At 40.9% G+C, this 107,610-nt stretch overlaps 1 protein-coding gene and 2 long non-coding RNA genes across 3 annotated transcripts; 1 reads left to right on the top strand and 2 right to left on the bottom strand.

Moving 5' to 3' along the window:
• Nucleotides 1–2,292: 2,292 nt before the first annotated feature.
• On the bottom strand, nucleotides 2,293–6,306 carry SMIM15 (small integral membrane protein 15). The gene is made up of 3 exons (XM_006053357.4): nucleotides 5,887–6,306; nucleotides 4,910–5,043; nucleotides 2,293–3,843 (listed from the first exon to the last, which is right to left on the bottom strand). The coding sequence occupies exon 3, from the start codon at nucleotides 3,829–3,831 to the stop codon at nucleotides 3,607–3,609; it is 225 nt and encodes a 74-aa protein (XP_006053419.1). The 5' UTR covers nucleotides 3,832–3,843; nucleotides 4,910–5,043; nucleotides 5,887–6,306; the 3' UTR covers nucleotides 2,293–3,606.
• A 16-nt stretch (nucleotides 6,307–6,322) lies between these two features.
• On the top strand, nucleotides 6,323–65,848 carry LOC123330623. The gene is made up of 4 exons (XR_006546649.2): nucleotides 6,323–15,330; nucleotides 22,879–23,145; nucleotides 26,970–27,092; nucleotides 65,722–65,848. It is a non-coding gene; the product is annotated as an uncharacterized LOC123330623 (long non-coding RNA).
• LOC123330622 lies at nucleotides 64,752–67,584 on the bottom strand. The gene is made up of 2 exons (XR_006546648.2): nucleotides 67,145–67,584; nucleotides 64,752–66,029 (listed from the first exon to the last, which is right to left on the bottom strand). It is a non-coding gene; the product is annotated as an uncharacterized LOC123330622 (long non-coding RNA).
• Nucleotides 67,585–107,610: the final 40,026 nt, after the last annotated feature.

Below are 107,610 nucleotides of genomic sequence, written 5' to 3'. Positions count from 1 at the left end.
AACCCATGCAGTTTTAATTTCAGAAGTTAAAATGTTCATTTTAAAATAGTATCATATATACCTTAACTACTCTCAGATAAATCCTTCCTGACTTCCTGTGTCTCTGCTATACATGCATATAGGATTTTTCTCCCCAAAGCCCTTATTATACAAATTGTTCAAGTATACATGTAATGCTTGTTGGGTTTAACCATATAAATCTAGCCTGTTAGATATCTGAAGTTAAAAATTTTAAAAAAGAAAAAATGGAGGAAATAATTTTCCCCACTATGTTATCCTTTTTCTTTGCTATTTTTACAAACAGATCTGTCATTTATTTACTTTTATCAGCCTTGATTCAATACCACCATATTGATTTTTTTTAATGCTATCTCATTAAGCACACTATTTAAAATGTAACCTGAATTCACTTAGACTAGGCTTTCTCAAACTGTTTGTGTTCTTTGAGGAAGGGCGGAAAAGAGGGGAGGAAAGTCTATGATAATCAAAGTAACCTAAAAGGCTCCAAGAAATCATGCAGAAATGAATTGCTTTACCCCGTTTCCCAAACTTGGTATTTGAACATAGAACCCCTTTTAATATGTTTGAGAAATACAGAATTTGTCCTTATGCGTTTATTACAGATATGAAGCAAATCAAAGTGAGCCTATACTCAGTTGCAAACATAAAAACAATCATTTCTAAATAGGAATCACACTTACTCTAACTTAAAACCAGATGAGGTATAAAGTGCCCCTAAGGATAGGTGAGAAGCTGTTTGTTATAGTGGACCTCAGCATTGGGTTTCCAGCTCACTGCATCAGAAGCTTATTTCTTTTGCTCCTGTGATGTCAGGAAAGAAGTTTAAAATGCTCTGGTGTATCTGATATAATAGCACCATACTGAAGTTTACCACAGGACACTATGGGTCAAATTCTGATGCACAAACTTTTGGGGAGGGAGGCAGTATAATGTTTGTTATAGGCAGTCTGTTTTTCCTTCAAAACCACCCATAAAAGGTAATTAATTATACTACTTCTAAGAACTTCAGAAACAACTAATAGGTTGGTAGTTTTTAAAAGAAGTATTCTGGGTAACAGTAAATGGGATTCAACTGTAATAGTATAACAACAGACTGATTTTTCTGAAGAATATCAAACCTCACAATAATTATCAAACCCCGTAATAATTAAGTCCCCAACTTAATTTTTCAACTTTATGATACTGAACAGAAACTGTTGAAGTTTGATCTTTTCTCAGGCTAGTGGCATACGCTAGGACACTCTTGATGCTGAGCAGTGGCATGGAGCCACAGATGCCAGTCAGTCACGCAGTCTCAAGTAAACAACTGATACCCACACACGCATCCTGTTCCCACACAACCATCCTGTTTTTGACTTTCAGTACATTATTCAGTAAATTTTCAATTTGTAATGGGTTTATCAGGATGTAATACATCCCTACCCCTGCAACACACACAACATACAGACACAAATACTGTAAAACCTTGTTGATCTCAAATGTATAAAATGGCTCCATAAACGTTGGGAAAAGCTGAAAAAATAACAAACAGCCTATGTCAAAGAAATACAAAATTGTATTAAGACCAACAGGAACCATGGAAAAGCCTATGTTAGTTAAATACCTTTTAACTGTCAAAATGAACAATGAAACCATAGCTTTAATAGATAACTAAAACTTTTAATTTCAATAATATAAAAAGCACATTCTAGATCACCTGAATAACTAGTTTGTAATTAAACACAATTATTTCAGTGCCTAGAGTTGCAGTGTGTTGCTTGCGCTGGCATCAAGAAGAAACTGACAACCTAAAACAATAGTAATTAAGTATTGTTCAAACCAGTCCATAAACATTCTCAGAGGTCCTTAGGTTCTCAGACTGGAGAAACATTGCTCTCAACTTTTACAAGTACAGTTGACCCTTGAAGAACATGAGTCCACACTGTGTGGGGTCACTGATACAGATTTTTTTCAGTAGTAAGTACTACAGGGGCTGGTGCACTGGGGAAAAAAAAAAAATAGTACTACAATACTGTGTGACCCAGGGTTGGTCGAGTCCATGGATGAGGAACTGCAGATACAGAGAATCTGCACGTAGGAACAGTGTATAGTGAGGGTCCACTGTAAGTTATTTTCAACTGCGAGGGAGGGCAAATGTTCCTAACCCTGTGTTCAAGAGTCAGCTGTATGCTTGTCTACAAATGAAATTCATAACCCTTTGAAAGGTTTAACTTCTATAACATATCTAACCTGAATTATTATCCCTTCCCCCCCAAAAAAGCTCAGGACCTCTTTATAAAAAAGTATCAAATTTATTTCAATATCTAGTTTCATTTTTAAATTAAAGCTATTGGACAATTTTTTGCAAATTAAAATTCATTATTAGAGGTGAGGAAAACATTAATAAGCTATTACTGAAAACAAAATTATCAACCATGCATTTAAAAAAGCCATGTTAAAGAGTAAAAAGTTCCAATTATACTATTTAACTGAAGGAAATATCCTTTACCTCTTTATTTCTAATTATAACATTCTCATTTTGACACAATTTACACTTTTTTCACCCAATTAATACAATGCAAACAAAATTTTTCCAAATATTAAGAGGATATTGTTTACCATTTATGACATATAACATAACTGTAACTCTTTAAAAGCTCCTTAAAAGAAAGTTGAAATTTTAATTTTCACTGTGAACCTGTCCGATCAAAAAGTAAAGGACATCACCACCACCTGAATTAAAACAAAGAATGGAATAAAAAACAAAAGTGGTATCTATATAATCAGCAAATTATCTGATAAGACATGTTAACTACTTCACATTTCTACTTAGCACAAGTGAGAATAAACTGGTTCCAAGGTTTGGCATTTTTACTCTTAAGCTTTAAATCATAGTGTTACTCTACTCAAGTCATCTCTAAGAAAATGGCAGTGTTCATAAGTACAAAAATGATTATATCCAGTAGGTGGTATTCTACATAGTCAAGACAATTCTTTATAAAATTAGATTTTTAAAAATGCAGACTATCTGGTAATTACCAGTATCTCAAAAGCTAAAATAAGAAAAATACAGAAAATAAAGAAGTACTCATTGAATAATATTATTTTGCTTTGAGGAAACCAGAAATGATTCTATTCCAAGAAATAAGTAATGATAAAGAGATGTAATTAATACACCATATATCTTTTAAGCCAAACCACGCTTTTCTGCTCAGAACAACTCTTGATTTTTACATTCTTAATCTTTGTCCAGAACAGAACCACATTTTAAGCCATTTTTGAATACAGTTCATAATCTAAAGCCACTTTTCTTCACAGGATGTTTTCATTTTAGTATTCACACATAAGCTGCAAAAAGGCAAATGAAAGTCAGTTATAAGAATCTGTAGCATAATAAATCCCGATTTACAGTAACTGTCAACAGAGTTCTATACCGAAGCCGAAAAGTTGCTACAGTACAGGTGAGAACTGACATGATTCTTCCACAGACTCGGACTTCATTTAGTAATACTGTCATAAGATCCAAAAAGAAACCTTAATAGGTCCTTTCAAAGATGCATAATTTTCCAAACAATTTTCCTCTGGACGCACAGCCTGTTCATTCCTTCAATCCTTTTTTAGTCGTTTAGCTTTTGCAATATTTTCTTGACGTTTTTGTTTCTTCTTTTGCTCCTTTTCCCTGGCCTCAATCATCTTGGCCAATTTCCAAGATAGCACAGCACTTGCTAGAAACAATGGAGTCAGAGCCAAAATAACTGTTGTAAGGAAGCCATATGGGTCCTTTGCAGCCCATTCCACAACATACTCAGCCCAAGCCTTTAAATCAAACATCTTCGTGGAGGCCTTAGAAAAGGGGTGGGAAGGGGGGGGAAGACAAGAGAAAAGATTATGTGGTTAATCAAATTTTGAAAAGGTTACACCAAACAGTTAAATCAGAGTTCTATTATCACTCAACAGTTTTTCTGTTTGGTTTTAAAAAGTGTTAATTAGTACTATTTTAATAAGGACTAATATTTCCAATAAGAAAAAATAATTCACTTAAGACAACAAGAAGAGTGATACTTAAAAGATGTGAAGATACAGAAGAGGAAAAAAAAAAAAAGTATGTGGAATCTGTTGTAAGGACTATGCATTCTCACATGCCTCCTACACTCAAGACAAACTTTAGCAGCAGAGTTTTATAAGAATCTTGAGTTTTATGTGCTTATTCCAGGGAACAGCTGAATCCCATATGTCATTTTCTCACACAGCCTTATTAAGTTCTAATTAACAAAAGTGGTGGTTCAATCAGTATAGAATCTGCCTGCAATGCAGGAGACATGGGTTTGATCCCTGGGTCAGGAAGATCCCCCGGAGAAGGAAATGGCAACCCACTCCAGTATTCATGCCTGGAGAATCCCATGGACAGAGGAGCCTGGTGGGCTACAGTCCATGAGGTTGCAAAAGTGAAACACAAATTAACGACTAAACCTCCACAACAAAAGTACAATCATCAAATTTGGTGTCTGAAAGTCAAGAGTATGGGAAATGCCTGGAGAAAGGGACATAATGGATGGCTGTTTCTGAAATGAAACAAGAAGGTAAGGGAACCATGATATTATCCATTCATATGCAGAGAGAGAAAAGCAAAAGATGACATGCCAATTTTATGTCATTCTTTGCTTTCAGCTTTGAAGACATAATATAGTAAATGAGAACAAACTTAACAGATGAGAAAATTAACCGTTACAGGTCCCATGCCTGTTGTTCCATTGAGTTAGTAAAGAAGGGCCATCTTGCAAATCAGGATGTTGTGGATTTGAGTGATATTTTCTATTTTGCCCCCAGAGACTTTTCACCCTTTCATGTTTGTGTCAATCTCCATTCAAAGTGGAGAATTAGAATAGCTGGGATTTAAAAAGTCATGTACCTTATGCTTGAGTAGTGGTCTCTAATTTTGTTCTGGGATTATCAGCCAGTCACAATTTCAGATGACCTTTGGTTGGCTGTCTTCTTCTTTAACTCTACCAATACACTTCTGAGAGAAGGCTTAAATTCTATATACTGGTTGGGTTGAAAAGAATAGACAAAAGAAAAACCGTGAAGTCACAACCTTAAGGAATACATCATAATACAATTTTAAATGTTAAAACTGTAAATTATATGCAACCTATAAATAACATGTAAAGTTGCCTGGCATATTAAATACATTATCTAATTCTTTATAATCTTAAGACATAATTACGCAACTAAAATGCCCTGGAAGAAGCTCCTAATTATTGGGGATCAAATATTTTACTCAGTTACTTATTTCAACAATAAATTTAGAAAGCTCACTCACATAAAAAGCTAACTGACCTGCTGCAGCATATCCATTCCTAGTTCTTGAAGTTTTTATATTTTTAGAGGGTTAGGTTTGTTTCATTTTGAGTCAGTAAGGGAGGGCCTTACTAATTTCAAAATCGAACACCGCTTTACTCTTTAAAAGGTTTTTTAATCTCATTATATAATTTGTGTCCTTTACAGAAAAATCAGAGATAAGCAAAACAAAATATGTCACCTACAATTCCATTACCTAAACAAAACTACCATGATTGGATTTAATTATATCCTATCACAATTTCTTCATATTTTTACCTGAAGACACAAAGTTCCTTTGCCGTTAAAGTTCCTTGCCTTCCCCCACCCTCAATTCGTACGCCCCACCCACACAGTGAAGACTAGAGTCTACAGATCCCCATCTGTTTTTTCAGCTTCTCCAGCCCAGTAATGAATTAACTAATGCAAGATTCAGAGACCTGCAAAAGAACTTTGCAATAAAGAGGAAGGGGGAAGTGAAGGACCTAGTTATGGCCGAGTTTTGGACATTAATACAGAAAAAGGAGTTACCATCCACAGGATACACACCTCCCGTGCACCTCAATTTCGGACCCCAGGTGCAAGCGCTCTCCACACTTTAAGGAATATATATTATTCTTTTTCCTTCCGAAAAGGATCCACCAGGCATGATCTTCGGATCAGACCCGCACGGCGCCTGAAGCTGAGGGCACTTCACAGCCACCCGCACTTCGCTTTCCTTGTGTTTTCCCCTCGCTCACCCTACCCCGTGGCCCGCCTCTGGGGCCACGCTTCCCCGACCCTCCGCCTCGGCGCGCGCGCGCCCGGCAGGGCTCGAACAGCCGGCGGTCCCCGGGAATCAGGGGTCGTCCCCGCCACACCCTGGGCCGCCGGCGCCGTAGCCACCTCCGCTGAGCACCGGGGCAGAAGCGCGGCAACGACCCCCAACCGCCTCCCCTTCACCTCGCTGGGGACGATGGGTTCGGACCCCAACTCACGACTCACCTCCAGGCCGGAAGCAGGAAGGCGGAAGCCGCGACTCTCCCAACCCGCCCACAGGCCGGCCCTCGCCAGCATCCGGCCTGAGGAAGTCGCGGGGCCAGTTTCCGGCTGCGCCATTGCTGTGTGGGTCCCGGGAAAGGGGGGAGGGTGGGGCGGCGCCTGGGTTTCCGGGGAGAGGCAGGTGAGGCCGCTCGAGGTGAGCGGCGGCGCCCGGCTGGTGTCTGGCCCGAAGCCCGAGTCCCGCGCCTCCTGACTGAGGCGCGGGTGGGCTCCGGTCTCTGGGAGCCGGTCTGGAAGCGCTGAGGACCCCCTACCTTTGCCCCGGTGGTCATCAGAACAGCCGCTCCCCTGCAGGAGCTTAGCCAAGGGTGGAGGGCCCCGGTGGGTGAGATCCGTGACCCCCGGAAACTCCGACCGAGGAACGGCGGCCAAGAAAGGAGTTGGTCCCCCAAAACCGCCCAGAGCCAAGGTGAAGGTCACACCCAGCGACTCCTGAAGGATTCTAGCGAGTTCCTCTGGTTCACATCCACTCTTTGACCCTCTCCTCTTCTGGTTGGACAATAGTTAAAGCCTCGCGTCGAGGAGACCAAGCTCAGCAGGACCGTGGTGGGTCCACTGACCGTTGTTTCTAAGGGAAAATGCAGCCATGCTGTGTGAAGAAGCGTTTTTGTTGTTTCAACTAAGAACCTCTTTTCACAAAAGAATGATCGATATTTGCCCAAAGTAAACTTGATAAATAATTAAACTGTGTGGGCATAGAGTTCCCATAGAGGTACTTGTTCTTTCAGTGCACAAATAAAGAGATTCAAAAGTCAACAAGCAGAAAGAGTGAGTTCTCATTGTCTTCTAATCTACAGGAACTGAGAGATTAACTCGGGTTTGGTTGGTGATCAAGTTTTGTGATCTCTTGCACTGAACTGCTCTGTTTGACTACCTCTTCAAATGTTGCAAGACCTCTTCACTGGTGTGTGCCAAATAAAGCAGGTTTTTATTCTTGAAAGACTATAGAATGTTCTCTTTGAGGAGCAAGCTGTGACATGTATAACTAGTTTAGGGATAACAACAGTAACCATTATTTACCAGGGAACAGACTTTTGGCAAATAATCTAATGATCTAAAATACTGTTTGTTGGGCATATGTTAATGTTTGTATGTTGTATTAGTAGCAGTTGTTTTCTTACTCATTCTTGTTTGAAAATTTGGATGATGGTTTCAAAGCTTGTGCTGCTTGGACCTAGCCTGTACCTGTGGTAGCCAGAAAAAGCAGACTCAGTCATTGGATTGTGTGTACAGAAAACTTGACTTGCTGGCAGAAAGACTTTGTGGGGTTTTTGTTTTTTTTTTCAACTTGCCCAAATAGTAATTCCAGGAGAGGGTCAGAATTTATTTTAACGTCCTTCACTCCAGAGACCAGTATGTGTATGTGTTATTTTAATCATGGTTAGACAGTTTTCCTGATGACTGCCTCCCCAGTAATTCGCTCTGCTGTGTCCCTTGTGAAATGCAGGGGAGTGGATGGAAAGGCACATAAGAAGGAAGCGTCTGTAGCTCTTTGGCGCTAGTGTAAATCAGGCTTTCACTGTCTAATATTACTGGTCTCCTTTCCAGTTCCAGGAATGGCTACAAGCCCAGGAATAGCATAGAAGTTGCCACAGCTAAGCTCCCTACTGCTACCTGAGTTGCCTTAATGAAAGGTGGTGTCAAGATTGGTTCAGACAGTGCAGGCTACTTTCTAGAGTCAGGAGTTTCAGCTTGTGAGTTGTGATTCACAGGCCTTGTCTCTGGTGATTTGATACTCTGAAAAGTTTCCTCTTTTGTATGTGGAAAGCTGTTAGATTATCCCTGGGGTTCTTTCAGCTTGAAAATTCTATTGATTAAACTGGATTTGGCCATTTTTCTTACTTCAGCTTCATAAGCAGCAGCAGAATAAGGAATTTAATGGAAACATCATGGCCAGTTTTCATAAGGGCTTGTTCTTTATTTGAAAGATTCTTAACTGAGTGTTCTCTCTCGGATGTCTTTCAGAATTTACTTAGAATAATATGGAAATAAAGTCTGCTTGTATTTTATTTAAGAAATAAAATCTTAACCATTCATGTAGCTTTAACTGAAATAACTAAAGCTTACACTTTAATTAATGAGGGTTGTCTTTGAATAAGAATAATTACTTTGTAGCATATCACATCATATCCATACCAGTTACTCTGTTGCAATTATAGTTTGAAAATGGAGCCTTCCAAATTTTTAAGTTTTTTACTCTTAATAATTATTAAGTAAGAACTCATCTTTCATTAGTTCTGTTTAAAAGTCTTTCTCTCTTAGGTGGTACATTTCACCCTGACTCATGTCAAAATTGTGAATGACAAACCTCCATAAGAGTCTATTATAATAATCTAGACTTAACTAAAGATTTTAAGAGTTTTCTTACCTGCTTAACAATTTGTGTTTTGTTTTTGGTAGAATTGGTTTCTTCCCTAAGTTTTATTTTATGAGTTTTTTCCTACCATTAAAACACAATGCAGATAGATTTCTTATTAGGCACATTTATGTAAAAATAATAGGTACATGTATGTAACTAGAAAGGTCATAGGTTTTAGTGATATTTGGAAGATTATACTGCAGAATTGTAATGTTTAAAGGCTATTTATTGACTGCTGTGTTCCAGGTACTAGGCTAGATGCTTTGCATCTCTTATCACTATTGCTGAGACTAAACTCTGCAGGATGGTATTATACCTGTTTTACAGATACGGGACCAGAGATTTAAAAAGTAGAGCAGAGTTCTAAACAGATCTGGCCCAAAAAAGCCCTGCTCTTGTTTAATTCCAGAGATTAGACAAAATGCTGATCTCATAAAATGAAAGTAAATTTTTTATTCTATAATTGTTGATTTAACTAATAATCACAAGAAAATCTTGCCATACTTCAAATTGCCCATTGCCCAGGTGGTGGCAGCATGTCTCAAAGAGCTCGTGTGGTGTAGGTTTTCTCCAGCCTTGCCAGTGGATTTGCTTCTTCATCCCACATACATCCATGACCTGTCTGTTAAGCTCTACTTCTCTCTTGGGCACTTTCACTGCTATTAGACCAACCCATCAGTGATTCACTCCATCTTCCATCCTCCCTTCTGCCTCATCTTCTGAATGGGTCATACTCTGCCAGTTTGCTTTCAACCTATCCCAAGGACAGAGGAGCCTGGCTAGCTGCAGTCCATGGGGTCGCAAAGACACGACTGAGTGACTAACACTTACTTGCTTATTTTCCCTACAAAGAAAGCATCACCAAAGTATTATTTTTTGGAAATTTCAGTAACACAAAGACTTTTTTTTTTCCTTCAAATATTGTTAGTTTTCACCCTTTTTTGTTAAATGTAATTTGGCAAAAGCACATCATAAACTAAATAAATGGCTGATATTAATATGAAATACCTGTTTAAATTAAAAGACATGTGTCTTAAATGTAATGGGATATACCAGTTAAGAAGGTAATAAAAAGCTTTTAAAAGATAGAATTTGTCTTCAAAATAAGAACAAGAAGATTCAGTAGGGAACAGTGAAAGGTCATATAATTTAGAAGGATGTGTGTGTGTGTGTGTGTGTGTGTGTGTGTGTGTGTGTGTGTGTAAGAATAACTAGCTAAACTTAACCTTAGCCAAAAATTTCTTGGAACATTGTCCTTGCAGGGCTACTTCCTAGAGATTTCAAATCAGATGGTACCTCACAGAAGCCTTCTCTACCCCTATTTTATTTTTCTCCCAACACTTCAGTCTGACATCTTGTTTACTGGTTTATTGTTTATCTTTTCCCTGCTATCATATAAGCTAGATGAGATCAGTTACCACAGTACCTAAAATATTGTTTTGAATAATTGATTCCAAGATACAACATTACCACTTACAAATAAAGCTGTTAGTGTTTGAATGAATCATGAAACAATCTAAATCCTGGGAATCTGTGAAGCTGATGTTAAAGTATCAAACTGTTATTGTATATTTTGAAAGAAATAAGGGATGCCCCAGTTAGAATAGGCCCCAGAAAAGATTAGTTAATAAGGTGTTTCGGAAAGATAAAAATAATTGTGGTTATCTTGTTAATGAAAGACTAGTTGCTTAAGGATTTCCAAGTATGTAAAAAGTATGTTGAAGGAACCTAGTGATTCATCATCTTCATTGATAAGATAAAAGGAATTAGTCCTAGACTGTAGGTGCTAAGATTTAAGATAACAACAAGCTAGACCAGAGATCTAAATAGAGATCTTTGAAAATGAGGTAAGAGTATATATTATGCAGGCTAGATGCCCTCTCTAGATATTTCCCAGCTTTATGATTCCCAATGCAGATTGCAAGAGAAAGATAGCAGATGCTTATCTCATTGATTATTCCTTGCTGTCTATGGCCTTATCTGCACATTTAAAAAACTTTTCAGTGTGTTTGAGTGATATGTATTGATACTTTGGGTAGTTTATAGAAGTTTTTTCACGTGATTGAACATTGGGTGTTCTACCTTTTTAACCCTGCAACTGTTTACATTTCTATATCTCCAGAATGTATGCTACATGCACATGCAGCAAACTAATTCCCTGTAATTAGAGGGCACCTTTTTGGAAAGGTTAAATTTTCATTAAATTCTTCTGAAGCCTGAGTTGCAGTCCTATTAAAGTTGTGGGAGACACTAAGCTTTCCTGCTGAATCTATAAGTTCAGATATTCGGCTTATCCCTAAATGATGTAATAATATTAGCCATATCAGGTCACCTTTAGTTTCTGTGCTAGGGTCTCCTAGCCATTAAATAGAAGTTGTTGTCCAGTTGAGAAAACTAACCCATGTATAAGAGTCCTTCAGTGTAAAGACAATGTGTATTGCAAAAGCAGCCCCTAGCAGCATCACCTTCACTGAGTAGCAACTTAATTTTATACATTCCACCTTCAACTAAGCAAACTACTTGAAGTAACCATATCAAATATAACCATATTTGCTGTATGATATTGTCAGGTATGTTGGCCTCTGTGTCATACAGGGCCCTTTATGTATAAAGTCCCATTTAAGATATTTTAGAATGTGATTCTTAAAAAAAGTTTTGGAAGCCACTTTTTCATTGGAAGAGTATTTCCTCTCTTCAATTTGTCAGGAAGCTCAGGAGCCAAATTTGATATTCATGTTTAATATCCATCCTGACTTGCATGCTTGCATTTCTTTTTGAATGTATTTTTCTTAGAACAGATATTCTGTACCTGTCATTATTGTATATGTTCATGGAGTAAGATACCTGGTGAAATAGGCACAAGTATAATATGCCTCTAGATCAAGTGTTTGAAACCTAGAACATAGCATAGATGTTTGATATGTAACAGTAGTTATTTGGTAGTAAAACTCTTCCACTGCTTCCAATTTTTATGTTTATTTTAAAATCTTGTGCTATAATATATCATTCAGAACTAGGGGACATAGGAAATCATTGTTTAGAATTGCATCCCAAAGTCTAGTTCTAAAAGCTAGCTTGTGCCTTTAATAGCCCTCAGAGTATAATGTGTATATTTGGAATCTAGTTTTAAAAGTGAACAAAAATTTACTGGTGCCAGGTTATAAATATAGTTCCCTAAACCATCACTTAGAGACATATCCTAGCCCCAAATTCATAAATTGCTTTTGCTGAGTTCACGGCTTACGTTTTTAAGCTTTAAGTCAGGAAGTGAAACAGTCTGAAATCCAAAAACTCCTTTGTGATTCATATATGTCCTCTTGAAGTGTAATAAATAATTGAGGTGTATATGATGAGTTTCTGGAGGCTTTGAATTTAGAGTTCTTAATTTTTAGAATTGACCTTGATCAGCTGATTTTCTGTCCTCTGTAATAAGGAAGTTGGACCAATGTCCTCTTGAGAGTCTTTTCATCTCTAGGTTTCAATATTCTGTTGTAGGCTTTACTGCAATTGTAGACTATATTATTAACGAATATAGATGTAGTCCCCACCAGGGACTTCCCTGGTGGCTCAGAGGGTAAAAGCATCTGCCTACAATGCGGGAGACCTGGGTTCAATCCCTGGGTTGGGAAGATCTCCTGGAGAAGGAAATGGCAACCCATTCCAGTATTCTTGCCTGGAAAATTCCATGGACGGAGGAGCCTGGCAGGCTACAGTCCATGGGGTCGCAAAGAGTCGGATACGACTGAGCCACTTCACTTCATAGATGTAGAAGAATCTGATTTAATCTCCTTCTAGGTACATAATTGATCATGTTGTGTGGACCAAAGAGATCATTTAATATTTCTGTGCCTAGTTTCCATGTCCATAATGTGGAAGTAATAATACCTGTTTTTTTGCAATACTAACTAGTTAAGAAACATGTAACCTTTTTATACAAGGTTGAATTCTATAGAATTCATTTGTAAGTTGATTCTTGAGAGCTTACACAGATTCCCAGGGAACAGTGGTTTAGTTCTTCATGTAGCCTCTATATAGCTATTTGACACACAGCATAGGTTGAAAAAAGTACCTCTGCATAAAAAAGGTAATTCTCAATACTAGTAACAAAATAATAAAAATTAAACAAATCTTTGTTTCCTTGTACCACAGTAAGATTTTATAAAGAGTGATAATGATTGTAAATAGTGGAAATGAATTTGTCTGAGTCCGTTTTTTCCCCCAAGTTTTTGGATCCTAAAAGGTATGAGTGCTTTGTCAGCGCTTTCCAATCATCTTACCATATATGCAATCTAGAAATCACTGTTTGTTGCAGTTGTTTTCAAGTCTGTTAAACCCTTTTATACTACAAGAAACTACAGCTGCATATGGGCCTATAAATTATTCATGTGTGTATGCAATGCATATGGAATATATTCATACACACTAATCTATGATGTGCCCCTCTCCCCACTTTACTATCTGTGGAATGAAGTACAGTCTCCTTAGAGGAGGAAAATGATTTTTCCAGTCTGATCCAACCTGCTGTGTAAATTTTCAACATGATAGAGGAGCATTTATTTCAGACCTCTGCAGCTCCAAAAAACTCCTTCTTACTGCAGTGGTGGACAATATAGACTGGAACCAAACTACCTGGTTTGGATCCCAGCTCTGCCTCTTGCTGGGTTGCAGAGACAGCTGTGAGAATGCACGCCACAGACTCCCACTACAAGGAGCTTAGTTGTCCAAGGGCCCCAGCTGCTGTGCTGAGAAATCCATCACTACTTTTGTGCTCAGAAATGGCTTCTTTCATAGCTCAGTGACTGAATGAGATACTGAGGCCTGTTTCTGGGAGACAGAAGACTCCTCTGATGGCCAGTGAGGAGTCAAGGACTCCTCCATTGTCTTGCCAAGCCTTCCTTAAGCTACGCTACAGTCTAGGACTCTTCCTCCCCTCTCTTCACTTGCATCATGGCGTGACGGTTTACCCAGTCTTGCCCAGCTCCTTCCCCATTTTCTCTCACAGCTATTTCCTGTAATAGGCATCTTACACATTTAATCCCATCTTGGCTTCTGGGATGGATAAAATTGGGATTCAGAGCAGGCTCATTCAATACCTGGCCAGAAGTTGTCACCCTGGTGGGCGGGTGGGGCACTCATCACACCTGGCATAAAGTTGCAGATTAACTGTTAAGGTTTCACTGGTAGAGACTTGAGGAAAACTATGGTAGGTGTGATTATGCAGGTATTTGGAAAATAGGGGAGGAATGATACCTACAAAGACAACAGAATTGGCTGATTACTGCTAAATTGTATTGGAGCACTGCTGAAGGAAAATGAGACACAGAGCTGTTAACAAGCAGTTAACAGCTAAGTATGAGAGCTGTAGAGCCTCTGTGATAAGTTTATAGAGAGGCCTTTAACACCTGGAGTTGAAAGACAAGAGTTGGTTGAACTGCAAGCTGAAGAGCCTACTAATTCTTAGTGTCACAAGGCTCCAGAGACATTTGAGCACTGAAAGTTTCGCCAAGGCAGTTCTGTTAATATGAAGGTGGGGAAACCTAGGATCCTAAACACAGATGGGGTCATCTGGATGGATGTCCCTGTGACTCCTATTCCTTCTGGACCATCAGGGCTTGCAGAGGTAGTAGCCTTTCTCTAGCAAACTCACATGTTTGCTGTGCTGGAAGATGCTGCAGAAGCCTCCTACCCACAGGCAGTAGCCCTCCTCCCTGACCCTGCCCTCCTCCTCCTCCTTTCCCCAGTGTCAAGCCAATAATTAACCAATAACAAATCCAGTCACTGGTAAATCCCAGCATAACCCAGCTGGGATGTGCTGGGCCTGATAAGAGAAGATAGAGACTATTTTCCTAAAAATTTGCATGCTTTAACTGGCATTACTGGCAGGAACCAGGACAGGACTCCTGGGATTGGATTTTAAAGGTGTTTTTTTTTTTTTTTTCCAAAGGGGCAAGAATGTGAGATTAGATATATACAAATTAATTGACTGAAGGGCACTTTCTGGGGTATAGAGGATTTAACACCCCAAGAAGAACTCTGTTATAGACTGAATGCGTCGCCCCAAAATTCATCTCTTTAAACCTAATCCCCCGTGTGACTTGGAGGTAAGAGGCCCCAGACAGCTCGCCTGTGCTTTCCACCACGTGAAGACACAGCAAAGAGACAGCTGTTTGTGAACCAGGAAGTGGGCTCTCCCCAGACACCAAATCTGCAAGCACCTCAGTCTTGGACTTCCCAGCCTTCAGAACCGTGAGAAATAAAAGTTTGTTGTTTAAATCACTCAGACTATGGTCTTCTGTTATAGCAGCACGAACTCAGATCCTGATGTTCAGGGAAAACTTGCTAAGGGGATGAATTTTTAGAAACCGAGGGGAAAAGCCCATTCTTAGCAAAGTGAGAAAAGTCTGAATGGTATTGGCAGACTGTAGAGGAAGGAATAAAGAGGCTGAGCAAAGTGAGCATACCGGACCAGAAGATCCATCAGAGGACTGTGCTCTGTGAACGTCCCCAGAGGAGACGGCATTCACCCAAGGCCATCAGGAAAACAGTGCTGAGAGAAAGACCAACATCACCAAGTTTGCAGGCCAGAGATGGAGGTAAGAGAAGCAGCCACAGAACTGGCTCATTAACATCCATGGGAGTGACAGAGCCCTGTAGAAATAGAGGCCAGGTGGTGTTGCTTAACTGCCAGAAGCTAGAAGGCCACAATTACCATAATGACTGGCAAGGTCATTGCAGCCAAAGGAGCTTGACTCCAGAGGAGTTGTGGAGACAGCTAATAGAGAATAGCCTCCCTAGGGGGAAAATAGATGGGCTGTCCACAATGGTGCTTATTAACATCCATTATCATTTAAAAAAAAAAAGAGCTGGAGGCTGAGGGTAGTCACTGTTATAAAAAAGTCATGATCCCTTGACTAGTTGCCAGGCCTAAGACAATTTTCAGATCCAGAACTGAACATATGGAGGGGTTCCTAGGAGGAAGAATCCTACCAAACCCATGGCAAGTACATAAATACACGACAGTTTCCCTCAGAGGACTCTGTGGCTATCTATCTGAGTGACTGTACCTTAGGGAAAGAATAGTCAGGTATTTTGAAGAATGTTGGTCACAGGATCAGCGCTGATGTTTGTATTCAGAGATCTAAAGCAGCATCACAGCCTTCCTGTTAGAATGGGGGTCTACCAGACCAGGTTTCCGGCTCAAGTAGTTTCCCGGCAGGCCCACTGGATTCATGGACCCACCGAAGAGTCATTTCCTAGTCCCCAGTGCATAACTGAAATTGTTATTTGTGGCAGTTGGAATAACTGCTGCACTGGGTTCCTGGTCTGTGGAGGTGGGAGTTACTGTAGCATGGCTTGCCAAGTGGAACCCTCTGAAACTTCCCGTCGCTCCTGCCAAGACGGTAAATCAGGCGCTGTGTTGTATCTAGGGGAATGAAGATTAGTGTCGCCACTAATCTCTTCAAACCTAATGGATACATGAGTGCTAATCCCAATCCGATGTCTTTGACTTGCCAGTCTGGTCCCTAAATAAACTGGATGGATCCTGGAGAATTACTACAGACTACTGCAGACTTAACCAAGTAATGGCCTTCATCACAACAGCCGTTCTATGGTGGAACTCACTGTTAGAACAGATTTAATAAGGGCTCAGATACGTGGTACATCACTGATTTGGCAATACCTTTCTCTCTTTTTTTGGCATTCTAATTGGAAAAGAGGATCAGAAACAATTCACTTTCACGAAGAACAGTGACTTGAGTTTTGCCTTGGGGGTATATTAACTCTCCCATTCTCAGTCATAATATGAACCACTTAAATATCCCTCAGAACAATACATCGGTCCATTTTTATTGACAACATCATGCTGATTGGACAGATAAGCAAAAGGTGGCTGGCATGCCAAAGACTATGGTAAGATACAGGCACTCCAGAGCGTGCGAGATAAACACAAACCTCCAGGAACCAGAAACTTCAGTAAAGTGTTTAGAGGTCCAGTGGTCAGGGGAGTGCCAGGACATCCCCTCCAAAATGAAAGCCAAATTGCTGCGTCTTGCAGCCTTTACCACAAAGAAGGAAGTAGGAACTTTCTAGGCCTCTTTTGCTTCTGGGATCAACACATTCTACAACTGGGAATAATGCTCTGGCTCATGTGCCAGGTGACAAGGAAGGGGGCCAGCTTTGAATAGGGCTGAAAACAGAAAAGGGCTCTGCGACAGTTCCAGGCTTCAGTGTAAGCAGCCCTGACTAACATTTGGACCATACGATCCAGCAGATCCTGGTGGAATCCGTGATGGGAAAAGATGCAGTGTGGAATTTATGGCAAATCTACTGGAAGAATCATGACACAGACCCTTGGGATTCTGAAGCACAGTCATGCCATCTGCAGCAGATAATTGCATGCCCATTGAGAAACAGCTCTTGGCCTATCACTGTGCCCTGTAGAGACTGATCATTTGACCACTGGACAGTAAACCTATCCATTCTCTCAGGCCCTTTTCAGCTGAGTGACCGGATTTGCTAACTCCCACCATTCCATCTGTATTTGTTGACATTCTAATAAACAGTGCTTCCCTTCTCTGTCACTCATTTATTTATAACAGATGGATTCATGAATTCTTAGTTAACAGATTAAAATCCATTGCCATCATTATTTATTCTGATGTTCTCATTGTCCTAGATTTGATCAATGGGCGTGCCGGTCCTCTGTGAGTCAGGAGCCCCAGATGTGTAGTGTCTTCCTTATTCTTTGAGCCCTTTCTTTTTGGTGTAACCAGATGCTCCCAGCTCAACTTGTACTTTGCCTGCTGCAGCTCTTGAATCAACCATTTCTTCAAGGATCTCTGCTTTCTTTTCATGGAGAATGGTATCCAAGAACCATAATCTGAGTTGTAGGTTTGCTCATTTCTCCTGTTGTGTCATTGCTTATAGTTCCTCTCAGCACAGATATACATACAAATGTCTGTATTTATCACTATACCGGTTTATACAGATACCTTCAATTGCAGTCTATCACTACTTTTTAGTTTTTCTCTTTTTCATATTTGTAACTCCTTCAGAAAGAAGCCTGGCTTCTGTTCTCAGTGTATCCTGTAGCTCAAGGCTAGAATACATGAAAGGTAGTTTTGAAATTGCTAACTCATAGTACTGTGAAAAAGAAAAAAAAAAACTTACCAGATTTTTAGATAACCTGTCTGTTTTCAACCAGCCTTTCAGCTTGGCAACTGGAAAAACCATCTTTTAAGTAAGGTTAATAAATTCAAACTTAAGCCCCAAATAAGCATGTCTAGGCCACAAATACTAAATGGCTCAGGGCATGAGTGGTTAAAGGGCTTCAACAGTCCAGGTCACTAGCTTTAATCCTTATGTCTGCTATAATTCACAGTGGCTGAAACAGAACTGTTTATGTTGGGTAATAGTAGCTGATCATGGCTTTATCATCCATGTCTTAGTATAATCATATGAAGAATTGCCACCTCAGCTAAAGCAAAGAGTGGATTTCCCCTCAATGGTGCTGTTTTATTTTTCTGAAAGCAAACTACATAGACTGTTCATAAGTTGTTTCTGCCCATGTGTAAAGTACTTAAAGCACAATTTCTCAGTTACATCTTTTATAACCTTGCATTATGATCATATTCTTTTAAAAATTACATCAAGTTTATGAGCTACTAGATTTTTGAACAAATATTTAGGAAGCAATTCAAGGAAAAGGTGCTGTCAAGGGCAGTACTCAATCTGGAAGGCCAGCACTTTCTCTCTGCACCAAAAACCCATTGATTTTTGGGAGGTGGCATTTTGAAGTTAGAATATAAATTAAGAGTTTAGGATTTCCTGCAAGCATGCTGTCAACATGAGGTTCAAGAATGCTAAGTCATCTGTGCCTTAACACAGATTTCTTTTTGCCTTATTTGTATAGTTTTGCTAAATATTGTTAAGCAATTTCAGCTTGCCATCTTAGCATTAATGGTGAGTAGTCCCAACAGAAATAGAAGCTAAATCTTTAGTATTGATAAGATCTATGAGGAAGGCTTAAATTTTGGTTATTAACATCAGTATTCAATATTGCCCAATACATTGGCTTTTCCTTCCAAAGTGTGAAGTAAAATTAAAATTTAGTATTCTGATCAGGGTAAAATCTGTACATTAACTTGCCAATTTTGCTCACTATTTTATCTTTAAATTTACTGTTGCCTGCCCTTCACTACGAGAAGGCAATGGCACCCCATTCCAGTACTCTTACCTGGCAAATCCCATGGACGGAGGAGCCTGGTAGGCTGCGGTCCATGGGGTCGCTAAGGGTTGCAAAGAGTCGGACATGACTGAGTGACTTCACTTTGACTTTTCACTTTCATGCATCGGAGAAGGAAATGGCAGCCCACTCCAGTGTTCTTGCCTGGTGAATCCCAGGGATGGGGGAGCCTGGTGGGCTGCTGTCTATGGGGTGGCACAGAGTCAGACACGACTGAAGCGACTTAGCAGCAGCAGCAGCCCTTCACTAAAATCAAAATTTATGTTAAATCCTTAAAGTGGCCTATCTTCAGTGAATTTGTATGACTGGGAAGATGTTCGGGATAAGAAAGAGGAGCACTGTCTTTGAAAAGCACATTGATGTATTTCATAAAGCCATATGAAGTCTGGAGTCACACCAACTGACCTGCCTTGGCACTGCTCTGTGTGTGTGTGTGTGTGTGTGTGTGTGTGTGTGTGTGTACGGGCCTAGTCATGCCTGACTCTTTACAGTCCCATGGACTGTAGCCCGCCAGGCTCCTCTATCCATGGAAATTTCCCAGGCAACAATACTGGAGCTGGTTGCCATTTCTTACTCCAGGGGATCTTCCAGACCTAGGGATTGAACCTGCGTCTCCTGCAGCTCCTGCTTTGGCAGGTGGATTATTTACTATTGTATCACCTGGGAAGCCCCGTTGTCTTGTATAAATGGCCTTAAATTAATGCATCTATAGTTAGATAATAAAAACAAAAAAACATAAATTTATTATTAGAAAGTACACAGGCCAGTTTACTTTTAGTTCGTTTCTGTCAAAGCGGGTTGGATCAGTTTTACGAGAAAACCAGCAGTGCGCATACTCCTACTGTTAAGACCGTCAGGCTGGGATTCCTTTAAGGTAGGTTAATTTTTAAGCCAGGTATCATTAAATGTCTGTGGTAGGCAGCTTCTGAGATGGCTCCCAGTGATACCCACTTCCTGACATCCTTGCCTTTGTTATTCTCTCCTGTTGAGTTCGGGGTAGACCTAACACATGCTTCTGATTAATAGAGTATAGCAACAGTATGGGATGTCAGTTCCAGCAGGATTAGTGTACAGGAAGATTCTGGCTTCTATCTAGCTGGCCCTCTCCTGGCTCTCCCGCTTGCACTCTTTAAAGGAAACAAATTCCCAAGCTCTGAGTTGCCCTGTGAAGAGGCAGGGGAACTGAGGAACCCTTCTGGCCACCAGACAATGAGGGCCCGAAGCCCAACAATGCACACTCGCGGATGTGGACGGAAGCTCTCTTTCACCGTTTAGGCTTGAGATGGCAGCAGCCCCAGCTGACACCAGGAGCGCAATCTCTTGACTGAGAAACCTGAGCACTGCTGTTTCTGACCAAAAGAAGCTGTGAGGTACGAAGTTTTGGTCATTGAAAGCTACTGAATATTGGAGTAATTTGTTACTCAACCCTAGATAATCAATACAGTGTCCTCTTTAAAAATAAAAACTCACAAAAGACCACAAGACTCCTGTGCTCAGGATACAGTTTTAACTAGCATTTCCTGAAAAATAATTTAACACAGGGGTTTTCAACAACTAACAATGTTAGAAACAATAGGGAAGTTTTTTAAAAAATACAGGTGCCTGGGTTTGCCCTCAAAAAATTCAGTTTGAAATGGTTTGGGGGCGGGGTCCAAGCCTCAGTCTTTTGTAAAAAACTTCCCCAGGCAATTCCAGTGAGTAAATGAAGAAAGTGTGACTTACCTGAAACAACGTATTAAGCCCTTCTGAGTGACAGATATAGGCGACATAACTCTGAACAGGATGAGGAGCTCGCCCTGCATTCACAGGTTGGAAGAGAGGACCAATGTGTCAACAGCACTGTGGCGAACGCTCCAGTAGAGTTATGCACAAAGTGATACAAGAAGCCCCGAGAAGGAAACACACCCAACTCGCCTGATATAGTCGACAAAAGGCCTGACAGAGAAAAAGCTAGTTAGCAAGAACTTGGGGTGGAGGGGGCATTACAGGCAAAAGAAAAACAAGTAAAGATACCAAGTCGTTAAAGAACAAACAGAGAGATGGTGTGTTCGTATTTGTATAATAGGAACTCCAGAAACAATTTCAGAGGGGTGGTGGGGAGAGTTGACAGAACACAAAACTAGGGTATAGAAACCAGTGAGGTTGAGGACATGACCCCTGGGAGTGGCGTATGGAGAGGAGGATTACTTTGCTATTCAGGATACATAATGAATGGGACTTGGAAATAGGCACTGAAACGCAGAGGGAGGAGCCAGTGATGACTCCCAGGTCCTGGCTTGGCTGTTGTGTGGGTGGTAGACGTAACTTTGGCAGCAAATATGGGGGAAGGAAAAGCAGAAGGCAGGGAAATGAAGAGCTCAGTTTCAAAACCAAGTTTAAAGACTCTGAAGAAACAACTGGTTGCCATTTGGCATTAGAAATGAACACCAAATTGCTGTGTCACTTGCCGGAAGAGCACATCTTTGTGGATGTTTTTTGTGTCTTTGGAAATAATCAAGAACACAGCTCCTGTTTTGTCCCTGCATGTTTTGATGATTTGCAGTCAGTTTTCAATAAGATCAGGAAGGTCTTGAGAATTAGCTATATTGGCTTTTAGAAAGGATTCTATTTCACCAAATTAAACAAACCTTTAAAATCGACTGTATTGACTTCTTTTTACTATGGGTTTTTGTCCATTGGCTACATTTCACTCATACCACATGCTTCTTGTGAGCCTTTACCCCACTTGCCTCTTATATGAGTAATGCCCAACTATTAGTAGAATTTTGAACTGACATCAGATTGCACTGTGTCATGAGGTGGGAAGATTCTGATATTGACATCCATATATCCTCATTATGATCTGGTCATTGTTTTAATTTCAAAGGAGCAATACCTTCAGCTCACTACCTCAGTCTGTTTAAAGCATGTTAACCTCGTGTATCAGAGTGAAGTTACATGTTCTTGCTAAGAATGTGCTCTCCAGTGTCAATCTACTCCCCTGTTGTGGGTTCTTCTTTTTGAGGAGCATAGATACCCAGTATCCTCATTATTCACTATTGATCAACTGACATTTTAAACTTATAGAACTCCTCTTTCCTCTCTGGTCTGAACATATGCCCCCACTGGAGGCAGAGAAGCCACAGGGAAATACAACTGACTCTAACTGTGAAAGCAAGGATTGCACATTGCTTGTCAAGCCTGCCTTGAGGCTGGTGTAAAAAAAAAAATGCTGATGTCCACATAGCATGTATCTCTAAGTAAATCAAACCTGTAATTCAACTTGGCTGCCTCTAAGTCATTTTGATTCCTGCCAACAAGAACATTAATGAACTTAGTATCTCTACAGGTTTATTCATGTGTAAGACCCAATTCCTTATTCCTCATTCCAGCAGCTGCCTCTGCTCCATCTGATAAAGTGGAAAGTTGGAATAGGTCACACAAATCCAGCTCATTTCTTAAGCCCAGATTATTGTAGGCAGTGTTCTATAAGTCATCTGTCTGGTTTTAGGATAGAAAACAAAGTTTCTAGGACTTGAATCTGAAAAAAAAATCCATACACTAGTAATTCTTCTCATGAAGAAACATTTTATGAAATTCAGCTTATTCATGCCTCTTTTCTTCCTACTTTTAGTCTCCTTTTGACAATGATACATAATTCAGTTATATTATACAGTACTTTTGCTTTTCAACCTTGGTTTACCTCTATGGATTTACAGGTGTGAGTGTATTCCAGAACATGTAGTATTTCCATGGATTTCCCAAAACGTTGTGAGACTGATAAACGAAGTATAAGAAAATGGTCATGAATCTAATTTGTCAAAAAATTTTAACTTAAAAACATAAAAGTATATAGACTGGTTATTCATAAATTTGTCCACAGACTAGAATCACCCATATCTCTTTAAAATTCCAGAACCCAGGCAGCACGCAGACCAATTACGTCACCTTCTGGAGCTGGAACACAAGCATCAGGAGTGTCTTCACTCCCCAGGTGATTCCAACATGCAGATGAGTGTGGAGACCACTGATCTCGACAGCTCTGTTACTTCGTGATTTCAAGAAAACCCAACTGCAGCTTCTCCTAGACTACTGACTCTGCCCTTGATGGCAGGTTCTGTATTGTGCAGTTTCTCCATCAACGTAGTCAGCTTTGAACTTAAGCAAGGCCACAGCCTGAGAGGTAATTCAATCACTGAAAAGCAGCAATTAAAGAGTGAAAGGCCACAGATGGATATAAGATAGTTGATTCCAAAGTTGTTAAAGTTACTGATATTTGCTGAGGTTTTTCCTGTTAGTGCTTCGTGTCTCAGATTTTCCTATTCCATTTTCACACACGTATAGTTTCTCATGCAGTTAGTTTTATGAAACTCTGGTCCACTAGGGTTACATGTTTTTGTTTTTTCATGCTTTGGGCTATTGTTTTTAGAAGTCCTTCTTTGACTTAGTCATCTTTAAAATATCTAACTCAGAGGGGGTTATGCATTGAGTGAGAATTGTTTTTTTGCCTTGTTTGACTCAGTTTGACACAAAAATAAGTATTTAAAGTTTTGTTTTCTATGTCCGTATAGTGCATTATTTAAGCAATCACTGGCTGTCCAGAAACTGAAGGAAGCTGGGTTTTACCTTTCTAAAAAAATGGAAATGTAGTTGATTTACAATATTGTGTTAATTTCTGCTATACAGCAGTGATTTAATTATACATATATATATATATATATATACACACACACACACATTCTTTTTTCTGAAGGAGATCAGCCCTGGGATTTCTTTGGAAGGAATGATGCTAAAGCTGAAACTCCAGTACTTTGGCCACCTCATGCGAAGAGTTGACTCATTGGAAAAGACTCTGATGCTGGGAGGGATTGGGGGCAGGAGAAGGGGACGACAGAGGATGAGATGGCTGGATGGCATCACTGACTCTATGGACGTGAGTCTCAGTGAACTCCGGGAGTTGGTGTTGGACAGGGAGGCCTGGCGTGCTGCGATTCATGGGGTCGCAAAGAGTCGGACACGACTGAGCGACGGATCTGATCTGATCTGAAATATAACAACAACTGTTTACTCACAGGTGGTGAATTCACGTGGATGACACCCTTTATCAGAACTCAGAATTCCAGAATTTGTACAAATAACTACCATACTGGCTTACACAATTTTAAACCTAATAGTATAAACTGATAAAATGATGGTTTTGCTATATGCTTATATGTATCTTGAGAGAGATTAATTAAAGGAAATAAAATAGCAGTTGAAGCTGCTGGATGGTTGAAATTATCTGAATAAGTGTGATCTTGACTTTAATGAATTAATAAGTAAGCTTCTTGCTATAAGTATCTGATTAATTTTAAACCGCATTTGATTTAGGAACCATTTACACTTAATTTATGGTCTAGTGTTCAATTAAAATCATCTATACTATTATGTGCAGGCTCACAATCCTATTTTTGCATTGGTTATGTCCCTTTTCCATCACTAACTACCACACTGAGTCGTATACAAAAAGGAAGCATATGTCTGTGATCTAATTTCTCATAATATTTTTCAGCTGGAACCTTTAGGGAACACGCTTGCTTAGAAAATGCATGTGTTTTTTACTCAGAGTTTATTCTATCAGTAATTGTTTGGGAGGGGTGAATGAAACAAATGACCACACATATGTGTCTAATTAAAAACAAAAGACTGGGATGTTACAGTTATTTCCTAAAATCACTTTTTCATATGAAGATTTTGGCTGAGTCATTACCAGGGAAACTAAGGACCACTGCGGTGTGTGGAAAGCACACCAGCCATGGACTCAGAAGACCTGGGTTTGAATTCCGGTGACTTACAAATGTAAGGCAGATTATTTTTATTCCTCCTCTGTTAAAACTAATTTTTAATACATTAAGTTTACATTTGGCCCCAGAAAGAATTTTTTTCTACTCCTAAAAAAAATTATAAACTGTATGTCAGTTTTTAAATTTGATTGTAAGTGAGGGGGAAAAGTGAAAGTGAAAGTGTTAGTTGCTCAGTTGTGTCCAACTCTTTGCCTTGCCATGGACTGTAACCCACTGTGCTTCTCTGTCAATGGAATTCTCCAGGCAAGAATACTGGAGTGGGTAGCCATTCCTTTCTCCAGGGGATGTTCCTGACCCAGGGATCAAACCCAGGTCTCTTGCATTGGAGGCAGATCCTTTACCATCTGGGCCATCAAGGAAGCCCTGTACCTCTTAAATTGTGTTCTTATTGTAAATATATAGTTCTATTTGGGGAAATATCTTTTGACATGTAGTATTTTTGAGCCAAGTAATGAGCTGTGTAATGTAGACATAACTTAGGTAGAATAATTCAACTTCATTATAAGATTGTCTTATAGCTCTTTTTCCTTTCTCCCTTGCAGAATGCATTCCTATTGTGTATTAGTTACTGCTGTGTCTGACTCTTTTTGACCCCACAGACTGTAGCCCACCAGGCTTAGGCAAGAATACTGGAGTGGGCAACCATTCCCTTCTTCAGGGGATCGTCCCGGCCCAGGGATTGAACCAAGGTCTCCTGCATTGCAGGCATCTTCTTTACTGTCTGAACTGCATTCCTAGTCTCCTTATTAAAAAAAAAAAAGGGAAGCATTAACTCAGGATGAAATAAACCACAAGCCTAAAAAGAGATGCCTGTTTCCATTCAGTGTTTATATTTGCCAGGCTAAAGAGAGGCAAATAATTGTCTTGCCTTTAATGCCTTGATCCTGAACGTTATATTAAATAGTGTTGACCACATGTGACTTGAGCAGAATTGTTGGTTATTTTACCAAACTTTGGGTCAAGGTTTGCTTGAAATGAGTTGTGCTATGGATCTAAAGCTTTGGAAGATCAGGAGTGAATTGTTTTGCCCTCGACATTGTTTCCACCAAGATATTATGACTTAGTATTGATTCTGAAAAGTGAAATCTAACTTATGAGAGCACAGATCATATTCAGGTATTCTTAAATGTAAAATTGATTTGGGCCTACCCAGGAGCTATATACAGTAATAATGATCACAGAGGGGAGAACAATGCTGTGCAGATTTTTCTGTGCTCCTTTTAGAAAGTATATCCTGGAGGACAGAGCTGGGCACTTGGTCATCCCAGTTTCTTTCTCACGTGGCATGTTAAAGTTTGATATTGTCACTCCTAACCAAGGTTTGTATTGGGATCATTGCTGAAAGAGGCTCTGAGGATATAGCGTCACCAATATTTAGGTATTGTCATAGGTTTCATCCAGGGCAGCTGAAAAGGTAATAGTTACCTGCTGCTGCTGCTGCTGCTGCTGCTGCTGCTGCAGCTAAGTCGCTTCAGTCGTGTCCAACTCTGTGCAACCCCAGAGACGGCAGCCTACCAGGCTCCCCCGTCCCTGGGATTCTCCAGGCAAGAACACTGGAGTGGGTTGCCATTTCCTTCTCCAATGCATGCAAGTGAAAAGTGAAAGTGAAGTCACTCAGTTGTATCCGACTCTTAGGGACCCCATGGACTGCAGCCTACCAGGCTCCACCGTCCATGGTATTTTCCAGGCAAGAGTACTGGAGTGGGGTGCCATTGCCTTCTCCAGTAATAGTTACCTAGTACCCAATTAATTCAGGAGTATGGAGAAAAATAGTTTGATGAAGACTTACGTTAGAAAACTCATTTTATAGGTGGACATGACTGGGTTAGCTCAGGGTTTTTGTGTTTTTGTTTTTTCCTTCAAAGAAGCAGACTTTTTCTGAGATTAGAATCAACACGGCTGGTAGAACTGGAAAACTTAGGGGCAGGCCATTAAAGTGCAAGGCTCTCTGTGTCCCAGATGTAAGGACAGGAAGATGCTCTTTTTTCGCAGGTGCTGCTTCTGCATAGTAGTATCAGTAGGCTGTATCAATAGACAAAGGAGAGTCTGCAATTCACCATGAGGCAAAAAGCCACATTGTTGTTGAGTTGATAAGTCATGTCCAACTCTTTGTGACCCCATGGACTGTAGCCCACCAGGATCCTCTGTCTATTGGATTTTCCAGGCAAGAATACAGGAGTGGATATGCCATTTCTGTCTCCAGGGGATCTTTCTGACCAGGAACCAAAGCTGTGTCTCCTGTGTTGGCAGGCTGATCCTTTACCGCTGAGCAAGCAGGGAAGTCCACGTAAGTCTTTCAAAGTTTCAGATAACATTCATGATGGGGAATGATATATTTTGGTGTATTCTTAAACCCTTACCTCTTTTATTTTTTAAGTATGTCTGTATTCTTTTGTGCTCAGCAGAGGCTGGAGGTAGGGAGTGATAGAAGTCTAATACAGAATCTCTCTTCTTTATTTCCCCTTGAAACCAATAAAATTTAGTGTATGTATTATATACACATATGTATGTGTTTAATATTTAATATAATAACCTGTGGGTTTTTTAAGATGTGTTTTGCTATGAAGTATAATATACACATAAAAAGTGATAATGTGACATGTAGAGTTTATGAATAGTTCTAAGAGTAAACATCCCTTGTAACTGCTACCCATGGTGAAGAAGGAGAAAGAAGAGGAGGAGGAGGAAGATAAGAATTAGACTTTGTTTCTAATAAGAGCCTTCTCCTATAGTCTTCCCTGAATAAGCTCTAGCTTTGCTTTTTATGTAACCATTTCCTTCCTTGCTTTCTTTATAGTCTTACTACTTTGGTGTGCACGCCCGTATGCACCAGATATATCCATATGGTTCAGTGTTGTGTGTGTTTGGGAACTTGATGTATTCTTTAGTCTTGCTTCTTCCATTTGTTATCCGTGTAGTTGAATGTAGCTGCAGTTTGTTGATTTTCATTGTTTTGTAGTATTCTTTTGTAAAAGTGTACCACAATTCATTTATCTATTCTGCTGTGTTGGACATCTGGGCTGATTAGAATTTGTCCCTACATCAGTCGTGTTGCCGTGACTTCTTATGTTATGTCTCGGTGCACAAGGCATGCATTTCCACCAGACCCAGTCCTAGTCAATACAAATAAAAACGTGACAGTGGACAGGGAAACTCTCTTTTTCAAAACAAATTATAGTGAGCCAGTAATCTAATGAAGGAAAACAACCGTTCTTTTGGTTATTCTAAGGTGGTGGGTGCTATCTGGACACAGAGAAGGCCATTTCTATCAGGTGAATAAAAAAACATTCCATTTAAGATTCATGTTTGCAAGTATGTTTCATCAAGAAAATAAAATGTTTTCGTTTTTAAGCTATCTCTGGTATTATTTCTTTTGTTGTTGTTGTTTAGTTGCTAAGTTGTGTCCGACTCTTTTCAACCCCTTGGACTGCAGCACGCCAGGCTCCTAGGTCCTCCACTATCTCCCAGAGTTTGCTCAAATTCATGTCCACTGAGGCAGTGATGCTATCTAACCGTTTCATTCTTTGCTGCCCCTTTCTCCTCTTGCCTTCAATCTTTCCCAGCATCAGGGTCTTTTCTAGTTGATTTGGCTCTTCGCATCTGGTGGCCAAAGTACTGGAGCTTCAGCTTCAGCAACAGTTCTTACAATGAATATTCAGGGTTGATTTCCCTTAGGATTGACTGGTTTGATCTCCTTGTAGTCTAAGGGACTTTCAAGAGTCTTCTCCAACACCACAGTTTAAAAGCATCACTTCTTTGGCACTCAGCCTTATTTATGGTCCAATTCTCACATGCATACATGACTACTGGAAAAACCATAGCTTTGACTATATGAACCTTTATTGGCAAAGTGATGTCTTCGCTTTATTACATACCGTTTAGGTATGTCATAGCTTTTCTTCTGGAGAAGGCAATGGCAACCCACTCCAGTACTCTTGCCTGGAAAATCCCATGGAGGGAGGAGCCTGGTAAGCTGCAGTCCATGGGGTCGCTAGGAGTCAGACATGACTGAGCAACTTCACTTTCATTTTTCACTTTCATGCATTGGAGAAGGAAATGGCAACCCACTCCAGTGTTCTTGCCTGGAGAATCCCAGGGACAGGGGAACCTGGTGGGCTGCCATCTCTGGGGTTGCACAGAGTTGGACATGACTGAAGCGACTTAGCAGCAGCAGCAGCTTTTCTTCTAAGGAACAAGCGTCTTTCATTTCATGGCGGCAGTCACCATCCACACTGTGATTTTGGAGCCCCCCAAAATAAACTTTTTCCCCTTTTTTCCACTTTTCCCCTTTCTATTTGTCATGAAGTGATGGGATTGGATGCCATGATCTTAGTTTTTTGAATGCTGAGTTTTAAGCCAGCTTTTTATTTTCCTCTTTAACCTTCATCAAGAGGCTCTTTAGTTCCTCTTCACTTTCTACCATTAGAGTGGTGTCATCTGCATATCTGAGGTTGATATTTCTCCTAGCAATCTTAATTCTACCTAATGATTCATCCAGCCTGGCATTTCACATGATGTACTCTGCGTAGAAGTTAAATAAGCAAGGTAACAATATTTCTAGAATTGTAAAATTAATAGGATGAAATGTCCTTAGAGGGCAGAGAATGCATCTCACATTTCTTTTATGTTCTTCATAGATCATGGCAATGCTAGAAAGATGTTAAGTCCCCACTGACTATGCATTGCCTGAATAAATCTACTGTAGAGTAAAATTATTTGTGCAAATAGTTATAACTTCCAAGGGGCAGGCCCATAAAAGAGGAGAATGGTGGATTAGTTTAACTTAAGATTTTCTGTTTTGAAAGCCTCTTTCCTGAAAAATATAGAATAATAGAGCAGATGAGTCAATCTTTTTTCTCCATAATTTTTCTTACCAAACTCGTATACGTCCTAAGTGCAGATAATTATAAAGCATTTTAAAATTATAACTTGATCCTTTCGTTTGCCTCTTAAACAACAGACAAAATGGGCAGTACACTAACTTTACCACTTTTGATAGACCTGTGCTTCAAAGCATATATTTCAGACCTTAACTGATTTTTCCAGCTAAGGCTGCTGCTGCTAAGTTGCTTCAGTCGTGTCCGACTCTGTGCGACTCCCTAGACAGCAGCCCACCAGGCTCCACCGTCCCTGGGAGTCTCCAGGCAAGAACACTGGAGTAGGTTGCCATTTCCTTCTCCAAGGCATGAAAGTAAAAAGTGAAAGTGAAGTCGCTCAGCCATCCCAAGGACTGCAGCCTACCAGGCTCCTCCGTCCATGGGATTTTCCAGGCAAGAGTACTGGAGTGGATTGCCATTGCCTTCTCCGGCCAGCTAAGGCTAGATCACAATAAACTGATTTCAGTATCTTCCTGTTTTTTATGGCTTCATTCTAAAGCTTCAGCGGAAGAAACAAAATGCTATTTGTCACACTATTCTGGATTAGCTGAAGTCTTGTTCCTGTTTGGGCGAAATGACCATTGGCCTAATGCTATTAACATGAACACTTTACAACTCATCCAAGAACTATTTCAAGTATTGAGGAAAAGGCACTTTAATAGAAAAATTAGGGACTTCCCTGGCATTCCAGTGGTTAAGACTGTGTTTCCAATGCGTTAGGAACTAGAATCCGGTATGCTGTGCAGCGTGGCCAAAAATAAAATAAAATCATTAATTAAGATATTTAATGAAAAAGTACCTATCCACTGTTGGGCTAGAAGACAATGACTGTTTCTTGTGAATTCAACATACTAGCCACACCACGATTCATTTTGCCTTCTGTTACAACCAGTGTGTTTGAATTCTTTTTTTGCAATGAAAAGATTCTTATGGTATGTCTACCTTGGGGACTGTAACTTTCAAAAGGTGCTCTTAAATATATTGCTACCTTATTTAAACTATTTGCTTCCAAGATGTGCAGTTCTTTGCACAAAGAATAAGTCAGGAGCCCTCTGGACACACAAAAGGAAAATGCTCAGCTGGGTTTCCCTTTTTATATTTCTGTGATGGGTTTATGACTTGATGGCCAGCTTCTTTATAGATTCACCTCTCAGAGGACACAATTCCCTTTAATGTGTTTTCTATGCTTATAGAAAGAAACACTGTGTTAGTATTTTAGTCTGTTCAGGCTTCGATAACAAAATACCATAAACTGTGCGGCTTAGAGTCTAAGATCAAGTTGTCGGCAGATTTGAGGTCTGGTGAGAGCCCACTTCCTGGTTCATAGCTTTCTTTTTGCTTTAATTTCACATCAAAAGGTGGGTCTCTTTTATAAAGGTACAAATTCCATTCATGAGGCTCTACTCTCATGACCTAAACACCTCTCAAAAGCCCCACTTGCTAATGCCATCACCTTAGGAGTTAGGATTTCATAATAGGAATTTGAGGGAAACACAAACATTCAGACCAGAGCAGTTAGCAACCACCAGTAGAAATTTCATTTTTACTGCATGGCTTTCTTTTGGTATACAGAGAAGCCCTTTTAAAGTGCTCCTACCAATTAAGTGAAAGTATCTTTTTGACTGATATCATCTATGGTTTTTCAATATTTTCTGGCAACTTACTGCTTTTATTAATCTGGGTTAAACATTTTATATTCTTTTATGAATTTAAAAGATATTAAGAGCCAAGAATTGGAAAACTAGAAAATAAAAATACCAGTTTCCATGGTGGTGGTATAGAGTTGGCACGTGTAAGAAGGTATATGAGCAGAGAGCTGTGATAAAACTGGTTCATCTTTTCCCTCTATGTAGCTCCCTTTTCTGACAATGAGAAATCTGCCCCCATTATCTTTAAACTGTACTGCCAACAAGCCAGGGTCAAGAACATCTGCTCTTCCTTGAAGTTGCGCCAGACTGCTCTAACCATATTTTCTGAGCTTCTATAGATATTATATAATATATAAGCAATAATAAACAGGTGGGTCAAAATAAAATGCTTTTAGCAGCTTCTGCTGCTGCTGCTAAGTCGCTTCAGTTGTGTCCGACTCTGTGCGACCCCATAGATGGCAGCCCACTAGGCTCCTCTGTCCCTGGGATTCTCCAGGGAAGAACACTGGAGTGGGTTGCCATTTCCTTCTCCAATGTGTGAAAGTGAAAAGTGAAAGTGAAGTCGCTCAGTCGTGTCCGACTCATAGCAACCCCAATGGGCTGCAGCCTACCAGGCTCCTCCGTCCATGGGATTTTCCAGGCAAGAGTACTGGAGTGGGGTGCCATTGCCTCCTGCAGCAAATATACAATAATTCACCCTGATACAATAGCAATGATTGACATTCATATGACAGAAAAAAAAATGGATACAATTTCTTCCCTGGAGTTAGAACTTTTCATATGTTAACGTGCATCTTGACAGTACAGGAAGAACCTTATCTTTCAAATGATGAAACAGAGTTTGAGGAACACTGAGTTAGATTATAGCATAATGTATTTAGGTAAGAGATAATTAAAGTTAGAATTTATGCCAGTATCCTGTAACAAGAATGGCTATGGAGTCCAACTTTTACATATCCTCAAGAACAGAACAGATAGTTGTCTATAGGTTACTACATCTAAAACCATGATTCTCAACAGAGGCTTCTCTTGACAGGATGGTAGCAGAATTTCAGTTGAATTTTGTTGAACGTTTTTTCCTGCATCTCTTAAGATGACTGTGTTTTTCTTTTTTAGTTTGTTAACATGATGAATTCCATTGATTGTGTTTCCAATGTTAAAACAACCTCGCATTCCTGGGATTAAAGCCCACTGGGTTACAGAGTGCGATCCTTTACTATATTGTGAGATTTAATTTGCTAAAATTTTATTTAGACATGAAGGATATCAGTTTATAATTTTCTCCTATTGTTATATCTTTGTCTGATTTTTGGTTTCATTGTAATGTCGGCCTCATAGAATGAATTGGGAAGTATTTCTTCCTTTTCTATTTTTTGGAGGAGTCTGAACAGAATTGCTTCTATTTTATCATTTGATGTTTAGGAGATTTTACCCTGAAGCCCTCTGGATTTGGAATTTTCTTTGTGGGAAGTTTATAAACTACTATTTCTTTAACAGACATGTTATACAAACCAAGCCCCTCAATTCCAGTCTAAAACCGCAGAGCTAACTTTAGTTTTCATCTTTTCCCTCTATGTAGCTCCCTTTTCTGACAATGAGAAATCTACCCCCATTATCTTTAATAATTTGCTTCTTTGATTGGCTACCGTTTATATAACTGCGCTTCCCTTGCCAGTGCTGCTCCCTTCCACAAACAAATGCCCACTTCACCCCACTGGGACTGACACCCTGCCCAAGGCAGCAGCTACTAGCTCCTCTCCCCGGCCCCCACCTGCCATGGAAGCCCTCCACACGCCACCTGAGCTCCAGGACCCCACTCCAGGGCTGTTCTGCTTGGAAGCCCTCCTCACCCCACCCAGGCTTCGACACCCTGTCCCAAACTCCTCATTGCCAGGCATCTCCCCACTTTCTCTTCTCAGCTGTTTGAGAAATAGTTCCATTTAAACTCCATACTATCTAGTTCATAACTGGTGATTAGTAAATACTTAATAAGCCTAAAAAGAACTGCATTTTAAAATGGGCATATGCTATATTGGCACTTTGAAAAAGGTGTTAGTATTGTCAGGATTGCTAGAGATTATATTCCAGATTTGATGTGAACTAACTGTAACTATGGACAAATTAAGTGAACTTCTTTTAATTTAGATTTCCTAATCTCTTAGAGGAGATGAAGATGGAAATGATTATAATAAAACAATAGTGTTAACAGCACATGATGCCTCGTATGCACCAGGTGCTCCGCTAAGGACTTGACACACATTGTCATCTAATCTTCAAAACGGTCTTCAGAAGGAGATACTATTGTGATCATTTTACAGAAGAGAAAATTGCCACTTGAGGTCGATGCCATCATTTTCCTCATTTTACAGAAGAAGAAATGAAGCACAAAATAGTAATACACCCAAAGCATATCACTAATGACTGGTGAAGTTGGAGTTCATACACTGTACCTCCCTAATCCAATATTGCCCCAAGCATATGAAGATTTCTAATACATAGTGGGCATTAGTAAATAATAACCATTTTGATGTATAGTGATTAATTGTAAGAGTTCTGAACCACTATTGCCAGGTCTCCGACACAAGAAGAGTCATGGCACTGTTTGATGGAAGTAGGGAGGATGCTCCACTTTTAACTTGAACACAAACTGAAAGTAATTTTTCATACTAGAAAGAGTTTAAAAATACTCTTTATTTATTTCAGATTAATAAAGGAGACATTTGTATGCAGACTGGGAAATAGGTTAGGTACTTAAATCTAAAAGGAAATTTAAGATGAGAAAAAAAAAATACTTCCAGTTGATAGAAGATGAGGAAAAGAGTTAATAGAACCCCGGAGATAAGAGAATAAACAAAATACCTCAGAGCTGGAGGCAGAAGCCCAGTGGTTGCAAGAACAATAAAGACTTGAGAGGCATCTCTTGTTCCAGTTTAGAGTTTAATAACAGCCCAAAGCCCTGGATCTGTGAGCCTGGCACCAGATAGGTGTTCAGTATGTGCTTTTTGAATTGACCTGACAATCCTTTCAAAAGCGTAAGTAGAATTTCTACTTAAAGGCACAAACCTATAATAAAAGCGAGAACAGGAAAGAAGACAGCAGCCTCAAAATTTTAGAGGCTGAAAAGCGCATAGGTCCCAACTTAGCAGATCAGAGAAACCAATCTTAAACTGCAGCAGGGAAAGCTAAACAGAAACTCAATTTACATTGCAAAATGCCCCCAGACCCAAGCATCTCTAGAAGGCAGGGTGAAGATGGGGTTAAGTCTTTGACAGTGTGTTAATGAAGCAATTATTCTTTTATTCCTTTCCCACTTTATACAAAAACTGCCCCGACCTTCTCAGCTCCCAGACTGCTGGCTGTCAACTGGCAGAAAAATAGAAATCTTCTCTAAATAGTTAAGTCCTTTTTTTCTAAAGGAGAGAAAAGCACTAAGATTCTGATATTGGGATGTCCCCAAGGAGTAGAACTAAGATCTTGACATGAGGACTCTCCCAAGAAAGAGGCCCAGCTAGATCACCCTATGCAGACTACAGTAAGCAAGCTACAAGTTCATACACCAACACTTTCAGGTAGATGACTTTTGGTTTGAGAAAATAGTCAGGGAATGTCAGGAGGACAAGGAAAGACTGTATGACCAAGGTGTTCAGAAAATAAGAGAAGTTGTTACATTCACAAATGAAGAACAAGGTGATATATTTTTTAAAAATTCAGAGAACAAAGAAGCAAGCTTTTTGAAATTATGATAGCAGATATTCTGAAGGGGTATAGATAAAGTAGATTAATAAAGAAGGTAGAATTTAGGATATATTCCAGAAAGTAAAATAAAAAGCAAAGATAGAGAAACGAGGAGAGAAGAGGGAAGAAAATTAGAAAACCACTCTAGGAGATTCAATACCTAAATAACAGGAGTTCTAGAAAGAGGAAAGAGAGAAAATAGAAGGAGGGGAATTATAAAAAGTAATTCAAGAAAATTTCTCAGAACTAACAGGTATGTTTGCCTAGCATGGTGGTCTAAAATAGACCCATACCATAACATACTGTATTATGGCATTTTAAGGCACTAGTGGAAAAGGATCCTACAATCTCCAGAGGACTGGAGTTTTCATACCAGAATCAAGAATCAGAATGGTACCAAATGCTTAAAATGTAACAGTAGAAGCTATAAGACAATGAAACAATGTCTTCAAACTTCTGAAGAAAAATGATTTCCAGTTTCAATTTTATTTCCATCTAAGAGTATGAGGCAGGATGAAGATCTCTAAAAATCTGCCTTTCTTGCACCTTTTCTCAGAAAGGTGCAGGAGGATGTACTCCACCAGAATAAGGAAGTGAAGTAAGAAAGGATAAGACCTTGATCCAAGAAACAAAGCAACAAAGTCTCTAGAATGGGTTAAATGGAGACCTCCAGGTGACAGCTATGCCTGGAAAGCAACATGTCCAGGATGGAACTGGTCACAAGGTACCAGAAAGCATTTCTCCGGGAGGGTGAAATTGATAAAATAGCTTAATTTGAATATTTCAAGTGGAAACTTGCACACTTTGGGAAGGATTTGGATTAAATTAGCACAAGTCCATCAGAGAAGGCAGTGGCACCCCAGTCCAGTACTCTTGTCTGGAAAATTCCACAGACGGCTGAGCCTGGTAGGTTGCAGTCCATGGGGTCGCTAAGAGTCAAACACCACTGAGCGACTTCACTTTGACTTTTCACTTTCATGCATTGGAGAAGGAAATGGCAACCCACTCTAGTATTCTTGCCTGGAGAATCCCAGAGACGGGGGAGCCTGCTGGGCTGCCATCTATGGGATCACACAGAGTTGGACACGACTGACGTGACTTAGCAGCAGCAGCAGCACAAGTCCATAGAAGAAGTAAGTAAATCTGCAAGAAGACCAGTGTTAATTTCAGAGAAAACTAAAAAGTTGTGCAGGGACAGAAAGTTGTGCCAGAAAGAAAAACACCAATACAGTATACTAACGCATATATATGGAATTTAGAAAAATGGTAACAATAACCCTGTGTACGAGACAGCAAAAGAGACACTGATGTATAGAACAGTCTTATGGACTCTGTGGGAGAGGGAGAGGGTGGGAAGATTTGGGAGAATGGCATTGAATCATGTAAAATATCATGTATGAAATGAGTTGCCAGTCCAGGTTCGATGCATGATACTGGATGCTTGGGGCTGGTGCACTGGGATGACCCAGAGGGATGGAATGGGGAGGGAGGAGGGAGGAGGGTTCAGGATGGGGAACACATGTATACCTGTGGCGGATTCATTTTGATATTTGGCAAAACTAATACAGTTATGTAAAGTTTAAAAATAAAATAAAATTAAAAAAAAAAAAAAAGTTGTGCAGGGCTTATTAGAATTAAGAACTTGTACTCAGGCTACTCTTGGGTCTAGTGGTTAAGAGTTTGCCTTGCAGTGCAGGTTTGATCCTTGGTCTGGGAAGATCCCACATGCTGAGGGGCAGCTGGGCCCATAAGCCACAAGTACGAAGCCTGTGCTTTAGAGCCCACCCACTGCAACTACTGAAGCCTGCACGCTCTAGGGCCTGGGCCCTGCAACAAGAGAAGCCCCTGCAATGAGAAGCCCATGCACCACAATGAACGGTAGCCCCCTTTCACCACAACTGCAGAAAGGCCTTGCACAGCAATGAAGACTCAGTGCAGCCAAAAATAAATAAGCAAATAAATAAAATTTTTGAAAAACAGAATTTGTACTCATCAAGTACTAGTGAAGAGAAACAACCTTGAGGAAATATTCACAATATACATAAATGTCTAATAATATCAAGAATAGAATATAAACTTCCAAAAATCAATAGTAAGACCACAAACAACCCAACGCAAAACAGGCAGGGGATACAAAGAAGTATGGGGCTTCCCAGGTGGCACTAGTGGTAAAGAACCCACCTGCCAATGCAGGAGACGTAACAGATGTGAGTTCGATCCCTGGGTTGGGGAGATACCCTGGAGGAGGGCACAGCAACCCACTCCAGCATTCTTGCCTGGAGAATCCCATGGATAGGGGAGCCTGGCGGGCTATAGTCCAGGGCATTGCAAAGGGTCAGACATGACTGAGCAAATAACACTTTCACTTTCATAGTTTAATTTTGCCAACTGAAAAATGGAAAAATCCTTTTAGTTTACCTATTAGAGTTGCTCCGAAAAGTAATCAAGATGATTATCAAAAAACAATCATATTTGTTTAAAAAAACTATTTGATTTTTATATGTTAAAGTAAGCACATGGGAAAAGTAAAGTTGAGTTTCACAGGAACACGTGTATACCAGTGACGGATTCATGTTGATGTATGGCAAAACCAATACAATATTGTAAAGTAAAAAAAAAAAAAAAAAAAGATAGGAATAGGGTTGTTTCAGCTTTTCAGAGTGTCTACGTAGGCATGTATCATTTAACTAAAAGGAATGAACCATGTTTATTATATAAATAAACACATATTTTAAAATCATGTGATATTTACTACATACTTGTTATCTACTGGCTCTGTGTAAAATACAAAATATGTGTATGTTTTTGTGTTGACATATCCACAAAATCCTATTTCAGGATTTTAGGTATAGCCAATGAGCTAGCTACACTTAGCTTCCACCTACGTACATGAATATAGAACCTCTTTTGCCAATGCCATAAGCAGGGAGCTGACAGCCCAATGACATTTTTTGGTTACACATTTTCAGTGACCACATTTTGAGTTACAAGGTTCACCAATCTCACAGCCATAAACAGTTCTAACACTCCCACCCTATTAGATATCTAGCTTATTCATTTCTGCCTCCACGTTGGGTAACTAGGGAAACAATGATGTCAGTGTGGAACTTATTAACATCTCTATTTAGGCTCAAGGCTTGGGAAGCCTATAGTTATTTCATACATCTCACCACCACCTCTGTAATAAATTCATACAACTTTAGTTTTTCTAAGGGGAAACGGTATCATTCTGTTCAATGCATTGTTTGAAAGAAAATATATATTCCAAAAAATATATATTCTGAAAAAGTCACCTGTGTATTTGCAGTTGGGTTTTTTTGATGGACCTTGACCACACTGAGCCATTGTGTGACCTGAATTAAATATTCCCCCCTTGGACCATGCTCCTTTGAGCAGTCATTCTTCAGCTGGCCTTCACTACCACATCAATTTTTATTTGAGAGGCTAAATCCCTATGTTGTTCTTTTTCCTTGTAATCTTTTTTCCAACTCCATGATATTGGTAATAAAGATTTTTTAGAAATTAACAGTACCCAAGTGTAACCTTGGGCCTTCAAAAGCCTACTGCCTCCAAAATAGGATAGAGATGAGTTAGCCGTCTCTTCAGTGAAATAAATAACTGGACACTCAGTCCAGGTCAGCAATCACTTGCATAAAATGTTTGTGTTCTTTGTTTCCAAAATTATTTTTCTCCTCTTCTTTTCTCAAACTTTCTATACCCTCTGCTTCTCAATTTTTGACTTCGTAATATTGTTCATTGAGAAAGTAGGAGCAATCGGCATGAATTCCTTTATTTCTCCACCATCTAAACGGACCCACCTCCATGACATGTCTGTACTCTGCCTTCTCTCCACTTCTTTGACTGAAAGGCCAGCTCAAACACCTGGGCTTAAGATCCTACCCCTCTATTTCTTGATATTCCCTTCTCTCTTTTTTCACATGAGTTTTCCCCTCTCTGCTCAACAGTCTCATTATCCCCATGGTCTACTGACTCCTTGCTTTAAAAAGACTTTCCTTAACCCTACATACAGTGTTAGCTACTGTTTTGTTTCTCTTCTACTCCAGTCAGTGGCAAATGTCATATATTTCAAAAAGGAGAGAGTAATGAATGGTATTGAATGCTACTGAGAGGTCAAAGGTTCACAGAATTGGACCCATGAAAGAGCACCTATAATTCACTGTGTCCATTTCCACATCTATTCTTCCTGGCCCCCTCAATCAAGCTTCTGCCCCATCACTCCACTAAAGCTGCTCTTATCAGGGTATCCGCGAATTCCGTCTAGTCACATTCTGTGTATCCTTATCCTCTCAGCAATATTCAACGCAGTTGAGTCCTGTCTCCTTAAAATACTGATTGTCCCAAAAGCGGAACCGGAGACAAAGACTTGTAGGTAGATGATTTATTTGGGGAAAGATTCCAGGGAGCTAAAGTGAGAGATCATAGAAAAGGAAAGAAAACCAACACGAGCTTGTGTTATGGAGTGGGACATGCCTATAGGTGACTGCTGTAACCAACTGTGCTTGATTCATAAGGTCCTCTTTATAGGACCCTGAAAAATGTACTTCAAACTATCCACCTGGGGGTTAAGAGGGGAAGTATGTATCCATTGGATCTCATCTATCACAGCTCAGTAGTGTGACGAGCGTCACACTACTACTCTCAAGTGTCAGTTCATGCAGAAGCGGCAAGAAGTTTCCTGAGGACCCCACTCCATGCATCAGAGAAGCCCCCCAGGGAAGGAAAGGGGAGGTACCTGGTTTCCACCTGAGGCAGGCATTGTCTGATTGCACCTGTGTGAAGTCACTGAAGCTCTTGTAGGACTTGTCATTACAGCAGAGACTGGAGTCACCTTGAGGAATGAGAAGGTTTAAAGGAGTCATAAGCCTCCCAACACCACACTTACGAATAACTATCCACTCCTTATTTTGTTTTTAAAAATAATAACTTAATATGGTATTTGAGTTTGGTACATTTATGTTGCTTATTTTTATGTGAGTTTCCCTTAACTTTTAGAAGGAGGCTTGGTTCATGAAGCCTTCCTAATTTCAAAGAATACCCTCTTGTTTTCATAAAGTATTAAAATATGACAGCTTGTATTCCTAAATGTCCTGGTTTTGTTTCTCTCTCCTGCTTTCATCTGGACAGTCTCTTTGCATGGTCTCTAGTGTCCACATTCTTCTCAAGTTAGATTCTACTGTAGGCCATTTGCTACAGTGTGGGGTCCTGGCCTGGAAGGCAAGCCTGGATGATCATTTTCAAAATTCATAGACTCCAGCAGCCCCTTCAGATACTATTGTACTCCTCACACTCCCCCACTCTGGGAGTAGGTAAAGTCCTGCCAGTTTCAGCTGCTTTCTTCTGATTGGCCTGCTATGCTTTCAGTGAATTCTAATAGGCAATTTTGAGATCTCCTGTTCTCATATCTGGCAGATACACTATAGCTTTTCTGTGCTTCCCCTTGCATAGATCCTGATATTAGGCAGATTTTGTGGTTTGTATTGGTTTGGATCCCACTTATAGCTTCAGGTTCATGGAGATACCTTGCCACCAAGTCTGGTTGTAAATGTAGTCCATGGATTTTGAGTTTTGCTGTCCACTTGCTCTGCTTTTATGTAGGAATTTGGTTTTCACACCACTCTATCTTATGGCATTCTCAAGGAATTAGTCATTTTAGGCAATAAATAATTAAGCCAATTCTCTCTTTGAGTCAATTGTCTGATTATTCTATTTAAAATGATAAATTTATTTTAGGAAATTAGCAGTCCAGTGGTTGAGAATCTGTGCTTCCTTCCATTGAAGGGTGCATGGGTTCGATTCCTAGTCAGGAAGCTAAAATCCCACATGCCAAAATATAAAATATTAAAACTATTTTGGCTATACCAACATGTAAAATTTTACTTTTACATGAGTGAAACAAAATGCATGTCTGCTTTCTGCTAAACCAAATTTCTGTATGTCTTTTCTTGGAGTCCTATCAAAATGACATCACAGAATGGAATATATTGCTCTTAATTTAACACTTTTCAGTGATTAGATCACATAAATGTAAATGTTAGAGAAGTGATTGAATCTTTGTAAATCACTGTGTGGAAATATATGGTTCCATTTAGCACATTAATATTGTATAAATGAAGTTCGGTTTCTGACTTCATACACAAGTGTTAATGAATAGGCACATTTATTACTGATTAAATAAAAATAGCTTCCCATACTGACAACTGAACAGATCAGGGCTTTAGAGAATTATTACTTAAAACTTTACCTGACTTTCTTCTCAACTTTCCATGAGATTTATTTTATAACTGATTTACCTATGGCTTTAAAACAATATTTGTCTAGAACTAGTGTTTTTAAAGATAACTTAAGATTCCTTTGCCAGGCCACTCTGTCAACTACATATTCTTATAATATTTTTATTGTTGAAGAGATGATAGCCAGTAGAATTTATTTTCACTTAGATTTTCTTGTTTAAATGAAAGTATAAAATGTCTTTTAAAAATAATTAAAATGCTTGATGCTAGATTGATGGATGGGTGAATAGAGGAATGGATAGATAGATGTACTGATACATGCTGAAGCAAGTATAGAAGAATGTTAGTGGTAGAATCTAGATGATGCATGTTGTTTAGTAACTAAGTTATGTCCAATTCTTTTGTGATCCATGGACTGTAGCCTTCCAGGCTCCCCTGTCCATTGGATTTCCCAAGCAAGAATACTGGGAGTGAGTTGCCATTTCTTTCTCTAGGGGATCTTCCCGACCCAAGTATTGAACCTGCATCTCCTGCATTGGCAGGAGGGTTCTTTACCACTGAGCCACCAGGAAAGCCCTTTGCTACATTATAAAAGCAACTTTGCTACATGCTTGAAAATGTTTATAATCAAATATTGGGAAATATCATCATAAATGTTAAATGTTTATGAAAGAAAAATGGAAAACACTTCAAATTTCATTATTTAAAACCAAACTTTGTAAAAGCTAGATGAATTATACTTTGAAAGCTTCTTCTATGTGTATTTAAGCACATTTTAAAACTTTTACGAAAGAAGGATTTCTTGAAAACAGGTTTTATCTGTTCTGTATGTAAGTTCTCTATCCAAAATAGTTTCAGGAAGGAGGTTTCCTTGATACACAGGCTTAAAATAAAAACCAAATGTAAAAAGTTTTTGGAACTGGAAGCCAGATGATGCTCATGTAGACAATACTCTCTCCCCACACATTCATGCACATCACAGGGCTCTGTGTTTTTAGCTGGAACAGAGGGATGTGTTTGGTTGGAGACATATGCTACAAGAAGATTTTCAAGGGACAGTTTCAGCTTTGCCCCCTGCTCCTAGAAATGGGTTTGATCTCTCAGGATGAGAGAAATAATGATCAGAAACCATACCTCCTAAAACTTGGGGCACAAGCAGAGCTGTTGTGCGACCTACATCCAGAAAGTATCCAGCATCTTGAAAGTAGAGTGGGATCTATTCTACCAACTAGCATGGAAGTCAGGTCTGCTGTGGCATCTTGAGGAATGGGCAGTTTAAGGAATATCCAGAAATAACATCCTTGTTATGGACATTGCTATTCTCAGAAAGAGAGCCTTCAGTGGAGACCACAATGGGGTTTATTCAAGCAGCTTCCTGGCAGTGGTGGGGGACACCTGAATAGGAGAGGGAAAGGTGGCGGACGCTGCATGAAGTTGCCAACAGATTGGCTAGTAGACATGGATGAAGCTTCCCGTGGTGACTCATGGAAACAAACGAGGGACACTTTGAGGAAGTTTATTGTTTGGGAGTACGTTCCCTGAAAGCAGAGCCTGAGGTGGGAATTCTTATTCAAGTGATTGATTTGAGGACTGTTCTCAGGTGAAGGGCATGAAGGAAGCACCACAGCGAGGGGATGCCTGCAACCCAAGAATGATGTCTCAGCTGGAGGTTCGCTTCAAGCAGATTTCACACAAGAGCCTTGTGGGGGAGGGGTAGATTGCCTCTCATAACTGGTCTTTCGGAGAATGTGTATCAGCCACGACTTCCCAGGTGGCTCAGGGGTAAAGAATCTGCCTCCAATGCAGGAGATGCAAGAGACATGGGTTTGAGCCCTGGGTTGGGAAGATCCCCTGGAGAAAGGAATGGCTACCCACTCCAGTATTCTTGCCTGGAGAATCCCATGGACAGAGAAGCCTGGAGGACTATAGTCCATGGAGTCGCAAAGAGTCGGACACAACTGAAGTGACTTAGCACGCTCACATGCATCAGCTAGTGATTGACTGAAGTTTGGGTTGGAACAAATGCAGAGGGTTGGAACAGACTTCCAAATGAAGAGGCTTCTGAGGACAATTCTTTGAAGAAAAGGGAGACTTTTAAATCCAAACCATAGCAGTGGGTGCATGCCAGTAAAAGGGAGCTGAGAGGAGCACCAGGACCATCAACATTGCTATTATATTTCTCTTTGGCAGGTGGGGGTCTCAGATTTCCTGTAAGCTAGGTGTAAATGTAAAGGTGACCCTCATTTTATAGTCCCACGCTTATGAGGCCAGATGTATTAACTAAATATTGATTTTCGATCAGTTTCAAGCATGTAGACAAAAAATAGGCAATGTGTTTTCCCTCTGGGGACTATAGCTGATTTATCTGCAACATTTGTTAAGCTCCAAACTCATAATTAGATCATTTTTAAACAATATCAAAGAAATAGCAGTAGTGAAAAAAGAGAATTTGATTTAGAATTAGCTCACAGGGAGTTTGCTACAACCTTATTAATATTTTTCTCATTCTATATATGAGGTAATAGAAAGCCATTGGAAGTCCTTAAACAGACGCCACTAGGTTTAAAGCATCTTTGAGGAAGAGAAACCTAGCAACTCTGAATGTACTGCCTGGAGGAATGAGAAGCAGACACAGAGTAGAGGCTGGCACAATAATTCAGCCTTGAGATAGTAAGGTGGTAGGGTCCTTCCTGCCTCCTCCCCAATCCAGACTAGGTTAGAGTCCCCCGCAGAACTCTCTCAGAGCATCTTGTAATTATATGTTCAGTGTTCATTTTATCCACTAAACTTTACTTTGCATAGGAGTAGGAGTCATGCTTATCTTATTTAGCATTGGATAACCAGAGCTGGACACAGTGTCTGGCAAATATTTGCTGAATAATTGAATAAAATAGAGGAATATGGTTTAATTCAGTATAGATATTGGTTAAGAATAAATGACAAGTCTTGGTATGTGATGAAGGAAAAGAGTCACAGGTGACTTAGAGATCAGAGCCTGAGAGGACAGTAATAAAATTGGGAAGATAAATATGTTAGTATTCTATTCAGTTCAGTTCAGTCACTCAGTCGTGTCCGACTGTTAGCTGTGAAACAAATTATCACAGCCTAGTGGATTAAAACAATACATAGGTTGTGTGGGCCAGGATCTGGGCAGAGCTCAGTTGGGTCCTCTTTCCAGGGTGCTACAGGCTGTGGTCAAGGTGTCAGAAGGGCTGATGTTCCCCCTGGAGCGTGGGGCCTCTTCCAAGTTTGTTCAGACTGTTGGTAGATTTCAGTTTCTTGCAGTTGTAAGACTGAGCCCCTTAGCTCCTAGAGGCTGTCCTCTCCCTAAGTAGTTCAAGGTCTTCAGGTTAGTGTCTCTCTTGTTTCACATTTCTGCTTTCAGGGAAAGCCTTCATGCTCTTTTAGGTCAGGCCCACATAGGACAATTTCCTTTTTGATGAACTCAAAGTCAACTGATTAAAAACCTTAATTAGATCTGCTGGGTCTCTTCACCTCTGTCATATTCTGTTGGCTAGAAGCAAGTAACAAGGCTCTACCTGTGCTGAAGGGGAAAGGATGTCAGAACGGTGTGGATACCAGGTGGTGGGGATCACTTGAAATTCTACAGTTCAGGCCCTTCAGGTTTGTGTGTTGGTGGGAGATAAGAAGCTAGCTATGGGTGAAGAGTCAAAGTGGGCCTGTGGGTTTGACACAGTTGATGCTATGAGAAAGGATTCATTACCCAGAGAGAAAAGCAAAGGGACAAAGACACTCTTGGTTTGGGGAAAATATTTACTATTTAGGAAAGGAAAAGGACCTAGCAAAGTAGACGAGCCAGATGTGAGTAATGAAGGACAGGAAGGCATCTCTTTGTTTAGTAGAGGTGAATGGGGCAGCCCTCAGGGAGAACACTGGTAAAGCCACTCGCTTGACTATGCAGTGACCTTAGAGAAAACTGTGAGCAAGGTAATATCAGAGATGAGGCAGAAGGAAGTTAGTTGTGCAGGCAGTGTTTAAGGGGTAAAAGAGTGTTCATTTGGTTCAGGCATCTCTGAAGTCCCACATCAGTTGGAGGCAGGACTGGGCCTGAAATCACTGCTTCCAGATGAGAGAAAGAACTTCCCCAGGTCTTTTTCAGTCTAACTCTGCCTACAAGGCCCTCAACTGTCTTTCATTCTGGGGTGTGTGAGGTAGCACTACAGTTTGCGTTTAGGTTATTTTTGGCCTCTTCTGGGCAAGACAAAATGAGACTCTTAGTAGAAAACATGAGTAACCTACCAACTTGGGGAAATCTGAGGTAGGGAGCCTTTCTGCTTTCTGAATAATTAAAAATCGACTCTTTCATCTAGTTCTGTGAGTTGAATTTCTAATGATGAGTAAAAATCCTTATGTGGTTTCTTTTTGGCCAGCCCTTATTTCTTTCAAGCCAGGAGCCCAGTTGCCCTAGCTGTTTTGCAGAAATCAAGTACAATTCTGAGGAAATGAAATAGTAGAAAGCATTGAGCAATTGTTTGGGCCCAAGAAAGATATTCTGAGGCTCTTGAAATAACCAGAATTGAAAAGGCATATCATTAATCAAATGCAATGTTGCCAAGTAGAAGCTAAATTTAGTTCTAATGTCACAAATCCATAAATGAGACAGTTTCTCTTTATGGCGTTCTGAGATTGTGTCTACCTTCTTTCCTTTCATTCAAAAATTCAACCTGAAATAATTTTGCTTTAATAAAAGCAAGACAAACAAAAGAGCATCATCTGATTCCATTAATATGGCAGTAATATTGTCCAACTTTCTTGTATCTCAATTTAATTATTAGTAACAAATATTTCCACCAAACAATTCACATAAGTATTTTCACCATCTTTTTTTTGTTAATCATTTATCCCATATTAAAAATTCCTGGATAAAAATGCAATGCATAGAAAAATAGGATTAAAAACCTACAGCTTTAAGAGTTTATAATCATCTCTGCAGTGTGCTCATCTAACATTTTAAATGGCTTTTTCCATCATTCTAAACCAATAGGTTAAGTGTTGTGCACACTGTTGTAAAGTGTATTTCATGGCTCACTGGGCTTTTCTGTCTTTAACTTTCCAATATATGTAATTTGATTAAAATTTTTGGCTGGTCAGGATAAGGAGAAATAGAGAGAAATTACTCTTAACGGAATCTCCAGTGTGCCTGGGATTATAATTGAAGCAGAAAGTTGAACATCTTTCTCTGCAGGAAGTTAAAAAAAGGCTTTGTTCCATTTTTACACTGGAGATCATCTGTTATTGTAACCTAGACACCTAAGCCCACTCCAGATTCAGAATGTGCCATTTATAAACATGCATACCAAGTTTCAAATGCCCTCTTTGAATGTTTGCATATAATTTGGAGCTTGCAATGCCCAAGTAAAATACAGTCTCCATTGTATCGCATTACCCACACGGCACGTGAGCTGCCTCTTTTCTCTGACATTGCTTGAATAGACGAAGCATAGTTTGACTTCTTTCAAAAAGAGGAGTTTCTCGGCTTAACTGAAATGATTGCTAGGTATAAGCTGCCAACTTCATTTTCCCCCTACAGGAATGTACATTTTTCCCTATTATAAAATGTACTCATAATAGAAATGAGACAGTTCCCATGAGTGTGGTTATCCAGAGGTAATCTCAACCCAATCTGATTAGAGGCAAGTGGCTCATGCCTCAAAATGCTCCAGGGTATGATTATTTTATGATAACCATACTCTGTATCATGTCTTATTGATTAACTAATAAAGCATCAACATTGCTATTTAGAGGAAAAGCTGAGAAACCAAGGGGGATGACTGATTCTAGAAAGGAAATGATTCTTTCTAAAGATCCAAACTACTTCTTACACCACCTTTTTACAGTTTCAGGTAGAACATGAAAGCTCATCAATGGCCTGTTTTAGTGTCTCTTTGATGCTGAGATCATTAATTTGGTGCATTTATTTACATTTAAATGTACACTAAAAGTACCTCTCTGTGTTGTGAAAGCAGAATGACATTCCTTTCAAGAGGATGCTGTGCTTTTTTCCTCATCATTCAGAGGACTTCATTGCATAGGTCCAAAGGAAATATAGAGAGAACCTAAATATATAGCAACCAGCTTGCCTATGGAAGCCATATGCTGGTAACATCACCTAGCATTGGAGTGAGAAGAGCATATGACTAGCAGGCAAGTATTTTGCACCTAGAATAGCTTTGGGACCATCAGTAGGAGTGTGTCTTTTGGCCCATAAGTCCGACATTCAGGCACCCACAATACCCTTATCTTTCCCAAAGGCTATGACCACACATCTATAAAAAGGTGGGGTGAAGGAACTGAAGCAATTACCTTAGGTGATTCAATGTAACAATCTGATTTGTCACAATTAGTTTATTTTTCATTGTAAATATAAACGTATAGCCTAAATTGCCCAGCCATTGTCTCATTTCCTCTTACTATGTAGACATAGCTAGAATATTCAAATGGAAAAATGTTCCACAAGTCATAGTGTCCAGTTCTAGTTCTTGGTGATGTATATTTTTGACCAAATTAACCTTTGGGAAGTATAATAATCTAGTTACTTCTATAATATTTGATCAAGAGTCACTGGGTGATGAGGTCAAGAGATCTCTTTCCTTCCTCAATCCATTTCTTTGGCTATACACTATTGATGTGGTCTGAACAGAATAACACTTTGAAAAAAGATATACATAGGGATAGCTTAATTTATACATATCTGCTTCAACTATCCCACTAGTCACAGAGCCAGTGGTATTTTTATCTTGCAAATCCAAATCTGCTAGAATGGAATTTCTGTTAATTTCCCAAAGAACATTTCACCAGAACCTCTATCTTTAAGATCTAAGTTTAGTGTTTGCCACAGAAACCATCTGAATAGTTTTCAAAAGGACGTTATAACTGATCAAACTGATCATTTAGCATTAACATCTCCCTATTACCGTGGTACTATTTTTCTTCCTTTTAAAACCAGGATTGTACTGCTCATCCATTTTCTCTCCTATCATGTGTTAGTCACTCAGTCAAGTCTGACTCTTTGGGACCCCATGGACTGTAGCCCAGGGCTCCTCTGCCATGGGATTTCCCAGGCAAGAATACTGGAGTGGGCTGCCATTCCCTTCTCCAGGGGATCTTCCTGACCCATGACGGCACTTTTAAAAATCAGACCTTACGTTTGTATTGTTTGTTTCTACTGGGTAGATGCACTCCTTCTTTAGACAATCTTATTGAGCAGGATGTGAAGACTCATCCTCTAGGCTCTCAACATTAAGGGAACATGGGAACCCCAAAGACTGGTGATGACATTTATCCTAAGAAGAGTTTTCCAAGAAGAGCTTCTCCCCATTTTTTCCCTCCACAAAGTAAAGAGCCAGCAGCTTTGTTGGTTCTGCCTTCTCAGACTTTATTTGATCCTATGATCCTTGTGCTTTTCAGCATAGATGAGTGGTGGCTGATGTTCAAGTTTTTCTCTTCTGCATGCACTGACCTAAAGCATTTTAAAAATTTGTTGTTTGTTTCAAATAAAAACTGGAAATAATTCAGGCATGTGACACCATGTAAGAGGTTGAGTATTCTCCTCTCTTCTCACGTCTGTATCTCTGGCTTTTTCGTTTTTTTGTCTGTGCAGTTCAGGAATTTCCCATGTAAGAATGTGGACTAAGTTATGATGCAGTAACAAGCAATTGTAAAGTTGCTGTGTTTTCAAATAAGATTTATTTTTCACTCTATAGGTGAAACATGGGCTTTTTTGTTTTTTTGGCTGTGTAGTTCAGGAATTTCCCATGTAAGAGTGTGGACTAAGTTATGATGCAGTAACAAACAATTGTAAAGTTGCTGTGTTTTCAAATAAGATTTATTTTTCACTCTATAGGTGAAAACATGGGCCAGCAAGATAGGCTCTGCCCCCGTAACCTGACTCTGGGGCCTGGACTATCTGGGGCACTGCTGTGACTAGAGCAGAGGGAAAGGGGGCTCTGGGGAGTTCTGCACTGCTCCAGTGCCCTGGCCCCAAATGATACACATCGCCAAACACGATGCGCACGGTCCATCTAACTAGGACTGCACCCAGGGAATAGTCAGTGCATGGCTGTCATGGGTCTGGAGGGAGAGAGAGCCGAAACATTTGGTGAATGGCAGGAATGACTATCACATGCCCTCAACTAAAACACTTGAGGTAACTTTTTCCAGCGGATGAAGGAGCTCGTTAGCTTCTTCTCCCCATTACCTAGTAAATTCTCATCCAAAACCTCAGATTAGGGATATTGTCATAAAACTTTCAGGCTCAAGGATAGATTTCTTAGTTTTCTATTGCTGTGCAAAGTTAGTGGCTTAGATAACGTATCCATTGTCTCATCCTTCCCAAGGATTGCTAGTCTGGGTGTGAGAAAAAAAAGGAGTCTGGGTGTGGATTGGCTGGGTGTTCTGCTCAGGGTCTCATCAAACTGTCATCAAGGTGTCACCAGGGCTCAGTCCCATCTGAGGCTTTAGTTCCCCTTCTTGTCTCACTGGTTGTTGGCAGAATTAAGATCCTTGGACTTGTGGGAGTGAAGTCTCCAGCTTCTTGCTCTCTGTTGGTCAGGGACTGCTGTCAGTTCTTAGGAGTCCCCTCAGGTCTTTCCTGGGTTTCCCTGGTGTCGCCAATGGTAAAGAATCTGCCTGCAATGTGGGAGATCTAGGTGCAATCCCTGGGTCAGGAAGATCCCCCTGGAGAAGGGAATGGCAACCCACTCCAGTATTCTTGCCTGGGAAATCCCATGGACAGAGGAGCCTGGCGGGCTACAGCCCATGAGGTCGCAAGGAGTCGGACACAACTGAGTGACTGACACTTTCAGGTCTGTGCCGCACGGTTTCCCCTATAAAAGGTTCACAACGTGGTCATTCACTTCTTCAAGGCTAACAGGGGAAATCTCTCTCACTTGGAACCCTTCTATCACTTTTAAAGGCTCTTTTGGTCAGATGGACCAGGCCCACCTAGGATAATCTCTTTTGATTAACTCAAAGTCAACTAATTAGGGATTTTAATTACATCTATAAATCCCTCTGCCGTATGACATAGCATGATTGAGAGTGACATCACACTGTATTGACAGCTTCCCTCACAGTCAAGGGGAAGGGATTATAAGGGGTACATATATTGGAGGCAGAAACCTTGGTGACTGTCTTAGAATTCTGCTGACACAGAGACACAGAGGCGACAAGATCTGTGCAATTAGAAGCCAGTCTTGAAAGCTTGAGAGTGTTTAGCATCATCTTAATACCTGACTTCCCAGAAAAATTTGTTGGGATTGTTCAATGAATCAACATTTAAAACATAGAAACAACAAGAGAGTGAGGGAAGGAAGAGAGGGAGGAAGGAGGAAAGGGAAGAAAAAAATGGGTGTGAACTATCTTGAAGTTGAGAGAGCCATGAGGCAGTGATGGGGTGGTGTGCGAATCAGGTTAGCCTCCCAAATGCTATACTTGAAGTTTATTCCCAAGTGTCACCCTCCAGTAGAGATGTGGCATTCTTAGGTGGCCCCTGATGGTGTATCTCATTGTATTTCCTTTTGAAGGGAGCTTTTTTTTTTTAAGGTTTACTTTAAAGGAACTCACTGCATTATTTTCTGGAGAGAAGAACGTTGGTTGCTCTACTTCTTGCTCAACTGCTTAAGACGGCTCATTATTCTCTGATACGTGCAGTATTGCCCAGAAGTAATTTTCCTTTTATTTTTGCCCACAAGGTGGAAAATTAAGGTTGAAATACAACTTTATTTTTGCTCTTCCCAGAAGGGGTGACAGTGGAGTCTTTCCCTGCATGTTTTTCGGCAAGCGGTGAAATAGTATTTTGGCTGCAGCTGTTGACACCTCTCTCCTACTTTGGCAAGTGTTTTGTGCAGTGTCTCCTGCCCTTGTCTGTGGCCCAGAGGCCCATCCCGGGGTCTTGCAGGAGGTAGGGGGACCTCCCTCCTAGAGCCTTCGTGACCTGGTGTTTCTGCCTGGCACCGTGCTCAGTGTGCCTTGGCATGCTCTTCATTTCCTAATTGGAGAAACGTATTCCCAGTCTCTCTAAAACATATCTGCCCAAGAAATACCACTTTGGGGACTGAAGAGATGGAGAAGTTTTAATGAAGACTTGACCATCAGTGATTTTGATTTCTTCGGTCCTGAGTGTAATAAACACACTAGTAAAATCATTGACCACGGGAGACTTTGTACATTTTTAAGAGACTTTCTCTCAATTTCACTTTCTGTCTCCTATTGGCCTTTTAAAAATCTATTCCAATGAATTAAAATTCTTCCAATGAACAATTTAAAGAACTATAATAAAAAAATCACCAAGATTACCTATTAGATCCACTTCTTTAGATCTTTTCTTCCATTTACATTTAACATCATTTTGTGACCCATATGGTAGGAAAAGTGTTTTTGTTTTTTTTTTTTTTTCCAGCTAAGGAAACTTTAAAGAATCTGTAGGGTCTTGAAACATCCATTCATTATTTATTCAACGGATTTCTTGAGTAAGTACTATGAACACAGCACTGCCCTGGGCATTTGAGACTTACTTCCCTGGTGGCTCAGCTGGTAAAGAATCCACCTGCAATGCAGGAGACCTGGGTTTGATCCCTGGGTTGGGAAGATCCCCTGGAGAAGGGAAAGGCTACCCACTCCAGTATTCTGGTCTGGAGAATTCCATGAACCATACAGTCACAAAGAGTCAGACACAACTGAGCGACTTTCACACAGGTCACAAAAAGACCTAGTCTTTGCCCTCAGGGAGGATAGCTGGTGGAAAAAACTTAAGTTTAAAATCAAACAGACCTGATTTTAATTCTTGTTTTGACATCTGTTGGGTATAAACTTTATACGTCTTATGTTTTCCTCTAAGTCTCAGTTTCTTGTCTGTAAAATGGGCATAATAAACTGTATCTCCTTAGACTGTAAATATTCAGACTCTAGTCACATAAAAAAATATATATTACATAATGACCAAGTTATTATCAAGGAGTCATTTAGTGTTTAAAAAAACACATAAATATAATCCACAAAGAATACCTACCCAAAACCTAGAGTAAACACCTTTATTAATGATAAAATGTTAAAAGCGTTCCATTTAAAGTCAGTCATAAGCTAATAGCAGTTATTATCACCACTTCTATATTCAATATTATATTGGAGTTGCTTGTCAACACAGCAAGACATGAAAAACAACGAAAAGCATAAGGATTGAAAAGCAGGAAACATGATTGGCAATATTTAGGGAGGATATGACCACCTGCAACAGAGCCCAGGGCAACCTATATAAAAGGTATCGAGATTTCTTTCAGGCTGGTTTGATAATATGATCAATATACTAAAACTAATTTTTTTGTGTACTTAACAACTTGGAAAACATATTTTTAAAGATTTTTTTAATAAAGAAACTAGAAATGAACTTAACAAAGGACTTCCCAGGCCAGTATGAAAAAAATTATAAATCTTGTTTGAAGAACTTACCCAGATTATATTCCGTAGCCAATAACTATAATCACACATATGGGCATATATTTATATATATACATATCCTCAGTTCCATTGCACTTTACATTGCTTTGACGTGCTGGCCTGCCTTACCAAAATCATGGCACACTCACCTACAAGCATTGCATCTTCTTTATCCATTCAGCCGTTGAGGGACATTCAGTTGTTTATATGTCTTAGTTATTGGAAATAGTGCTCCAATAAAAATAGGGGTGCATGTATCTTTTTGAATTATAGTTTCATCTGGATGTGTGCCCCGGATTGGGATTGCTGGATCATGCTGCTGCTGCTAAGTCACTTCAGTCGTGTCCGACTCTGTGTGACCCCATAGACGGCGGCCCACCAGGCTCCCCCGTCCCTGGGATCCTCCAGGCAAGAACACTGGAGTGGGTTGCCATTTCCTTCTCTAATGCATGAAAGGGAAAAGTGAAAGTGAAGTCACTCGGTCGTGTCTGACTCTTCGCAACCCCATGGTCTGCAGCCTACCAGGCTCCTTCGTCCATGGGATTTTCCAGGCAAGAGTACTGGAGTGGGGTGCCATTGCCTTCTCCTGTTGGATTATATGGTAGCTCTATTTTTGGCTTTTTTTTTGAGGAACCTCCATACTGTTCTCCAAAGTGGCTACACCAACTTACATTCCCACCAACAGCATAGGAAGGTTCCCTTTCCTTCACATTCTCTCAAGCATTTGTTGTTTGTAGACTTTTTAATGATGGCCATTCTGACCAGTGTAAGGTGGTAGTACCTTGTTGTAGTTTTGATTTGCATTCCTCTAATAATTAGCAATCTTTAGCATCTTTCATGGGCCTGTTGGCCATCTATATATCTTTTCTGGAGAAATGTCTATTTAGGTCTTCTGCTCATTTTTCAATTGCATTGTTTATTTTGTTGTTGTTGTTGAACTGTATGAACTGTTTGCATATTTTGGAAATTAAGCTCTTGTCAGTCACACCATTTGCAAATATTTTAAGAGACATTATTTTTCAAATTATTTTTGAAAGAGAAAATTTTGATGACTACTAAGTTAGTTGACTACTTGATACATTTCCTGTTTGCAAAATGCCAACTTCTCCCAGATTCTGTCAGTTGGTGACCCTGCTTCTATGTACTGAAAAAAAAAAATGAAGCAATCAGACAAGAACTTCCATACCACCCGCTACATCTGTACACCCACTAGCATCTGGACTTACACACTTACGATTCTTCCTGCTCCTGTAGATGAACTCCCCAAGCCTTGAACTAAACCCAAGCCCTCTCTTTATCCCTTCTTATCTACCTCAGGGCATTGCTCTAGCAATTTGACTCTCTCCTGCATCATCCATTGTTCCCTTTTTATGCTAGGATCCTTTCTATGAGTATATAGATATGCTATTATTTCCTCTCATCTTACAAACAAAAACCTTTCTTGATCTACTTTCCCTTCCAGCAACCACCCATTTCCCTCAACCCCTTTATTACATAAATTTTATAATTTTTAACAAAATCACCTCTGTTATCTATTCTCAATTCTTTGATTTTCACTTAGACCCACTTCAGTGAGGTCTCTCCCCCACTGCCATTGCTCTTGGCAAGGCCACTGGTGGCTGCTGCTTGCTGCTCCCAGTGGTCAGTTCCCAGGCCCTATCTCACTTAACCTAAGAGCAGCATGTTGCACACACTCCTTAAAAACGGCTTCTTCCCTTGACATCTAAGACCCCATTCTCACCTAGAGATTTTTTCTGGTCACTCCTCCTCAGTGCCTTTTGCTGTTTCTTCCTTTTTAATCCAGCTTCTAAGAATTGGAATGTTCCAGAGCTCAGTCCTTGGGCATCTCCTCTGTCTACATACATTCCCTAGTCATCACATTCAATCTCATCACTTCAAATACCACCTTACCTCCTTGCTCCAGGTATCTTCTGTTTCCCTTTAGATCTATTCTCAATCTTTCTAATTCCTGGGCTTTGCCTCAGGAGGTCAGCTTTTACGTACTTTATCAACAGGCCCCTGTGCCTTCTGGCTCCTGTTGGTTGTAGATAGGATATTAAGGGGAGAGAGAAGCATGATGATATTCTCTCGGCTCCTCCTGGGTAAGGACCTTAACAAAAGATGTCTCCTCTCAACACCCCCTTATTCACCCAGGTGTTTCCCAGTTCCTGTGACCCCCTATTTCTCGTGGTTTTTTGGTGTTTGCAACACTCAGAGTTTCCCATGATTCCTTGGGTTTCCCTACATGCCCACCTCTAAAAATAGCCCCTCTGTAAATAAATTCTACTTAAATATTCCTAATTTGCATATTCCATTATTTTCTGTTGGGATTCTGACTGATACGGTTAAGTGACTTCCAAGTGTATAACTTCAGTTGACATCTCCCTTCTGAACTTCAGTCTTCAGTATCTAGCAGGCCACAAAGCACATCCCCTGAGCTGTCTACTAGAAATCTCAAACTTATGAAGAGTTTTGAGCACCTGACATCCTACCTCCAACTTACTCTTTCACACCTTGGTAAAGGGCAGCAGCATCTCTCCTGTTGCTCAGGAATGTCTCTTGGACTAATCAGTCCTCGGAACCTCTCCCCACTCACATCTCATTCATCAGCAAATCTTCTTGGTGTTGCTTCTTACTGGCCACTTCTCACCACCCTGTTGCCATGACCCTGGTCCAAGCCACCATCACGGCACATTTGAATGATTGTAGGAACCTGTCGATGGCCTCCTACTTACTTCCTGCTTCATAGGTTTTCAACACAGCAGCCAGGGCAGCCCTGTTTATACATAGTCAGATCACATCCCTCCTCTGGTCAATAGCCTAGCCTCACTCTGGTCCATGTGAATGACTGGGTCCCTGTCTCCTTTCTGACCTCAGGTCCTACAGTCCCTGCCTTTGTTATCTCTGCTCTAGCCAGCCCAGCTCTTCATGTGAAATTTCCTATATTTGCCTTTCTTCTGCCTTCCCCCAGATAGGCATGTGACCAGTTTCCTTGCTTCATTTTGACCTTTCATTTATTAGTTTTACATATTTGTTATTTTTACCTATTTATTCTTTCTATTGTCTTCTACCTACTAGAATGTATGTTAGATCATGGCAAGGATTTTTGCCCCTTGACATAAGTGTCTGGCAGAGAGCAGTTGAATTTTGAGTGAATTAAAACATTTTAAAGAGACCTAAATAAATGGAGATACACTATTTTAATGGATAGGAAAACTCAGTATTATGAAGATGTCAATTTTCCTCAAATTGATCTATAAACTCAGTGCAATTCCAATAAAAATGCCCACAGAGGTTTTCAAAGAACTTGACAAATCGATTCTAAATGTATATCAATGAGCAGAGCCTAAGAATAGCTAAGCATTCTTGAAGAAGAATAAGGTGGGAAATTTTGCCTTTCCTAATAGCAACATTTTATCATACAGGTATGGTAAATAAGACTAGGCTCAGGACTAAAAAAGTGATGATAGAACAAAATGGAAAACCTAGAAGCAGACTTGTGCATATGGAAACTTAACATATGACAGAGATGGCATTGCAGTCATTGGAAACAGGGAGGATAATTTGATAAATTTTCCTGGGACACTTGCTTATATCAATACATATGGAAAACAAGTGAAGTTGGATCCCTATCTCACACCATACACATAATGCATCTCAGGTGAATTAAACTTAAATGTGTATAGCAAAACTTCAAAATTTTTAGCATAAAATAGAAAAATATCTTTATGACTTTGGAGTAGAGAAGGACTTACTAAAAAGATCAAAAAAGTACTAGCTATGAAGAAAATATTGGTAAATCTTCCCACATAAAAATGAGCAATATTTGTTTGTTACAAAAGTGAAAATATGTATTACAAAATGGAAGAAGATATTTGGAACAAATACAGCTGACAAATTATTATTATTCAGAATATGTAAATAACACTTAAAAATCGATTAGAAAAATACAAATATCTCAAAATGAAATGGGCAAAAGACTTGAACAAGCTTTCACAGAAGCAGAAACAAAATGACCAATATTCACGATGATAATCATCAGTAATCAGAAAAATTCAAATTTATATTTGTATTGGAAATCACTAGATTTTTTTGAATTAAAAAAAATGCTATGGAATGCAGCTTAAGTGAGAATATGGAGCCCCTACACACTGTTGATAGAAATGTCACTAGGACATTTTACTATCATGGGAAAAACAATTTGGTATGATCCTTTAAATGTGAACTTTCACAAAAGTTTCCCTGTAGCTCAGTGGTAAAGAATCTGCCTGCAATGCAGGAGACGAGAGTTTGATTCCTAGGTTGGGAAGATTCCCTGGAGAAGGAAATGGCAAACCACTCCAGTATTCTTGCCTGAAGAATCCCATTAACAGAGGAGCCCACTGGGCTATAGTCCATTGGGTTGCAAAGAGTCAGACACAACTGAGTGACTCAACAACAACAAAAATAAAAGCATAGTGCCTGGAGCCCTGCTTAGAAATGTTTGTAGTACTGTTGTTTATAATGTGCATGCATGTAAGTCGCTTCAGTGGTGTCTAAGTCTCTTCTGTCTCCTGCCTTGGCAGGTGGTTTCTTTACCACTAGCACCACCTGAGAAGCACATTGTTTATAATAACAAACATCAAACAGCTCTGCTCAGAGAGACTCAATTTTAAGACTCTAGAAGTAACCTTTGACTATATGAGTGTATAAGTTGTATGTGTGTGTGTGTTAGTCACTCAATAATGTCTGACTCTTTGCAACCCCATGGACTGTAGCCCTCCTCTGTCCATGGGATTCTCTAGGCAAGAATACTGCAGTGGGTTGCCATTTCCTCCTCCAGGGGAATTTCCCAACCCAGGGATTGAACCCATGTCTCTTATGTCTTCTGCATTGGCTGCTGCTGCTGCTAAGTCGCTTCAATCGTGTCTGACTCTGTGCGACCCCATAGACGGAAGCCCACCAGGCTCCCCCGTCCCTGGGATTCTCCAGGCAAGAACACTGGAGTGGGTTGCCATTTCCTTCTCCAATGCATGAAAGTGAAAAGTGAAAGGGAAGTTGCTCAGTTATGTCTGACTCTTAGCGACCCCATGGACTGCAGCCCATCAGGCTCCTCTGCCCATGGGATTTTCCAGGCAAGAGTACTGGAGTGGGGTGCCATTGCCTTCTCCGTCTGCATTGGCAGGCAGGTCCTTTACCGCTAGCACCACCTGGGAAGCATTATAAGTTGTATGTATTTACACTATATAATATTTAAGAACATGAATGAAGCAGAGCTACACATTGGCCTTCTTTCTGGTGTGATTGTTCTGGGTTGCTCCTCTCCTAACAGGACATGCGGCTCAGCTGCAGGGCAGGACAGCCAGCCCTCCCAGTAACAGTGTGGACTTGCAGGGCAGGCCCATCTCCCTTCCCCTAAAACTCTGCTTCTGACTCATCCTGCCCCTGACTATACACTCCCTCCTACACCCAAAGCAGGCTTTGTGAGTGTGTCTGTGAAGGGGAGTGAAGGGAGGATTTCAAATAGTGTTAGGATTCTGCAAGAAAAGAGGAAATAGGCACTGGGTAGAAAGCCATTGTCCACTGGTCTGTCCCTCTTTCCACGAGACAGTCTTCTTGAGGGGAGGGACCATGTCCTAATTATCTGCATTCCCTGAACACAGTGCCTGGCACACCTCAAGCATTCAAGGAACTGAAAAGAAGATTAGCCCAAGTCAGACCTAACTAGTCAGACCAACTGAAAGAGAAATCAGGTCAAGAGCCTCTTGCCAGAACCAACACACTCCCTGGGAAAGCTGGAATCTACAGATAAGGAAATGGGTGGGTGATGGATTAGGAAGTAGAGGTATTTTAAGGGCTTTATTTGACTAGCAAAAGAAAAGCTCACTGGTGGGGCACCAGCCTCCCCTGCAGTGGCAGGGCGAATAGAGCCCTGATGTGTTTTGATGCGAGTGTCCTGAAATTTTCGGCAGTCACTCCATGATGCGGTGGTATTTTCCTGATCTGAAAACGAGCACAGCAGACACTGGCACCCTCCAGTTGCCAGGGTATGGAATGTGGCTTACCATTCAACTGGAACAGTGTTTTTGGCAGTAGTGCCTGGGTAGCCTTTCTCAGCTCGTCCCCTGCTCAAGCCAGCCACTTACTAGATGGGCCGGCTGGCATGACAATGATTAGGCACCAGTCTCCTTGGACCTGCCCACTTGCTCCCTGTTTTCCCAATTAGCCTGGTATTAACATTTCATATCTCTCTGATGGGGACTAATTTACCACCCCTGTGTCTGATGAGGTATAGAGGAACTCAAAAGTTCCCTGACTTATGGTTAAAAAAAAAAAAATCAAGATCTGGCCAGTATATTCAAACATTCAGGACAAAAATTGGCCCTTATCCCTGCCTCCGTACTGGGTCACCTTGTATGGCTTTTTACTTGCTGTCTTACACAAAGGCTCTCCTTAGGGGCTTGAGGGGGGGCTAGTCCAAATGCACTACGCACACTAAACCTGCGGTGTGGGTTGAATCCCGTGTCTGCCAGGAGGAGGGGGCCCTTAGGACTCAGGGGCATCAGCTGCTTGCCCGAGGGGCACTTTTTGTCTAACTGGCACAGAGGCCTGATATTTCCTTCCCATCCTGTCCTGAGGATGGACCCAGAAGCCCTGGACTGATTTGCAATTGCTTCCTGCCTTAGCTATGGCTAGGAATGAGCCCGTATGCAGAACAGCATGACCCAAGCCTGTCTTCCTGGAGATCTGTGTCTCCCTATGCTGTCTGTCTGTGAGCATGTCCCAGCCCAAGGGGCACCCTGTGCTGTGGGGCCATGGCTGCCCAGCCTGCTCTCAGACTTCGCTCTGGCTCCCTACCTAGCTGATTCCTGGCTCACCACTTAGCCATGAACTTCCCTTTGTGCCCAGGTCCCTGCCTGGTTGCTGATGCCATCCCTAGCTGCTGCTGGTCCCCCCTGGCTTTCAGTCCTGACTCTTCAAAACTTAGCACTGACAGCAGCCTCCAATTGGGACAAGAAGGGATTGTTTTCCATTCAGCCAAATAAGACATCTTTGAGTAGCCAGGCTTCATGCCCTGGGGCACCCTACACATAACCCTGTTTACAGATAGCCTCTTGGACCCTTCTGTTACAGCACCCCTCCCAACCCGTTCTTCTGGTCAGTGGCCACAGAGTTCATTCCACTGTTATCTCTCATGCCACATATCTCTCTAGATTACAGGTCTTCCTTCTTGGTATTATTTTCAGCAATGTGTTCAGACACTCAGTAACATTCTTCATAGCTTGAGCCAGCTCCTGAGAGTCTCCAAACCTTATGCCTCTCCAGGAGTCATCCCCTTACACACAGACGCCTGCATGCATGCACACATGCATACATGTGCAGGCATTCACATGCACAAGAGTCTGCTTTGGGGGGTGGGATTCAGATTTGGTTGCTGGAGCCATGTCCAGGGTAAGTCAGAAGGCTGCCTGCAATTCTGTGTTGTTAGTGGAAAGACTGGTTGTCCCATCTTGGAGCGGAGCTTCTTGACTTGCTGGCATAGGAGCAACAAAGGCAAATAGGTCCAGAAAGAAAGTCAGGATTGGGGAGCAATAAAAGATGAGGGAAAGTGGTCCAGTCAAAAGCCTGGGAGAAAAGCTCACACTTTGAAAAAATGTGCTTGAGAGCTGTCATGCCCCCTGCTTCCATGTTCTGCCTCATCTCCATTTCTCTCTAGAAGCTTTGCAGAGAACAGCTCCCTTTCCCCTCATAATTTATTCTAGCCACCTGTTCATCCCAGCACACTTTTGATCTGATTCCTATGGCTCAGCTCCCGGTGTTTGCCTCAGTCACCTTGGCGACACATGGATTTTGTTCCGCCCCTTTCCCCCACCTGGCCCTCTCCCACGGGGAATTCTAGCATTCAGCATCCCCTCGCACTGTGGTTTCAGGGAGTATGAGCACATTCAGGGCTGGAATCATTATGTTCCTTTTACTCTCTCCAGAGCATATGATGTGATTCCAGGCACACATCACATGATTAGCTGATGTTTCTTAATTGATTGATGGGCAGATTCCCTATAAGCATGCTTTCCATCACATCTTGTAAAGTGGTAATTTTCAGCATGTACTGTGGGGATGCGTTGCACTAGAATCTCATTGCGTATTTTCTAAAATGCAAAATCTTGGAATCCCACCACATACCTACTAAATCAGACTTTCTGGGAGTAGAATTCTGGCCTTTACATGGTGGTGGATAAAAGATGGCCACAAATTCTTTGACATTTCTGCCGTCAAGAAGTAAGATTTGTTTCTCCTCCCCTTGAAATCCACCCATGGCTGCTTTGAGCAATGAGGTGATAGTCTGTCAGTTCCAGGTCTAGCCTTAGTCTCTGGGAGCCCTGGACCATGTGGAGAGACCTTATGGATACAAGGAGAAAGAGAAAAACCTGGCTGCCCCAGTTTACAGTCATCCTCTCCAATTTGCCAGGCATGAGGGCGAAGCTGTCTTAGATCCTCCAGGTGAGACCAAACACCATTCAAAAACCAATGGGTAACCCAAGATGATCACATTGAGCAGAAGAATCACCCAGCTGAGCCCTGTCAGAATTCCTGACCCACAAAATCACAAAATATAATAAAACGCTTGTTGCTCTAAGCCTCTATGTTTTGGGATAGTTTGTCATATAGATAGACAGATAATAGGAATATACAGATATCACAAAGTCTCCAGGTTATTCTTGTGTATCCTAGAATTTGATTCATTGTTGCAAAGGAATCTGACATTTAATGAGTGAAATATTGAAGAGTAGAAAAATAAGTAATTTCATAATTTGCTGTCTACATATCCTAGGGAAACAGGAGATATGGCAAAATAAAACCTCATCATTTATGTGGTTGAACTCATTTTGTTTACTGAACAATAGACCAATTCTGTACAGAGCACAAGAAAGAGAATTCTTCTAGCTAGCTCTCCTGAACTTTTCTAGACAATCCAGTTGCCACAGACAGTGTTAATAAACAATGTCACCCCAGTGGAATAAAATTCAGCTTTGGATTTAAAATGCAGTGAGTCCTGACAACATTTGGTTTGGACATGTTTCCTAAGTCTATGATTCCAGGCCAACACTAAGAAGATTTTCTTTTCTTTTTTTCTCTTGGGAGTATATTTTAAGACTGAAGCTTGTGGGTTTCTTTCAGGATTCATAATGAAACCTTTAGGCTTGAAAGTCACATGACTGACCTCTGGTTTTACCATAGTTTGGGATGAAAACCACAGGATCCTACAAACCCCACTGGGATTTGTGATTTTTGTTTTGGTTTCTCAACAAAGCAGTTTGGACAAATCTGAGAAATTTTTACAGACTCAGCAGAGATCGGTGTGAAACTCAGCATCTTCCTTGGATGCTTCAGCTCAGCTTCAGTGGGTTTGGACAGGCCCAGTGCTTAAAAATGGAACTCTAAAAGCATAAAACCACACAGGCCAAAAATATTTTCCAAAATGAGTTTAACTAAGCTGAAGCTGCTGGGATCTGTGCCCTTTCTGCACAGACAAGCAAATGCGCCCCTTCCACCCTGACTTCCAACCTGCCATCAAGCTCATTGGGTCTCTTGTGTCACATGCTGGGCAGAGCTGTCCCTTTGGAACAGAACCCTGGCCTCGTCAGACACTCATCAGAGGTGACAGTGTGTTTCCAAAACCTCAGTAATTCAAAGTCTGGCAAGAAATCCATCTCTCTGTTTATTTCTATTTTGTTCTTCCAAAAAACAGACTGTCCATATGGTGGTATCACTTGAGGATAGCTGACAAATAAATATCATCATCCGTTAAGCCAGTGGTTCCCAAACAACTGGTCTAGTCCATGGCAGGGCTTTAACATTAGTTGAGCTGCTGGTTAGAAATATAGATTCCCAGGCAGTCCTGCTGAATCAGGACTTCTGGGTGGGAGCCCAGGAATCTTCATTTTTAGTGAGTTGCTCAGATGATTGTATACGTCTAAGTTTAGGAAACACTTCGGTGTTTAAAAAATATGACACTTCTGCTTCTGGCCAAGATGGAATAACAGGGATTGGATTTCTCCTGCTGCCTGAAACAATGAAAAAACCTAAAACTAAATGTATAAAAGAGTGGTTTTCAGATTCCGGACATCATGCAGCACATGATGGTAACTGCTGACAGGGGAATAAATGAGTTTCCAGATGCCAGAAATGGGGAGAGGACAACACTCAGTGTATAAAAGGACATTTATGAGACGAGATCACGAGACGGTGACTTCATTTTACTCTACCAAGAGTCTCATTCACATCAGAGAAGAGTCATCACACCTGGGTGCCTGGATGAATAACCTGTGGTCCTTCCTTCCAGTGGGATATTCTGGTACATAGGTGTGCCTGTGCTGATGGAGACAGGTGATGAATAGGTTTGCAGCATGCTCTTATTTGTGTTGTAAAAGAGAAAGATTTACATATTATAATATGCAGAATATCCCTGGGGGAAACCAGAAAGTGGTATGTTGGGGGGTGTGGCCAAGGAATAGCTCTGGGGAACTAGGATGGGGTGGGTAGGAGATTTGTTTGACTGCACACTTTTTGTCCTGTTAAGATATCTTAAAATCTTTTTATATATTTCATTTAAATAAAAAATCAAAATAAATGAGTCATCTTAAGGATTTATGTAAACATTTAATCAAATTTTGTTTGGTTTCCCCAAACTCATCAATCATATAACTCTTTAGGAAAGCATCAACCATGTAAAGCAATTGTTACAATATGATCCATGCAATCATTTATTCTATATGTCATTCACGATTTAGTTTTTTATTCATCTGGCATATAATACAATACTACACACTGAAAAATGGCAACAAATTACATCATTATTGTGTTTCAACTTGCTCACAAGATAGGTAGTTGTCACTGTTGTCTGTTCATTTCCAAAATATGAGTTTAAAATGATTTAATTGTTTTTGGAGTCTGGCACAGTCCCACACAATGCCCAGCATCAATTATCTGGTTACATACACATTCCTGTGGTTGTTCTAAAATCTACCAAATGGTTCTACTTTAGACTCCCAAGTGTCAGAAGAGTAAGACGATCTAAGGCCCTTGTTTTCCCTATGCATGCATGCGTGTGTGCTAAGTCGCTTCAGTCGTATTCAACTCTTTGTGATCCTAAGAACTGTAGCTTGCTAGGCTCCTCTGTCCATGGAATTCTCCAGACAAGGATACTGAGTGGATTGCCGTGCTTTTTTCCAGGGGATCTTCCCAACCCAGGGGATGAACCTGCATCTCTTAAGTGTCCTGCACTGGCAGGTGGGCTCTTTACCACTAGCACCACCTGGGAAGCCCCTTCTCTATTCATGGGTACACGTAAAACAAAAAAAGCTTCCAAAGCAGAATGATTGTTCTTCCCTCAGGCCACGGTCAGCCTCCCCACTGGATGTCCAGAGTCGGATCTCTGGGTCAGGGGACTCTGCTCTGCACTTGCTATTGTACTTTATGTTCTTCTCTTAAGGATGTGCCATTTACATGTTTTTGTTGTTAAGCAAGAGATGAGCTATTATATATAAACTATCTAGAATTTTGCTTGTGCAAACAATAAAGATTTTATAAGTTTTAAGAATTAAGAGGCCCAAAGAATAGATTTAATCAAAGAACCAAGGTCAAAGAAAGGGATTCAGGGAATCTAAATAACTGAGAAATCATTTCCCTTCTTAAGAGCTGATATTCCATTATGATCTCTCTCCTTGTGTATTCCCAGCACTGGCACAAAGGAGGCCAGTTCTAGCTCTCTTAAATTCCTTCTCAAAAACAATGGAAAAGGGAGGAAAATGCGGATATATTTCTGTTTGTTTGTATTAGCACAAACACTGGGGAGATACACAAGAAACTAACACTATGCTTATTTATAAGGAGTGGGAGTGGGGTGAGGAGGCCCTGGAGAAGATGGGGGCAGACATCGTAACATATACATATTATGGTGGTTTCATATTGAACCATGAATGCATCACTTGTTTTTAAAATTTAAATTTAAAAGTCTTTCTCAAGATTTATCTCATTTCATAAAACCTTTATGTAACATGCCTAAGCCTGGGTAGAATGGATTGAAGCCGCATAAACTGAGTAAGGAACAGGAAGCTGAAACCCAACCTCCACCTCCTTCCCTAGTTATCAATTTGGATGAAAAAAGATCTCACGGAATTGTCTCATTGATTTCCTTCTGGCTGTCTTTTTCCATAGGCTTGTATCAGATGAGTTTATAGGATCTTAAAACATTTTGAAAAATAAGAGACAAAATTCTACTCTGTGTAATCTTTCCTTTGGAAGACATTTGGGCATCTCACTACAGAATCACATACCTACATGTTAGGATAAAAGGGGTGAACAAAACAAAGACAATCCTGGGGAGAGAAAGATATTTTGTGTGTGTGTGTGTGTGTGTGTGTGTGTATGTGTGTGTGTGTGTATACAGGGGGACTAGGGAAGACAGCAGAGAAGGACTGGAGGTATTTCCCAGTGTAAACATTAGAGGTTTAATTTTTGCAAAGCAGCTTTTCTGGTGAAATATTGCTGACTGTATTTGGAAGTTGATAATATAATTCAGTCCTCCTCTGGGTATTGTGGATATTCTATGATTTTCTTGGTTGAAATGCCTCCCTCCCCACCCTAGAATGGTAGAAAGACTGAATAATTTCATGTTGGACACTTTCCCTTTTGGGGAATAATTTAAGCACTACCATATGTCTTTTTATTTTGTCCTTCTACTGTCTCTCACGAACCGCTGGGCTTTGAAAATGCAAAACCAAAACAAACACAAAGGAACACGCTGGAGAAGAATGTGTGTGTGTCTGTGTGTGTCTCTGTGTGTGTGTTTAAAATCACTCTGGTGATTGCCCAATCACTGGGCCATGGTAATTATCCAGGAAGGTGTTTGAAGATATGCTCCACTGAAGGGGAGTGATAACAACCTTCAGAAACTGTTTAATCCCCAGGAACTAAAATCAGTCTCATGGCAGCTGCGCAAGATGGGAAGGAATAATCGCTGAAATTAGACCAAGGAGGAGAGCGTGAAGTGTGTTTTCTTTCAGCCACCGGTGTCGGAAGAGCTCAAGTTCAGGTAGGTTCAAAGACATTTTCCCTGAGATGAATTCTGGGGTGTTCTCCCTCGGTCGTAGTCCGTTCCCTGGGGCTCCTGGGGCGTTGGTCTCTGCTGTGTCTCGTATAGTATTATTGTCCCAATTCACTGTGAACTGTCAGATCCCGAGGAGCAGAGGTCTGTTTCTGAATCATCCAAATCAATCTAGCAATAATAAAAATGTCTGGTTATTTGATTTTTCGCAGCTTTTCCCCCCTACACTGCAGAGTTATATAACTGAATTCATTCACATCGAACAGCTGTGGAGGTTAAAGGGAAATCTCAGATCTGGAGCTATACAATTTACTTGAAAAGTGCAGTGATTCTTTAAGTACCTTCACTTCAGAAGTACTCAGCAAACCAGATTAGTCAAGAAGCCTCTTATCTCAGAAAGCTGATAAAATTATAGAAATTATCAAGACATTTATTTCACAGATACTGAGAAAAATCAGAGCATTCTTGTTCGGTGCCGGTGGCACTTTTACAACTTGACCTCAACTTTCTTTAACATCCTGTCATCAAGACCAAGAGTCCTCCACACCCTCCTCTAAACCAGGATGCACTGGTGACTATTTTGACCAATTAAGTTTAAATTGGTCAAATGGTAAATCTGTCATCTTATGGCTCAGATGATAAAGAATTTGCCTTCAATGCAGGAGACCAAAGTTCAATTCCTGGGTTGGGAAGATCAGCTGGAAAAGGGAATGGCTACCCACTCCAGTACTCTTGCCTGAAGAATCCCATGGACAGAGGAGCCTGGTGGGCTACAGACTATGGGGTTGCAAAAAACTGGCCACGACTGAGCCACTCACACTTGATGATACAGCGGTGTCGCTGTGTGACTTCTCAGGCTGGGTCTGAACAGGCTGTGCCGCTTCTGCTTTCTTCTCTTGGGATGCTTGCTCTGGGCAGAAGCCCACCATCAGGCACAGCCTTCCTCCCCTGAGAAAGCCAGGCCAGAAAGGCCTTCTGATCACAGCCTTGCTGAGCCTCCAGCAGCAGCCAGCATCCACAGGCCAGCGTGGGTGTCCCCAGGTGTGTCAACACGCAGCCCAGCGGAGCCTTCAGATGATTGCAGTCCCTATCACTCTCCGACTGCAACCTCGTGAGAAAAGCTATGTGACAACAAAGCAGCCATGCCCCTCTTCCTGACCTCAAAACCCACAAAATCATTAAAAATGATCGTTTTAAACGAACTGGTTTTTGGTTTACACTGCTACGTTTTAGGTCAATTTGTTTTACAGGACCAACGGGAAAGCGCTTTCTCCCCTTTGACACACCTTCTCACCATCCTGGCTGCTCACTTCCACTTCTGAATGTTTGTGCTGTGGTTGCTCAAATCCATTTCTCCTTGGATTGATCTTTTCATACTTTACACGTATACACATAGCTGCAGAGGCACAGCCACCCACGTACACACAAAATCGATCACTTGGCTCAGGTTTATTCCCCAGATCACTTTTATCAAAACCTCATTTCTCAACTGAAAAAAAAAACTTGGGTCTGCCGGGATTAAGTTCCTTGCTCAAGGTCACATGGCTAAGCAATGGCCCAGCTGGAAGTCAACCCAGGTCTTCTGACACCCAGTCCAGTCCTTTTCCCACTAATTACTTTAATTTCCTACTGACCTCATCAAATGAAATGGGTCAGTCCTTTTCTAGTCCAGAGGCTATAAACTCTGAAAGTGCCAAGCAAGGCCCTGGGTGCAACCCCTGTGTGGCCTTCTGGGGTGACCTGTGGGCACCTGGTAAACGTGGCCCACAGCTGGACTGCTTAATGGAGCCGAGGGGTGTAAGTGAGGAAGGGAAACTGGGAAGAGTCAAGGGGGCTGGCCTATGCCTGCCCTCTTCCTCCCGGGCTTGTATTCTGAAGGCCACATGCTAATTATGGTCAGAGTGTAGGCGGGGATTCCCGAATATGCTGGAAAAATGCCAAACTCCCCCCTCAAACTTCTGTTACAGTCTTCTTACAGAAACAAAAGTGTTTTACATGGTATATGCACTTTTCTGAATCTGGCTTAAAAAGATGAGTGATTGGGACAAAAGATTGGGAAAGCTTGTTAGGGACTGGAGCTGGTTTAATGTACAGAGTGTGTATCTGTGTGTTTTATCTGCCACTCAAAGGCCCAGGCAGGCTGTCATTAATACATTCTCGGCCGCCCACTGCCCCAGAGTTGCCCCAATTTTTCTAAGCCCTACAGCATTGTCATTTCATTTGTCTGGTGAGGGAATTAGAGCCAGTGAATAAGAAGGCCACCACCCCCCTCAGTAATGATATATTTCCATTCCCCTCAGCCATCTCGCCAACAACCAGCTCTCCCTCCCTCCACCCCCACTACCACCATTCTCCTACACCAAAGAGTAAAGGATGATTAAACGTCTTTTACATGAGGTGTGGTTTAGTTCAATATGTACTGTTGATTCTGCAAATATGCTGGTGGGAGGTTGGCTATGTATGTTACGTGCCATATGCCACTCTGTTGGCTGGCATGCAGTAGGAAGCCTGAAAAGCAAGGGAGGGGGAAGGGATATTCTTTCTGCTTTTGAAGCACAGTCTTAAAAAAAAAGAAAAGAAAACAAACCTAAGAGTTTTAGAGAAGAAAATATCATGTAATTACAGTTTTGTTAATCCTTCATGGATTTCTTACATAATTTGCCTCTCAAAAAAAGCAGCAGCATATTTAATCACCCTCCTCAGACATAAAATTATGTTCAAATAAGTGTACCTCACTTTGTGTGTTTGATATACTCTTGATACATTAAGTATAAATTGGATTTTTATAGATTTGGTCATATTTCAATTGTTGTCAGGATGCTTTCAGTTTAAATTGATACCATTTTGAAAAACAAATAAATTTGTAATGCAAATAGTCACTCCCTAACTTATTTGCTTTGGAAGTTTGAACTATTGTATTTACATTTTTTTCCAACAAATAAGATATATCTGTACATAGTGGCAGCAAGGTAGACTTCAATTTACAAATAGTAAAATGCAAAAATTTTAAATGTAAATGAAAATATTTTTAGTTTTAGAAATATAGGCTAGGTTAGACTTTTTAAAGAAGTTTTGGAGAAGGCAATGGCACCCCACTCCAGTACTCTTGCCTGGAAAATCCCACGGACGGAGGAGCCTGGTGGGCTGCAGTCCATGGGGTCGCTAAGAGTCGGACACGACTGAGCGACTTCACTTTCACTTTTCACTTTCATGCATTGGAGAAGGAAATGGCAACCCACTCCAGTGTTCTTGGCTGGAGAATCCCAGGGACGGGGGAGCCTGGTGGGCTGCTGTCTATGGGGTTGCACAGAGTCGGACATGACTGAAGCGACTTAGCAGCAGCAAGAAGTTTTGTCTACTGCAAGAATTTGTGCCTAAAGGACAAGTAAGGCAGCCTGGCAACAAGTAGCAAAATAATTAGTTTATCCTAAGAATGAAAAAGAACAATTGTATAAAGATGTACATACCCAGAAAGCTGATTGCAGCACTGTTTATAATAGCAAAATTGGAAGTAATCGAAACCACTATTAATGGAGAAGTCATTTAAATAAAAGCAGATTATTTTGCTTTCATGCAATGAAATATTATGCTGCTATGAAAAGGGATGTAAGAACCACAATGAGACACCATTTTTACCTACTACATAGACAACAATTTGAGAATTTGATAACCTGTTGGTGAGGGTAGGGTAATGAAGAGGGCAGAGGTGTCATGGATAGTACCTGAAACATTTCCTCATGGGGTGGATTTTTCTGGGTGTGTGAATGGGTTTAGGTACCATCAAGACTGCCAATTCACAAATATTCAGGAGACTGAGCTGGTATTATCAATGCTACATGAACTTGAATTATTTACTTTAAAAACACTCTGAAGCTATTTTTGTATATTTACAAGATTCAAAATGAGATTCTGAAGAATTATACTATTTAATGAACAAGTATTAAAGCTTAATTTTCCTCAAATATTTTCACTGGAAACATCACTTACTGTTTTTTAAGGGGAAAGTGTGTATCCAGCTCTTTCAGAACAAGTTCTAGATAAGATCATTTTAGGTATTTTAAAGTTTAGTAGTACTTTTGCTACACTTAGTAAGGCTCAGTGTTACCCACTTCTTAGATCTTCTCAGGGTAGGATTTATTTGCTCTCTGGATTTACTTGATCAGAATAAGTGGAGAATTATCTGACAATTCAGTGTATGTAAACAAATTGCTCTTTAAGATGTGATCCTAAGGACTTTCATTTTGTTACCAACTTTAATTTGGGGTGTATGTGGGGAGATGCAGAGTACAGAAAAATAGGAAGAGGAAATACTCAGCAATAATCTCACTGTCCTCACTTCACACTTTTTTGGTCTATTTCCTTCCAAGAGTTTTTCTCAAAATTTTTATTCTTTTAAATACAAAATACTGCAAACACACAGGCTTCCCGGGTGGCTCAGACAGTAAAGAGTCTGCCTGCAATGCAGGAGACCCGGCTTCGATCCATAGACCAGGAAGATCCCCTGGAAAAGGGAATGGCTGTGCATTCCAGTATTCTTGCCCAGAGAATTCAATGGACAGAGGAGCCTGGCAGTCTACAGTCCACCGGGTCGCAAAGAATCGGACATGACTGAGCAACTAACACTTTCACAAACACACAGAAAATTACAATAAATTATGTAATAACATTCCTCTTTCCTTCAGTATGGCAAATTGAACATCTCTCTTCTAAAAACAGGGCTTCCCTTGTGGCTCAGCTGGTAAAGAATCCTTCTGCAATGCTGGAGACCTGGGTTCGATCCCTGGGTTGTGAAGAGCCCCCAGAGAAGGGAAAGGCTACCCACTCCAGTACTCTGGCCTGGAGAATTCCATGGACTGTGGGGTCACAAAGAGTTGGACACACTGAGCGACTTTCATTTTCACTTCTAAAAACAATTAAAAATGTGAAACAAAATATTGAACTAAAAATTATTTTTAAATGCATCTTAGGCTAGTAGGAGAGTAAGAAATATTCAGAGGCAAATAGAGTAAAAGAAGGAAACCTGAAAGTTAAGAGCACTCTGAATTTAGCCTTCTCAATGGAGGCATTGGAGGAGCCCTGCTCGCATTAACCTAAGGTGTTAACGGCCGCAAGGGGTAAAGCTGGCAGGTGACCAAGCCGAAGGCCCAGCCAAGGTGGAGTCTAACAGGAGACCTGCATATAAAGTTAGGATCCCAGGCGGCAATGCCTTAGTATGAGGGTGAACTACATAGAACCCACCTCACTGATGGAGATGGCAGGGAAACAACGTGCTTGTCTTCACCACAGTGCTGGGTGGAGCAGGGAAGAATGTCTCCCCAGAATTCAAACCTACAGGGGTTTGTGGTCCAAAATATATGTTATCTCTGAAGGCCAAAACACTTCAAGTTTAAATATTATTTTAAAGTGATTTCAGGTTTTAATTGACTCCAATCACGTGGCAGAGATAAAAGTAGTGTCCTCTGGAGGAACCTACCTTCAAATGAAGCCTCAAAAAATTCCCATGATTAAGTAGCATAGAATTCAACCCTATGATCAAAACTCACAAACAGAAGCAACCAAGACACCATGGGGGATGTCCAAAAAACAAAAGGGAAAAATCAGACCTCAAATGACATTGGCTATTACCATTATCAGTTATAACAAAGTCAGTTTGGCTAAAAGTAATAATAGAGGAGATTAAATATTTAAGGAAAAAGAGACAAAATAATGATCTTGCAAAACAAAAAGAATTTTGAAAAATAAAAATATTATAGTTGAAATTAAGAACACTGTGGTTTCACCAGCAGGCGAGGCTGCCCTTCCCTCCACCCCCCCACCCTCTACCCAAAGAGATCTGTGGAAAGGCAAGGTCGTGGGCCTTGTCTATTGGAGTTCCCACTAATAAGCTGAGAAATATGCAAACGAGTGAGTTCATACAGAAGTTCAGACATTCTTGGGGCATTACAGAGAATTATTTTGAAAACATACAATAAGATTATTGAGGGGCTGGTTTGTCAGTAAGCAGTTGGCTGAGACTCTGGGAACATGGGAGCCTTTCCTGAAACTGGCGTGGTGACTGCGGGTCATGGAGGGGTGCTTGTCCCCCTGTGAGCAGGACTGTCTATGTCCCGGTCATGAGACAGGCCGGGCAGCTTGGAGCTGTCTTCATTTCCTAAATGACTGATGCCACTGAGGTCATGTCCAGTAAGACTCCCGGGGTCATGCCCTGAATTCTTGAAGCCCCAGGCTTCTGCCTGTACTAGAGATGAATTGGTGAAAATCAGGAAGGAGAAAAGCAGATATTCCAAAAGATTTGGCTGGGAAGGACAAAGACCTACAGACACTAAACGACACCATGGGGTGATATATGTGAAAGTGTTTTTTAAAATTCCAGGTGCTACATAAATAAAAACTAATACTATATCTACGTAATAGCATGGCTTACTGGATCCACAAACTATAAGCACTGTGTCTTGGATAAGCTGGTCCTTAAAAATAGAAAAATTATAGTATCTTTTCTCGGTGCTCTAAAGGCATAATTCAGGCTTGTGGAAGTTCATCTAGACTTTGATGATGGTTGGTAAAGAATTTGCCTGCCAATGCAGGAGATGTGGGTTCAATACCCAGATCAGGAAGATCCCCTGGAGAAGGAAATGGCAACCCACTCCAGTATTCCTGCCTGGAGAATTCCATGGACAGAGGAGTCTGGTGGGCTACACGCCACAGGGTCACAAAGGAGTTGGACACAACTTAGCAACTAAACAACAACATACGAGTCAGAGGCCTTTATGTCTTAAGATTGGCGATGGTCAGATAAGGAACAGAATAGAAAGTGACATCTAATAGTTCACGGTGTAACCCTTTATAATTTTCAGAGTACCTTGGCTTTGTAGTCTCAGTCAGTTCAGTCGCTCAGTCGTGTCCAACTCTTTGCGACCCCATGGACTGCAGCACGCCAGGCTTCCCTGTCTATCACCAATTCCTGGAGCTTGCCCAAACTCATGTCCATCGAGTTGGTGATGCCATCCAACCATCTCTTCCTCTGTTGTCCCCTTCTCCTCCTGCCTTCAATCTTTCCCAGCATCTCAGACCCTGTGAATTAGATGGGGATTATTTTCCCCATTTCCCAGACAAGGAAACCAAGGCTCAGAGGTGTTGACCAGGGCACAGGGCTGATGAGCAGGTCCACCGTGGCTGTGTTGTCAGTGGCTTCTAGGAAGCTCAGCAGAAACATGGCAGGAAGTAATTCTAAAAACCCAGAAAGTTCAACAACTGAACTGCAGCCCCGAGGTGGCCAAAGTCCTTTCCCCATCAGCAGCTCCCAACATCACTGAAAGTGTGTCTGGGATAGGGTGTGTTTGACTTGCCTATATTACATCTCACCCACCACCTTCTTTCTCAGAGCTGCCTGCTCTTGAATAATCCGGACAAAGGTGTGCCTGCCCCAGTAGCAGGGTAATTGTGACATGGTAATATTTGGCACACTCAGCACTTTCCATCTAGATGTTATCTCATTAACTTTCCCCAGGTCCCAGCAAGGCTCGTGCTGCGGGCCATGTTGCTGTAGTCTCCCCTGCTCTTGAGAAAAGAGTCCTCCTTTGTCTACCTCGATTCGGTCCTTCAGCTCTGCAGTTGTTTTTCTGTGGTCATAGGCCTGAAACTGGGGTTTCCTTTGAAAGGAAATGAGTGGAGTACATGTGGCAAATGCTATCTGTATTTTGAGAACAGGTATTTGAAGTCTCTTATTACTATAAAGAGGCGTTTTGCTTCTCTATAATGACTGAATAATAAGTGCTTTTTAAATGGCCCTTACTTAATTGTGAAGTAGATATTATTATCCCTCTTTTTATAGGAAACTGATATTCTTAGAAATTAGATACATTACTGGAAGACACACTGATATTTGACGGGAGAGTAGAGTTTGTACCCAAGTCTGGGTGGCTTCAGAATTGGACTATAAAGAAGGTGAGTGTCAAAGAATTGATGCTTTTGAATTGTGGTGCTGGAGAAGACTCTTCAGAGTCCCTTAGGCTGCAAGGAGATCAAGCCAGTCAATCCTAAAGTAAATCAACCCCAAATATTCATCAGAGGGAATGATGCTGAAGCTGATGCTCCAATACTTTGGCCACCTGATGCAAAGAGCTAACTCATTGGAAAAGACTCTGATGCTGGGAAAGATTGAGGACAAAAGGAGAAGAGGACAGCAGAGGATGAGATGGTTAGAGAGCATCACTGACTCAACGCACATGAATTTGAGTGAACTCCGAAAGATAGTGGACAGGGAAGCCTGGTGAGCTGCAGACCATGGGGTCGCAAAGAGTCAGACAGGACTGAGCAACTGAACAGCAACGGGGTGACTTCAAAGCCAAGACATATATGTTGTTTCAGCATCCTGTGTAAGGGCTTGTTTGACCCCATGAGCAGAAAGGAAAAATTGAGGACTCAAACAACACAATCTAATTGGCACTTACAGACTTTCCTCTATCCACTGCCAACGGCAGGGCGGGTGGGGGATGGAAGGTCTAAAGGGAAAGGGACAGGACAGCTGCTTGCCACACAGTTCCTCCCAGCACCCAGGTGGGTGCCTCGTCTGAAGTCCGGAATTTTTTTCAAAACCCAGAGCTGTTTTCAGGCCCCCCCGGGGCTGTCAGCGAGTGTGTGGTCCAGTGCAATGGAGAATTGGACAGGGCATGAAGGGATTCTCAAAAACAAGATGAAAGGAGAGAGGAAAGGAGTTAGAGAATCCTGAAAGGGAAGAGGAGAAGGGGGGCTGAGAGAGGACCTGCCTTCCCCAGGGTGCCTGTCAGCCCTATCGTTTCCATAAAAGTCTCAGCAGAACCATGCTCGTATGATCGAAAGATCACTTGTTGATCTGTGAAAGAATGAGTTTCAATACACAGAATCTTTATTTTAAGATTTGTCCAACCAGATTTAGGAGGAAAAGAAATCCTTCCCACCCCCTCCCGAAGAAATGTCCCTGCAGCAATCTCAGTAAAATGGGGTGGTGATATGCACATTATCAAGTCAAAGCAGCAAGAAGCCTTTTAAAACTGATTTTACTATGCCTTTATTTACCTTAGCTTCTGGGGTTAATCTGAGAGTCTTGCCAATAATAGCCTCTATATAAAATTGGTTGTAAGGGGAGAAGTGGTTATTGCCCCAGGATAATTGTGATCCATGATGATTTCATAGTTAGTAGTCAACTTGCAATATTGTTTGTTTGAGTACTTCCTTTACCCCAGGCCTCGGACTCCGGAGTGGGTGACCCTGGGCTGAGCTCCCCAACACCGAGCCGCCTGGTGACCTGCACACGGTGTGTTCTTCAGCGTGTTGACATGGTCGTAGGGACTGGCCAAATCCAATACTCATTTTTACATCCTTCCATGGAAAAGTGGATTCAGATTAGGATCAGGCTTACTAATAGTAAACTTACTAATAAACCCAGAAATATAATTAGCCGCCTTCCCCAAAGCGACATTTCTCATGCAATGTCCTCATTCAGGGCATGTGACTAATCAGAAATCTCTGATAAGTAGTGTGCGTTCAACATAACTTGTAAATTGGATGTCACGTTGACATTTTGGCCTGATAGTGCTGAAACAGGTATTTCCAGCTTTGTCTAATCAAACTTACACCCTAATGGATACTTTTGGAGATTGACAGCTGATTCCTCATCTGCTTAAATTTCCGTAGCTTCTCTTCTCTACAGTAGCGTGAAATGACAAACTTCAGGTAGTCATTTGGTTATCCTCGTTGCCTTAGGTAAGTGAAGGATAAACTGCTCAGAGACTGATGTTTTCCATTCTCGTCCTTCTCTAAAGGCAGACTCTCATCCTTTAGTGGCCTTTTAGTCTTTGTCAGGGTTTTATCATTCCTCAGGCAAATTCTCCCTTAAATGTAGCCAGAGTCTTTTCTGCTTTAATTCAATTTCCGCTCTGAGTTAGGCCTTCAGAAGTCACAGGGAATAACTGTTTGATATCCCATCCGTAAAATCCTCCATGAGCTTGAAAACAGTAGCCAGGTTTGTCCGTGGGCTGCTCTACTATAAGATAAAAGCTGATTCCTTTTAACTTTCCATATTGACTCTATTTCCCCCAAAACAAGACTCCTAAATACCTTTTGGTTTCTCCCCACTTTTACTCAGCATGGCGATGTACTCAGGATGCCTTCAGGGGTTAGTTATATCTCACTGAAAGTCTGCAGGCAGGTGACTCCAGCATAACCATACAGTGGAGGATGTCTCTGCAGGGTTTAGCAGGTGTGCGAGGATGTCTCCCTTGTGTTAGACGATGTCTGGAACGGTTCCAGATATCCCAAGCAATACAGCAATGGCCAGTTAAAACAGGTGGTCTCCTCCCATGAGGCTTTCTCTATACTACAAGAAAAGTCTTGGACTTCCCTGGTGGCTCAGTGCATAAGAATCTATCTGCCAATGCAAGGGACACAGGTTCAATCCCTGGTCTTGGAAGATTCCACATGTTGTGGAGCAACTGAGCCCATGTGCCACAGTGAGTGAGCCAGCACTCTGGAGCCCGTGAGCTGCAACTGCTTAAGCCCATGTGCCTAGAGCCTGTGCCCACAGTAAGAGAAGTTACTGCAATAAGAAGCCTGATCACTGGGCTAGATAGTAGCTCCCTCTCTCCACAACTAGAGAAAGCCTGCATACAGCAATGAAGACCAGCATAAGCAAAGATAAAATTAATAAATAGCAAAATAAAAATAAATAAATAAAGGGCTTACCTAGTTAGGTCAAGCCCACTCAGGGTAATCTTCCTTAAAAAAAAGAAAGAAAGAAAGAAAAGAAAATGCTTTTCTCAAAGCTCACTAGATGTTCTGAGACTTCATCAGTGGGATTTGGGCCACAGGCCAGGGGAATGGGACTGCAAAGATTGACGGGACCAGTCACCATGATGCTCTCCCCCAGCCAGCAAAGAGGAGTCATTTCCTGAGCATGTAACTTTGTGGAGAGTGAAGCTTAAAACAAAAGCAAAGTTTCTCCAGCAAGGATAAAGTGGGAAGGGGCAGTGATGGCTGTTAGGTGGGCAATCAGCTGTGTTTGCCACAGGTGAACAAAAATGGGGAACAAACTATCCCCCATATTGTTCAACATACTAACAATAACACAACAAAACAAAACAAGTAATGACTTAGAACCCACCAAGCGCCAGGGACTGTGAGAGGTGGCAGGTTCACAAAGATGAACACCACATGGTCCTTGGCTTGCACAGCTGGGGATCAAATTGAGGAGGAGCCACATTCCATGTCATTTCAAAATTGTACAGTGAGTGATAGGAGAGCGCCATGAAGACTGTCCTGGAAGCACAGGGGAGAAACCCTTCACTCAACCAAGGGGTGCAATTCCTGGGGGAAGGCCAAGTGGACCAGCTGTAAATGCTGAGAAATGAGTTGGGCTAAGAAAATGAGATGGAGGAGGAACTATGTGGCTCTTGATTTTCTAATCTTTGTATAATATTTTATGTTTTATTATTATGGCTCATCCAAAGTTGATGAAATGGAAAATCCTTTCAAGACTTGAGGGTGGTGTGAATTTCAAGGGTCATTTCTCATGAGTTCATTTGTTCATATTTTGTATCTGGATGAAATCCACTTTATGATTAGTGAATTCCATACTTATACAAGGGAGCCACTCATCCAGTGGGAAAATGTGTGAAGGAGTGAAAATAAGTGCAGTTCTGATCATTATAATGTCCCTGGCTCTGTCAATAGGCTTATTTTTAAGTATTATAAGAAAACTTCAGTGATATGACTGAGGCAGAGTCAGTCAGAATGAGCAAGTCTATCACTTAGGTTGTTTTATTATTTTTATTTATGGGTATCTTAAGACAGAATAGCAAAGAGTTGCTTATGAGGAATGAGTATTAAATAGATAAGAATGATTTCCTTAGCATGTTCACTGTCTCCCGAAAAGTGCTCTTCAGATGGTGAGAGACACTGGAAAACAAGCTGTTCTTTCTTCCTATGTCTTTTTCTTTCTTTCTTTCTTTTTTTTTTTTTTTTTTACAAGATTTACACTCTATTAGAAAAAAATGTTAACAGATGTAAACTTCAGCTTGATCTCTGCTGAGTTTATGAATATAGAGAATTATGAAAATGTGAAGCATAATTGCCTTTTAAAATCATAGATTCATCACTGGAGTTCTGTAGGCAAGTTTTCATACGAGAATCCTCCCATTATAAATCAATAAGAAAAAGATAAATATTTCAATAAACACCCAGGCAAAAGTCATGAACAGGCAGTTCAGGGCAACGAATCGTGTAAAATAAGCTTGTGTGCGTTAGTTGCTCAGTCATGTCCAACTCTTTGTGGCCCCATGGACTGTTGCTCTCCAGGTGACTCTGTCCATGGGATTCTTCAGGCAAGTATAATGGAGTGGGTTGCCATTCTCCAGGGGATCTTCCTGATCCAAGGATAGAATCTGCGTCTCCTGCATAGTAGGCAAATTCTTTATCATCTGAGCCACCAGGGAAGCCCCCTAAAATAGGGTTAGGTCCATAATAATCAAAGAAAGAAGAGTTAGAGCAAAATGTTTTTCAGTTGCTCAGTCATGTCTGCCTCTTTGTGACCCCACGGACTGCAGCACGCCAGGCTTCCCTGTCCTTCACTATCTCCCAGAGTTTGCTCAAACTCATGTCCATTGAGTCAGTGATGCCATCCAACCATCACATCCTCTGTCATCCCCTCCTGCTCCTGCCTTCAAGCTTTCCCAGCATCAGAGTTTTTTCTAATGAGTTGACTCTTTGCATCAGGTGGCCAAAGAATTGGAGCTTCAGCTTCAGCATCAGTCCTTCCAATGAATATTCAGGGTTGATTTCCTTTAGCAAAATATCACCAATCAAATCAGTAACAGATTTTATAAAAAGATAAATCAATAAACAAAGTGAGCCAAATAAATAAATAAAGTGCTAATGCCCAGGACTGATGAGATGTAGAGAAATGAGCACAGATGTTATATTCTGTATGAGAAATGTATGTATGAGGATGTTGATTCCAGTGCTATCTTTTTTTTTTCTTTTGTGGCTAAATGGTAAAGAATCTGCCTGCTGCGATGCAGAAGATGTAGATTTCATCCCTGGGTGGGGAAGATCCCCTGGAGTAGGAAATGGCAACCTACTCCAGCATTCTTGCCTGGAAAATTCCATGGACAGCAGAGCCTGGCAGGCCACAGTCCATGGGGTCACAAAGAGTCAGACAAGACTGAGCAACTGAGCTCTGGGAATGATGGACAGGGAAGCCTGGCATGCTACAGTCCATGGGATCGCAAAGAATTGGACACGACTGAGCGACTGAACTGAAGTGAACTGAGTGACTAAGCACATATGCACAATTAGTTAAAATCCATGTACATTTTTTAGTACAAAATTTTTAAACATCCATTAACATAAATGTAGAAAACAAACAAGGCTGCCAGGGACTGGGGGGTATAAATTGGGAGATTGGGATTGACATATATGCCCTACTATATATAAAATAGATAACTAATAAGACCTTACCCTATAGCACAGGGAATTCCATTCAATACTAAGTAATGATGTATATGAGAAAAGAATCTAAAAAAGAGTGGATATATGTATAACTGATTCACTTTGTTGTATACCTGAAAATAACACATCATAAATTAAATTCCAATAAAAAATTTCAAATGTTCATTAATAGAGAAATGATTAATTTTATAATAGTATAGTTATGAAATGGAATATGACATATCTGTTAAAAAGAATGAGGAATATCTGTATATACCTCAAGATTCTTTAAAATCTCAAGATACATTACATAAACAAAGCAAGGTGCAGACAAAATAAAAGTTTTCTGTATGTACATATGTGGAAATAGTAGTAATTATATTTTCCAGAAGGATATATGGGAAACTGTGACAGTAATTATAGAGATTATCTTTGTGGAAAAGGACTAGGGATAAGGAGTGGAAGACTTTTACTTTTCACTTTATAGCTTTCTGTATGGTTGCAAGAATTGCTTTATTTTAAAGCATGAAATATGATTTTTTTTAAAAAGAATAGGTTGTATCTTCATGGTTTGACATGGAAAAACATGGACAATATAAGAGGAAAAAGAGCAGGCACAGAGGATCAGAGTGGGATGACTCTGTTAATGATTTTACTTACAGATGTAGACCTACAGAGTACTTGTGTTAAAAATATGAGGAAAAAATTGGAAGGAAATACCCTGAACTATTGTCACTGTGGCCATCTCTAGCAGAGTGGAGAAGTGGTAAGATTGCAGACACCTTTGCTTTCTCTGTACTGTTTAATTTTTTACAAGGCTGGTAAAGGAAAAATATGAATTTTTCCAACTGGGAGGAAAAGGTGAAAAAAGAAAGGATATCTAGTCGTCCCCCTCCCTTTTGCATGAGTGCTTCTATCTGCTCTATGCAAAAACAAGGGTTTGGCTGTGTCTCTCACCTGGCTGTTCTAAGCTTACTCTCAGCTATTTCCCTTTTAAATCCCACCTGCTAGGGAAGACTTTGCAGTAGCTAAGACTCTTTCCTCTGCTCCAATTTATCTTCCCAAGTCTTACTCAACTAGAAAAACTGGAAGATAAAAATAAAAAACATTTTAACAAGACGCTGAAAACTAGCCCAGCCCATAAATAAAATCAGTATATTTAGTGACCCACCAGTTTGTGTGAGGAGCTAGTAGCCAGCTCAGGTGCCCCCTGAGAGCACCTGGGGGCATTCCCTCACAGTTTGAACTTCATTGTTTTCCTTACCCACTCATCCTATCTGTTGCCCTAACTTAGGAGGTTGACATGACAAACTGGTGGGGCAGGAGTGCTATGGAAATAAAAGGTGATTAACCACATTGATGCATAAGCCCTGGAGGATAAGACTTGTATCATGGGTTTGCTATGATTATTGGCTAGAAAATTAGGAGAACCCAAAATGTTCATTAACCCAAATGTGCTCTGATTTTATTAAGAAAATACTATCACCACTCTAACTCCTAACAATTGAGTTTTTCGGTTACTTTTCATCTCAGAATCTTGAAATGCTTAAATATCACTTTCAGCCTATACCGCAATGATATAAATGGGTGTGAATTGCTCTTGGGCAACCAATGATACTTATGTTGACATATCTTCCAGCACCTCCCACCCTCCATCACTAATGAGGTTTTTGTTACTGGTGAGAGCTGCTGTTGCAATGAGGAGAAGCAGCACAGATGTGTCCCAGGGTTGGAGAAGAGCTTAGAAAAGAGAAATCTCAGATTCCCACTTCATTCAGGGAAACTGGAAGAGGAAAGTGAACAGGTTCACACAAGGGGAAGTGGCCAAGCAGAAGTTTCTAATGCCAAGGCCACTATTGAACCTACCCAGCTGCACTATGCCATTTGTTTGAATCTAATTATCACTCTAGTTACAGAACATTCCATATGGTAACCCACAAAATAAGACAGACTAGTCTATCTTGTATGTTGGGAAAATATTTAAACAACAAATTTGACTACTGATATTGGCTGAATCGTATCCCGCCAAATAGATACACTGCAGTTCTAACCCTCAAACCTCAGAATGTGAGCTAATTTGCAAATGGGATCTTTGTAGATTTCATCAAGTTAGAACAAAGCTACTGGGTCCTAATCCGGTAGGACTGGTGTCCTTATAAAATGGGGAAATTTGGATACAGAAAGGAAGAAGATGTAGTCACAGGGAAAACACCTTGAGGAGACAGAGGACTCCTCATCTATAAGCCAAGGAACACCTAAGGCCACCATGAAGCCAGGAGAGGCCTGAAATAACTCCTTCTTTAGCACCCTGCCTGGTAGCTCAGACAGTAAAGAGTCTGCAGGCAGTGTAGGAGACCCAGGTTCAATCCCTGTAGGCTACTATCCATGGACTCACAAAGAGTCAGACATGACTGAGAGACTTCACTAGCACCCTCAGAGGGAGCTTGAGCCTGCCAAAGGGTTGATTTTTGCATTTTTGGCCTCCAGAACTGTGAGACAAAAAGTTTCTATTTATTAAATAGACACCCACCCAGTTTCTTACGGCCACCCCAAGAAACGAATGCATTTAGCATTAGTCACATGTCTTTAACAATGGTCAGAGACTGGAATAAGAGTGAAACCTCAGCCTATTCTAGCGTGGGATGTTTGTGTGACAAAATGAGTAAGAGGACTTCATGGTTTCTCTATTGCGGTGGTGGGTTTTTCTGGGCATCACTTGGCCTGGAGGTAGTTCTCTTCCTGTGGAATGCAGAGAGCCAGGAAACCCCTCCTTCCGCGGTGGGGCAGGGAGGGGAGGTCCAGGGCGCAGCCCAGGCTGACCGGCTCTGGCCGCTGCTTGACTCCATGGAGCGGCCAAGACTGTGCACCCAGCTGCTCAAATGGAGGCAAGACAGTGGCATGGCTCCTCAGTGGGGGTGAAAGCCTCGAGACCAGGCCGTGGTACTTCTAATGCCAACCATGGAGCCTGGAATCGCGGGCGTGAGGAGCCACAAGCAAAACAGAACATCTCAAGCATATCAGGAACTGAACCCTATCTGGCCAAGGAGTTTTGTTGTTGTTCTTGCTTTATTTTTGTTACTTCTTTCTTTTTATTTTAAAACTTCCTTGGGGAAATTAGCATTAAAATCGGAACACAGTGCATAATTTTTGTATGTATACTTGTCCAAATGTAATTTATTCTTAATTTTGTGTGTGTCAGTCTATTATTTGATTCAGTTCTCAGCTCATCCTTGTGTGATCCTTTCCAAGCCAGGGGGAGAAAAAAAAAAAAGTCCTCAGTTGTTAAAGAGAGGCCCCTGATTCAAGAGATCCCCACATGATGGCAGCCGGGAGTGAATAGCATCCCCGCCCCTGGTCCTGAAACTGTGTCACAGGAAGGACTCCTGGCTGCCTGGGGACGCACCCCTCTGCTCAGACCAACCTCATCAGGGCAGAGTTGGACAAAGGCCGCAGCCCTGAGCCTTTGTTTTCATTTGTTCTAAGACCCGTAGGCTTCTCTCTTTTGTCTCAGGAGAGGACCAGGATAGGAGGGGTGCCAGGACTGACCTCAGAGAAGATCCTAGCAAACCGTGTCACAAACATACGGTATTTTCCCCTATGTACTTAAGCTTGAGGGAGACTTTTTTTGTCAAAATAGAAGACATGGGAAAAGTGCAGGTTTGTTGTTGTTTTGAAGAATTTGAACAGCGAGGTGTTTTCCCTGGGACTCAGTTTCAAAATCAACACATGGACACTGCCTGAACAAGGAAAAATGGAGTCAGCTCTGTCACCATTCGTCCTCAGCTGGGCTCCCAAGGTCCCCACCACCCCAGACTGAGCACAGTGCCCTTGGGTTGTCACCCCAGGTGGCAGGACAGGAAGGAAGAAAGGTCACGTTGTTTGTGCAGTTGGTTGTCTTATTGCTGCTGGGCTGGTAAAATTGTTTTTCCGAGAGCTTCTTGTTCATTTGGCTTTTAAATACATATTATGCTTCTCCTTTTTCTTTTTTTTTTTTTTTTCCTGAGGGCTGGGAGAGAAGCAAACTTTCCACAGTGTTAACTGTCACGGATTTTTCCTCCGCTGTACAATTGGGTGGCAGCGAGGCAGTGCTAAGAGGCGTGATTTATTTATAAACATATCTGGAAATATTTTTAAAATAAAAAATGCCAAGGGTGGGGCTGGGTCAGAGCCAAGTCATGAAAAGTGAGATGTTTATCCTGGAGGTGGGCATGAGCACCCTCCCACAGGTAGTTTTAAAGTAATTTGGGGTCAAGTGGAAACATTCTGGTTATACTTACTTCAGTTTTAGATGCAGAAATATAGATTCTAGCTCGCTGGAAAGCTGATCTGAGTAATTCTATGCTTTGAAGACAATCTTGTTTTGTAGAGTTTCTGAGACAAATGCTGACCAGACGGTATGGTATTTAAAGAACAGCCTTGTAGCCTCCACAGCCCCAAATCCTTACCTTTTTTCCTGCTTCCTTCCCGTTAAGCTGCCCCATCCCGCCTGGGACACAGGCAGACAGTGGCGGAGACAGAGATGGGCCAGGGACCATCAGAGGATGGGGAAGTCGTTAACAGGACCAGACACGCCCTTCCCAGGTTCAGGCGGCCACCTTTCTATTCTCTTTCTACTCTATTCTTTCTATTCCATTCTAGTTGGGAGTGTTTCTTCAACTGCCTTAAGCAGGGGGCTGGGAGAGGATGTTTGGTCAAAGGGCACCGAGATGGGAACAGGAGAATCCAGGAGAGGAAATAAGGGGCCAGAGATAAAGAAATAAGAACCAGGAGGAGAGAAATAAATAGAAACAAAGATGATGAATAATACCAGGTACAGAACAGACAGGGTGCAAAATGAAAAAGGAGCGAGACATGCAGATTGTCCTGCAGAAAGAAACAACTCAAAAATAGAAAAATGTGAGAAACCTGAAAGCAAACAAACTTAGAAGCCCATACAGGAAAGGATAGAAGCAAATGGAGGTAAGAAATAGAACCCCAAACAGGAAGGACGTCTGAATGAGAAATGCGATGGAGGGAGAGAACAGAGAAGCCTTTGTGGTGTGTTTGTAGATTAGGAAAGACGACAGAACAGACGGAATCCAGGAGTGTTTATTCTTCGCACCTGGCAAACAAAAAAATTCATTATATTTTAATCATAGAAGAAATATCTCTAAGAGCACTGGGCTTTTCATGCTATTGGCCTGTCTCTCACTCATCTTAATCCCTTAGGGCTCTTTTAAAAGCGTAAGGAAACCCAGCATGAGGGAAAGCACGTTTCCACCCAGATGACTTTTTATATAAAGTTTATTTTAGAGAGATAAGTCCTCATAGTCCTTAGAGTTCAAGCTGGGTTACCTGTCCCCGGTGGTGAATGATCACGAGCTTTTTAGTCCCTATAAATCCCAGAATAAATGACAAAAATATTCGGCCCCTTAAAAATACGGGTAAAAAATGAAATAATTATTTGCATGACTCTCATTTCAGAAGGCTGCCTTACCATTAATAAGTTAGAAGTTGCCTTGTAAGTTTAAATAATTTAACAAATGGAGTAATAAAAAAATGTAAGTAAAGCATAAACCAATAAACACAACACATACCCAGGAGAAGTAAAGATTAGTTATTTCATTACTGCAAATGGCTGCTACTAAACATTATGATAAATTACCAAAAAGATGCCTCTCTAACCCCTTCTATAATTTCAGGTTATTAATTTTATTCACATACAAGTAATTCTTTCCTTGTATGCCTCTCTTGCCCTGTTTCTCTAATGAGGAAACTGAAAAAAAAATGCAGTAGATAAAATGCACAAATTGGCACTGAAGCAAATGAAAAAATATATCAGAAACAAATAACACTATCAGCTTTTAACCCCATAATAAGCTCTTATTTATTTAGACCCTATTAATTTGGAATTTATAATAACTTGATTGGGGTCTGGGCAGAAATTTTCCTTCCTTCAGCAAACGCAGCTTTGCTCAATAGTGCAGAAGAGTGATGTAAATGAGATTACAGAGGGAAGGTTTGAAATACATCTTGGAGCACTTCAGGCAATCTCTTATATATGAAGAATTAATATAAGAATACATATCATTCTTATCTGATAATTATCTGATAAATCAGAAGGAATTTGTTAGGTCACCTGGCAGACTAGGGAGGTATGAGTTTATCATTAAGTAACTCTATGACCATAGGCTAGGCATTTAACTTTTCCAGCCTTTACTTTTCTTACCTGTAAAATTGGGTTGCTAATACTAACTCTGCCTAGTTGGAGGGGTTGTTATGAGCATGAAATAGGAGAATATGTGGGAATTCATTTTAAAATCCATAAGGTATTAGGAAAGTCTGTTTTATTTCAAATGAATTTAAAATTCATACTTTTTACTAATTCAATCTGACCTTCTCTCCATTAGTTTATACCAGTAAGGTTTTCTCTTTACACAGCTTCAATGAAATGAAATTCCCTAATGAACTGGGTGTGTGTGTGGGTGTGTGTGCGTGTGTGTGTACAGAGTCCTGTACAATTTTTTATTTTTTACACACAGACAACTCATATTGCCTTTGGTGAAATGTATGTTGTAAAGTATTAAAATACTGTTTCCTCAGTTCTAAGACACCTGCTTTTTCACATTTGAATGTTTTGGAAATCAAAATGAGCTTTACAATCATTGTCAAAATAAACATGTCAACTGCCAGGTAGAGGAGTTGCTAAGAGGAATTGTCATTTGCTTGTAATGGATCAATTCAACCAAATCTTTCAGAATAAAGAATTTTCAGAGCTAAGAGATGTTGGTGTTTACACTTCACTCAGATGCAAAACATCTGTCTGTCAAGCTCTTTCAAGACAATCTGTTGCTCTTCCTATAAGATGTAATCAATTAAAGAAAAAAATTTAAGATTCTAAATCAGGGGTGCTGCAGAGGTCAAACTCACAGGCACTTTTATGAAAACACCACCTCTGCTTAGCAACAACCACCAATGTTCTAGTGAATTGTAATCTTTGGAATATGAGTGAAGATGGTAAGTAATTATATAAATAAAATGGATGCTATTTGTTGGTAAAAAATTGTGTATATGAATATTGCATTTTTTTCTCTCTTAGAATAAAACCTATCTTTTAATTAGACAAATTAATCTCTTTTATTTTGCATGTCAGATTGAGCAGAGAAAGCTTCTAGCTTTTTAAAGCATCTAAAACAGCATTAAATATAATTAAATTTATATTAATTCTTAAGATGTATGCACTTTATTGTATGCATGTTATACTTCAGTAAAACACTGAAAAATTATACCTATATGACCATGTGCATTTAGCTTGAATAAAGATTTATCAAAATATAACCAGTTATAGCTTTCAAACTAGTTTATCCAACTGCTTATACGACACACCTTCTCAGCTAAGTCCTAGGCACTCTACACATATTATTTAATAAGAGCATTTATTAGGGCTTCCCAGGTGGCACTAGTGGTAAAGAATCCACCTGCCAATGCAGGACATGTAAGAGACACAGGTTCAATCCCTGGGTCAAGAAGATCCCCTGGAGGAGGGCATGGCAACCCACTTCAATTTTCTTGCCTGGAGAAGCCCATGGACAGAGGAGCCTGGCTGGCTACAGTCCATAGGGTCAAAGAGCCAGGTAACAGCTGAAGCAACTTAGCACACACACAGCATTTATTAAGCATTTACTGTGTGCCAGCTATTTGCAAAGGATGTACCAACAATTTCGTTGAATCTTTAAAAGAACTTACAAGGTGGGTGTTATTGTTTCTACAATGAGGAAACTCTTATTTAAGGCATGTATAAGTTAGTTAGGACCACAAAGAAGGCTGAGCGCTGAAGAATTGATGCTTTTGAATTGTGGTTCTGGAAAAGATTCTTGAGAGTCCCTTGGACTGCAAGGAGATCAAACCAGTCAATCCTAAAGGAAATCAATCCTGAATATTCATTGGAAGGAATGTTGCTGAAGCTGAAGCTCCAATACCTTGGCCACTGGATACGAAAGGCCGACTCATTGGAAAAGGCACTGATGCTGGGAAAGATTGAAGGCAAAAGGAGAAGCGGGTAGTAGAGGATGAAATGGTTAGATAGCATTACTGATGCAATGGACATAAATTTGAGCAAACTCCAGGAGATAGTAGAGGACAGAGGAGCCTGGAGCTCTGCAGTCCATGGGGTTGCAAAGAATCGGACACAACTTAGTGACTAAACAACAACAGTGAGTTAGTTATTTACATGAGGTCACACTGCTGGAAAGTAGGAAAAAATGCAAATCCAAGCAGTTTGACCCCTAAGGATTTCATTTATGAACCTCTTTACAGTCATCCTCAAAAATACACACAGTAGATTCTGTTGTCTTTATTTCACAGATGAGCACCCTAAAACTCAGAGAGGTTAAGTAGCCTGACTGTAACACACAGCCTGTAAAGGGGAGAGCCAGAAGTCATACATGGGCCTGTCTCCCAAGACCTTGCTGGCTCCTCTGTGACAGTATAATGCCTTTCTTAGGGAGGAGCTGTTCTTTAGACGTGGTTTTCTTAACATCACAGTACAGGATAGCCTAAGAGTGAGAGGTAATAGAGATGGGGGTGGGGTGGGGGGAGAAGAGACTAGAGTTGAGGGAACAGCTCTCAGCCCTTCAAGAGAGTTGCCATAGATCTCTAATCCCGGCGCTGCAGATATTGGAGTTTTCCTCTTGAAGTCACCTTGTCTGGTTGCTCTGACTGTGGATGCAGTCAGCAATGAAATTCAGTTCACACTCATTGGGATATTATGCCACAGATTTTCTCTAACTTAGACATGTGTTTTCCTCTCTCACTATCTCTTTCCTAGCTTGCCCCCTAGACATCTACCCTCCTTAAGAGAAAAAACAAAATATGCAAAGAATCCTGGACTTTAAGAAGTGTATTCCTCAAAACATAGGAGCCTCCTGTGGGCTGTCTCTGTTATCTTGCTCAGAGGGACCGGCAGGAGTTGCCAAGCTGTGCCCCTTGATACCAGCCTGGAAGGTCAGGTCTATTTCAGCTTCCACTCTGACTTGCTTTTCGTAAATTAGTACCAGCCCTTTCAGATTCCAACCATACCAAATTTAAAAAATGCTAGTTTGGACAATAATTTATTTGGGGCCATTTCAATTGGCTGCACTTTACTAGGAACAAAAAATTATGACTGGGTCACCTTCCCTGCCATTGGAAAAAAGCTTCATTTCTCCCTACCCTAAAGATACAATAATGAACTAGAAATTCACTGGATACAGAGCATTGAAAATCAAACTGCTCTGTTTGCATTTTTAGCATTTGAGAAGCCATGTTCTACTTGCAGCTTAAGAAATTTTGAAGAAATTATCTAAACATTGGGTTCTAGAGATGAAGAGGAAACAGATATTGGAACAATTTTACAAAATTGCAGTTCTTTTGGAGGAGTTAATGGACTGCAGTAGTTTTTACCCATAGGAACATGTACTCATTGCTGTGTGTGGGTCACTCTTTATCAATGTCCCTGGTAATAGTGTGTGTTGTAAAGAAAGGTAGTACACTTTCTGATCAACATCGGCCTAAACAATAAAAGTTAAAACTTCAAAAAAATTTTCAATGAGGCCTTTCATTAGAAACTTTTATGACGTAAAAGTTAAAAAAAAAAAAAAAGACTTCCCCAGTCCATGTGTTTTGAATGTTGGTCTTTTAAATAGTGGGTTAGGGCTGCGTCATTATTTTCTTTGTGTTCTATTTCCTTTTCAGCTGTTACACAGCTACTTGTTTAGCACCTTTGGCCGTCAAGAGGATTGAAATAGAAAACAATATATGTCTCAGGATTCTAGATATGGGTCTGTACCCCAGCACCTGTTAACTCAAAGTCAAAGCTCCACCAATACTAGGATTCTGAGCTGAAATTTCCACTCACAAAGAAGGGGTTGGGTAGGAAGTATGGACAAAAAATTATTATTTTTAAAAATTTTATTGAATTGTAGTTGATTTACAATGTTGTGTTAATTTCTCTGGTACAGCAAAGTGATTTAGTTTTACCCCAGAATACATTCTTTTCCATTTCAGTTTATCACAGGATATGAAATAGATTTCCCTGTGCTCTACAGTAGGACTTTGTTGTTTATCCATCCTATAGATAATGATGTGCATCTGCTACTCTCAAACTCCCAATCCTTCCCTCCCTTTGCCCTGGCAACCACATCTGTTCTCTATACCTGTGAGTCTGTTTCTGTTCTGTAAATATGTTCATTTGTGTCGTATTTTGGATATCACGTATGCTACTGCTACTGCTAAGTCACTTCAGTCGTGTCCGACTCTGTGCGACCCCAGAGACGGCAGCCCACCAGGCTCCCCCGTCCCTGGGATTCTCCAGGCAAGAACACCGGAGTGGGTTGCCATTTCCTTCTCCAGTGCATGAAAGTGAAAAGTGAAAGTGAAATTGCTCAGTTGTGTCCACCTCTTACCAACCCCATGGACTGCAATACACCAGGCTCCTCCATCCATGGGATTTTCCAGGCAAGAGTACTGGAGTGGGGTGCCATTGCCTTTGATATCATATAGCATTTGTCTTTCTCTTTCTGACTTACTTTGCTTAGTATGATAATGACTAATTGCATTCATGTTGCTGCAAATGGCATTATTTCATTCTTTTTTATGACTGAGTGCTATTCCTTTGTATATACGTACCACATCTTCTTTATCCATTCACCTGTCAATGGACTTTTAGGTTATTTATATGTCTTGGCTACTGTAAATAGTGCTGCCATGAACATAGGGGTGCATGCATTTTTTCAAATTATTGTTTTGGCTAGATACATGCCCAAGAATGGGATTGCTGGATCACGTGGCAACTCTATTTTTAATTTTCTAAGGAACCTCCATACTGTTCTCCAGAGCAGCTGCACCAATTTACACTCATATCAACAGTGTTAGGAGTTTGGTTTTTTTTCCCTTTTTTGCACACGCTGTCCAGCATTTCTTATTTGTAGACTTTTTAATGATGGCCATTCTGACTGGTGAGGTAGTACTTCATTGTAGTTTTAATTTGCATTTCTCTAATAATTAATGTACATTTTTTCTTGTGTCTACTGGTCATTTTTATATCTTCTTTGTTGAAATGTCTATTCAGGTCTTCTGCTCATTTTTCGATTAGGTTGTTAGTTTTGTTTTTTTTTTTAATTGATCTGTTGTTTGTTTATTTTGGAAATGAAGCCATTGCTGGTCAGATCATTTGCAAATATTTTCTCCCAGCCCATAGGTTGACTTTTTGTTTTGTTTACAGTCTTTAAGAAATCATTTTTAATTAAAGAAGTGAAATCTAAAAGCAACAGTTGTTTAGCTGAAAAATGCTAGACTGCCCAGTGCATTTGAATATTGGGAGTTGTAATGTGAATGCCCCTTTTCATAACTATTTCAGTAGTTGAAGCAATCATTCACCCCCTGCAAGACCTTCATCTGGTCACTAGACAGAGAGGCTCAGCTAGACTCTGGTATAAAGCTCCTGCTTAATAAGGCGGGTCTGTTTTTGAAAACCTATGAGGGGTTTAAGTATTCTGGGGCAGAATTCCTAGGCAGGCCTCTTTTTTTAGGAAAAGAGGAATCTACAGAGCATTGAGAAACATGAAATGCTTGCCTGTCACTCAGGGCCTCCCTGGCTACTGCCGTGTTGATGGGACAGGGTTGCACGTGGCAGTCTAACGCTGTGTCCCACATTTAGACAGAGCTAAGCTCAAATGCCTGCCATGCCATTCACCAGTCCTGTGATTTAGGGGAAGTTATTCAACTGCCCTAAGCCTTGCTTTTGTCATCTATAAAATGGAGGTAACAATGCTTACAACCTTACAGAGTTGTCCTAAGGGCCAAATGTATGTACAGCCTTTTAGCACCTGGCATATCACATACGCTAATAAAGAATTAAAATGTGTTTCTATCCTTTCATTACTTTGGTCATTTTTAACTGTATGATTCTTATGTGGGATAAGAGAGTTTACAAAACAATTCACACCACTTGGAAGTTTCAGGGGTAGCAGGAAGCTCCAAGTTCTGCCCTGGGAAACGGTACTTTCTTAGCTTCCTGTTGAGGATTTAGGAGTTAGAGTGGCCTCTTATACCTTTCAGGCCCTGAACCTGTCTGTGGGACTTTTGCACCCTTGTGCAAAAGAGGGGAGGAGCCGGCTATCTGCTGAGGATGGGGGAGCCCAGCCTCACCCTCATCCTCAGTTTCCTCAGCCTCCTGCCCTCAGGCCCTTGGGCCTAGGATGGTGTATGGTCAAGGAGCGTGGCTGGCAGCCAGCTGGGGGCATCAAGATGAGTCCAGGAGACCAGCATCTACCAGAGCTGGCATGGTTCATGGTTGGCTCATTCCAAGTCTACAAAGACACACCCTGTGGATCAAGTACAGGAAACTGGTGCCCAGAGTAAACGTCAAGGCCCAGCAAGGAGCCCCCAGGTCCCTTCCCAGGCTGACTCCGGGATTCAAACAGCTTCTTCCCCTCCCTCCCACTCACAGGCCAACAATGGAACTCAAAGAATGAAGGCCTTCCTTCCTTCCTTCTCGGACTACAGGCCTGTTGGTCAGCAACGGCCTCAGGGAATTGTAATCCTTCTGTAGAAAGAAATCACAGGCCAGGGCTGCAAACAGGCAGTTCAGTGAAAACCTATCCAAATCAAGGAGTGCCTGCAGAGCTCTGTGTTTAGCTGGGCTGCAGAGAAGGAGGAGCTTGGCTGCTGCCCTGAACAGAGCCCTCTTGCGCACATTCCTCTCTTCTGTGGAGCCTACTATAAACCTTCTCCATTCTTAAAGATCAATAGGAAAAAGACCAACAACCCAATGGAAAAATAGGCAAGGGCATTGTATTACAGTTCTCCAGAGAAACAGATATACAGAAAGAGATTTATTCTGCAGAATTGACTCACGTGATTATGGAGATAGGAGTTCCATGATCTGCTGTCTGCACCCAGGAAAGCCCAGTGTAATTCAGTCCAAATCTGAAGGCCTGAGAATCAAGGGAACTGAAGATGTAAAGCTCAGCATTCAGAAAACTAAGATCATGGTTTCTGGTCCCATCACTTCATGGCAAATAGATGGGGAAACAGTGGAAACAGTGGCTGATTTTATATTTTGGGGCCCCCAAATCACTGCAGATGGTGACTTCAGCCATGAAATTAAAAGACGCTTACTCCTTGGAAGGAAAGTTATAACCAACCTAGACAACATATTAAAAAGCAGAGACATTACTTAGTCAACAAAGGTTCGCCTAGTCAAAGCTATGGTTTTTCCAGTAGTCACGTATGGATGTGAGAGTTGGACTATAAATAAAGCTGAGTGCCGAAGAATTGATGCTTTTGAACTGTGGTGTTGGAGAAAACTCTTGAGAGACCCTTGGACTGCAAGGAGATCCAACCAGTCCATCCTAAATGAGATCAGTCCTGAGTGTTCATTGAAAGGACTGATGCTGAAGCTGAAACCCCAATATTTTGGCCACCTGATGTGAAGAGCTGACTCATTTGAAAAGACCCTGATGCTGGGAAAGATTGAGGGCAGGAGGAGAAGGGGACGACAGAGGATGAGATGGTTGGATGGCATCACTGACTCAATGGACATGAGTTGGATAAACTCCGGGAGCTGGTGATGGACAGGGAGGCCTGGTGTGCTGCAGTCCATGGGGTCACAAAGAGTTGGACATGACTGAGCAACTGAACTGAACTGAAGTGAAGATGTAAATCTCGGCTCCAGAGCAGGAGAAGATGAGATGAGATATCTCAAGTCAGACGATGAAGCAAGAGAAAAAGATGAATTCATACTTCCTCCCGTTCTATTCAGGCTTTCAACGGATTAGGGGAGATTGATCTACTTTATCACAGACTCAAATGCTTACCTCCTCCGGAAACACCCTCACAGACAGCCAGAAGTGATGTTTAATCTGGGCACCTCAAGACCACTCAGGTTCACCTGTAACTCTTTAGCAGGCAGTTCTGTCCCTATGCATGTTTCCTACTGTGAGCCAAGAAGGATGTACAGGAACTGATTAAAGAAAGTATGTTTCATAATAGGGTGGGTTTATTTGTGCTGAGATGTGGAACCATCTTCAAGATACAATATTCAGCGAAAAAGTGTGGCTTAGAACAGGGCATGGAATATCTCTGAGAGGAGGTTCAAGAGACAGGCCACTAGGGTTGCCTGCAGAAAGAAGGGGTGGAGGGCTGGGCTGCTGGGGTCCAGTACAGATATACATTTCACTGTATGTGCTTGGGTTCTTTCAAAATCATGGCATGTGCTTATTTTCTAATTTTAAAAATATTTGTTTTTATTTTTTTTTAAAAAACTTCCATTCTCTTCTACCCTTATGTCCTGCAAATGTCCCTCTCATGCTTAACAGATTATCTTGCCCTCGACTAACAAAAATAAAAACCTTGGTGAGAGCATCTTCAAACTTCTTCACATTTTCTTTTCCTTTCCCAGTCTCTGGATACCCTCCCCAGCCTCCCCCAAGACCAGGCCTCTTTTTTTTTAATTTTTTAAAAAAGATTTATTTATTTTTTGACCTTGGGGGGTCTTCGTCGCTGCATGGAACCAAGTTGTGGTGAGTCGGGGCTACTCTTCACTGCGGTGTGGGCTTCTCATTGCGGTGGCTCCTCTTGTGGAGCACAGGCTCAGGGGCATGCGGGCTTCAGTGGCTGCAGCACTTGAGCTCAGTAGTTGTGGTGCATGGGCTTAGTTGTTTGTGACATATGGAATCTTCCTGGACCAGAGATCGAACTGATATCCAATGCATTACAAGGCAGATTCTTAGCCACTGGACCATGAGGGACGTCCAGGATCAAACAAACCTCTTTATGCTGAACCCTCAGCCCCTCTCTCCACCCCATTCTTATCATTGATGTTTACATTCACCAGAGTCCCCTAAATCTTAAACCACCACCAAGCAGCTACCCTGTCCCCTCTTTTCCCTTCTATGATTAAACTTCTTTTTTTTGTTGTTATTCTGCTTTTATGTATTTATTTTAAATTTTTATTTTGTATTGGGGTACAGCGCTATTACTCTAGCACTCCACCTTTATAATGGGTTTCTCTACCCTGAGGGTAAATTCCAAGTTCCTTAACATGGTTATAAGACCCCTCATGACCATTCACTGGGTCTCATTCACCAGCACTCCCATGAATTCTCAGATACCCTACTCAACTTATTGTAGGTTTTTAATACCCTGTTGCTGCTCATTCTAAGTCTTTTGGCTATGTTACTCCTTCTTACTGGAGGTCTCTTCTCATCTCCTCGATAATGCCTACCTATCCTTCAGGTCTCAGCTTAAAGCTTTCTTCCTCCAGAAACTCTGTAATGTCACTGTTTCTTTAGTTCTGATTCCTCCACAAGACTGAAATTTAAGATGGAGTTTATGCCCACCTGGAGCATCACTCTACCTCCTACCACAGTCTCTGGCACATAGTACATGCCAAATAATCATTGTACAAATTAATGAAGGCATGATCAGCCCCCATTTCACACCGCATTTTAACAAGGAAACGTAAATGGAGTCCTGCTGCTTTTGCGGAATCATTAGGGTAAAGCGTCTGCCTACAATGCAGGAGACCCAGGTTCGATCCCTGGGTCGGGAAGATCCCCTGGAGAAGGAAATGGCACCCCACTCCAATATTCTTGCCTGGAAAATCCCATGGACGGAGGAGCCTGGCTACTGTCCGTGGGGTCGCAAAGAGTCGGACACGACTGAGCGAATTCACTATAGCTTAGCCACAGGTGACCTACAGAGTTAGAATTACAATTTTGACTCATTTTTAGAACTGTCCCTTCAGCGATATATTTTAGAAATTTAAAGAAATTTTGCAATAGTACATGCCTTCATCTTCCTTTTTCACACTGTGTGTATGAGTGAGAGAACAACTTTGCCAAATTGGTCTTTGCAGTCCAGTGGTTTGAACCAGAAATCTGTGAAAAGATTGTTCTTCAGGAAATTTTCCAAAAATTATCCCGAGGCAAGACTCAAGTAACCATGTATTTTAAAATGTACTTTCCTGGCTGCTGTAGAAAAGTGCAGTTTTTATCATCTAAGAAATTTTAACATGTAGATACCTAAAGTGCATTGTTGAAATAAAGTGATACGTATTAATACATTCCAAGGCTCAGGGCTGACCAGTGTCAGAATTAAGAATATCAGTTGTTGGCGGAAGACAAAGTGTTTGGAAACTAGAAAACATAGCTATTTTTTTCTTTTATTCTGAGAAACAGGGGATAAAATCAATGAGCATATGAATCCAGGTAATCTTCAGACAGAATTTCTAGGAATACAGTCAGAGAGAAAGTAAAATTTTTAGAAACTAAAAGAATTAAACATCAAGTTGAATAAATATATAAAGCAGGAAGAGAAATGGCAAAGGTCTAGTTTTTAAAAGAGAACTAAAGTCGTTAGTTCTTAGCAGAACGCATGGAATTCCCAGTAAGAGGAAGAGAAAGCAAGAAAATATAATGAGCACTCACAGTGAAGTATCAAAGCTGTTTTCTCTCCCTTAGATCCAGAGCTGTAAAGAACTACCTTCAACCAAATCATGCTCTCCACCTCAAGCCTGGCCCCTCGCAGGCTCTCTAGACCCACAGCTGCATCCCCTCCCACCTTCTGACCCACACAGACCTTCTCCTGGAGCCCCACTCCATATGCTGGTCTGAGTCTTGTCAATTCTTACCACTTAATAGCTCTAAGGTCTGTCCACAGCCACTAGCCTGGTGCAAACCCACCTGCTCTGACTCCTGCATGGCCTACAGTCAGGAACAAGCCTCTGTGCTGTAGACACCACGCAGCGGGCTCTACGGATGGACTGCCTGGGTCATAGCCTGGCTTCAGCACTTACTGCTAACCAACATTGGTCCAGTTATTCCATGTCTCCACCTCTGCTTCTGTGAAAAGAGGGGATGCTAGCCTCTGGCCCATAGGTCTGTATGAGGATTAGATGAGATAATACATATGACATTCCTAGAATAATACTTGGTACATGGTTTCATAAACATTAACTACCACGAAAGTGTGAAAGGGTCAGTCACTAAGTCATGTCCAACTGTTTGTGACCCCATGGACTATAGCCCACCAGGCTTCTCTGTCCATGGAATTCTCCAGGCAAGAATACTGGAGTGGTAGCCATTCCCTTCTTCAGGGGGTTTTCTCGACCCAGGAATGGAACCGGGATCTGCACTGCAGGTGGATTCTTTACTGTCTGAGCCATCAGGGAAGCCCATTACTCATTATTTCTTTGCTTCCTTTCTCGTCATATTTGAATCCATTTTTTGGAGCATTTTCAAATAAACTCTGAGCCTTCACCTTCCTGAGAGAACACTTGCACAAGTTCTCGTGGTTTGAGGAAAAGCTTACAGGGGCCCATCTCCCTGTCCAACCCCATCCTGTACCCCCTCCCCTTGTTCTCAGGGCTCCAGACACTCTGACCTTCTTTCGGTTCTTCAAACCCTCTCAGCTTCCTCTCACCTCAGGGCTTTTACACAAGCTGCTTCCTCTGCCCGGAACGCCAACTCATCCTTCCCGTCTCGGCTGGAGCCTCATCACTTCCTCAGGGAGACCTTGCCTGGCCTCTCTAACTAGGTCAGACCTCTCCATGGAACCCTGTATGTCTCCTCCACAGCACTTCTCAGAGTCCTAATCTGACACATTTTCACGCAGTTATTAGATTACCATCCCTCTCACCACTACAGTGGAAGTTCTATGAAGGCAAAGGCCATGTCTGGTTTTCATTTATCCCAAACCTCAGAGCCCAGCATGGTTCCTGAAAGTAACACAGAGATACTCAACTAACATCTTTTAAATAAGGAAGGAGGGAAGGAGGAGAGAACACATATCTTGAGTGTCCTTGCCTGTGCTGGAGGCTGCTATGTCTTTAAGATTTCCATGAGGAATCATCTCACACCACAAGCCCTGTGTACTTTTCCCACCTCCCACTGCCTTTGATTTGTTAAGGCGTTTAATTCTCAATTCAATACCAGCATTTGTTTTTAGGAAAAATGGCCCTTGCATTAGCATAATACTGTGACATCCGAATGCAGTTTGTGACCTATCTTTCCTAGTCCAGACATTTGGTGGTCTCAAGAAAGGACAAGAACTCTGCAGAGGAAAATATTCCATCTGACAAGATCCAAATGGGGTTCCTTATCCAGCTTGTCAGCTTTCGCCCTGGCGTTTCTGCCCCAAATTGAGGGGCAGTGTACATGAGAATTTCCAGCACAAGCAAAGGCAATGGAAAGATGAGAACGGGGGACAGAAAGTCTTCCCCTAGTCACCATTTTCAACCTTTTAGAGAAAGCACTAGAGAAAGAAGGTAAGCATAAACAAAGGGAATCCCTTCTCTGAACTAAAAGTAGAGAGGGGCATTCCTCTTGCTCCTGGGAGTGAACAAAGATGAACTCCAAATGAGAAAGAAGGTCAAAGTTAAAAGGGATGTTTTGCCTTTAGTCCAACCCCATTTTTGTATGAACGAGACAACTGAGGGCCAGAGAAGGGAGGGGGCTTGCCTAAGGTCCCCAAGAGGCCTGGATTTTAGAGGGAGATTGGAGAAGGGAACTAAGGTTAAGTGACTAGCACCTTAAGCTCTACCCACAGTATAGGTACTTTGTTCTGACTATACCCTTATAGAACTAGTTTCATTAAGTTCATTTGATGGGCTTCTCTCGTAGCTCAGTTGGTAAAGAATCCGCCTATAATGCAGGAGACCCTGGTTTGATTCCTGGGTCGGGAAGATCCACTGGAGAAGGAATAGGCTACCCACTCCAGTATTCCAGCCTGGAGAATTCCATGGACTATATAGTCCATGGGGTTGCAAAGAGTCAGACATGACTAAGCGACTTTCACTTCACTAAGTCCATTTGATAGGTTAAAAACATTGAAGCTCAGAATGGCTTGGCACAAAGAGGAAAGCCATTGGGTAGAAACACTTTGAGGTAGACATTGCAAGCCTCCTTGATCTTGACTCTGCACCTGAGCCTCCTTATCCATCCACATGCTCTGGTTCACCTGAGTCAGTCCTGTTTACACTTACTGTCCCAGTGCCATTAGTAAGAGCACCTCTTTCCTCTCTCAGAAGTGTACCAGGTGGGATAATAAGCTTACTATATGATTACTATCTACAAAATGGGGATATTACTGTTAATATTACCTGCTCATGGGAATTAATGGGATTTTACAACTCAAATGCGTGGCATCTGGCACATAGTAAGCACTTAGTGGATACTATTATTGTTATTATTATAATTAGGAAGGTATCTAGGAGGGGGCATCTGGGATGCTGAAGCAGAAACTCCAATCCTTTGGCCACCTAATACGAAAGGCCAACTCATTGGAAAAGACTCTGATGCTGGGAAAGACTGACAGCAAGAGGAGAAGGGGGTAACAGAGGATGAGATGGTTGGATGGCATCACCAACTCAGTGGACATGAATTTGAGCAAACTCAGGGAGATGGTGAAGGACAGGGAAGCCTGGTGTGCTGCAGTCCATGGGGTCGCAAAGAGACACGACTGAGTGACTGAACAACTGGGAGGGTTCAGCAGGAGTGAAGCCAAGCTTTCTCACTTGACATTCCCATCACAGGCTTTATGAATAATGTGCCCTGGAGTTGTGTGGCGCCAACTTTAGTGGCTTTAAACTGACCCCCGGGGGGGAGTGTCAGCCACTTTAGACTAGAGACCATGTGGAGACTCTGCCTCCTTCAACTCTGCACCAATCAGATTCACTGCCTGGGTCTTCTCAGGTCACGTGGTTGAGACTGAAATTAGCTTCTGTTTTATTAAAAGTCTAGAGCCCATATTTCTTACAGAGAAATTGTCAAGCAAAGAATCCTAGGGTATTCTCTCTCTCAGCCCCAGCCCATGCTAATTGAGTGAGTGGCTGAAGGGACTTGCCTCCTCTTCAAGAGTAAGAGGTGGGTGTGTGTGTGTTTTTTCAGGCCCCCTTAAATGTTCTTGATTAGGGTAATAAAAATGCTAAGCTCTATTGCCTCTAACTGGAGCGAAGGCAGCTAGAAACTCCTCATTCCCTGAAGAACCTAATTGTTGATGCTACTGTGTCTAAACAGATATTCTTTAGATTGCTTTTTCCAATGTCCTTTCATGGGAAAGATCAATTTAAATGTTGCTTTGAGCTAACCAGTGATTGTTTCTGTATTCATCCAAATTTCTATCTTTGATTCCATGTGCTAAATGATTATTACCTTCAAAGTCTATAAATTTAAATAAGGTGGGTGATTTTTAATTTAGCTCTTTGCCCTCCTCTGTCTTCCATATTTTGTGCAAAATATGTGCATGTTTCTCTTATTACTTAAAAGCCTAGTTTAAGCCTGTATTTGAACTTTAGGAGACATCTTTAACTGTCCTACAGTACCAAGCATGGTGTGCCCTACAGAGTGGTGTTCAATCAATACTTGTGGAAAAGATAAATTAATACCTTAGCCTGGATTGCAAACAAATTGGATTTGTTGTCTCTTAGTGTTTGAGTTTGGGAATTCTTAAAATATTGTCCAGACTTTCTCAGGTCTGCATCTGTGTTTATTCTGTTCTCTACACCTAGAATTTCCTCCATTTTGTCTTTCTCTTTGGAAATCTCACTGTTCCTTCAAGGTTCTCATTAAATGCCAGCTGCTCCATGAAACCCAGCTTGCAGTCTCCAAACAGATATCATGGAGTCAGTCTTAGAACAAAGGAGCTGGAAAGGGCCATGCTGCATCCGGTTTTCCATCCCCACAGTCCTCTGTGATCTTGTGCGTGTTTGTGCTCTGACTTCAGGAACCCATTTTGAGCATGTGAACTTTTAAAATGAGACAGAGGGTATATAGTCTGCTGAATCACCTATGTAGACAAAAAGAGAGTAATTGCTTAATGAATTATGAGTTGACAGTTCTGAAAAAGTGACTTTTTAATAGTAGGGTATACCTGAACACAGAAGTGATTAATGTGGCTTTTCAATCAAGTTCTCAAAACAGGGAGCTTTAGACCTAGAAGTCATCTCTTCAGACTCTTTCACATGTAAAGAAGGTCTCGTTCAAAGAATCTTGGGTCTTGCTAAAGGTCACCTGGCTGGGGAGGACCAGAGTCCAGCCAGCAGATCTCCGGAGCCATCTCCCAGACATTTCTTCAGGCATAATTTAACATGTATCACTTTATCTTCAAGTGTAAAGTACACTTCATGATTGAATACAGTAACCGGCTAACTATTCAGAGCTCCCCTTTCCCTCCCTTTCGGTGTCTGTTTCTAAGCAGCAACGTTGTGGTTCAGTGACTTCTGTCTGGATAATATGAAAACAGGGCACCCGGCCAATTCTGATGAGCTAACTATTTCCCTAAATTATCATGCCTAAGCAGAGGGCCCTAAACCTGCTGTTCGACACTTATCATCGGATCTGGGGGATGGGCCATACACAAGCATATCATCAAATAGCTGGAATTTTATAGTTAAGATTGTCAAGCAGTGAAAATTGCCATCCTTAGAAATGACTGACAGTTCCTTTGCCTCATTTCTGCTACATTGAGTTAGGTAAAGGAAAAAAAAAATCAACTTCAGTCTTTGGATAGCTTTCTTGCTGAAGACATGTGTGACAGGACTATAAATTTTCACCAGAAATTGATGGGAGAATGGGCACTTCAAAGTGCCTGAAAGACTTTGCAAAAGGTCCCAATTAACAGAAGGCCTCAAACATAAAATTAAATAAATGTTGCAGTGGGGATGAATCTTGCTGGGAGTGCTGGGTCATTGGCTGATTGCCTGGGGAGAGTGGTGGCCAGGGTTTGCCAGCTGGCTGATCTACACGCCTATAAAGGATGCGGTCAGCTTACACCTTGGCAAACTATGATTTTGATGGAGATCTTAGAGGTCAGAAGACATTCTTCCTAGTAGAGTGTGTTAGATCAGGTCCTTGCTTTTATTGGCATACAGAAAATATCCTGATAGCCAGGATTAGGAGGATCAGGGTGTTGTTGTTCAGTTGTCCAGTCATGTCTGACTCTTTGCGACTGCTCCAAATGAGAGTTCATTGCTGGATCAGAATAGATACATACCCTAAAGCAGACACAGGATGTAATTGAGGGCGGCACATTCATCTAATCCTCAAGTTAAACCAGTCGTGCTGCTGAAGCAAACTAACTGGCTCACCAACAACCACCCATCTTCCCACAAGTTCCACTGAACAACCATTTTTTTCACACTCTGAACTCCAAAGCTACTACTAGCCTATCCTCTTAGGTTCACCCATATTCAGCCATGTTCAGGCATTGTTTTGTTTGTTTGTTTTGCACAGATCTGAAGACAGTGATCAGGTGTAAACATCCTAGTAACCCCACCCACCTGCCAATGGCTAGCTTAGTGCTTTTCATGCAGAGACACTCAGTGAATCAAAGAACTGCAAGAGAGCTTCTATATTCCAAAGTTCTTACTGAAAATTACAGCCATTTAAAAACTGTTTTAAAAAGTTGACAACATTTCCATCACTCTTCCAAATGAATTTATTTATTTATTATTTATTAAAAAATTCCTTCTAAGAGAGCTTCCCTGGCGGTCCAGTAGTTAAGACTCTGCTTTCCAATTCAGGGTGCAAGGGTTCAATCCCTGGTCAGGAAACTAAGATCCCACATGCCACATGGGGCAGCCAAAAATTAGAAAACAAAACAAAAAAAGACTTCTAAGAATATTTATTGGTTTAAAAACTAGCATGCAAAAATAGAAAAAAAAAGTACTGCGAACAAATTTAAAAGACAAACGCAAATTATGGAAAGCATTTGCAAATCTGTAGATGTAACTAACAATGAGGACAGTATTCATACTATGTAGAAGTGGACAAAGAACATGATTTGGGAATTTACAAAAGAAGAAATGATTGTATGACTATTTAACATATGAAAGCTTTTTCATCCTTACAGTAACCAAAGAATAAACATGACAGCCAGATACCTCTTCATCTATCAGATAAGAAAAAATCAGGGTTGTCCCGGATGTGAGTTATTTGACACATTATTTGCACTGCCCATGGCTATGCAAAATCGAACCACATTTCTGGAGGACAAATTGTCAATATATATTTGAAATGTTAAACATTTGACCTGAAGAAATTCATCCCAAGGAAACTATCAAATAAGTGTATAAAGATGTATGTACAAATAAACTGAAAGATCCTAAATGTTGAACAATAGAGGATTGATCAAATGAAGTAAACTACATCCATACTACTATGCCATAATTAATTAGTATAACTTATATCTATTAACTAGAATAAAAATATATTTACAACATATTAAAATACAATCCAGTTTTTAAAAAATATTTGTTTATTTTATTTATTATTTGGCTATGCTGGATCTTAGTTGAGGCATGTGGGATCTTTGACCTTCATTGCTTGTGCAAACTCTTAGTTACAGCATGATGGATATAGCTCCCTGACCAAGGATTGAACCTAGGTCCCCTGCACTGCAGAGCATGGAGTCTCAGCCCCTGGACCACCAGGGAAGTCCAGGTATGATTCAGTTTTTTGGAAAACATTTTCTATATACATTTACATATATATATAAGTCATATATATACACATATAAATATATATATATATATATACACACATATATATTCGTGCTTGCTAAGTTGCTTCCGTCTTGTGAAACTCTTTGCAACCCTATGGACTGTAGCCTGCCAGGCTCCTCTGTCTATGAATTCTCCAGGCAAGAAAACTGGCGTGGCTTGCCATGCCCTCCTCCAGGGGATCTTCCCCACCCAGGGACTGACCCATGTCTCCTGTGGCCCCTGCACTGCAGGCAACTTCTTTATCGCTGAGCCACCAGGGAAGCCTATATATATATATGTATACACACACAAATATACATATTTACATCTGTATGTAGCCATGATTTTATGCCTTCCTTAGAGTTGTTTTCATATGAATGGGTGGATGACTTCGATGGATTTGAAAGAGAACTTTTACTGATGCTTGCGTAATTAATGATGAATACACTGATTGTTTTTTCCTTGTCAGAGATCAGACTGGGTTAGGTTTTTAGACTTGAATATTAATCAATTTTAAGTATGAATATACACATATTAACGGGGAGGTTGGATTAGTGAAATCTAACAAGACTCCCATGCTTTAGATTTACTGCATTACAAGCATATACAGGCAACCCTTGACTTACAGCTTAATTGCATATTGCAGAATTATTGGAGTTGATTGTACCATTTTAAATATATGAAGGAGGGAAAACTCATGGAGAAATGAGTTATAGTAAGAGATTATGTGAGAAAAAAACTATAAAGTAGAAAAAACAAAGAATTTTTTTTAGTACCATAGAAAATTAGTTGTTAGAGAATAGTTTAAAATTACTAAAGTTGAATATAGTAAATCAAATTAGCATTGATATTTTGTGAGTATCTGATTGTGAAAAGATGGACTAAATAGCTAACTGTCTTTTTAAGACTATTGGTAATAGAATCAATTATAGTTTGGTATTAACTATATTAAGAGTAAATTAGACTTTACTAGCTCCTAGAAATATGAAGTTGTTATAATAGACTGTGGTCCCTTATCAACATATGTAAAACTTGAAGCTTTATAAACCAGCTCCCTTCCCAGAACTAAACTAGATTAGATGATCAATTAATGGCTAAAATGTTATTATATCTCTTTTTAATATTTCTCATCAAAAACTTAAATATTTCTAATTCAACTTGTGTGTCTATTTGCGTGATATAATTTGATCATAATTGGTTTCATTTCGATTGTCTCTATATTTTGGGTACTTATTATCTTTTCTCTCATCCACCGGGAATTCCAAGTACCAATTTTTGCTATTTAGCAAGTCAGTAAGGAGCTTCCCACTGAGTGCCTTAATTATTGTTAATTGAATATTGTAAATGGTTTTTCAGGATCACCATCTTGGCAATCCATGTGGCATTTTTCTCAGCAAAAGATAAAACACCAAGAATTCTACCTCTTTTCAAATCATGTATTCAAATTAATTGCGGTACTTAAAAAACTAGTCTCCTCTTTTCAAATGTCAGGTACATATATGCTTCCTATGGCACTTAGAATATGGTGGCTGCTCAATAAATATTATGTGACAGCTGTCCTTTGAAACAGAATGATTCCCAGTTCCAATCTGAGAGGGAACATCCCATTCAGCTTTCCAGAGCCCCCATAGTGCATCTCATTCAGTATGGGGAGCCAGCTACTCCAGGGTAGATGTCCTCCATTGTTATGCATCAGGACCAAGCTTTCTAGGACTTTTTACTATTCTATAAACAAAAGAAAAAAATAAAGTAAATAAAGAGCTTCAGAAGATCTGAGGATGTCAGAAATGCTACAGGCAAAAAAAAAGCAGAGAGTAGAATAATCACCAAGCCAGGCTTCCTATATTTTTTGCCTTACAATGCACAATAAAAAAGAAATGAGGATTTTATGATCTGCCTCTTCAGCTTTCAAACTATGTCTACAAAATTTTGGAGGAGGCTGGGGCCCAAGGCTTCAGTGGAATGTTATGTCGGAGGTTGGTCTTAGCTATATATATATATATATATATATATATAAAATCTTGCCTTCTTAATTATTTGTTTTCTTGCTTGCTCAGTGAAATCACAACCATTATTATGAAATCAGGACCACAAAAAGCCTTGAGACATAATCTAGAATCTCCTTTCCATTAAGATGGCCCATAAACTATATTAAAAAAAAAAGAAGAAGAAGAAAATCTGTTTCTTTAGAGAGACTGGCTTCCACAGCCTTGGCTAAAAACCTGTTAGAGCATAAATAACACTTTCTGCCAGGACTTTTCCCTTGTTTTTAGCCACTTGCTATTAAGTTTGGCAGGTCTCAGGTTTAGAAACAAATTCAAGGCCAATTTTTAGCAATTTTCCAATACTCGATGTTATATAGACTCTGTGGTGATAATTTTGTCCCAGCTTTTAATTTTCTTATTCTTAGGAAAATAGGAATTTGCCTACATTTCTTTTTTTTTTTTTAACATTTTATTTTATATTGGGAGATGGTGCTTAGTCGCTCAGTCATGTCTGACTCTTTGTGACTCTTTGGATTGTAGCCCACCAGGCTCCTCTGTCCATAGCGTTTTTCAGGCAAGAATATTGGAGTGGGTTGCCATTTTCCTTCTCCAGGGAATCTTCCCAACCCAGTCTTGAACCCAAGTCTCCTAGGTTTCCTGCATTGCTGAAGGATTCTTTACCTGCTGAGCCATCAGGAAAGCCCAGATACAGCTGATTAACAATGTTGTGATAGTTTCTGGTGAACAGTGAAGGAACTTAGCCATACATATACACGTATCTGTTCTCCCCCAAATTCCCCTCCCATCCAGACTGCCACATAACCTTAGCAGAGTTCCCTGTGCTACACAGTAGGTCCCTGTTAGTTATCCATTTTAAACACAGCAGTGTGTACATGTCCGTCCCAAACTTCCCTTACCCTCATCCTTTCCCCTGGAATTTTCCTACATTTCTCAACCATTTGATACTTGTATATAGTTTTGTAAGCCACCTCAAATCTTTTATGATAGGAGATGGATTAGAATAGATCAATGACTGATAAAATAATAAAACATGCCCTCAAGCTGCAGTTTAGCACCTTTGCCAGTCCTGAAGAAGAACCAGTTACTACTACATTTTAACAGAGACAGCAATCAGAGCATTCTCATGCCTCAGCCCTTTCTGATGAGAAATGCCCTGACCACACCCTTTTACCACCCTCCCCTCATTTGCTCCGAGGAATTGGACCAGTGCATCTCTGGTGAGGGCATTGCATCCCTCCTGAAGGCAACTGTTGCCCTGGCCTGTAATACAACCTGGCACCAACAAGTGAACTGGGCCGATCAGATTCAGTCTCCCAAGAATTTATTTATTTTTTAGAAATAATTTTTGTTAGCATTCTTCCAATACTTATTTTGCTTACAGTTTACAATTTTTAAATTAATTAGTTAATCTTATTTTTTGGCTATGTTGAGTCTTCATTGCTGCTTGTGGGCTTTGTCTAGTTGCAGCGAATGGGGGCTACTCTCTACTTGCGGTGCTTAGGCTTCTTATTATGGGGGCTTCTCTTGTTGCAGAGCCCTGTTTCTAGAGCGCGGGCTTCAGTGGTCATGGTGCACAGGCTTAGTTGCCCTGGGACATGTGGATATTTCAGACCAGAAATCAAACCCATGAACCCTGCATTGTCAGGTGGATTCTTAACCACTGGACCACCTGGGAAGTCCTCTCCCAAGAACTTAAAGTGCAGCAAGAATGTGCTAATCAGTATGAGGAAGGTGAAACAGAAGGGTCTTGATTTGAAAGGGGACTGAGAGGCCATGAAGCCATGTGAAGGCTGGTTATGAGGGAGCAGAAACTTTGATGACGTCAGACTGGTCAGGAGAGAGAAGAGACAAGTCAGGGTGGCCACCAGACCGATATGGGAGAAGATCCCAGGGCTTCTCCTCTTCCTGGAAGCTCCCACATCTGCTCCCAGGCAACACACATTTTCCTGGGAAACCTCCCATTTTTCCAAGGACAGAGACTTTGTTGTCTGAGCCAGGATTTTTGACACATGTCAAAGCAGTTTCTTTTCTTCCTGTTTTCTCTCGATTATAAAGTTTTTACTTGACCACTTTGGGCTTTTTCATTTTTCCATTAAGATTTAAAAGTTGTTTTCTCATGGAAAGCTATTTGGAAGCAGCAGTTTAATAGACACCAAACAGAAATGGCTAATTATTACCATTTTCTTATCTCCAAATAAATACTGTATGAAAAACTCCTAAATATTTATGGAAGGAGATTCCCAAACTTCATCTGAGGCTTGCTCAATTTTCTCACAAATGGTAGAACTCATCCACCATGAAGCCCCTCTGTCTGATATTTGCATAAACTGGGAATTTATCCTCTTTTTTTAGTCACTTTGGATAGAATTTCTGGCTTTTTAATTCTACTTCTCCCTGAAATATACCTCTAGGCTCCACTCAAAGCTTTTCTTGGGTGAACTTCTTCCTTTTTGGGGATTCAGTTCCCTATGAGGGGCCTATTTGTCTGAGGGGAATGGGAGAGGTATATCAGCCTGATTCTATACGTGAGGAAGCTGAATCTTTACAACTTTTAAATATTGTCAGGCTGACATACGGTGCTACAGAGAGATCCAGAACTTCTCCACTTCCCACCAGGAAAGACTAGCAATCAGCATGATGGAAATGTCAATTCCTGTGGGTTTCTGCCACAATGAAGTCACCATGCTCGATGTTGTCCTTCATTTACCGGAGCTGTGTCAAGCTTTCAGAAACGTGCAGACATTTAAGCCCCTAGAAATATGTAATACCTTCATTTTCATTACTT

This window comes from Bubalus bubalis, chromosome 19 (assembly GCF_019923935.1).
Source record: "Bubalus bubalis isolate 160015118507 breed Murrah chromosome 19, NDDB_SH_1, whole genome shotgun sequence".
Lineage (NCBI taxonomy): Eukaryota > Metazoa > Chordata > Mammalia > Artiodactyla > Bovidae > Bubalus > Bubalus bubalis.
The sequence above is the reverse complement of the archived record's forward strand: the minus strand, read 5'-3'. Positions and strand labels throughout refer to the sequence as shown.

What these genes read in the sequence shown, in the direction of transcription:
- SMIM15 (XM_006053357.4), bottom strand. Translation starts at nt 3,831, where the DNA reads ATGTTTGATTTAAAGGCTTGGGCTGAGTATGTTGTGGAATGGGCTGCA.